Source organism: Pelobates fuscus, chromosome 2 (genome assembly GCF_036172605.1).
Source record: "Pelobates fuscus isolate aPelFus1 chromosome 2, aPelFus1.pri, whole genome shotgun sequence".
In the NCBI taxonomy this organism is placed as follows: domain Eukaryota; kingdom Metazoa; phylum Chordata; class Amphibia; order Anura; family Pelobatidae; genus Pelobates; species Pelobates fuscus.
In genome coordinates this window covers 445,994,271-446,117,876 of record NC_086318.1, presented here as the reverse complement: position 1 = coordinate 446,117,876, position 123,606 = coordinate 445,994,271, and the positions used below count along the sequence as shown (strand labels likewise).

The following is a 123,606-nucleotide window of genomic DNA, read 5'->3' as shown; positions in this document are numbered from 1 at the left end:
TACACAAAGACATCACGATGCCGGTGCTCCTCCACCACAAACAGTCCTTACATAGTCATAGTATCCGGTCCACCGATACCTCCTGGGATCTGGGCAGGGCTCCCTCACAAAGCTCTGCTCTCCAGGAATGTCCCAACATCTTCCACAGAGCCTCCTCATTCCCTTCTTCACAACAGGCATCCGTGTGGTCAGAGCGAGCAGAATCAAGAATGGAATGTACGCCCTCCGACACCGGACATTATCTGAATATATCGCATTATACCACACACCACAGTAGGGATAAAGAAACATAGCCGGGATTTCTGCTATATTTCTCACATGAATGGATCCACACATTTATTATATTCATTAAATATGATATAAGAATATTATTAATCACTGACCAAAAACAATATCAAAATGATTAGAATTTCACCACATGACAGTAGGTGAGTATTTTGCATTGACTTTCTCCAGCAGCAAAACAGGTCAATCAAACAACTTTAACCAATTAAAGCAGTCACCACAAGTATAAGTCAGGACAGCCCCCAACTTGTTGTTTTGAACGGTTAAAGTTTTTTTGATTAACCCGTTTACTGCTGGAGTTTTAAGCAATTCAATGAAAAATACTCAGCTCCTGTCATTACTAAAACTAAGATTCTAAGTGCACTACGTTAGCATAATCTACAATTGTTAAAAAAGAGAAGTCCCACTACCGGATGGACGCAAAGAATGACCGGGTGAACACAAATACACAGCTATAGGACGTGGAGGATGTAAGGATGATGGAAGGGTATCGCTGGTGTATCGCCGGTGTTGGCAGCCATAGAACGCTACGTTAGACGATCTTTAGGAATATTGGGGCCAGTCAAGCAGCTCGCCTCCTACGGTCCGCCCGATGGTTGTCTCCATGGCAGAGACTTGGATTTAATAAATGGACCACAGGAAAGCGACTGAACATCATTTCTTATTTTGTTCGAGATCTCTCACGTATAGATCCTTCACAGACATCACAGGGTCTACAAACTCCTCCACCATGGCACTCGCTTTGCGGGGTTTGCACATCCAGAATCTGCACTTTCACCACCCAAACTCTCCCCTGGGTTCACTATAGATGGAGGCTGTTTGCAGGGAATCCTAATAACTCTCATAGGAACATCTTCTGGCTGATGGGGCGCCGCACATGTGCTCTTCCTCATTTTTGGCTTTGTATAAGTCATTGCTGACCAGGGCTGCCATCAGAAATCTTGGGGCCCCTGACACAGTTCAAAGTGTGGGCCCCCTGGGCCCACCCCCGAGTCTGCCCCTGGGGGCCCATTCTGAGTCCACCTACAAGGATGGCCTGCGTGGTGTGTAAAATGGATACAGATTGCACATTTGTATAATGAATGTAGTTTTGTGTGTTTTAGATAAAGTGTGTGTTTGTGTAGTGAATGCAGAGTGTTTGTGTTGTGGTTTTAGTATGTGTATGGTGAATGCTGTGTGTGTTTGTGTTGTGGTTTAAGTGTGTGTATGGTGAATGCAGTGTGTGTTTGTGTTGTGGTTTTAGTGTTTGTATGGTGAATGCAGTGTGTGTGTTGTAGTTTTAGTGTGTGTATGGTGAATGCAGTGTGTGTTTGTGTTGTAGTTTTAGTGTGTGTATGGTGAATGCAGTGTGTGTTTGTGTTGTGGTTTTAGTGTTTGTGTGGTGAATGCAGTGTTTGTGTTGTGGTTTTAGTGTGTGTATGGTGAATGCAGTGTGTGTGTTGTAGTTTTAGTGTGTGTATGGTGAATGCAGTGTGTGTGTTGTAGTTTTAGTGTGTGTATGGTGAATGCAGTGTGTGTTTGTGTTGTGGTTTTAGTGTTTGTGTGGTGAATGCAGTGTTTGTGTTGTGGTTTTAGTGTGTGTATGGTGAATGCAGTGCGTGTTTGTGTTATTGTTTTACTGTGTGTGTATGGTGAATGCAGTGCATGTTTGTGTTGTGGTTTTAGTGTGTGTATGGTGAATGCAGTGCATGTTTGTGTTGTGGTTTTAGTGTGTGTATGGTGAATGCAGTGTTTGTTTTTGTTGTGGCTTTAGTGTGTGTAAGGTGAATGCTGTGTGTTTGTGTTGTGGTTTTAGTGTGCGTATGGTGAATGCAGAGTGTGTGTTGTGGTTTTAGTGTGTGTATAGTGAATGCAGTGTATGTTTGTATTGTAGTTTTAGTGTTTGTATGGTGAATGCAGTGCGTGTGTGTGTATGGTGAATACAGTGTGTGTTTGTATTGTAGTTTTAGTGTTTGTATGGTGAATGCAGTGTGTGTGTGTGTGTGGTGAATGCAGTGTGTGTTTGTGTTGTAGTTTTAGTGTGTGTATGGTGAATGCAGTGCGTGTTTGTGTTGTAGTTTTAGTGTGTGTATGGTGAATGAAGTGTGTGTTTGTGTTGTGGTTTTAGTGTGTATGGTGAATGCAGTGTGTGTGTTGTGGTTTTAGTGTGTCTATGGTGTATGCAGTGTGTGTTTTGGTTTTAGTGTGTGTATGCAGTGTGTGTGTTGTGGTTTTAGTGTGTGTATGCAGTGTGTGTGTTGTGGTTTTAGTGTGTGTATGCAGTGTGTGTGTTGTGGTATTGGTGTATGTAAAATAGGGGGCTGCATGGGGGGGGGGGGGGGGGGTTGGGAGGGGAGCCATTTGGGAAATTTGATATTTTATTCCCCCCTCCCTGCTTCTTACCTGGCCAGTCAGGGGGGAGATCGCATCCCTGGTGGTCCGGTGGTATAGTGGAGGGAGTCAGCCGCTGCAGAATGCAGACGGGGACCAGCCAGCACATCCTTACTCTCCAGCAGCTCCTGCCTGTAAGTCTCGCGAGCTGTGCCTGTTTGCCGCGCGGAGCGTTGCCATGGTAACCCGTGACAACGCTCTGCCAGCCGCGGAGCTCGCGAGAGTTACAGGCAGGAGCAGCTGGAGAGTAAGGATGTGTTGGCTGGTCCCCGTCTGCATTCTACAGGTAGCCGGGGCCCGAGGTGAACATATAGATAGCGATAATCGCTATCTATATGAGCACAAATAGAATGTGGGGCCCGGGACTCCCTGAGCAGTCCTGGCCCCCCAGGACCGCCGGGCCCATGACAACCGTTATGGTTGTCATGCCCTGATGGCGGCCCTGTTGCTGACTATGGACCAGTTCTCAGTTATTAGGTTCTGCTGGGGATAGATCTTACTGCAAGGCTAGGAAACTCAAAGTGTCACGTAGTGGGAGAGCGCCTGCCACGGATATTAATCTCCACGATGGCCATGGGCAGACACAGAATAGGCTTCGAGTTTAGTACATCTCACCTTACCTCTTACCTCTTGTTTTACTTTACCCCACTCCCTGTAGAATAGAAGCTGGTTTGAGCAGGGCCCTCAGCACCCTCAACTCCTGTTAGTCCAGCTCTTGCCCTCCTACAAACACTGGTCTGTTTGTCCACCTATTGTACAGCGCTGCAGAGTTTGTTGTTTAATTATAAATAGTTCTCAGTGATTTGGGGTGTCTTTTCAATGGTGGAGATTCCAGAAAAAATAACACTTCCCTTTTACGGCCCAAAAATAGAGCATGAGATTAAAAAATCTGCAAACAACGGCTGAGAATGAAATGTAAAAGTGTCAGCGACTGATAAATATTGACTCGAGAAGTTTTATTCATTAAGTGAGAATTCAAGGAGCAATCAAAACGAATGTCAAAATAGCCAACGGTAAAAATTCCCTAAATCAGCTTTCAGTTCGGCTGCTCCGACCTGTGAAATTGACAGTGAATCCATGTTTAGTAAATAACACTGCAGGTCGTTAACGTGTCAGTATAGATCGGTCAATCTCCGCGGTGAGAGCTTAATACCGAGTCTGCTGGCGCTATATAAATAATAATAGTAATAATAGTAATGTGATGTTTATTAGCTGCTGCTAACGAAGGTAGAAATAGAACACCGTGTGCATTGGACTCTCCCCCCAATGAGGTGCGCATGTTGGACCAGAAAAGCTCAGTAAAGGCTGGTATATGACCCACCTACATACCTCCCGAGTGTCTCTATATAGGAAGGGCAGTCGCCTATATTGGACCGAAGTCCCTATTTTCTCTCCTAATATCCCTCTTTTCTAGAAGATCCATATTGTTGGTGTGTCTGAGTGTATAACAGAGCTCCACAGCAATAATACTCCCAGTAACGTGTCTGAGTGTATAACAGAGCTCCACAGCAATAATACTCCCAGTAACGTGTCTGAGTGTATAAAAGAGCTCCACAGCAATAATACTCCCAGTAATGTGTCTCAGTGTATAACAGAGCCCCACAGCAATAATACTCCCAGTAATGTGTCTGAGTGTATAACAGAGCTCCACAGCAATAATACTCCCAGTAATGTGCCTGAGTGTATAACAGAGCCCCACAGCAATAATACTCCCAGTAATGTGTCTCAGTGTATAACAGAGCCCCACAGCAATAATACTCCCAGTAATGTGACTGAGTGTATAACAGAGCTCCACAGCAATAATACTCCCAGTAATGTGTCTGAGTGTATAACAGAGCCCCACAGCAATAATACTCCCAGTAATGTGTCTGAGTGTATAACAGAGCTCCACAGCAATAATACTCCCAGTAATGTGTCTGAGTGTATAACAGAGCTCCACAGCAATAATACTCCCAGTAATGTGTCTGAGTGTATAACAGAGCTCCACAGCAATAATACTCCCAGTAATGTGTCTGAGTGTATAACAGAGCCCCACAGCAATAATACTCCCAGTAATGTGCCTGAGTGTATAACAGAGCCCCACAGCAATAATACTCCCAGTAATGTGTCTGGGTGTATAACAGAGCCCCACAGCAATAATACTCCCAGTAATGTGTCTGAGTGTATAACAGAGCTCCACAGCAATAATACTCCCAGTAATGTGACTGAGTGTATAACAGAGCTCCACAGCAATAATACTCCCAGTAATGTGTCTAAATGTATAACAGAGCCCCACAGCAATCATACTCCCAGTAATGTGTCTGAGTGTATAACAGAGCTGCACAGCAATAATACTCCCAGTAATGTGTCTGAGTGTATAACAGAGCTCCAAAACAATAATACTCCCAGTAATGTGTCTGTATAACAGAGCTCCACACAATAATACTCCCAGTAATGTGTCTGAGTGTATAACAGAGCTCCACAGCAATAATACTCCCAGTAATGTGTCTGAGTGTATAACAGAGCCCCACGGCAATAATACTCCCAGTAATGTGTCTGAGTGTATAACAGAGCTCCACAGCAATAATACTCCCAGTAATGTGTCTGAGTGTGTAACAGAGCTCCACAGCAATAATACTCCCAGTAATGTGTCTGAGTGTATAACAGTGCCCCACAGCAATAATACTCCCAGTAATGTGTCTGTATAACAGAGCTCCACAGCAACAATGCTCCCAGTAATGTGTCTGAGTGTATAACAGAGCTCCACAGCAATAATACTCCCAGTAATGTGTCTGAGCGTATAACAGAGCTCCACAGCAATAATACTCCCAGTAATGTGTCTGAGTGTATAACAGAGCCCCACAGCAATAATACTCCCAGTAATGTGTCTGAGTGTATAACATAACACCACAGCAATAATACTACCAGTAATGTGTCTGTATAACAGAGCTCCACAGCAATAATACTCCCAGTAATGTGTCTGAGTGTATAACAGAGTTTCACAGTAATAATACTCCCAGTAATGTGTCTGAGTGTATAATAGAGCCCCACAGCAATAATACTCCCAGTATAGTATTTTTAAACTTCAAATGTGTTTAGAAATCAGTCTGTGTAAATAAGATACAATGTTCTTCTTCTAAATTACATTTGAGCTGCACAAATTATCAGTAAGTCATGTAACATATCTCAGAACAGCCCCACCTCTGGCCACACCGACAACACCACATGAGAATCTATCCATTCACTCTGTCAATCTGTGCATTCACTCTTAGAACCTGCCCATTTACCATCAGAATCTGCCCATTTGCTCTGAGAATCTGTCCATTCCCTCTGAGAATCTGTCCATTTACTCTGGAATCTGCCCATTCACTCTGTGAATCTGTGTATTCACTCTTAGAATCTGCCCATTCACCATCAGAATCTGCCTATTTACTCTGAGATTTTTTAGTTTTTTGTCTCATTCAGTGTGAGAATGAAGGGATCATACACTTCATAGCAAGTTTGGGCAGAATGGAGTATTTCTGGAAGTTCATTGTGGCTGCTGGGAGATTTTAAATTGTTTAATCCCTGGCACGCCTGGCACAGGGTGGGTTATACTGACACCCCCAAAACCACAGAACATTTTCTCTAATTGCAGGTAATATGAACCCCAGCCACTATCTGCAATTACTGCATAATGAATCTAATGCTTTGTAGGGAAGATCTGAACAGCTATGAGCAATTACGGAAAATCTTAAATATGAATTATATGGAAAAAAGCCAAACTTATGATCTCATGCCGGCCCTCGCCCCAAATATTAACTCTCAGAATCCTGTATTTTATTCATTATAAACTTCCTGCAGCCAGGCAGCTGAAGGAGCGGAAAGTAAGGACTCCCACAATCCCCGAGGGTACCACGCCAATACTGAGTCATTTCTTGGGTTGTGGTCTGCGTGGACTTACTACAATCCAAAGGAATCAAACACTATGAAACGTTGATCAGCTCAGCGAATGTGTAAAAACTACCAGTACTTTGGAAAAACGTACACCAACAGCTACGATTTGGATTCACAGCTAATGTTTTAGGCCGAAAACTTCAAATGACTGAATGTTTATCAGTCTGGAGCCTTGGACTTCGCCCAGTGATTCTTCTTCCTCTTCCCAAATTCACAGATTCCCACAAACCACATCTCGTCTTCATGTTTAGTAAGTGCTTGACCCTCCTTCCACGATCCTTTGTAACCGCCAATGATTCCTCCGCAGCCCCAGGATTCAGACCCCCCCAGCTTTCACTCAACTAACACTCACTTTAAGCTTTGTCACTTTTATCTACAAATAGGCATTCGGGAAGTTATTTATTTAGCAATTTCGAATTTTTGGGAGACTTTTTTTTAACTCTGCTCTTTTTACCAGATTTTTCCAAATCACTTTTAATTTCACGACAACTTACTGTTTAGTAAATAAAATCCATTGTCTTTGCTCAAAGCTGCACCAGCTGTAGTTGGTACTTGGCCAGCCAGACGCAATGCCCTGGGCTGTTAAGTGTGTATAGGTATATGTGTGCGGCTCATCACATATGTCTTCGAACAAGGGGACCCATAAAATTCTCTCCCCCGAGGCCCGCAATGTGCTAAGGATGGGACCATATCATGCTCTACATTGACAGGCTTATAGCTGATAGCGTTGAGTATCGCTCTGTGTCTCCATCAATTTGAGGTGAAACTAGCAGACAATTAGCACAAGATTTGTTACTGAACAGAACATCAGCTTAAAGTAATGTTTAAACAATAGTTTATCAAGAGGAAGTCAAAATGAGGGTTTAGCCACGATTCTCCCGGTGTCTGTAAGGAATTCCTGGCATAGAATTGCAATGTGATAGTGTTTGGATTGGGATTACTTCAGAGTTCGTGGCTGTTTGATCAGGATATAGAACAGATAGTTACACAGTGATCCATCGCTGAACCTGGTGGCTTCTTAATGGGGCCATGGACATAGCAGAGGCTTCGCAAGTCACCCGAAAAGTATTCATGGATGTGGAAAGCAGAAGGGGCTGGAAAATAGAAACCATGGTTCATAGACGGGTTAGATGATTAACACATACATATTGAGTGCTGTATGATAAAGGGGAATGGATCCAGTTATTGTTCTACTGTGATTGAGGTCTTCAGCTTAGTTAATAAGATGTAATGATTATCTGCAGAGGCGTAACTAGAAACCACAGGGCCCCGGTGTGAAAATTGTCCTGGGTCCCCCTCATGCATCTTCCCTCCCCCCCTCCACCCCTCCACTTGTATAATATAACTCATACAGATACAAGCACGGACACACATGCTAATACGCAAACACGCAGAATGACACATTCAGATACACAGAATGACACTTCTACAGATACACTGACACACATACAGACAGATAGACATATAGACACACCTGCAGATACACATACACATACACAGAATGACACTCATACAGAAACAAACAGTGACACACATATAGATACATAGGGGCACACACTGACACATGCAGATACACATGCAGACAAACAGATACAAGACAAAACACAAGTGGTATATCCAATAGTGACAAAAAGCTCACCTGTGTGGTATCCCCTATACCAACACCTAAAATCACATATAATACAAATACAATAAGTGGAGCAAATTATATACTTTCAGACAGACACACAGACACACATGCTGATACACAGACACATACACATATAGACATGCATGCAGATACAAGGACACACTTAAAGCCAAATATTCAGATACACAGAATGACACACATACAGATACATAGGGGCACACAGTGACACACATGCAAACAGATACACATACAGACATACAGATACTCATGCAGACACACATGCAAAGAGATAAAAAAAACAGACACACACAAACATACAGACACACACATACAGATACAGACATTTACATACACACACACATACAGACATTTACATACACACATACACACACACATACAGATACAGACATTCACACACACAGACAGATACAGACATTTACACACACACACACACACATACAGACATTTACATACACACATACACACATGCAAAGTGTTAACAATTTTAGTCACACTCCTGTTTCCTACCTTTTAGGTGCAGGAGGGTAACTTCCCTGGGGTCCAGTCGCTGACTCAGGCTGATGTGAGTCAGAGCTACCACTCTGACTTTCTCCTCTTCTTTCCCGGTGCTCTCCTCCCGTGCGGCTCTGTGTAAGCTGGGTCCCTTCAATGCGGCCCCGGAGGTTGTTCCGGGCTGCCAGGATCACACCACAAAGCAGACGGGCACCCCGGTCGCAGGGTTCGACAGGGTGGCCGGGACGCCTGGAGTGATGGGTCTGGTCGCAGCTGTGATCTCTGCCACCGCGGTAGCTCCACCACTCATTAGCTGTATGAAATGTAGCATAATCCCTGATCAGATACACATGGTCAGTCTAACCTTCTAGAGCTAGTCAATACATAGCAGGTCAGTACATAGAGGGTCAGTACTGTCAGGCTACCTGCCCGCTTATCTCTCGCTGGAGCTCTGGGTACCGCTATCCCCTTTGGCATTCCGTCTGACACTGCACAGAAATAAGTGATGCCTATTTATACTTACCTCTCCCATTCCTTGTTGCCCTGTTGTGGTTTCTTGGTAGCCCAATAGCGCGTTCATTCTGTATAGTTGTTTGGTACCTTGACTGTCTCTTGTCTCTCGTTTATCCTGCTCTCTCTAAGTCTTTGACCTCGGCTTGTTTCATCGTTCTTCCCTACCTCTGTAATCCTTTGACCTTGGCTTGTTTCATCGTTATTCCCTACCTCTGTAATCCTTTGACCTTGGCTTGTTTCATCGTTATTCCTTACTACTGTAATCCTTTGACCTCGGCTTGTTTCATCGTTATTCCTTACCTCTGTAATCCTTTGACCTCGGCTTGTTTCATCGTTATTCCTTACCTCTGTAATCCTCTGACCTTGGCTTGTTTCATTGTTATTCCTTACCTCTGTAATCCTTTGACCTCGGCTTGTTTCATCGTTATTCCTTACCTCTGTAATCCTTTGACCTTGGCTTGTTTCATCGTTATTCCTTACCTCTGTAATCCTCTGACCTCGGCTTGTTTCATCGTTATTCCTTACCTCTGTAATCCTTTGACCTCGGCTTGTTTCATCGTTATTCCTTACCTCTGTAATCCTTTGACCTCGGCTTGTTTCATCGTTATTCCTTACCTCTGTAATCCTCTGACCTCGGCTTGTTTCATCGTTATTCCTTACCTCTGTAATCCTTTGACCTCGGCTTGTTTCATCGTTATTCCTTACCTCTGTAATCCTTTGACCTTGGCTTGTTTCATCGTTATTCCTTACCTCTGTAATCCTCTGACCTCGGCTTGTTTCATCGTTATTCCTTACCTCTGTAATCCTTTGACCTCGGCTTGTTTCATCGTTATTCCTTACCTCTGTAATCCTCTGACCTCGGCTTGTTTCATCGTTATTCCTTACCTCTGTAATCCTCTGACCTCGGCTTGTTTCATCGTTATTCCTTACCTCTGTAATCCTTTGACCTCGGCTTGTTTCATCGTTATTCCTTACCTCTGTAATCCTTTGACCTCGGCTTGTTTCATCGTTATTCCTTACCTCTGTAATCCTCTGACCTTGGCTTGTTTCATTGTTATTCCTTACCTCTGTAATCCTTTGACCTCGGCTTGTTTCATCGTTATTCCTTACCTCTGTAATCCTTTGACCTTGGCTTGTTTCATCGTTATTCCTTACCTCTGTAATCCTCTGACCTCGGCTTGTTTCATCGTTATTCCTTACCTCTGTAATCCTTTGACCTCGGCTTGTTTCATCGTTATTCCTTACCTCTGTAATCCTTTGACCTCGGCTTGTTTCATCGTTATTCCTTACCTCTGTAATCCTCTGACCTCGGCTTGTTTCATCGTTATTCCTTACCTCTGTAATCCTTTGACCTTGGCTTGTTTCATCGTTATTCCTTATCTCTGTAATCCTCTGACCTCGGCTTGTTTCATCGTTATTCCTTACCTCTGTAATCCTTTGACCTTGGCTTGTTTCATCGTTATTCCTTACCTCTGTAATCCTCTGACCTCGGCTTGTTTCATTGTTATTCCTTACCTCTGTAATCCTTTGACCTCGGCTTGTTTCATCGTTATTCCTTACCTCTGTAATCCTCTGACCTCGGCTTGTTTCATCGTTATTCCTTACCTCTGTAATCCTCTGACCTCGGCTTGTTTCATCGTTATTCCTTATCTCTGTAATCCTCTGACCTCGGCTTGTTTCATCGTTATTCCTTACCTCTGTAATCCTTTGACCTTGGCTTGTTTCATCGTTATTCCTTACCTCTGTAATCCTCTGACCTCGGCTTGTTTCATTGTTATTCCTTACCTCTGTAATCCTTTGACCTCGGCTTGTTTCATCGTTATTCCTTACCTCTGTAATCCTCTGACCTCGGCTTGTTTCATCGTTATTCCTTACCTCTGTAATCCTCTGACCTCGGCTTATTTCATCGTTATTCCTTACCTCTGTAATCCTCTGACCTCGGCTTGTTTCATTGTTATTCCTTACCTCTGTAATCCTCTGACCTCGGCTTGTTTCATCGTTATTCCTTACCTCTGTAATCCTCTGACCTCGGCTTGTTTCATCGTTATTCCTTACCTCTGTAATCCTTTGACCTCGGCTTGTTTCATCGTTATTCCTTACCTCTGTAATCCTTTGACCTTGGCTTGTTTCATCGTTATTCCTTACCTCTGTAATCCTCTGACCTCGGCTTGTTTCATCGTTATTCCTTACCTCTGTAATCCTTTGACCTCGGCTTGTTTCATCGTTATTCCTTACCTCTGTAATCCTTTGACCTCGGCTTGCTTCATCGTTATTCCTTACCTCTGTAATCCTCTGACCTCGGCTTGTTTCATCGTTATTCCTTACCTCTGTAATCCTTTGACCTTGGCTTGTTTCATCGTTATTCCTTACCTCTGTAATCCTCTGACCTCGGCTTGTTTCATCGTTATTCCTTACCTCTGTAATCCTCTGACCTCGGCTTGTTTCATTGTTATTCCTTACCTCTGTAATCCTTTGACCTCGGCTTGTTTCATTGTTATTCCTTACCTCTGTAATCCTCTGACCTCGGCTTGTTTCATCGTTATTCCTTACCTCTGTAATCCTCTGACCTCGGCTTGTTTCATCGTTATTCCTTACCTCTGTAATCCTCTGACCTCGGCTTGTTTCATCGTTATTCCTTACCTCTGTAATCCTCTGACCTCGGCTTGTTTCATTGTTATTCCTTACCTCTGTAATCCTCTGACCTCGGCTTGTTTCATCGTTATTCCTTACCTCTGTAATCCTCTGACCTCGGCTTGTTTCATCGTTATTCCTTACCTCTGTAATCCTTTGACCTTGGCTTGTTTCATCGTTATTCCTTACCTCTGTAATCCTTTGACCTCGGCTTGTTTCATCGTTATTCCTTACCTCTGTAATCCTCTGACCTCGGCTTGTTTCATCGTTATTCCTTACCTCTGTAATCCTCTGACCTCGGCTTGTTTCATCGTTATTCCTTACCTCTGTAATCCTCTGACCTCGGCTTGTTTCATCGTTATTCCTTACCTCTGTAATCCTCTGACCTCGGCTTGTTTCATTGTTATTCCTTACCTCTGTAATCCTTTGACCTCGGCTTGTTTCATTGTTATTCCTTACCTCTGTAATCCTCTGACCTCGGCTTGTTTCATCGTTATTCCTTACCTCTGTAATCCTCTGACCTCGGCTTGTTTCATCGTTATTCCTTACCTCTGTAATCCTCTGACCTCGGCTTGTTTCATCGTTATTCCTTACCTCTGTAATCCTCTGACCTCGGCTTGTTTCATTGTTATTCCTTACCTCTGTAATCCTTTGACCTTGGCTTGTTTCATCGTTATTCCTTACCTCTGTAATCCTCTGACCTCGGCTTGTTTCATTGTTATTCCTTACCTCTGTAATCCTTTGACCTCGGCTTGTTTCATCGTTATTCCTTACCTCTGTAATCCTCTGACCTCGGCTTGTTTCATCGTTATTCCTTACCTCTGTAATCCTCTGACCTCGGCTTGTTTCATCGTTATTCCTTACCTCTGTAATCCTCTGACCTCGGCTTGTTTCATCGTTATTCCTTACCTCTGTAATCCTCTGACCTCGGCTTGTTTCATTGTTATTCCTTACCTTCCATAGCCGGTCAGTCTAACAGTAAAGAGCCGGTCAGACTAACATTAAATAGCCGGTCAGACTAACAGTAAATAGCCGGTCAGTCTAACAGTAAATAGCCGGCAGTCTAAGCTTCCATAGCCGGTTCTTTAAGAAATTTATCGATTTCACGGCCACAGTTAGTTTGAAACTCCCACTCCCAGGATCCTCAGACAGCAGTAATAGAATGTATGAATAAATCAAATTAATCTGGAGCCGCTGGTTCTGTCTGTTGCTGTGTTGCTGATTACAGAGCAGCCGGGTCAGAAAAGCCGCTGCTCTTTAGTGCATTGTCGGCATTGTCGGAGGTATCGGACAAAAGGTTGTGTGATCTTTATACATAGATATAAACACGCAGCTCTCCTGCAATCCACAGGGATATAAATAGCAGCAACATATAGCACAGCGCTGTACAGAGTTACAGGGGAGATCTATATTAAGCAGTATTTAATAGACAATATAAAGTTGGGTGATACAAGAGGTATAGAGGGGCTGGTTAAACAATCTAAATTATTTACATTCACATAGACTAAGCAGGCGGCCATGCCAGCCTCGTCTCAGATCCATCATTAATCACACTGCAGTATTAATAGCATTCTAAATATGAGTGGAGTGTGAGTGGGGCTCGTCCTGGCTTTATTTAGGACACACACAGGGACAATCTCCAAACACACAGAGGGGGCATTGTCTCGGTGTCAGGTGTTACAGCAGAGCAGCTGAGGGGGAACAGTAACAGCTGGTAACAATCATTCTGACAGACGGACGCAGACATGGGATTTCCCATCATGCTCTATGACAGACGCGGACATGGGATTTCCCATCATGCTCTATCACAGACGCGGACATGGGATTTCCCATCATGCTCTATCACAGTTGCAGACATGGGATTTCCCATCATGCTCTATGACAGACGCAGACATGGGATTTCCCATCATGCTCTATCACAGACGCAGACATGGGATTTCCCATCATGCTCTATGACAGACGCAGACATGGGAATTCCCATCATGCTCTATGACAGACGCAGACATGGGATTTCCCATCATGCTCTATCACAGACGCGGACATGGGATTTCCCATCATGCTCTATCACAGTTGCAGACATGGGATTTCCCATCATGCTCTATGACAGACGCAGACATGGGATTTCCCATCATGCTCTATCACAGACGCAGACATGGGATTTCCCATCATGCTCTATGACAGACGCAGACATGGGATTTCCCATCATGCTCTATCACAGTTGCAGACATGGGATTTCCCATCATGCTCTATGACAGACGCAGACATGGGATTTCCCATCATGCTCTATGACAGACGCAGACATGGGATTTCCCATCATGCTCTATGACAGACGCAGACATGGGATTTCCCATCATGCTCTATGACAGACGCAGACATGGGATTTCCCATCATGCTCTGTGACAGACGCAGACATGGGATTTCCCAACAGACGCAGACATGGGATTTCCCATCATGCTCTGTGACAGACGCGGACATGGGATTTCCCATCATGCTCTATGACAGACGCAGACATGGGATTTCCCATCATGCTCTATGACAGACGCAGACATGGGATTTCCCATCATGCTCTATGACAGACGCAGACATGGGATTTCCCATCATGCTCTATGACAGACGCGGACATGGAATTTCCCATCATGCTCTATGACAGACGCAGACATGGGAATTCCCATCATGCTCTATGACAGACGCAGACATGGGATTTCCCATCATGCTCTATAACAGACGCAGACATGGGATTTCCCATCATGCTCTGTGACAGACGCAGACATGGGATTTCCCATCATGCTCTATCACAGACGCAGACATGGGATTTCCCATCATGCTCTATGACAGACGCGGACATGGGATTTCCCATCATGCTCTGTGACAGACGCAGACATGGGATTTCCCATCATGCTCTATGACAGACGCAGACATGGAATTTCCCATCATGCTCTATGACAGACGCAGACATGGGAATTCCCATCATGCTCTATCACAGACGCAGACATGGGATTTCCCATCATGCTCTGTGACAGACGCGGACATGGGATTTCCCATCATGCTCTATGACAGACGCAGACATGGGATTTCCCATCATGCTCTATCACAGACGCAGACATGGGATTTCCCATCATGCTCTATGACAGACGCAGACATGGGAATTCCCATCATGCTTTATGACAGACGGGGACATGGGATTTCCCATCATGCTCTATGACAGACGCAGACATGGGATTTCCCATCATGCTCTATGACAGACGCAGACATGGGATTTCCCATCATGCTCTATCACAGACGCAGACATGGGATTTCCCATCATGCTCTGTGACAGACGCGGACATGGGATTTCCCATCATGCTCTATGACAGACGCAGACATGGGATTTCCCATCATGCTCTATCACAGACGCGGACATGGGATTTCCCATCATGCTCTATGACAGATGGAGACAAGGGATTTACCCTATTGGTAATGGGAAACTTGGATGGTAAAATAGAAAGTATGTCGGGCACCCTGTAAACGTGGGTGTTAAAACCTAACTTTTAATAATAAAAAGTAAAAAATAATAATGAACAAAAGTGCAAAACTCCACCGAACACACGTGTTATGGAGCTAAAGATTAAAAAGACATTTGTCTGAGACTAGCACCAGATATCACAAAAATGGGGATTGTTGTCTTAAGTGTGCTCGGTAGCTACGGTATCAGATTGTGTATGAGACAATAATACCCACTGTATCTGGTGAAGAGCATCTCAGCAAGGTGGAACCCACATTTGCCAGAGACTAACAGTTAGTAAGAGCTGATTAGATGTAGATTATTCTCTAAACCGTGCACAATAGCCACAGTAAAACATAATGCCCACAAGTTTATTGACATAAAAGTCTCAGCAAGGTGGATTCAAAGTGAGTCTGGATCGCTATCAATAACCTTTATCATTATAGAATATCGCAAGATGGCTCATCAGAGGGGACCAGAGTGGCGAAACCCGCGTCAGGGGCACTGACTAGTGCTATCCACAGCCACTGCACCAGCATATTTGCACCTCTAGCTGTCTACCATGAGCGGTTCTTACTTATACTTTCATCGAGCTTAGCTATCAGATGCCGCTAGTATTTGAGCAGCACCACTAGGAGAGCAGTTCCGTGACTACCTTTCTTCTATCTAGCAAGATTCTTTCATGCCGTGAGATTAGAATGGCTATTAGCCACCAGACGCCACTGGTATCTGAGCGGTTCCGTTAGGAGAGTAGCTCAGTGACTGTCTCTCTTCTACCATTTTAGGTTCCTGTACGCCGCGATAATAGAGTGGCTAGCTAGGGAGGGTCGCTATCCTTATCCTACTTTCCCAGGGTTTTGGAGGGAGGTGTTTTACCTATTGCAATGGGCATATCAGGTTTTTTCTTAAGGGGTGCCCTCGAAGGCACAGAGTGTTAGGGCAAATATTTCAGGGACTTCCCTATCTCCTGTAGCTATCTACCTATTTTGGCTACTATATCTTTTACCTTTCTCTACCGATAGCCCTCTCCAGATACTTCTCTCACTCCCTGCTAAGACCCTTTATCAAATACACAATTGTGTTACATGCTTTTTATACCTCTGTGTTACTATATTAATATACATATCTTGAGATATTCTATAATGATAAAGGTTATTGATAGCGATCCAGCATCACTTTGAATCCACCTTGCTGAGAATTTGATGTCAATAAACTTGTGGGCATTCTCTCGCATTATCTTTTACTGTGGCTATTGTGCACGGTTTAGAGAATAATCCGGACATCTAATCTGCTCTTACTAACTGTTAGTCTCTGGCAAATGTGGGTTCCACCTTGCTGAGACGTTCTTCACCAGATACAGTGGGTATTATTGTCTCATACACAATCTGATACTGTAGCTACCGAGCACAGTTTAGACAACAATCCCCATTTTTGTGATATCTATTTCTAGTCTCAGACAAATGTCTTTTTAATCTTAAGCTCCAACACGTGTAGCGTTCACCCCGGTGGGTAGAGAGGTTTCCACCGCCAGAACGACGACCACCCAGCCGCCCGCTTAGAACGTCGAGATGTTTGTGATTATGGAGGTGTTAAGAAGGGTCAATAAGGTTAACACGCGCCACTCTCCGCATCTGGGTGGTTGGTTGTTCGGTAGTTCTTTCGTAGGTCGAACGTGCAATATTGATATAGGCACTAGACATATTTGGCCGAACCGATAGGCGAAGGGAATAAAATAAACTTTAAAATCCAGGGACAGACGGTCTATCACAACACATGTGTTCGGTGAAGTTTTGCACTTTTGTTTTTTATTATTTTTTAATTTTTATTATTAAAAGTTACGTTTTAACACCCATGTTTAGAGGGTGCACGACATACTTTCTATAGTACCTTCCAAGTTTCCCATTACTAGTAGGGTACTCCACTCCTCTGGATACTCTACCTTAATCCAGGTTCTCCTGATTCTCTCTATTTTGGTATTTTTTGTGATTTTATTTCACTGGGGGTTAAACCCCACCCAAGAGAAAAGCTATTCTTTACCTTTTCTCCCTCGATTTATATTTACACACATAGACATCGCCAAATACACGCACATATTCACACATACAGACTGCTTAGTGCAGCCGTGTAATTGTTGCTCCCGCTTGCACCAGGCAGACAAAGTGACGTAATAAGAGTGGCCTGGCGGCGTCCACACAGTCAGTATATCCGCTAATGGCGCCCCCTCTTAAAGAGCACCGCAGTTTTGCGGTGGTGCATATGGGTGCAAGGAATAATATAGGGGGGCAATTGCCCCCCACCTTTCCTCCCTGTAGCGACGCCTATGTATAAAGAAAGCAGGGCCAGTTAGTCCTGACCAGGACGGCCATTTTATTAGTTCCTTCAGGGGGAGAGAAGGAACCCCTGGGAGAATCATGATACCCATGGTAGTGAGTCCGGATAATAATCCCTGGAATAAATAGACTGGGGGGCTCAGAGAAGAGGGGGCTTTTAGCACTTGTTAATTGTTTATTAATCATTCCTGTCCTTTAAGCTAGGGAGGAGATACCCATCAGGGATGCCGCCATGTTTAGCCATGAGATGACGTATCCGGGACGTGCTTTAAAACTATCTCTCCTCGATTTGGAGGGGTCTGTGATCATTTGGAAATGTAAAGGTTATAATAACTGTCCGCTGTACTCTGCGAATGACAAACTAACTTTCCACTTGCAACAAGGAGTCATTACTATGTCATTAAAAATCAGAGCTGGATCAATGAAAAATTAGTTTTATAGTCAGTAAAGGTTTTTGCCCCAATTCTAAGTGAGTTTGTCGCCTTGTTCTGAATCAGCAGCGGGATGTGTGGACATTGAAGGGTTAATGTGATGGTCTTCTCTCTTCCATTAACACTATATTTTCAGGAAGTTACAACCTTGGCATAGAAAGGGTTAACCTCCCAAGCGCCGGGTGTTTACCAGCAGATGCTCACCATCAGCAGAGGAGAGTTACATTAAATGATGAGATGTCCTTTCTATCTATAGGAGCAACACACTCTGTGCAGCTGTCACTAGACTCGTGCGAGACACAATCACACCATTGTAATAGGGAACTCCTGGCACAGCTGTGACATAATCGCAGGCCGGCAGGCTGTCAGCTGTTAGATTCTCCTGGGGTCACTTGGGCCCTCACATTAACTCATTCTGTGCCGGAGAGGAGGGGTACACAGCTTAGATTAAATGGACACTATAGTCACCAGAACCACTACAGCTTATTGTACAGCATAAAGCTTCATGTACGGTATACAGCTTATTGTACAGCATAAAGCTTAATGTACGGTATACAGATTATTGTACGGTATACAGCTTAATGTACGGTACACAGCTTAATGTATGGTATACAGCTTAATATACAATATACAGCTTAATGTACAATATACAGCTTAATGTACAGTATGCAGCTTAATGTACAATATACAGCTTAATGTACAGTATGCAGCTTAATGTATAGTATACAGCTTAATGTACAATATACAGCTTAATGTACAGTATACAGCTTAATGTACAGTATGCAGCTTAATGTACAATATACAGCTTAATGTACAGTATACAGCTTAATGTATAGTATACAGCTTAATGTACAATATACAGCTTAATGTACAATATACAGCTTAATGTACAGTATGCAGCTTAATGTATAGTATACAGCTTTATGTACAGTATGCAGCTTAATGTATGATATACAGCTTTATGTACAGTATGCAGCTTAATGTACGATATACAGCTTAATGTACAGTATACAGCTTAATGTACAGTATGCAGCTTAATGTATAGTATACAGCTTTATGTACAGTATGCAGCTTAATGTATAGTATACAGCTTTATGTACAGTATGCAGCTTAATGTACGATATACAGCTTAATATACAGTATCAGACATCCCAAGTCACTAAATGATTTTAACCTTTATATAGAGCTAAATAAATGTATTAGATCCTAACAGTTAAAAGACACTTTCTTAAATGTCCTGTCCCTTCAACGGAATACATTTTAGATAATAAGATCATTTCAAAATATAACTTTGAACCAAACCTTACGGCACAGAGTAAGGGGTCCCATTTGGAGACATTTGAAAATATTGTAACCAGGGAGTTTGAGAATTTCACAAGTAAAAAACATCAGAAAGGGAATCTTAATTTAACAAAAGAAGAACAATTGGCATTAAAGAAATTAGCATCGAGAGAAGAGGCCGATAAGGGAGGGGCGATAGTGATTCAATTATTATTTAAAAGAGACATCTAACATTTTAGGAGATCAGGAAATGTATAAAAAGCTGGTAAATGACCCGACACAAACATTTAATAGAAAACGAAAAGAGTTTTTGGAGGAAGCAAAGGAGGGGAAAGTTATCTCCAAGAAGAATTTAGATTTTTCATGGTGTAAAGCCCCATTTATCCCAATTTTTTTTTATCCCCAAGATTCACAAAAATCTATATGTTCCCCCAGGAAGCCTCATTATTAGCTGCATTGATTCGGTATCGGCCAACTTGTCAGCTTTGATAGACTCTTATCTACAGAAATATGCCCAACAATCCCCTTCATATACAAGGGACATGAAGTCTTTTTTTCAGGAAATGGAAAGTATTGAATGACGGGGTGAATACAGCTGGGCCACACTAGATGTGACCTCGCTGTATACCTTCATTAGTCACGATTTGGGATTGGAAGCAACTCATTATTTTTTGAATAAAGATCATGAGTCTATAATCATTTATCCTAATAAGTATTCGATTCATTTTAGAACATTCTTATTTTTTCTTTGAGAGTTCTTTTTATTTACAGATTAGAGGTACTACCATGGGTACCAGGTTTGCCCCCAGCTATGCCAACACCTACATGAGGAGGTGGGAAGACCTTTTTGTGTTGTCTGGGCATGGCTGGAGGGACAACCTGGTCCTATGGCGGCGTTATATTGATGATGTGATAATATTTGGAAGGGACTTATGAAGAATTCTGTTGTTTTGTTGACTTTTTAAACTGTGAGTATAATTTAAAATTCTCCCCTATATGGCATCAAAGGGAGATAAACTTTCTGGATGTCACCTTGTTTGCGGAGGACAATCAAATTAGGACCAAATGTTTTTTTAAGCCGACAGATGGGAACAGTTACGTCCACAAAAATAGTTATCATCTACCCTGGCTGAGGGGGATTGTATGTTTCAGGTCCCGGCACAACATATAAAAAAGAAACTTGTACAAAAAGGTTATCCTCCAAAAAACATAAACTGGGAAATTAGAAAAAAAATCCAAAAGGGACAGAAAAGAGCTTTTGACGAATGGGGGAAAATAAAAGAAAACTTCAGGCAAGCTTTTATCATTCAATAAAGATCATTATAAGATCCTCTTTGCAAATATGGGCCTATCCTTTAACCCCTTAAGGACACATGACGTGTGTGACACGTCATGATTCCCTTTTATTCCAGAAGTTTGGTCCTTAAGGGGTTAAGAGGAATGGCTACCCAAACAACCACCATTTATATTTAAGAAAAACTAAAATTTTAAAAATCTATTGGCTCCAAGTTATGCCATAAAAAGAAACTACCAAGTGGTGATGGGCACCAAGGGATTTAAGGGGTGTAATCATTGCAAGGCATGTTCCTCTACTAACATTAGTAAAACTACCAATTTTGGGAGTTTAATAACGAGACAAAATTTCCCAATAAAATCAAAAATCGATTGCCGTATGGACTATGTAGCGTACCTAGTTCAATGCCCGTGCGGGGTACATGAGTGATATGTGCGGAAAACAGGCGCTTAGAAAATGATAGTAGATATATAACTTAATAGCTGCTACAACACTTCAATGTGGATCTCTCTAATCCACAAAACTATAAAGTATAGTAAAGGTAAGGGAATGTAAGAGAGGGTTAGTAGAAAACAAACCACCCACCAAAACAAAAAAATCCCTTAAGTTGAGCACTAAATAGTACTTACCCCTAATCTTAGGGGTATCATGCGTTCCAAATGGAGGTTTAGATATGTAAAAAAAGAGAAAATATATTTCCAATAGTGGAGTATGTCAAAATCTAATGCATAAATGATAAAGTCTATATAATTAAACTCACAAGTGAAGAGCCAAGTAGGGGACTGGCTCAAATCATGATCGCCTTGGTGTACGTTGGGAGAAGCCTTCCCTTTTTTACTTTCTTTCTTCAATACTCATAAGGGAATACACAAAGAGAGAGAGAGAGAGATCTCTCTGGTGAAGTATATTAGAATAAGGTCTAAACAAATAAGAAACACCAAATGGTATAGTGCTCACCTTTTCCAGATCCAAATCTGAATACCTGGCTCTGGTTTGGACATCTTGTTACCCACTGAGGGGAGTACACCTTCTTTGGAGGTAAATGAAGATAGCAGCAAGTTAGGACTAAAAATGATCCAAATGATCAATTTATTAAGGTATTAAAAATTAACATATATATTACAAAACAATAAAAACAATGTCCATAAGTGCTGGGAATCTCCCTCGAGATGCGTTTCACCCTTTCCTCTGGCTTTTTCAATCGAAGTTGATCTCTTCCTCTTTACCTCCTTTTTTTTTTTTTTTTTAATTCTTTATTTTTGGTATACAGGTAGTTACAACAGTGCCTGTGTGGCCACAATAGCATTGACAGGCTCGATTTTCATAGACATACGATATCAATATTGTTTTACCTCCTTTTTAAACCCCGGGTCTGGTACTTGATTTGTCCTCTCGGCACCTGATTATCCAATCCAGTCCATCCTATTCCTAGGCGTTTCCTCTACAGCTGATTGCGTTTGTCGTGTTGATATCCAGAAGTGATGTCACATACATTCGTCACTTCTGGTATAGGTATCGCTATCTGCCTTACCGGCATTTCTCTGCCGTATTCAGGGTATTTATAAAACAAAGATCGAGTACTAATATACATTTATATGTAGAAATTAAAGCTTTCCCCATTGAAGGGCACCGGGGGAGCTAACGCCAAGATATACATCTGTTCGCAACGATAGCTGGAACGCACGGCCATTTTGGCGGATGTTCAGACGTGGAATGTACGGAAGTGCGTCACGAAAGTCCCGAGGGACTGGAGAAAAAAAAATTGGCGGACGCATAATTAACAACAAACAAAGACGGCTGTAACATCTAGGACACCAACGAATCCAGAGGTTAGAAGATAGGACGCCCACTACTCCACCAGTGACTTTTTAGGGGCTATCGCTATATAAAGAGAACTATGGGAAGGAGTATTTAGGTTGTACATTTTGTATTACATGGTTAATGTTTTTGTTGGGTGTTACGATTCGGGGAACCCAACACGCTAACACACACACAGACACACACAGAAAGTGTGCAGTACCGGACCTTAGAGTGGCCGGGTTAAGCACACACAGAATAGTCAGGAGAACAAGCCGAGTAAGGGGAACCAGAAAACAGAATAACGAGAAACAAGCCGAGGTCAAAGGGTAGGAGAAAGTCACAAAGTCAGTATAACAAGCTAGAGAGTACGTAACCAGAAAGCACACGTTCAGTATCAATACTATAAAGCAAAGACCACAACAGGGCAGGGAGGAACAGGAAAGGTAAGTATTTAAACCATCAGGTTAATTCTGATTGGATAATTTCCAATCAGAATTAACAATCACACGTGGAAGATATCTAAACCTCCCACTGTGATTGAGGCACTGTGCCTTTAATGCCGGGTCAGGTGACTGACCCCGGCGTGACATATCTTGGGCGGTCTCCCAGCGTGCAGCGTCATGCATGCTGCCGCTGGGGGGCGTGGAGGAAGACGCGAGCGGCGTCCGAGGCTGGAGGGATGCCGCTCGCCGAGCCCACATGGAGAAGGGGACCGCGGACGGCTGGAGGGTGAGTGCCGCGAGCGGACTGCAGCCTCCCCTCGCAGCCGCCCGCGGGATCCTGACATTACCCCCCCCTCGAAGACCGCCCAGAGGGCGGGAAGCAGAAGGCTTCAAAGGAAACCGGGCATGAAAGGAGCGGACCAAAGAGGGAGCGTGCAGATCAGAGCACGAAACCCAAGACCGCCATACCCCTTCCAATCCACCAGATATTGCAGCCGACCCCTAGAAACACGAGAGTCGAGAAGGGCAGCCACTTCATACACGTCACTGGGGACAGCGCGAGGGGAAACAGGCCGCCCGAGGGGACGAGAGAACCGGTTGCAAAGCAAGGGCTTCAAAAGCGAAACATGAAACGTGTTCGGAATGCGCATGGAAGAGGGCAAGTCCAGAGAGTAGGAAACAGGGTTAACCCTACGTAACACTTTGTAGGGACCAAGGAACCTGGGAGCGAACTTCATCGAGGGGACCTTGAGGCGGAGGTTCCTGGAGGACAACCATACCCTATCACCCGGAACATAGGAAGGGGCCGCACCCCTACGGCGATCAGCAAACTTCTTCTGAGCAGCCGCTGAACGAGACAGCGCAACATGGACCTGATCCCACATCTTCCGCAAAGAGGCGAGGTGCTGGTCCAAAGCGGGCATTCCCTTGTCGGAGAATGCACCGGGAAGGACGGAAGGCCGAAACCCATAAGCAACCTCAAAAGGACTTAAGCCAGTAGACGAATGAGACACCGTATTCCTGGCAAATTCAGCCCACGGAAGGAGGCGAGACCAGTCATCCTGGTGCGCATTAGTGAAGCAGCGCAAATACAATTCCACAGACTGATTAGCACGTTCGGCTGCACCATTAGATTGCGGGTGATAGGAGGAAGTAAACGACAAGGAGACCCCCATCTCAGCACAAAAGCCCCTCCAAAACCGAGAGACAAATTGAGGGCCCCTGTCAGATACTATATCTTGAGGTACCCCATGCAAGCGGAACACTTCCTTGGCAAACACCTGAGCAAGTTGAATCGCAGAAGGCAGTTTCCTAAGCGGAATAAAGTGTGCCATTTTAGAGAACCTATCCGTCACAGTTAATATCACTGTCTGACCATCGGAAGGAGGAAGGTCTACAATAAAATCCATGGATAAGTGGGTCCATGGTTTCTTGGGTACCGATAGAGGCATCAGGAGACCCTGGAGTCTCACATTAGGGGACTTACACTGCGTACAGACCCGACAAGCCTGCACAAAATCCACTACGTCTCGCTTGAGTGAAGGCCACCAGAACTGTTGAAGGAGGCCCTTATAAGTCTTGGTAACCCCCGGATGACCAGCAGTTTTGGCGGTGTGAAATAAAGTTAACAACTTCTTTCTGTCATTCACTTTAACGTATAGTCTACCAACAGGCGTCTCAGGGGGTGCTTGAGTTTGGTATGTCTTAATATTATCAAGAAAAAGAGACGAAACAACCAAACGGGTAGCAGCTATTATCTGAGACGCAGGTACAATAGGTTCAGGAGTTGGGTTAACAGATTCTAGAGGTTCATACTGTCGAGAGATGGCGTCAGCTTTGGCATTACGGCAACCAGGTCTATAGGTAATAACGTATTGGAAGCGTGAAAGAAATAGAGACCATCTAGCCTGCCGGGCGGACAACCTTCTAGCATCAGCTAGACCTTCTAGCATCAGGAGAGGTTCTTATGATCTGTTATAACCATAACTTTGTGTCTAGAACCCTCTAATAAGTACCTCCATTCCTTAAAAGCTAACACAATAGCTAATAGTTCCCTGTTCCCAACATCGTAATTCTTTTCCGGATCAGATAACCTTTTTGAAAAGTAGCAACAGGGATGGAGGGGTTCGTCATACGATGACCTCTGTGACAGTACTGCTCCCACACCTGATTCAGAAGCGTCTTTTTCCATAACAAAGGGAAGAGAAGGATCAGGGTGGCGCAGTACTGGAGCAGAGGCAAATGCCTTCTTGAGAGTGTTGAAGGCCTTAAAGGCTTCAGGAGTCCAAACCCTAGGGTGTAGACCTTTTTTAGTCAGCTTCGTTATAGGGGAGATAAGTGGTGAAAAGTTTCTTATAAATTTCTTGTAATAGTTGGCAAATCCTATAAAACGCTGGATAGCCTTAAGACCTTGGGGAAGCGGCCAGGATAGTATGGCTTCTAATTTAGCAGGATCCATACTGAAACCCTGTTCGGAAATTATATATCCTAGGAATTGCACCGAGGTCTGATCGAACAAACATTTTTCTAATTTACAATAAAGTCCGTTCTGTAATAACCTTTTAAGCACCATCCTAACATGATTATGATGTGTCTGCAAATCAGGGGAATATACAAGGATGTCGTCAAGGTACACCACGGCACAGACATGCAATAGATCCTTGAGGACATTGTTTATGAGGTCCTGAAACACAGCGGGAGCATTACACAGTCCAAAAGGCATGACTAGATACTCATAATGTCCGCTACGTGTATTGAATGCTGTTTTCCACTCATCATTCTCCTTTATACGAACAAGGTTATAAGCCCCCCTGAGGTCTAATTTAGTGAAGTATTTAGAACCTTTGACCCGGTCAAACAACTCCGTGATGAGGGGGATAGGGTAGGCGTTTTTAATCGTTATATTGTTCAGGCCCCTGTAGTCTATACAAGGCCTTAGGTCACCCTCCTTTTTGGCAACGAAAAAGAAACCAGCCCCAGCAGGAGAGGAGGACCTTCTGATAAAACCTTTACTTAAGGCTTCCTGTATGTACTCCTCCATGACCTGGTTCTCTTTTTCAGAAAGAGGCTATACCTTACCCCTAGGCGGCATAGTACCAGGTAAGAGGTTTATGGCACAATCATATTCATGGTGCGGGGGTAGTTTATCTGCCTCCCTTTTTTCAAAAACCTTAGCTAGGTCTGCATACACAGGAGGAACAGAAACAGAAAGTGGTTTGGCTGTGGGTACATTAAGCAAGCCAACAGGACAAACACGAGTCATACATTCCCTTTGACAAGATTTCCCCCAGGAGAGAATCTCCAAACAACCCCAATCAATCATCGGATTGTGTTTAACCAACCAGGGGAAGCCCAAAACGATAGAGGCTGTAGGGGAGTTGATTATTTGAAAGGACAATCTTTCCTTGTGCAAGGCACCCACAGACATAACCAGTTCTTGGGTCTCATGGGTCACCAGAGGTTTCTCCAGTGGTCTACCGTCTATGGCCTCCACATGGCCTCTACCGTCTATGACCTTTTGGATCAGAGTCAACGATGTGGTTTTAGCAAAACACTCATCCATAAGATTGTCAGCAGCCCCTGAATCTATCAAGGCTTTGGTAATCACGGTAGTATTTCCAACAAAAAGGGTAACCGCAATAAACGGTCTAGTAATGGGGACGTGAGGGGTAAACGACATAACACCCGAGGCCGACCCCTCTATAGGCCTTGGGTGCTGCAGTTTTCCCCGCAATTCAGGGCAGGTTCTTAGAAGATGTCCCCTTTTCCCACAGTAAAGGCATAACCCTTCCTGTGACAGACCCCTTTTGAGAGTGACAGATACCATCTCGGAGAATTGTCGTTGTATTTGGATTATTGTGGATTTCGGGTACTTGTGGATCCGTACGGTACACGCCGCCACGTGGAAAGAACAATGGGTCGCGGCCATTTTGACCGCATGGACTAATGACCGAACAATCACGAACTTTCCACACGACGAATGTCAACCTTACCGGTAACGTACGCCCATACTGGTCGACAGATCCAAAGTACCGAAATAGAGACACCGGATCCAAGAGAGAGTTTTTGTTTATGTTATATGGTTCCTGAGTAAATGGTGCGAACGTGTATCTAGCGAACGGCCCAACCGATCTAGGGGATTTTCACGTATATTGTTCCCCTAGATCTCCGTTCCCTAATACACGTAGCACATTGTATTTTTGTTATATATTGTGTGTATTATTAAACCTGTAATTTTTGTATAATATTCTGCTCGGTACAGTGGGAGTGACTCCCACTGTAAATGTATTATCTCCTCCGGATACGGGGAGGAGTTGTTGTACGGCATAAAAGCCCGAGTTGCAGAATAAACATTATTCCTACTTTGACCCTCAACACAGAGTCTCGTCTCGTGCTTGGAGGGGATGACCATTACTTGGATGTCGTAATTATGGGGAACCTGTTATGCTTTAGCTGACTTCGTGCTTGGGGGAAAGGACACCTTCTCAGCGGCGTAAACCCCTACTACACCGGGGTGCCGCTACACTTCCCTTCTTCGGTATGATTTTTCTACCTCAGTTAACCCAGTAACAGCCAATTGCAAGGTTTTAGGGGGAGGTTGGTTAGAAGGGGGTAATGCCAGTAACGCAGTATTGGGTAAAGCAGGTAACATCTGTGTATGCATACACCTCTGACTACGTCTCTCTCTAATACGATTATCAATACGGATGATATAATCTATAAGATCGTCCAAAAGGACAGGCAATTCCCTGGACGCTATGTCGTCCAGGATGTAAGCGGCCAAACCCTCCTGAAAGGCTGTAACGAGGGCATCATTATTCCAAACCACCTCAGCTGCTAGAGTGCGGAATTCGATAGTGTAATCCGCTACAGATCTGTTAACCTGTCGGACCATAAGCAGAGCTTTGCCAGCAGAAGCTACCCTACCGGGTTGATCAAACGTGCGTTTGATAGCTGTCAGAAAATCTGCAAAGGACATAGGAGACGTATTCTCCCACATGGGGTTGGCCCATGCTAAAGCTCTCCCAGACAAGTGGTTTATCAAAAAGGCAATTTTAGTTCTGTCAGTGGGATAGGAATGTGGATTCATCACCAAATGGATATCAATTTGGTTGAGGAAACGACGACACAATGCTGGGTCAACGCTGTAGCGCTGTGGCGGCGTCATATGAACCACATGAGCAGGAACGAGTACTGGAGTGGGAATGGGCTCGGGCACAACAGCAGCAGCCTCCTGAACGGCAGGTTGCAAGTGTGCAGTACGAGCCAGTATGGTTTGCAAAGCCTGAGCAAACTGATCCATACGGTGGTCTAAACCTTCTATTCTAGCCTCCTGATTAACAAGGAGCTGTGGTATGTCAGCAGGTTCCATTATGGCCCTGTTGTAATGTCACGATTCGGGGAACCCAACACGCTAACACACACACACACAGAGAAAGTGTGCAGTACCGGACCTTAGAATGGCCGGGCTAAGCACACACAGAATAGTCAGGAGAACAAGCCGAGTAAGGGGAACCAGAAAACAGAATAACGAGAAACAAGCCGAGGTCAAAGGGTAGGAGAAAGTCACAAAGTCAGTATAACAAGCCAGAGAGTACGTAACCAGAAAGCACACGTTCAGGATCAATACTATAAAGCAAAGACCACAACAGGGCAGGGAGGAACAGGAAAGGTAAGTATTTAAACCATCAGGTTAATTCTGATTGGATAATTTCCAATCAGAATTAACAATCACACGTGGAAGATATCTAAACGTCCCACTGTGATTGAGGCACTGTGCCTTTAATGCCGGGTCAGGTGACTGACCCCGGCGTGACATATCTTGGGCGGTCTCCCAGCGTGCAGCGTCATGCATGCTGCCACTGGGGGGCGTGGAGGAAGACGCGAGCGGCATCCGAGGCTGGAGGGATGCCGCTCGCCGAGCCCACATGGAGAAGGGGACCGCGGACGGCTGGAGGGTGAGTGCAGCGAGCGGACTGCAGCCTCCCCTTGCAGCCGCCCGCGGGATCCTGACATTGGGTCCCTGGGGAAGTTCTCACGTGAGAACGAAACGACTAGGACCAGTGCATTTTAACACATTAACAAATTATTTTGATTTTGTTTAATAAGGTTCCCTTTTTGGTAATAACCTCTGGTAAATAATTTTGGTGATTCAAAAAAAAAATCTGAAGGAGGAACTCTAGCCCCTTATTGATATCGTGGGCGGCACCCATAAAGCGCTTTTACCATCTTTATTCTGTGAGTGCAACCGATAATTTGCATTTGTCACTTATCTAACAATATTACACTGTTATATTTGTGTTTATAGGTTTATCATTCTGTGTGTATATACAGCTTGCTAACTGTGTCTGTAGTCAGTCATGTTTGTAATTTGTAATTTCAGTAGAAAGCAGCACTTTTATATTTGGGGACAAAAATGTGTTTCTTTTATTTCCATTGGCTGCAAAGAGCTAACGGAAGCAGCCGGCGTGCTGAGCGTGCCTGTACTACAGCCCATTGAGAAGCCTAGGAAAGCCAACTCAGATTTATTGCAATTGGTACCTACCTGCTTCGGGCAGAGGGAGCTGGAGCTAGTATTAGATAATGCCACTGCCGTCTCACTGCCCACTCTCTTTGCCATTTAGCTCTGAGCTGCCTGATGTTAGTTCTAGACAAATAATACACACAATATGGTGGCAACAGACACAGAGAGCTTTCACCCCTGCAAGCAGAACGTGTATCTCCCCTTCAACTTTAATTGAATGCCCACGCCATCTCCACCATCCCTGCCATCTCCACCATTCCCTCTATCACTGCTATCACCGCCATCTCCGTCACCCCTCCATCATTGCCATCCCCGCCACCCCGCTATCACTGATATACCCGCCCTCACTGCCATCCCCGCCATCATGCCATATCCACCACCCCACCCTCGCTGCCATCCCTTCATCCCTGCCACCCCTCCGTCACCGCAATCCAGCCATCCCCGCTTCCCCTCCATCCCGCCATCTCCACCATTCACGCCATCCAGCCATCCCAACCAACTCTACCACACCTCCATTACCACCATCCCTGCCATGTCGCCATCCCCTACATCACTCCATATCCGCTACCCCACCATTGCTGCAATCCCTTCATCCCTGCCACCCCTCCGTCACCGCTATCCCCCTCCTTATTATCCCCTTCATGTTCTGTCGTGCTTTGTTTATTTAATATCCCTTTCTCACTGCCTTTATTGGCTCAGAGTGTGCACATGCACTCTGAGTTGGCTGTATGGCAAGCATTGGATTGGACAGCGCGTTGAAGCCGTGATATCAATAGAGACATAGAAACCAGTGTGGGCAGCTTTGCCCGGTGCTGGATTCCAGGCCAGTATTTTACTTCGTATTAGAGGTAATTTTAACCATTTGGGGGGAAGGAGGGAGTCACTAATGTCCAATAGGGCATTACTGAATAAACAGCTATATATTGGCAACCTAGTCTCACATGAGGATCAGTGACAACATTGCAATCTCATGTCGCTCAGTCAATGTTGTTTCCAGTGCCCTGGCAATATCTACTAACTGAATACAGCAGCAAGCTTAACCTAGTCTCACGCCAGGATCAGTGGGAAAATGGCAATCTCATGTCTCTCAGTCAATGTTGTTTCCAGTGCCCTGGCAATATCTACTAACTGAATACAGCAGCAAGCTAAACCTAGTCTCAGGTCAGGATCAACGGCCCAGGCTATCTCCCACACTGGCGGAGCGAGTGTGAAACACTGTATCCCTGCTGGTCTGCCTCTATCAATAGCTGCAGTCAGAGTGTCGCGCAGAATCCCGCCTAGAAATATAGATCTTTTTATTTCTCCTCCTTTTTCCCTCTGTTGGTCACTTAATTAAAATCCACATTTAGCGACTGTCCCCGAACCAGTCATTGTTTTTGTGCTACCTCTTGATTGGACAGGAGATCCAGCCACTGCGATTGGGCAGACCCCTTTCTATCATGACAAACTAAGCATGTTATTTGCTTCCCCTCCCATATATAAATAAATGAAACCGGCTCCATTCAATCCATGTTTTTACTGGTTCCTGGTGTCTCTCCTGATGGGCCCACATTCAGCTGAATCTCAGTTTGGGCTGAACTGAATCTCCAAGTCTAGTAAGGAGGCTGAGATGTGACATGGGCTGGAAAAACAGTGACTTAACTTCCAAATGGCAGAGAATCATGTATAAATTGGACGGGTGTGCAGGAATGAATGGCCTTAGACACAATTCAGGCTGCTATTGTAAGTAAAGGTCACCATCTAGTGTTCAAAGATAGGTACTGCAATATTTGTCTTGCATAACTTAGCGCCTTAAGGGACACTTTCCAGCTGGCTTGAAATAAAACCGGCTTCTTTCTAGAAAATAGATAATAAAATATAGAAAAAAGAAAAAAACTCTTCTCATCTTCCAGGTTTCTGATGCCTCTACTAATACACTGCAATAGATGACACGGGACACCAGTCAGACCAGGAATATGCCCCACCAATCAGATCAGGCCTTTGTCCATCATGGGAGAAGTAGTTTATCACATTGGATGATTGGAGCTGCTCAATAAACTGAGAGCCCCCTAAGCATGGAAACGTGGACGTTATTAACATTGTGAACCTTATGGGAGAGGAGATACGTGCACACTACACAGACAGCATAGAATGAAATCACAGTGACGTGGGATCCCCCATAACCTGGCGATGTCTTGCGTCCTTTGTTTGCTTTCTTTCCCCGCTCCCTTCGGTCTTTATCCCTCTTTAGATGTCCACCTCTGTTCCCTTTCTCTACCCGTATCTTCCCGAATCTCCACTGTCAGAGTCTATTCACTGAACAAAGAATTGTGGTGAATTGAAAAACAAATGTCAAAATCTAGATTCAAAAAAGACTTCATTTGGCATAATTCTCCAACTCGGTTACACTCTTGAATTGCCCATTTTAGTTTTTAGATTTGCAGTTAGTGTTTTTTTTTCTTTTAACATAAAATTCTCAAATAGTAAAGTACATTACTATATAATATCTACACAGAATTCTTATACAGACACAAATAAGTATAGATATTGTTTTACAATAAAAGGTGGAGGGAATGTAAAACTAACGTACTCATTTAATCATGTACTCAATTAGGAAGAATTAAGTTGGTTTGTGAAAGAGAAGCCATGGCGGTGTTAGATTCAGGAATTTATTACACAAGACAAGCTGCTTTTTCCAATAGTGTTATAAGATTCCCATCTCGAGGATTACCCTCTCAGGAGGCTGTCCAGGACAATGTGGGGTTTAGTGAACAAGTCCTTTGATATTTGGAGGTATATTTTCCTGTGTTCAGATATGCATTCCTCTTCTTTAAACTCCCAACATTATCTTTATTCATCGCTTCTCTGATGGAAGCTGTCTGTTATTAAGATTTGACACAATCAGCCATGCAGCTTAGGGTTGCCATCAGGCCGGTATTTGGGAGACACACTGCGAGACCAGGAGAGACACAGTTGGACAATAACAGGAGGTGAGAGACACAGATCATGGGAGTTAATAGGAGGAGAGACACATATGGGGGTTAACAGGAGAAGAGACACAAAGGGGGATTAATAGAAGTAGAGACGGATGGGAGGTTGGAAAGGAAGAGATCCAGATGGGTAGTTGGACAGGAGGAGATACAGATGGAGGTTTGGACAGCATGAGAGACACAGATGGGGGTGTACTCGGAGATGGCTGTATGGCAAGCATTTGATTGGACAGCACGAAGATGTTATATCAATAGAGAAATAGAAACCAGTGTGGGGAGCTTCGCCCAGTGCTGGAATTCAGGCCAGTATTTTACTTTCTATGAGAGGTAATTTTAACCATTTGGGGGGGAAGGAGGGAGCCACTAATGGGCATTACTGAATAAACAGCTATATATTGGCAACCTAGTCTCACATGAGGATCAGTGACAACATGGCAAGCTCATGTCGCTCAGTCAATGTTTCCCGTGCCCTGGCAATATCTACTAGCTGAATACAGCAGCAAGCTTAACCTAGTCTCAGGTCAGGATCAACAGCCCAGGCTATCTCCCACACTGGCAGAGCGAGGGTAAAACACTGTATCCCTGCCTCTATCAATAGCTGCAGTCAGTGTCGAGCAGAATCCTACCTAGAAATATAGATGGTTTTATTTCTCCTCCTTTTTCCCCTCTGTTGGTCAGTTAATGTGATGTGTGAATAAAATCCACATTTAGCGACTGTCCCAGAACCATTGTTTTTGTGCTACCTCTTGATTGGACAGGAGATCCAGCCACTGCTATTGGGCAGACCCCTTTCTATCATGACAAACTAAGCATGTTATTTGCTTCCCCTCCCATATATAAATAAATGAAACTGGTCGCTGAGAGCATTAGCTAGCGCTCTCCTCCTATCACCAGCCACCAAGGTCTGGTCCAACAGGATGGTGGACCAGACCTACATTGACGTTAACCCATTCAAAAAGAATTAACCTCTGAAAGATATAATGGTTATGCGGTGGGAGTGTTTATTTGAAAAGTTACCATAAGCAGCATGACCACTTCACAATAAAACACTGCACATACAATGCGAAGGGACTTTGCTTCCACTTCTAAGGCTAGTTAAAGGGACACTATAGTCACCTGAACAACTTTAGCTTAATGAAGCAGTTTTGGTGTATAGAACATGCCCCTGCAGCCTCACCGCTCAATCCTCTGCCATTTAGGAGTTAAATCCCTTTGTTTATGAACTCTAGTCACACCTCCCTGCATGTGACTTGCACAGCCTTCCATAAACACTTCCTGTAAAGAGAGCCCTATTTAGACATTTATTGCAAGTTCTGTTTAATTAAGATTTTTTATCCCCTGCTATGTTCATTGTGGCGAAACCGACCTCGCCACGTGTCCTAGGAGGGGGCTGCTTGCCCGCCTCTTGCCTTTGGACTATGGACCCGACTTTATGTGAATGTGTTAACCCAGATAGCTATGCCATGGAGCCCATTCGTGTAGTTAAAGACTTCGGCTCCATGGCAATTGAACTGTGTGAATAGGATCTGCGCGCTATTCGGTAGTTTTGTGCGCTCAGATCCCAGCTATGTGGGGATATGTGAAATGTCTGTGTGTTATGTGTAAAAGGTGACTTTATGTATTTTAAAGTGTTTTACTGTCTTTGTGTACCCATGTGCTCAATGGAGTCTGTCTCTGTCCTGGGAGGTAATTGCATTACTTCTCCATTGTCTCCAGGAGAGAGGGCTCTGTAAAACCGGTCTGAGCTGGAAAGCCATGCTGGCAGGGGTTTTAAAAGATACTTTTACTAACTTTTGAACCCCTGGTCTGATTCATTTTTTAATATGTTGTTCCCCTGAATGGATTGATTGTGGATATGTATTTTTATGTGAATGTGATGTATGGTTTTAGAGTTATGAAAGTTGGGTAGAAAGTATGTTTTAACTGTATGTATAATTGTGTTTCCTCTCAGGATAAGGGGAGGGAATATGTGGGATGTAACTGATGTGTGAGTGGTTGTTTTATACCTCCTTGTGGGCGGACCTGTATTTGTAACAACTGCAATGAAAACCAGGCTGGGTGTGCCAGCACCTCAGATTCTGCTTGACCCTCAAAACGAAGTGTCGTCTCGTTATTGGGGGAATTGGATTGTATGCTGACTGCCAGGAGTGTAAGCGGATTGTATGCTTTTCCTGTTCAGCTATTCCAGGGTTCGTGTGTTTCCAGTTCGGGAGTTGGAAGATTCGTACAGTTTGCAGTTCGGGAGATTGGTGATTGCAGTAGCTGCTTGTCTATCTGGAAGGGGATTATCGCCTAAACGGTTTTTATCCTCTTGTGGGCGAAACGGTCCGTTACATTCATAGCTTGCTAGACCCTGCAAGAGCCTCCTGTATGTGATTAAAGTTCAATTTAGAGATTGAGATATAATTATTTAAGATAAATTACATCTGTTTCAAAGTTTTTTTCATGCCGGCTCTGTCAATCGTAACCAGGGGAGGTGTGGCTAGGGCTGCATAAACAGAAACAAAGTGATTTAACTCCTAAATGACAGTGAATTGAGCAGTGAAATTGCAGTGATCTATACACTAAAACTGTTTTATTTAGCCAAAGTAATTTAGGTGACTATAGTGTTCCTTTAACGTGAAATCTGTAAATAAAAGATGTCTGTTGGCTGGACGCATTGCATGAATAGAAATAAATGATGAATGGCAATACAGCCCCCTCTGTGCAGTCCAAATCCTCCCTCTCTAGCAAGGTGAGGTGACGTCACCGGAGGAGTATCGGACTGTATGGAGAACTTGGCCTAAGCATAGGATCACATGTTTTTAACACTGTAGTAACATTTGCTGTCATGATCCAACTCAACCAAAAACAGTTTTTTATTAAAAAAAATAAATAAATTTGGGGTTGGAGTGTCAGGGTACCTGTTGTCTCTACCTCTGTGGAGGTGAGACACTTGGACGTTCTCCCTTACAAAAGGGTTGAATCACTCGTTCCCCGCGGTTCCCTCGGTCGTTTACAAGCCGGCCGCGAGGGATCTACTTCCTTTTATGATGCGGCGCTCAATAGCCGACGTCATGACGACAACCCGACCCGATCTGTCAATCAAACCCCAAGCACGAATGAGGATTCGTCGGGGGCGTGATTACCTGTTTGGAACCAGGGTATAAATTAGGGCTTTCTACATTTGTTCATTGCCCTGTCGTGGTTCTAGCTTGTCTAGTCACTCAGTGCTCTTGTATTTTGTCAGTCTCTTTGGTTTTGACCCGGCTTGTCTGTTCTACTTCGTTTACCTCTATTACCCTTTGACTCGGCTTGTCTCTCGCTTACTTGCTCTCTCGTTCCCTCGACCTCGGCTTGTCTCTAGACCATTCTTTGCTTACTCCTTACGTTAGTCCGGCCATTCTAAGGTCCGGTATACGTACCCTGTACCCGTTTGTACTCTGCGTGTTGGATCCCTGTCCCGATCCTGACATGGAGTAACCCTTTTAATATACTAATTGAGCCCATTGAATGCAATCGAACACCTAGAGAAGAACTGAGAAACTTCATGACCATTTAATCTTTTATTCCAATCTTTATTGATCAAGTTACACAATCCATTCTAATATAAAAAGAGAAATTTAAAACATTCATACATATGTGGGCTGGGGATGATTCGGTCACTGGTGAAGAGTTATCCTGTGTATATCCACCATTAACCGATGTACCCAATTTCAGCCGGGGTTATAACTCCTGCGGTTCACAGTGATGTTCAAACTAATCCTGTGCGGATTTTTGCATAACACATTATTTGAGAAATATCAGGGATTTTCCACTTTAAGGCAATTTATATTGGCTTTGAACACTCTTAACAGAAATCCACAATATTCACAGAACCTTGTAACAGTAAATCAGGACCAAAATCAGTGCCAGGTGTGTTACATGGGGAACACAATTATCTTGGGGTAAAAACCACACCAGACAGAGGGCAGTATGGGCGTCACATTGGAGAACAGACGTGGGGTCCAAGAATCTCACCTCTGCTGACAGGAGAATTGGTATTTTCCAATGTTATTAAAAGGACCCTTTCACTGCTGACATGTTGACCATCTTTCTGATCCAAGTGGAGAGCAAAGCGACCTAACGTTTTTAAATGTTAGACGTCATTATGGGAGATTGGTTTTACCCTGTTGGTCAAGGAAGGTCTGTAATCATCCAATAAAGAAACTGGGAAGAGAGACCGTAGTATGTTTACTGAACACTCGTTGGGAAACCCAAATAATGGTCAGAAGGAGAACACAGTCCTTCCCTGGCCGGTCCATGAATAACTCCACCCCCCAGACTTTAAATGTGCATTATGAAGGTACATTATGGAAAACCAGTCTTTATGTGTGATAGAAGGGACCTGGCGTTGGATTCCTGGAGGTTCTACTTGTGTATTTATCCCTGATGATACATTGGAGCATAAAGTTCTTATAAGAAGTCACTCTGGTGATAAATGTTCTACAGAGAGAAGCCCTGTGATCCAGGAGAGGAGACAATAGTTGGAATCCTGCTGGACCCCACAATGCGAGGAGTGTCAGATTGGCCACACTGAGATCTACATGGGCCACGGAGAACCCAAGGTCTCTCAGCCTGGTTAAAGGACTGCAGCAACATGGCTGTGTAGGACTTTATTGGGTGCAGAAGATTGTGGGAAATGATTGTGATGAGACATTGCGTTCTGTCCTAGTGATTAAAACCCTAGATAATGAAGTGAATGACAGCAGGCGTGGGGCAGGGAGGAGTGTTTGGCAGCAAACCCACAAAATGCCACAGTCCGCACGTCATCATATTATCCACACATTGTCATCGTCAACCACTGGAAGAGAAAAGCAAACATCAGATAAAATCTTGGATCAAGACATGAGTGTTCAGAAGATAAATCCCCACATCCGCCATGTCTTCTGGGCTAAATATCACTCCAGTCCTGCTCATCCCTAACCTCTCCAATATGTACAATAAAAAAAGCAAAATAGCAGTCAGATAGTATTAATGAATATATATATATATTATTAAATTACAGTCTATAAACATAATCTGACCCCATGCTACTCCTTTTCACTGATTTGCAATTGGCAAAAGAGGTCCCCAGCCTATTACTGGCAAAGCATCATGGAACTTGTACTTCTGTAGGTTAGCAAGTTTTCAATCCAGGAGCAATGAGCAAGCCCCGACCCAAGAGCGGTGAGCAAGCCCCGACCCAAGAGCGGTGAGCAATCCCCGACCCAAGAGCGGTGAGCAAGCCCTGACCCAAGAGCGGTGAGCAAGCCCCGACCCAAGAGCGGTGAGCAAGCCCCGACCCAAGAGCGGTGAGAAAGCCCGACCCAAGAGCGGTGAGAAAGCCCGACCCAAGAGCGGTGAGAGGAGCGGTGAGAGAAGCGGTGAGAGAATAACCCCTTTATCCCGGTGAGCTGTAGGAAACACTTACCTCTCCAAGATTCATTGCTGCTGTGCCGCTCCCTTCCTCATCCATAGCCTTAAAGAATCCTGTGAAAAGAAAGCAGGGAGTAATGGGGACGGGGAACAGTGATATTATTCCTTATATAATCCTGCTTGTGGACAGGCGGCACAGCATATACAGGCCAGAATGCACAGTGTGAACTGTATATAAGGACAGAGTGGGCGCTATGAGCTGTATATAAGGACAGAGTGCATACTATAGGCTGTATAATTTGTTATTGCCCCTGCTTCCCCTCCTGCAACTATATAATCCAATAAACTACCCCTTGACTGTAAATTATTACAGTAACACACCTTTCCCGTACAGGAAATACACCGTCTTACGTCACTTTACCCCACGCTCTGTAGAATGTAAGCTGGTTTGAGCAGGACCCTCTTACCGTCTGTTCCTGTGCGTCCAACAATGTCTGTTAGTCCACCTATTGCACAGCGCTACGGAACTTTCTGGTACTTTACAAATACTACTAATAATTATATAAATGAAGAGAAATATAAAAGTTGGGATAGTCTGCGACTGCAGATCCTCTTAACTTTATTATGGTCACCAAAATGACACTCCAGTGGTGTCTGGGGCTTAACCCCTGGTATAATATCCACATTCAAAACAAAACAAACGGATTGCCTATAAATGCTGGATAATGTGGAAAGCTTCACACAATGCTGATCTGACTTAGAACCAAAAGTATAAGTGTCAGGGTAATTGCTAAAGCAAAGTTGCCTTTCTCTGGCTGTAAAAAAACTCCGTTAGGATTCCTACAATAAAGGCTTCATTGTGAATTGGCCAAGCTTTGGGGCATCCTAAGGGTTAATTGAGTCCAGTTTGCAAGGTAAAGGGAGATAGTCAGTTACAATAGTAAATGTTCACTGTGATATGTGAACGTAGCTTGAAGCAAGGCTGAGATACATCAAAGATAGTGGATATTTGCCATTGTGAATATACCACATAATAGTATCTTAGTTTAGTAATGTGTAAAGCAGTAATAATAGTATCTTAGTTTAGTAATAATAGTATCTTAGTTTAGTAATGTGTAAAGCAGTAATAATAGTATCTTAGTTTAGTAATGTGTAAAGCAGCAATAATAGTATCTTAGTTTAGTAATGTGTAAAGCAGTAATAATAGTATCTTAGTTTAGTAATGTCTAAAGCAGTAATAATAGTATCTTAGTTTAGTAATGTCTAAAGCAGTAATAACAGTATCTTAGTTTAGTAATGTCTAAAGCAGTAATAATAGTATCTTAGTTTAGTAATAATAGTATCTTAGTTTAGTAATGTCTAAAGCAGTAATAATAGTATCTTAGTTTAGTAATGTGTAAAGCAGTAATAATAGCATCTTAGTTTAGTAATGTGTAAAGCAGTAATAATAGTATCTTAGTTTAGTAATGTGTAAAGCAGTAATAATATTATCTTAGTTTAGTAATGTGTAAAGCAGTAATAATATTATCTTAGTTTAGTAATGTGTAAAGCAGCAATAATAGTATCTTAGTTTAGTAATGTGTAAAGCAGTAATAATAGTATCTTAGTTTAGTAATGTGTAACGCAGTAATAATAGTATCTTAGTTTAGTAATGTCTAAAGCAGTAATAATAGTATCTTAGTTTAGTAATAATAGTATCTTAGTTTAGCAATGTCTAAAGCAGTAATAATAGTATCTTAGTTTAGTAATAATAGTATCTTAGTTTAGTAATGTGTAAAGCAGTAATAATAGTATCTTAGTTTAGTAATAATAGTATCTTAGTTTAGTAATGTGTAAAGCAGTAATAATAGTATCTTAGTTTAGTAATGTGTAAAGCAGTAATAATAGTATCTTAGTTTAGTAATAATAGTATCTTAGTTTAGTAATGTGTAAAGCAGTAATAATAGTATCTTAGTTTAGTAATGTGTAAAGCAGTAATAATAGTATCTTAGTTTAGTAATGTGTAAAGCAGCAATAATAGTATTTTAGTTTAGTAATGTGTAAAGCAGCAATAATAGTATCTTAGTTTAGTAATGTGTAAAGCAGCGATAATAGTATCTTAGTATGTAATGTCTAAAGCAGTAATAATAGTATCTTAGTTTAGTAATGTGTAAAGCAGCAATAATAGTATCTTAGTTTAGTAATGTGTAAAGCAGTAATAATAGTATCTTAGTTTAGTAATGTGTAAAGCAGTAATAATAGTATCTTAGTTTAGTAATGTGTAAAGCAGTAGTAATAGTATCTTAGTTTAGTAATGTGTAAAGCAGCAATAATAGTATCTTAGTTTAGTAATGTGTAAAGCAGTAATAATAGTATCTTAGTTTAGTAATGTGTAAAGCAGCAATAATAGTATCTTAGTTTAGTAATGTGTAAAGCAGTAATAATAGTATCTTAGTTTAGTAATGTGTAAAGCAGTAATAATAGTATCTTAGTTTAGTAATGTGTAAAGCAGCAATAATAGTATCTTAGTTTAGTAATGTGTAAAGCAGTAATAATAGTATCTTAGTTTAGTAATGTGTAAAGCAGTAATAATAGTATCTTAGTTTAGTAATGTGTAAAGCAGTAATAATAGTATCTTAGTTTAGTAATGTGTAAAGCAGTAATAATAGTATCTTAGTTTAGTAATGTGTAAAGCAGTAATAATAGTATCTTAGTTTAGTAATGTGTAAAGCAGCAATAATAGTATCTTAGTTTAGTAATGTGTAAAGCAGTAATAATAGTATCTTAGTTTAGTAATGTGTAAAGCAGCAATAATAGTATCTTAGTTTAGTAATGTGTAAAGCAGTAATAATAGTATCTTAGTTTAGTAATGTGTAAAGCAGTAATAATAGTATCTTAGTTTAGTAATGTGTAAAGCAGTAATAATAGTATCTTAGTTTAGTAATGTGTAAAGCAGCAATAATAGTATCTTAGTTTAGTAATGTGTGTAACGGTATGCGGTATAACCGTCCACGACATCCGTTGGTATCTTCAGGAAATCCACAGTCTGAGTAGAAAGCAAGGCAATATTCCCAATCCTCCCAATAACCGGACGAAACACAGTTTGGGAGTCAACTAACTCGGTTTATTCACAAGCAGCGTATTTATACAGTTCCCCATGCAAGGGGTTTCCACACAGATCATCCAGGGGATTTCTCCCAACATGCATTGTGACTTTCCCAACAGGCATTGCGACACGAGAGGGATACTCCCACTAAAATGGACGATTAAGTGGATTATCCCCTCGTGTAGCAAAACCGACAATTGACTCTAAAATCCATAATTCACATAATATTCGGTACTTTGGAATAATCGAACGTTCGGTAGATAGCTGGGGTCGGAGCGCACACTTTGTGAGAATACCGCTCTGATCCCAGCTGAATTGACCGAACGCCGCACATAATACATTTAAACATGAAAGTTGGTTTAAAAGTACCGAATAAATACGGGACATATAATGTACCGAACGCGGAACTCCCGAACGCTCTGGAAACCCAGCGGGGCTCGGATCATCGAGTAGCCGTTTTCAAGTCCAGGCTCTCGACGACCGAACACCGCTGCAGAGACAAAGGATCCAAGATGGCCGACCGCCGCATGGTCGGTAGTGGATCGACGGCCACCTAGGAGAGCCCTTAATTACCGATTGCAACAATGTTGCAATCGGTTACTTGGTACCACACGACTTGGGAGTGTGTGGTCGACCTGGGGAGCCCGTATTCGTACGGCGAATGGCCAGGATAGCCGTGTTTTCGTCGTATGAATGCTGGTACGCTGGCAGCGTACGGCTGCCAGCGTGCGAACGGCCATAGCACAATACATACACATTTAACGGAACACATCATACAGTCAGCCTACGGACAACCTATACTGCATATAGTCCAGAAGTGGCTAGATTTGCCACAATGCTCCCCCAGAACCAAGCCGGCATACACAGTCTGATCCCAACGGATCGGCTTGGGGATGTCCGGGAGAGTACTCACAGATCACTTTTCGAGTTCAGTCTGTCTGGATAACCCGTCAGCGTTACCGTTTTGTTTTCCGGGCCGATAGTGAATGGTAAAGTCAAAGGGCTGCAGCGCCAAACTCCAGCGCAGCAGCCGGGCATTGTCCCCAGATACACGGTTCAGCCACACCAACGGGTTGTGATCTGTGAGTAAGGAAAAAGGTTGTCCGTACAAATATGGCTGTAACTTTTTGAGGGCCCACACCACGGCCAGGCATTCTTTCTCGATGGCAGCGTAGCTCACTTCACGCGGTAGTAACTTGCGGCTTAGGTAAGCTACGGGGTGTTCTCCGCCATCGGCTCCCACTTGGCTCAGTACTGCTCCCAATCCAAACATTGAAGCGTCTGTGTGAACAAGAAATCTTTTAGTTGGATCAGGAGCAGTCAACACAGGAGCATTAGTTAGAGCCGTTTTGAGTTGCTGGAATGCCTGCTCACACTCTGGGGCCCAGACAACCTGTCGGGGAAGGTTCTTTTTAGTCAAGTCCGTCAGGGGTTTGGCCAGGGTGCTATAGTCTGGAACAAACTTCCGGTAGTAGCCGGCCGTCCCTAAAAACGCCAGCACCTGAGTCTTAGTCCTGGGGGTAGGCCACTTTGCTACGGCCTCAATCTTGGCTGGCTCGGGTCTCTGCTGCCCACACCCTACTCGGTGCCCCAGATACTGCACCTCAGCCATACCTATGTGGCACTTGCTAGGCTTTAACGTTAACCCAGCCTCCCCAATACGATCTAGGATCGCCCCTATGTGGTGTAGGTGATCCTCCCAGGTCTGGCTAAAGATGGCTATGTCATCTAGATAGGCACAGGCATACTCTTGGAACCCGTCCAGTAGCCGATCTACCATCCGCTGAAAGGTAGCCGGAGCGTTTTTCATTCCGAAGGGCATGACCTTGAAATGGTACAGGCCAAACGGAGTGACAAACGCCGACTTGGGGACGGCGTCATCGGCTAGTGGAATTTGCCAGTATCCCTTACACAAATCAATGGTAGTGAGATACTGGCCCCGTGCCATCTTATCTAACAGCTCGTCTATCCGGGGCATCGGGTAGGCATCAGACACCGTTTTGTCATTTAGCCTCCGGTAGTCGACACAGAACCGAGTGGTGCCATCCTTTTTCGGTACTAGGACTACCGGCGATGCCCAGGGGCTATCGGAGGGTTCGATAACCCCTAGCTGTAACATCTCATCTAGCTCGGCTTTCATATGGGTACGGACGGATTCCGGAACCCTATATGGAGCCTGTCTCATAGGTAGCTGTCCCAGGGTGTCTACTCGGTGAGTGGCTAGCGGAGTGTAACCAGGTAAATTGGAGAAGGTAGCCCCTTTGGCTTCGATCAGCGCTTGTACCTGGGCACGCTCATGGGCGCTTAGCCGCTCCCCCAGCTGAACTCCCTGGGAGGGCTCTATCGGTGCCTCGGGTTCTAGTAGGTCAGGTAAGGGTAGGTTCTCCTGATCCTCTAAGGAGGAGGCGCAGATGGCCGTCACATCCTCGATCCTCTCATGATAGGGTTTGAGCAGGTTCACGTGGAGCATGCGCCTCTTCCCTACCCCTGAGCAGGGGCCGATCACATAGGTAGTGTCGCATCGCTGCTCCACTACCTGGTATGGGCCTTGCCAGATGGCCTGCAGCTTGTCTGTGCGGACAGGTTTTAAAATTAGAACTTTCTGTCCCACCTGAAAGCTGCGGTCTCGGGCTCCTCTATCGTACCAGCGTCGCTGTCGTTGCTGGGCCGCCTGGAGGTTGGTGTGTACAGCCTGAGTGAGCGCCTCCAGACGGTCCCTGAATTCCAGGACGTATGATATGATAGGGGTCTCGTTGGTAGTACTCTCTCCCTCCCAATGTTCCCTAATTAAGTTCAAGGGTCCCCGCACCCTCCTCCCAAATAGTAATTCAAACGGGGAGAATCCGGTCGACTCCTGGGGAACCTCTCTATAAGCAAAGAGTAGGTGAGGCAGAAACCTCTCCCAGTCTTTGTGGGTCTCCCCGAACGTCCGAAGCATCTGCTTCAGTGTCCCGTTGAACCTCTCACATAACCCATTGGACTGGGGGTGGTAGGCGGAATTAACTATTGGCTTAATGCCACATACCTTCCACATATGTTGAGTAACTTCGGCCGTAAACTGGGTACCTCGGTCCGAGATTATCTCTTGGGGGAACCCTACCCGGGAAAACACTTTCATTAATGCCTCCGCTACGGTCTCGGCATGTATATTAGTGAGGGCCACAGCTTCGGGGTACCTGGTGGCGTAATCCACTACAGTCAGAATGTACCTTTTGCCAGAGGGACTGGGTTTTGGCAGGGGCCCTACGATATCTACCGCTACGCGGCTGAAGGGCTCTGCGATAATGGGTAGGGGACATAGCTTGGCCTTGTGGCGATCCCCTCGTTTACCTACTCTCTGACATACGTCGCAAGAGGTGCAATACTGGCGCACATCCTGCGAGATGCCGGGCCAGAAGAAGGCATGCGTTAAGCGGTACCGGGTACGGGTCATCCCTAGGTGTCCTGACAAGGGAATGTCATGAGCAATTCTAAGCAGCTCCTGTCTATACTTTTGCGGTACCACTAGCTGCTTGTTAGTCAGGGTGACAGACCCCCCCACATCTTTAGTCGTGACACGGTATAACAACTCCTTCTCCCAGATGTACCGCTCCCCCTCTAGCCCGGTTTGGTCTGTTTGTGCCCGGTCCCTATATACTTGGAGGGTGGGATCGGTCTGGACTTCGGTCGCAAAGGTAGTCGGGGTATCCCAGGACATGGGGGTCGGTTGGGGAGCATGGTCTCTTACCTGAGCCTCAGAGTGCATCGGTGTAGCCGTGGTGCGAGCCTGTTGCCGGGTGGTTACGGGGTGTGCCTCCTGATAGGGAGTCTGGGGAATAAAAGCGGAAGTCATTTGGCCTAAGTCATTCCCCAGCACAACATCTGCAGGTAAATTTTGCATAAGCCCTACTTCCACAGTCCCCTCTCCCACACCCCAATCCAAGTGTACTTTGGCAGTCGGTAGCCGGTATACTGCTCCCCCGGCCACCCGTACTGCCACTGACCCGCCAGTGTGGGTTGCGCCCGGGACCAAATGTGGTGCAACCAAAGTCAAAGTGGCTCCCGAATCCCTGAGCCCTTGTACCTCCTTGCCCTCTAGGGTTACTAGCTGCCGATGATGTTGTCGGTTGTCGGTGGCTCGGACCGACATTACTTCGTGGAGCACCCCTAGCGGCTCCTCAACTTGAGCGCTCAGCAATTCTTGGGTGACGGGGGCTACCTGGTAATGGTGTGCAGCAGCCCTTGGTGCCAAATTTTGTCGCACCTGATTCCAAGCCTGCCGGCTCCTGTTTTGGGTGCACTCCCGAGAAATGTGTCCCCACTGCTTGCAGGTGTGACACTGAATGTTAGCCCGGCCGTTGTATCGGGAGGGGGGTGGTGGAGTATTCAGTGCTGGCCTGTGCAGGGGTACGGTGGGGCCGGTAGGAGTAAAATTATGGGGTGGCCCGGTAATCCGAGGGAGGGCCTTATTCTGTGATCCGTGATGCCTCCGGGCATCAAAATGCTGATCCGCCAATCTAGCGGCTTCGGGTAAGGTGAGGGGTTTACGGTCTCTCACCCATTCTTGTGCGTCTGGGGACAAGCCATTAAAAAACTGCTCCAGTAGCATAAGCTGCCGTAACTCCTCCATATTAGTGGCGTTGCTGGCCTGTATCCATCCTTGCGATGCTTGATCCAGCTTGTGTGCCCACTCTGCGTGAGAATCTTTCTCCGGTTTGCGCAAGCCCCTGAACTTGCGCCGGTATGCTTCTGGGGTAATAGCATACCTCTCCAAGATCGCCCTCTTTACTTTAGGGTAATCTTTGCTGTCCTCTCGAGGTACAGCACGGTAGGCTTCAGCTGCCCTACCCGATAATTTACCGGCCAGCAGCGGTACCCATACTGCGGGTTCCAGATCGTGCAAATCGCACAGCCGCTCAAAATCCTGTAAGTACCCATCGATTTCGTCCTTTTCTTCACAAAACGCTTTAAAGGCGTGATGTGGGACTTTGGGCTTTATTTGTCCGTAGGTGGAGGCAGTAACAGACTCTGCCCTAGGTGGGGTTGCTGGTGGGTTGGTTGCCAGCAGATAGTCCTGTACATCCGATATCATCACGGTCAACATTTCCAACGATACTGGTTGCGGCAGAAACTCCAACCTGGTTCGTAGCTCTTTTTGGAATGGGGTCTCTTCCTTGGCTGGTGGAGGTGTAGTGCTGCGGGCTCTGTCTCCCTCCATTAGTTCAGCGATCAGCACAGCCTTAGATTTGTTGCTGGCTATCTTGCCCCTGGCTTCCAGTAGCTCTTTTAAAGTCTGTCGTTTCAGTATGGTGTAGTCAATCTCCATACGAATTGCCCTTGCTTTCCTTGTTCGGTAGTTCCAGTTTACACGAACGCTGCTTTTTCGGCTGTAAGGTTCGGATCCCGTCGCTTGCCACCAATTGTAACGGTATGCGGTATAACCGTCCACGACATCCGTTGGTATCTTCAGGAAATCCACAGTCTGAGTAGAAAGCAAGGCAATATTCCCAATCCTCCCAATAACCGGACGAAACACAGTTTGGGAGTCAACTAACTCGGTTTATTCACAAGCAGCGTATTTATACAGTTCCCCATGCAAGGGGTTTCCACACAGATCATCCAGGGGATTTCTCCCAACATGCATTGTGACTTTCCCAACAGGCATTGCGACACGAGAGGGATACTCCCACTAAAATGGACGATTAAGTGGATTATCCCCTCGTGTAGCAAAACCGACAATTGACTCTAAAATCCATAATTCACATAATATTCGGTACTTTGGAATAATCGAACGTTCGGTAGATAGCTGGGGTCGGAGCGCACACTTTGTGAGAATACCGCTCTGATCCCAGCTGAATTGACCGAACGCCGCACATAATACATTTAAACATGAAAGTTGGTTTAAAAGTACCGAATAAATACGGGACATATAATGTACCGAACGCGGAACTCCCGAACGCTCTGGAAACCCAGCGGGGCTCGGATCATCGAGTAGCCGTTTTCAAGTCCAGGCTCTCGACGACCGAACACCGCTGCAGAGACAAAGGATCCAAGATGGCCGACCGCCGCATGGTCGGTAGTGGATCGACGGCCACCTAGGAGAGCCCTTAATTACCGATTGCAACAATGTTGCAATCGGTTACTTGGTACCACACGACTTGGGAGTGTGTGGTCGACCTGGGGAGCCCGTATTCGTACGGCGAATGGCCAGGATAGCCGTGTTTTCGTCGTATGAATGCTGGTACGCTGGCAGCGTACGGCTGCCAGCGTGCGAACGGCCATAGCACAATACATACACATTTAACGGAACACATCATACAGTCAGCCTACGGACAACCTATACTGCATATAGTCCAGAAGTGGCTAGATTTGCCACAATGTGTAACGCAGTAATAATAGTATCTTAGTTTAGTAATGTGTAAAGCAGCAATAATAGTATCTTAGTTTAGTAATGTCTAAAGCAGTAATAATAGTATCTTAGTTTAGTAATAATAGTATCTTAGTTTAGTAATGTGTAAAGCAGTAATAATAGTATCTTAGTTTAGTAATGTGTAAAGCAGTAATAATAGTATCTTAGTTTAGTAATGTGTAAAGCAGCAATAATAGTATCTTAGTTTAGTAATGTGTAAAGCAGTAATAATAGTATCTTAGTTTAGTAATGTGTAAAGCAGTAATAATAGTATCTTAGTTTAGTAATGTGTAAAGCAGTAATAATAGTATCTTAGTTTAGTAATAATAGTATCTTAGTTTAGTAATGTGTAAAGCAGTAATAATAGTATCTTAGTTTAGTAATGTGTAAAGCAGTAATAATAGTATCTTAGTTTAGTAATGTGTAAAGCAGTAATAATAGTATCTTAGTTTAGTAATGTGTAAAGCAGTAATAATAGTATGTTAGTTTAGTAATGTGTAAAGCAGTAATAATAGTATCTTAGTTTAGTAATGTGTAAAGCAGTAATAATAGCATCTTAGTTTAGTAATGTGTAAAGCAGTAATAATAGCATCTTAGTTTAGTAATGTGTAAAGCAGTAATAATAGTATCTTAGTTTAGTAATGTGTAAAGCAGTAATAATAGTATCTTAGTTTAGTAATGTATAAAGCAGTAATAATAGTATCTTAGTTTAGTAATAATAGTATCTTAGTTTAGTAATGTGTAAAGCAGTAATAATAGTATCTTAGTTTAGTAATGTGTAAAGCAGTAATAATAGTATCTTAGTTTAGTAATGTGTAAAGCAGTAATAATAGTATCTTAGTTTAGTAATGTGTAAAGCAGTAATAATAGTATCTTAGTTTAGTAATGTGTAAAGCAGCAATAATAGTATCTTAGTTTAGTAATGTGTAAAGCAGTAATAATAGTATCTTAGTTTAGTAATGTGTAAAGCAGTAATAATAGTATCTTAGTTTAGTAATGTGTAAAGCAGTAATAATAGTATCTTAGTTTAGTAATGTGTAAAGCAGCAATAATAGTATCTTAGTTTAGTAATGTGTAAAGCAGTAATAATAGTATCTTAGTTTAGTAATGTGTAAAGCAGTAATAATAGTATCTTAGTTTAGTAATGTGTAAAGCAGTAATAATAGTATCTTAGTTTAGTAATGTGTAAAGCAGCAATAATAGTATCTTAGTTTAGTAATGTGTAAAGCAGTAATAATAGTATCTTAGTTTAGTAATGTGTAAAGCAGTAATAATAGTATCTTAGTTTAGTAATGTGTAAAGCAGTAATAATAGTATCTTAGTTTAGTAATGTGTAAAGCAGTAATAATAGTATCTTAGTTTAGTAATGTGTAAAGCAGCAATAATAGTATCTTAGTTTAGTAATAATAGTATCTTAGTTTAGTAATGTGTAAAGCAGTAATAATAGTATCTTAGTTTAGTAATGTGTAAAGCAGTAATAATAGTATCTTAGTTTAGTAATGTGTAAAGCAGCAATAATAGTATCTTAGTTTAGTAATGTGTAAAGCAGTAATAATAGTATCTTAGTTTAGTAATGTGTAAAGCAGTAATAATAGTATCTTAGTTTAGTAATGTGTAAAGCAGTAATAATAGTATCTTAGTTTAGTAATGTGTAAAGCAGCAATAATAGTATCTTAGTTTAGTAATAATAGTATCTTAGTTTAGTAATGTGTAAAGCAGCAATAATAGTATCTTAGTTTAGTAATGTGTAAAGCAGCAATAATAGTATCTTAGTTTAGTAATGTGTAAAGCAGCAATAATAGTATCTTAGTTTAGTAATGTGTAAAGCAGTAATAATAGTATCTTAGTTTAGTAATGTGTAAAGCAGTAATAATAGTATCTTAGTTTAGTAATGTGTAAAGCAGCAATAATAGTATCTTAGTTTAGTAATGTGTAAAGCAGTAATAATAGTATCTTAGTTTAGTAATGTGTAAAGCAGCAATAATAGTATCTTAGTTTAGTAATGTGTAAAGCAGTAATAATAGTATCTTAGTTTAGTAATGTGTAAAGCAGCAATAATAGTATCTTAGTTTAGTAATGTGTAAAGCAGTAATAATAGTATATTAGTTTAGTAATGTGTAAAGCAGTAATAATAGTATCTTAGTTTAGTAATGTGTAAAGCAGTAATAATAGTATCTTAGTTTAGTAATGTGTAAAGCAGTAATAATAGTATATTAGTTTAGTAATGTGTAAAGCAGTAATAATAGTATATTAGTTTAGTAATGTGTAAAGCAGTAATAATAGTATCTTAGTTTAGTAATGTGTAAAGCAGTAATAATAGTATCTTAGTTTAGTAATGTGTAAAGCAGTAATAATAGTATCTTAGTTTAGTAATGTGTAAAGCAGCAATAATAGTATCTTAGTTTAGTAATGTGTAAAGCAGTAATAATAGTATATTAGTTTAGTAATGTGTAAAGCAGTAATAATAGTATCTTAGTTTAGTAATGTGTAAAGCAGTAATAATAGTATCTTAGTTTAGTAATGTGTAAAGCAGTAATAATAGTATCTTAGTTTAGTAATGTGTAAAGCAGTAATAATAGTATCTTAGTTTAGTAATGTGTAAAGCAGTAATAATAGTATCTTAGTTTAGTAATGTGTAAAGCAGTAATAATAGTATCTTAGTTTAGTAATGTGTAAAGCAGTAATAATAGTATCTTAGTTTAGTAATGTGTAAAGCAGTAATAATAGTATCTTAGTTTAGTAATGTGTAAAGCAGTAATAATAGTATCTTAGTTTAGTAATATGTAAAGCAGCAATAATAGTATCTTAGTTTAGTAATGTGTAAAGCAGTAATAATAGTATCTTAGTTTAGTAATGTGTAAAGCAGTAATAATAGTATCTTAGTTTAGTAATGTGTAAAGCAGCAATAATAGTATCTTAGTTTAGTAATGTCTAAAGCAGTAATAATAGTATATTAGTTTAGTAATAATAGTATCTTAGTTTAGTAATGTGTAAAGCAGTAATAATAGTATCTTAGTTTAGTAATGTGTAAAGCAGTAATAATAGTATCTTAGTTTAGTAATGTGTAACGCAGTAATAATAGTATCTTAGTTTAGTAATGTGTAAAGCAGTAATAATAGTATATTAGTTTAGTAATGTGTAAAGCAGTAATAATAGTATATTAGTTTAGTAATGTGTAAAGCAGCAATAATAGTATCTTAGTTTAGTAATGTGTAAAGCAGTAATAATAGTATCTTAGTTTAGTAATGTGTAAAGCAGTAATAATAGTATCTTAGTTTAGTAATGTGTAAAGCAGTAATAATAGTATCTTAGTTTAGTAATGTGTAAAGCAGTAATAATAGTATATTAGTTTAGTAATGTGTAAAGCAGTAATAATAGTATCTTAGTTTAGTAATGTGTAAAGCAGTAATAATAGTATCTTAGTTTAGTAATGTGTAAAGCAGTAATAATAGTATCTTAGTTTAGTAATGTGTAAAGCAGTAATAATAGTATCTTAGTTTAGTAATATGTAAAGCAGCAATAATAGTATCTTAGTTTAGTAATGTGTAAAGCAGTAATAATAGTATATTAGTTTAGTAATGTGTAAAGCAGTAATAATAGTATCTTAGTTTAGTAATGTGTAAAGCAGCAATAATAGTATCTTAGTTTAGTAATGTCTAAAGCAGTAATAATAGTATATTAGTTTAGTAATAATAGTATCTTAGTTTAGTAATGTGTAAAGCAGTAATAATAGTATCTTAGTTTAGTAATGTGTAAAGCAGTAATAATAGTATCTTAGTTTAGTAATGTGTAAAGCAGTAATAATAGTATCTTAGTTTAGTAATGTGTAAAGCAGTAATAATAGTATATTAGTTTAGTAATGTGTAAAGCAGCAATAATAGTATCTTAGTTTAGTAATGTGTAAAGCAGTAATAATAGTATCTTAGTTTAGTAATGTGTAAAGCAGTAATAATAGTACATTAGTTTAGGAATGTGTAAAGCAGCAATAATAGTATCTTAGTTTAGTAATGTGTAAAGCAGTAATAATAGCATCTTAGTTTAGTAATGTGTAAAGCAGTAATAATAGTTTATTAGTTTAGTAATGTCTAAAGCAGTAATAATAGTATCTTAGTTTAGTAATGTGTAAAGCAGCAATAATAGTATCTTAGTTTAGTAATGTCTAAAGCAGTAATAATAGTATCTTAGTTTAGTAATGTGTAAAGCAGTAATAATAGTATCTTAGTTTAGTAATATGTAAAGCAGCAATAATAGTATCTTAGTTTAGTAATGTGTAAAGCAGTAATAATAGTATATTAGTTTAGTAATGTGTAAAGCAGTAATAATAGTATCTTAGTTTAGTAATGTGTAAAGCAGTAATAATAGTATCTTAGTTTAGTAATGTGTAAAGCAGTAATAATAGTATCTTAGTTTAGTAATGTGTAAAGCAGTAATAATAGTATCTTAGTTTAGTAATGTGTAAAGCAGTAATAATAGTATCTTAGTTTAGTAATGTGTAAAGCAGTAATAATAGTATCTTAGTTTAGTAATGTGTAAAGCAGTAATAATAGTATCTTAGTTTAGTAATGTGTAAAGCAGTAATAATAGTATCTTAGTTTAGTAATGTGTAAAGCAGTAATAATAGTATCTTAGTTTAGTAATATGTAAAGCAGCAATAATAGTATCTTAGTTTAGTAATGTGTAAAGCAGTAATAATAGTATCTTAGTTTAGTAATGTGTAAAGCAGTAATAATAGTATCTTAGTTTAGTAATGTGTAAAGCAGCAATAATAGTATCTTAGTTTAGTAATGTCTAAAGCAGTAATAATAGTATATTAGTTTAGTAATAATAGTATCTTAGTTTAGAAATGTGTAAAGCAGTAATAATAGTATCTTAGTTTAGTAATGTGTAAAGCAGTAATAATAGTATCTTAGTTTAGTAATGTGTAACGCAGTAATAATAGTATCTTAGTTTAGTAATGTGTAAAGCAGTAATAATAGTATCTTAGTTTAGTAATGTGTAAAGCAGTAATAATAGTATATTAGTTTAGTAATGTGTAAAGCAGCAATAATAGTATCTTAGTTTAGTAATGTGTAAAGCAGTAATAATAGTATCTTAGTTTAGTAATGTGTAAAGCAGTAATAATAGTATCTTAGTTTAGTAATGTGTAAAGCAGTAATAATAGTATCTTAGTTTAGTAATGTGTAAAGCAGTAATAATAGTATATTAGTTTAGTAATGTGTAAAGCAGTAATAATAGTATATTAGTTTAGTAATGTGTAAAGCAGTAATAATAGTATCTTAGTTTAGTAATGTGTAAAGCAGTAATAATAGTATCTTAGTTTAGTAATGTGTAAAGCAGTAATAATAGTATCTTAGTTTAGTAATATGTAAAGCAGCAATAATAGTATCTTAGTTTAGTAATGTGTAAAGCAGTAATAATAGTATATTAGTTTAGTAATGTGTAAAGCAGTAATAATAGTATCTTAGTTTAGTAATGTGTAAAGCAGTAATAATAGTATATTAGTTTAGTAATGTGTAAAGCAGCAATAATAGTATCTTAGTTTAGTAATGTGTAAAGCAGTAATAATAGTATCTTAGTTTAGTAATGTCTAAAGCAGTAATAATAGTATATTAGTTTAGTAATAATAGTATCTTAGTTTAGTAATGTGTAAAGCAGTAATAATAGTATCTTAGTTTAGTAATGTGTAAAGCAGTAATAATAGTATCTTAGTTTAGTAATGTGTAAAGCAGTAATAATAGTATATTAGTTTAGTAATGTGTAAAGCAGCAATAATAGTATCTTAGTTTAGTAATGTGTAAAGCAGTAATAATAGTATCTTAGTTTAGTAATGTGTAAAGCAGTAATAATAGTACATTAGTTTAGTAATGTGTAAAGCAGCAATAATAGTATCTTAGTTTAGTAATGTGTAAAGCAGTAATAATAGCATCTTAGTTTAGTAATGTGTAAAGCAGTAATAATAGTATATTAGTTTAGTAATGTCTAAAGCAGTAATAATAGTATCTTAGTTTAGTAATGTGTAAAGCAGCAATAATAGTATCTTAGTTTAGTAATGTCTAAAGCAGTAATAATAGTATCTTAGTTTAGTAATGTGTAACGCAGTAATAATAGTATCTTAGTTTAGTAATGTGTAAAGCAGTAATAATAGTATCTTAGTTTAGTAATGTGTAAAGCAGTAATAACAGTATCTTAGTTTAGTAATGTGTAAAGCAGTAATAACAGTATCTTAGTTTAGTAATGTGTAAAGCAGTAATAATAGTATCTTAGTTTAGTAATGTCTAAAGCAGCAATAATAGTATCTTAGTTTAGTAATGTGTAAAGCAGTAATAATATTATCTTAGTTTAGTAATGTGTAAAGCAGTAATAATAGTATCTTAGTTTAGTAATGTCTAAAGCAGCAATAATAGTATCTTAGTTTAGTAATGTGTAAAGCAGTAATAATATTATCTTAGTTTAGTAATGTGTAAAGCAGTAATAATATTATCTTAGTTTAGTAATGTGTAAAGCAGCAATAATAGTATCTTAGTTTAGTAATGTGTAAAGCAGTAATAATAGTATCTTAGTTTAGTAATGTGTAAAGCAGTAATAACAGTATCTTAGTTTAGTAATGTGTAAAGCAGTAATAATAGTATCTTAGTTTAGTAATGTGTAAAGCAGTAATAATAGTATCTTAGTTTAGTAATGTGTAAAGCAGTAATAATAGTATCTTAGTTTAGTAATGTGTAAAGCAGTAATAATAGTATCTTAGTTTAGTAATGTGTAAAGCAGTAATAATAGTATCTTAGTTTAGTAATGTGTAAAGCAGTAATAATAGTTTCTTAGTTTAGTAATGTGTAAAGCAGTAATAATAGTATCTTAGTTTAGTAATGTGTAAAGCAGTAATAATAGTATCTTAGTTTAGTAATGTGTAAAGCAGTAATAATAGTATCTTAGTTTAGTAATAATAGTATCTTAGTTTAGTAATGTGTAAAGCAGTAATAATAGTATCTTAGTTTAGTAATGTGTAAAGCAGAAATAATAGTATCTTAGTTTAGTAATGTGTAAAGCAGCAATAATAGTATCTTAGTTTAGTAATGTCTAAAGCAGTAATAATAGTATCTTAGTTTAGTAATAATAGTATCTTAGTTTAGTAATGTGTAAAGCAGTAATAATAGTATCTTAGTTTAGTAATGTGTAAAGCAGTAATAATAGTATCTTAGTTTAGTAATGTGTAAAGCAGTAATAATAGTATCTTAGTTTAGTAATGTGTAAAGCAGTAATAATAGTATCTTAGTTTAGTAATGTGTAAAGCAGTAATAATAGTATCTTAGTTTAGTAATGTGTAAAGCAGTAATAATAGTATCTTAGTTTAGTAATGTGTAAAGCAGTAATAATAGTATCTTAGTTTAGTAATGTGTAAAGCAGTAATAATAGCATCTTAGTTTAGTAATGTGTAAAGCAGCAATAATAGTATCTTAGTTTAGTAATGTGTAAAGCAGCAATAATAGTATCTTAGTTTAGTAATGTGTAAAGCAGTAATAATAGTATCTTAGTTTAGTAATGTGTAAAGCAGTAATAATAGTATCTTAGTTTAGTAATGTGTAAAGCAGTAATAATAGTATCTTAGTTTAGTAATGTGTAAAGCAGTAATAATAGTATCTTAGTTTAGTAATGTGTAAAGCAGTAATAATAGTATCTTAGTTTAGTAATGTGTAAAGCAGTAATAATAGTATCTTAGTTTAGTAATGTGTAAAGCAGTAATAATAGTATCTTAGTTTAGTAATGTCTAAAGCAGTAATAATAGTATCTTAGTTTAGTAATGTGTAAAGCAGTAATAATAGTATCTTAGTTTAGTAATGTCTAAAGCAGTAATAATAGTATCTTAGTTTAGTAATGTGTAAAGCAGTAATAATAGTATCTTAGTTTAGTAATGTCTAAAGCAGTAATAATATTATCTTAGTTTAGTAATGTGTAAAGCAGCAATAATAGTATCTTAGTTTAGTAATGTGTAAAGCAGTAATAATAGTATCTTAGTTTAGTAATGTGTAAAGCAGTAATAACAGTATCTTAGTTTAGTAATGTGTAAAGCAGTAATAATAGTATCTTAGTTTAGTAATGTGTAAAGCAGTATTAATAGTATCTTAGTTTAGTAATGTGTAAAGCAGTAATAATAGTATCTTAGTTTAGTAATGTGTAAAGCAGTAATAATAGTATCTTAGTTTAGTAATGTGTAAAGCAGTAATAATAGTATCTTAGTTTAGTAATGTGTAAAGCAGTAATAATAGTTTCTTAGTTTAGTAATGTGTAAAGCAGTAATAATAGTATCTTAGTTTAGTAATGTGTAAAGCAGTAATAATAGTATCTTAGTTTAGTAATGTGTAAAGCAGTAATAATAGTATCTTAGTTTAGTAATAATAGTATCTTAGTTTAGTAATGTGTAAAGCAGTAATAATAGTATCTTAGTTTAGTAATGTGTAAAGCAGAAATAATAGTATCTTAGTTTAGTAATGTGTAAAGCAGCAATAATAGTATCTTAGTTTAGTAATGTCTAAAGCAGTAATAATAGTATCTTAGTTTAGTAATAATAGTATCTTAGTTTAGTAATGTGTAAAGCAGTAATAATAGTATCTTAGTTTAGTAATGTGTAAAGCAGTAATAATAGTATCTTAGTTTAGTAATGTGTAAAGCAGTAATAATAGTATCTTAGTTTAGTAATGTCTAAAGCAGTAATAATAGTATCTTAGTTTAGTAATGTCTAAAGCAGTAATAATAGTATCTTAGTTTAGTAATGTGTAAAGCAGTAATAATAGTATCTTAGTTTAGTAATGTCTAAAGCAGTAATAATAGTATCTTAGTTTAGTAATGTGTAACGCAGTAATAATAGTATCTTAGTTTAGTAATGTCTAAAGCAGTAATAATAGTATCTTAGTTTAGTAATGTGTAAAGCAGTAATAATAGTATCTTAGTTTAGTAATGTGTAAAGCAGTAATAATACTATCTTAGTTTAGTAATGTGTAAAGCAGTAATAATAGTATCTTAGTTTAGTAATGTCTAAAGCAGTAATAATAGTATCTTAGTTTAGTAATGTGTAAAGCAGTAATAATAGTATCTTAGTTTAGTAATGTGTAAAGCAGTAATAATAGTATCTTAGTTTAGTAATGTCTAAAGCAGTAATAATAGTATCTTAGTTTAGTAATGTGTAAAGCAGCAATAATAGTATCTTAGTTTAGTAATGTCTAAAGCAGTAATAATAGTATCTTAGTTTAGTAATGTCTAAAGCAGTGATAATAGTATCTTAGTTTAGTAATGTGTAACGCAGTAATAATAGTATCTTAGTTTAGTAATGTGTAAAGCAGTAATAATAGTATCTTAGTTTAGTAATGTGTAAAGCAGCACTTTTAGTTAGTTAATGAAAAGCATAGAGATAAGATACCTTCTCTCTCCCTGTTAAGTTTACTAGACAGTCATAGATCAGAAAAATAAAAGAAAGGTTAAGTGCTATTAAAATTATACCATGTTAAATATGCATGGTATAGTACAGCAAGGTGACCCTGTGAGATAAGAAAAAAGCCCGACGCGCGTTTCGATGTACTGCGTGTACACCTTCATCAGGGGTAAGAGGTACACGGACTCTGCATCGACTTTTAAACTTTCAGCCCCACATGGGGTCCTTAACTGGCAGCCAATCCAATGGTGTTTTGTCTTAAATGTGGATATTATATTTTTCTTTTTGTAATAATAATATAATCCGGTACTCACTGAACATTGCTTCAAGTTTCACCAAACAGCAAACAAAGTTATCGAAATCGACTCCCAAATCATTATCGGCGTATCGAGCCACCAGAACCTGCATCAACTTATTGTTTAGCTTGAATCCTGGGGAGAGAACAAAAAGGATGGGATTACAAAGGTAGCCATGGGTGAGAGTGCCGGCAGCCATGGGAGTGAGTCAGGAGAGAGTGTGCCGGCAGCCATGGGAGTGAGTCAGGAGAGAGTGTGCCGGCAGCCGTGGGAGAGAGTCAGGAGAGAGTGTGTATGCAGCCATGGGAGAGAGTCAGGAGAGAGTGTGTCGGCAGCCATGGGAGAGAGTCAGGAGAGAGTGTGTCGGCAGCCATGGGAGAGAGTCAGGAGAGAGAGTGCCGGCAGCCGTGGGAGAGAGTCAGGAGAGAGAGTGCCGGCAGCCGTGGGAGAGAGTCAGGAGAGAGAGTGCCGGCAGCCGTGGGAGAGAGTCAGGAGAGAGAGTGCCGGCAGCCATGGGAGAGAGTCAGGAGAGAGTGTGTCGGCAGCCATGGGAGTGAGTCAGGAGAGAGTGTGCCGGCAGCCATGGGAGTGAGTCAGGAGAGAGTGTGCCGGCAGCCATGGGAGTGAGTCAGGAGAGAGTGTGCCGGCAGCCATGGGAGAGAGTCAGGAGAGAGTGTGTCGGCAGCCATGGGAGAGAGTCAGGAGAGAGTGTCGGCAGCCGTGGGAGAGAGTCAGGAGAGAGTCTGTCGGCAGCCGTGGGAGAGAGTCAGGAGAGAGTGTGTCGGCAGCCGTGGGAGAGAGTCAGGAGAGAGTGTGTCGGCAGCCGTGGGAGAGAGTCAGGAGAGTGTGTCAGCAGCCATGGGAGAGAGTCAGGAGAGAGTGTCGGCAGCCGTGGGAGAGAGTCAGGAGACAGCATGTCGGCAGCCGTGGGAGAGAGTCAGAAGAGAGTGTGCCGGCAGCCGTGGGAGAGAGTGTGTCGGCAGCCGTGGGAGAGAGTCAGGAGAGTGTGTCGGCAGCCATGGGAGAGAGTCAGGAGAGAGTGTCGGCAGCCGTGGGAGAGAGTCAGGAGACAGCATGTCGGCAGCCATGGGAGAGAGTCAGAAGAGAGTGTGTCGACAGCCATGGGAGAGAGTCAGGAGAGAGTGTGTCGACAGCCATGGGAGAGAGTCAGGAGAGAGTGTGTCGGCAGCCGTGGGAGAGAGTGTCGGTAGCCGTGGGAGAGAGTGTCGGCAGCCGTGGGAGAGAGTCAGGAGAGTGTGTCGGCAGCTGTGGGAGAGAGTCAGGAGAGAGTGTGTCGGCAGCCATGGGAGAGAGTCAGGAGAGAGTGTGTCGGCAGCCATGGGAGAGAGTCAGGAGAGTGTGTCGGCAGCCGTGGGGGAGAGTCAGGAGAGAGTGTGTCGGCAGCCATGGGAGAGAGTCAGGAGAGAGTGTGTCGGCAGCCGTGGGAGAGAGTGTGTCGGCAGCCATGGGAGAGAGTGTGTCGGCAGCCGCGGGGGAGAGTCAGTAGAGAGTGTGTCGGCAGCCATGGGAGAGAGTCAGGAGAGAGTGTGTCGGCAGCCATGGGAGAGAGTCAGGAGAGAGTGTGTCGGCAGCCATGGGAGAGAGTCAGGAGAGAGTGTGTCGGCAGCCGTGGGAGAGAGTGTGTCGGCAGCCATGGGAGAGAGTCAGGAGACAGCATGTCGGCAGCCATGGGAGAGAGTCAGGAGAGGGTGTGTCGGCAGCCGTGGGAGAGAGTCGTGTGAGTGCAAGGGTGAGAGTGTAGTGAAAGAAGCCATTTTCACAGATTAAATCTCATTCATTCACCTGCACTTTCCAGAGCGAGACGCAGCTCGTATGAACTCATTGTCCCGGATTTATCCATGTCTTGTTGCCGGAAGATTGTCTGTATGGAGGATAGAGAGTTATACACAGAACAGATGGACATCTGCAGAATATTCCTTTACAGAGCCCCCAAGAACAGAGAACAAAATGTATTGAATGCCGCAGACTAAACGGGGAGACAAGCTGCCGTAGAATACAATAATGGGTCGGCGCTTCCAATAGATAGCATCGGGTCGGAGCGTTCTCCAAATGACTCCGTTTAGTTAGTGCTACCCGCAATATTCATCCGGGTTTCATGGAGTCAAAGAAACATATTTAAATCTAAATCTCAAGATTAACGTTTTAGTATCAAACTCAGAAATTTTCATTTAACCCCAAGAAACCATCATAATGAAGCACTTTAAAGCTGCCAACTGCTTTAAATCAGTCATTTAGCTGCTGATTTGATGAGTCTAAGCACAATCACCACTGTCCATGCTGAGGATTCTCTCTGCTCTGAGAATAACATCCAACTGTCTGCAGCCACTCAGAGCACTTTGTTCCACCATACACATTACTCCTTTATTAGATTGATCGGCCCTGCCAATGGTTCCTTATAGAAACATAGAATGTGACGGCAGATAAGAACCATTCGGCCCATCTAGTCTGCCCAATTTTCTAAATACTTTCATTAGTCCCTGGCCTTATCTTATAGTTAGGATAGCCTTATGCCTATCCCACGCATGCTTAAACTCCTTTACTGTGTTAACCTCTACCACTTCAGCTGGAAGGCTATTCCATGCATCCACTACCCTCTCAGTAAAGTAATACTTCCTGGTATTATTTTTAAACCTTTGCCCCTCTAATTTAAGACTATGTCCTCTTGTTGTGGTAGTTTTTCTTCTTTTCAATATAGTCTCCTCCTTTACTGTGTTTAACTCTTGATTTTCCTGGCAGAGACGGACTCCCATGTAACACTACATATTGGGTAATAATCTGACCCAGGGCATCAATGTAGGATACAAACAGAATACAGCGTGCGGATACGGCTGTTAGCAATGAATTACTTTAATAAACATTAATGGGTGGGGTGGAGGGGTTCCAGTAATAACCTGTGACTGTTTGGACATCGATAGGTCCAGGATTGTATAGTAACCTCCATAGGTGATGCAACGTTGCTGACTTCAGGGCGTTTATCTGAACAGGTGATTGATTGATCAAAACACGGCAGGAGCCGCGACATAGGCCATCGGTCAGTCATGGCCAACAAGGTCACATACAGGAGTCTCACAGAGGGATTTACAGCTAGGCACAAAGTCTAAAGAATTCATTTTTGGGGACACAAATGGCAAAAGGGATTGTATTTTTTTTATCAAATCTTCTCCCCCAACAATCCCAAACTACTGCATTGAGTTTTGTGTTTATTCTGAGCTCCTCCCACTGCGTCACTCACCAGCCAGCTGCGGATTTTATTCCACAGGATCTGAAACTCCACAACTCCTAGTTTGCCACTGCCATCTTTCTGTGAGGGCGAATTAAGGATCTAACCAACATCCGCCAAAACACCGACTGTGCCGAGAGGACGACTTGGACTGACTAACCAGCGTGGAATACACCGCTTACATTTCAGGAAATACTCCGGGTGCCAGGATGCGGGTGTTTGGAACAGATCCCGGTTTTAGTCCAGCATTGTGTGGAAGCAAGACTGACTCGCTCTGTTCCGAATGGATAGAACCAAAAACAGTTCCCCTTAATAAATAGAACACCCATGGCATTATATCACTGAGTGCCAGGGTACAGCACATATTGCATGCACACACCCTCCGCATCCTCTCCAGCAATCTTCACTGCCCCCCCTCTTACTGACATTGCCCCCCCCGCATCCATTCACTGCCCCCCCTCTTACTGACATTGCCCCCCCCCGCATCCATTCACTGCCCCCCCTCTTACTGACATTGCCCCCAGCATCCATTCACTGCCCCCTATTACTGACATTGCCCCCGGCATCCATTCACTGCCCCCTATTACTGACATTGCCCCCCGGCATCCATTCACTGCCCCCTATTACTGACATTGCCCCCGGCATCCATTCACTGCCCCCTATTACTGACATTGCCCCCCGGCATCCATTCACTGCCCCCTATTACTGACATTGCCCCCGGCATCCATTCACTGCCCCCTATTACTGACATTGCCCCCGGCATCCATTCACTGCCCCCTATTACTGACATTGCCCCCAGCATCCATTCACTGCCCCCTATTACTGACATTGCCCCCGGCATCCATTCACTGCCCCCTATTACTGACATTGCCCCCGGCATCCATTCACTGCCCCCTATTACTGACATTGCCCCCCGGCATCCATTCACTGCCCCCTATTACTGACATTGCCCCCCGGCATCCCTTCACTGACCCCTATTACTGACATTGCCCCCGGCATCCATTCACTGACCCCTATTACTGACATTGCCCCCGGCATCCATTCACTGACCCCTATTACTGACATTGCCCCCCGGCATCCATTCACTGCCCCCTATTACTGACATTGCCCCCGGCATCCATTCACTGCCCCCCCTCTTACTGACAGTGCCCCCAGCATCCATTCACTGCCCCCTATTACTGACATTGCCCCCCGGAATCCATTCACTGCCCCCTATTACTGACATTGCCCCCGGCATCCATTCACTGCCCCCTATTACTGACATTGCCCCCCGGCATCCATTCACTGCCCCCTATTACTGACATTGCCCCCGGCATCCATTCACTGCCCCCCCTCTTACTGACAGTGCCCCCAGCATCCATTCACTGCCCCCTATTACTGACATTGCCCCCGGCATCCATTCACTGCCCCCCTCTTACTGACATTGCCCTCGGCATCCATTCACTGCCCCCCCTCTTACTGACATTGCCCCCGGAATCCATTCACTGTCCCCCCTCTTACTGACAGTGCCCCCTCGCATCCATTCACTGCCCCCTATTACTGACATTGCCCCCGGCATCCATTCACTGCCCCCTATTACTGACATTGCCCCCGGCATCCATTCACTGCCCCCGGCATCCATTCACTGCCCCCGGCATCCATTCACTGCCCCCGGCATCCATTCACTGTCCCCCCTCTTACTGACAGTGCCCCCTCGCATCCATTCAATCTTCACTGCCCCCCCCTCTTCTTATGGACATTGCCCCCGGCATCCATTCACTGCCCCCTATTACTGACATTGCCCCTGGCATCCATTCACTGCCCCCTATTACTGACATTGCCCCCGGCATCCATTCACTGCCCCCGGCATCCATTCACTGCCCCCCCTCTTACTGACAGTGCCCCCTCGCATCCATTCAATCTTCACTGCCCCCCCCTCTTCTTATGGACATTGCCCCCTTCCACCAGTGTTCAATGCTCCCCTCTACTGAATGCCCCTGCCCCCCGCGTCTGCCAGCCAGCACCCCAGAAAGGATACATCCATTAAGTTGACCATTTGGCGGCATGACTCCATGCTGAAACCATCTGTTTTCAGATCTTTATCTGAGGAAAATGGGACAAGAATATCCGATGTTAGACATATGCGGGTATTTTAACATCTCTCGCTGTCAATGTAACAGATCGTGAATGCTTTTATCCATAAAGTCCTCTCTCAGGTCTGTCTTTCCCATTTTAATTTGGAATAACTTGTGGGATCCTCTGCCTAACTTAATGTTACAATGTTGGAATCTGAGATCTATACATTCCACAACCCACACCATGTTCTAAGCCCCCGTGGCACTATGTGGGTGGGATGTGTAGCACAGATATCACCCCGGTCTTGCTCTGTGTCCCCGTGGCACTATGTGTGTGGGGAATATGTATCACAGATCTCACCACGGTCATGCTCTGTGTCCCCGTGGCACTGTGTGGGTGGGATGTGTAGCACAGATATCACCCCGGTCTTGCTCTGTGTCCCCGTGGCACTGTGTGTGTGGGGAATATGTATCACAGATCTCACCCCGGTCTTGCTTTGTGTCCCCGTGGCACTGTGTGTGTGGGGAATATGTATCACAGATCTCACCACGGTCATGCTGTGTGTCCCCGTGGCACTGTGTGTGTGGGGAATATGTATCACAGATCTCATCACGGTCATGCTGTGTGTCCCCGTAGCACTGTGTGTGTGGGGAATATGTATCACAGATCTCACCACGGTCATGCTGTGTGTCCCCGTGGCACTATGTGTGTGGGATGTGTGGCACAGATTTCACCCCGGTCTTGCTCTGTGTACTGCAGAGAGATGCATGTAAGTGGATGGCCTCCATGTGGTGGTGTGAACAGAATTCCTAAATATAGCCTTGGGTTGGGAGAATTGGTCCAGTTTGTCCCTTCAAATTTGTGGGGCCCCATATACACTTACGTCTGCTCACCACTCTGTTGAGGATGGTCTTCAGTTCGAAGACACTGATCTCCATATCCTGAAAAGGCACAGAACGCCATGAGTTAATACTTGTCACAGGCACAACCACGTACCATAAATCAGGGTTCTGTCAACACATCTTGTTTGCATGGCTCATGACACGATTCTAACAAAGTTCATTTTGGTGACAAATTTCAACTTAGTCTTTTGACTAAAACGTCTTTTAGTTTTAGTCATATTTTAGTTTCAGTTGATTAATTCTTCAGTAGATTTTAGTTGACACGACTAAAATCTAATGGGTTCAGTTAAAGCCTCTGTTTCTTTTGCTCCTTCCCCAGTCCCTCATTTCCCCAGTCCCCCCGTGTCTCTCATTTCCCCAGTCCCCCCGTGTCTCTCATTTCCCCAGTCCCCCCGTGTCTCTCATTTCCCCAGTCCCCCCGTGTCTCTCATTTCCCCAGTCCCCCCGTGTCTCTCATTTCCCCAGTCCCCCCGTGTCTCTCATTTCCCCAGTCCCCCCGTGTCTCTCATTTCCCCAGTCCCCCCGTGTCTCTCATTTCCCCAGTCCCCCCGTGTCTCTCATTTCCCCAGTCCCCCCGTGTCTCTCATTTCCCCAGTCCCCCCGTGTCTCTCATTTCCCCAGTCCCCCCGTGTCTCTCATTTCCCCAGTCCCCCCGTGTCTCTCATTTCCCCAGTCCCCCCGTGTCTCTCATTTCCCCAGTCCCCCCGTGTCTCTCATTTCCCCAGTCCCCCCGTGTCTCTCATTTCCCCAGTCCCCCCGTGTCTCTCATTTCCCCAGTCCCCCCCATCTCATTTCCCCAGTCCCCCCGTGTCTCATTTCCCCAGTCCCCCCGTGTCTCTCATTTCCCCAGTCCCCCCGTGTCTCTCATTTCCCCAGTCCCCCCGTGTCTCTCATTTCCCCAGTCCCCCCCTGTCTCTCATTTCCCCAGTCCCCCCGTGTCTCTCATTTCCCCAGTCCCCCCCATCTCATTTCCCCAGTCCCCCCGTGTCTCATTTCCCCAGTCCCCCCGTGTCTCATTTCCCCAGTCCCCCCGTGTCTCATTTCCCCAGTCCCCCCGTGTCTCATTTCCCCAGTCCCCCCGTGTCTCATTTCCCCAGTCCCCCCGTGTTTTATTCTAGTTTCAAGCTTTATAAAATTAACACTGGATTCTAGCTAAGGACATTCCTGGAAAACCCATTAAAGCGTCTGATATCAGCATTTATACCCCAAATCTGCCCTCGTCGGCTCCGTATAGATAAGCCAACCTTACCAATAAATAGTGATATAGACCCTGCGTCAGGCGTAATAAACGGATATCTGATCAGATTAGGGATTACTCAGATCGGTAGCTCATCATTTGCAGTCAGAATGATATATTTGTGGAGAGGATTAAAGACGTATTGAATCGCCAACTCACATCTCCTGCCAACTGCCGGAACATGTTCTTAAAGGAGTCTTCAACGTCATCTTCCGTCAGCTGCTCCTGGGAAAAGAAATATCACACAGGCCGTCAATGGCGGTGAACCTGCGCCAAATCGGACGTATATCATCCAGTTTATTACTGGAAGGCTATCGTTTGGGAAACTGGTTTATCCGGACTCTTTACTCTTGTTTTATGTCAGGATTTTGTACCCAGAATAAGTTACTGGACAGAATGTGCCACAAGTACCACAGGAGAGGACCTCCATTCTGTCTGAATTCAATATGGTTCAATGACTGTGGCTGTTAGTCTGCCTCCTCCACCCCCTCGGTGGAGGGGCCATTCCATGCATTCACGGAACATCTCGATTCCACTCACTGCTCCATCCGACAGCTTTCTCTGAAATACTAAATACCCTTTATATGTCTCTTTCAGTCCTGACAGATGTGTGAATAGTTCTTACAATGCCAATCTTGCCCCTTGGTAAGCAGGTTTACATTTTTTTTTAATATATTTTTCAGAAAGCGGAATGGATACAAGTGCAATATCTGCACAGTATTATTAGAAAATGATAATAATTGTGAAATTAAATGTAAAATATTCAGAAAAGGAAAGGTGCTCTTCAGTTTAAACGTGTTGTTCAGTACCAGTAATTGAGCGAAGGGCTGACGAAAGGCCTGAAGTTATACAAATAGACCATTATTGCCCCAATGTGTACCGTACCTCATCCGCCAGGTCTGCAGACACCTCTTCATCGAGCTCCCTGTAAAGACAAATGCAGAGTGTCCGTACCATCACAACATTGAAAAAGTGCATTACATGATCGATGCAATGGGGAGCGGGAGGGGGGCAGCTTATAAAGGAAGTCTGTGGTTACAAAATAAGAAATAAACACAACATTAGCGTGACCTGCTTGTGTTACACATATATCACAATAATATCTGTGAGTTGGAGAGGACGGCCCCACGTCAGGTTACTCTACGAATAAATGGTCATTCCCAGGACTGGGGGTGGGGGGCAGTAAATTCATGGCCATGTTTGAATGAAATATTAATTATTATTGAAGCACCACAACATGTTATGGACGTGTCCCTTTACACTCCCCTCCACCACGTTACTCACTCCACGTCTGATTGCTTCTCTGTGAAGACTCGCAGCACAAAGTCCCCTTCCTTGTGGGCTTCGAACGTGGACGGGACGATGAGGTATTCTCCAGGGGGCAGACGGATGTGGTTGCTCACCTCGCGCAGGTTGATGAAGGTTTCAGAGCGGGCGCAAGACTGGTGTCGTAGGAAGAAATCCTTCTTCAGGTGAACATTCTGGCAGCCTTTAAACTGAGCACAGAGAACGTTATCACGGGGCTGGTCATCTCCCAACAAATGGCCAAGCTGACTCGGGTCTATCACCAGATCAGACACTCAGCGAGAACATTTGGGTTTGAGGTATCACCTGCCTACAATACCCGGTTTAGTAAATAAACAGGTTTAATATAATGTAATAATGGCCACAGGTTATCAAATGTGAGTTTATTTAGGACGCCGTAAATGACAGAAATAATCAATAAGAGAGTGGCCATTATTACGACCTGGAAACTAATTAATGCAGTTATTTCTGCTTATTGATTAATTGTGTTACTTTCACAAATAGATGAAATGAAGGAACAGAAAAAGTTACACAGAGACAAAGATAGAGACAGACCGAGAGACAGGTGCACACACACACACACACACAGAGACACACACAGACACACAGAGACACACAGACACACACACAGAGAGAGACACAGACAGACAGACATAGCTTTATGGAATATGGAAGAATATGGGCAGATAACGCCAAACATAGTATGTTTATAGTTAACATGAAACATTTGTCCTTGTTGATGTTCTGGACTCCCCCCTGTCCACCATTGTTGTGGCAATATTTCACATTCAAGTTGAAATCCGTACCTCATCGGGGACCTGCGGGAAACAGCAGATATTCAGATACAAGCACCTAGATAAAAACCTCAACATACACAGCCTGACTAAAACTCCCATCACTCTGTCCAGCTCAGTTACAGAAACTGCATTTCATAACAACGGAGCCATCTTAAAGCTGCATTATTAAATAGCGATACTCTAACGCAATAGAAAATGACTGGCCTTGCCCTGATCCAGGTTATAGGATGCTTCCCAGAACGCTAAACATTAGGTTTACATATAATTAATAAGTGTGTATCTGTGAGTAACTGGGTGCCTCCATCTTAGCTCCCTGTCAATCATTGTTATAAGCTCCGCCCTTTACACCTGGCAGTCGGGACAGAGAGAGCCGCCTCCATCTTAGCTCCATGTCAATCACTGTTATAAGCTCCGCCCTTTACACCTGGCAGTCAGGACAGAGAGAGCCACCTCCATCTTAGCTTCCTGTCCATCATTGTTATAAGCTCCGCCCTTTACACCTGGCAGTCGGGACAGAGAGAGCCACCTCCATCTTAGCTCCCTGTCAATCATTGTTATAAGCTCCTCACTCTGCACCTGGCAGTTGGGACAGAGAGAGCCGCCTCCATCTTAGCTCCCTGTCAATCATTGTTATAAGCTCCTCACTCTGCACCTGGCAGTTGGGACAGAGAGAGCCGCCTCCATCTTAGCTCCCTGTCAATCATTGTTATAAGCTCCGCCCTTTACACCTGGCAGTCAGTATAGAGAGAGCCGCCTCCATCTTAGCTCCCTGTCAATCATTGTTATAAGCTCCGCCCTTTACACCTGGCAGTCAGTATAGAGAGAGCCGCCTCCATCTTAGCTCCCTGTCAATCATTGTTATAAGCTCCGCCCTTTACACCTGGCAGTCAGGACAGAGAGAGCCACCTCCATCTTAGCTTCCTGTCCATCATTGTTATAAGCTCCGCCCTTTACACCTGGCAGTCGGGACAGAGAGAGCCACCTCCATCTTAGCTCCCTGTCAATCATTGTTATAAGCTCCTCACTCTGCACCTGGCAGTTGGGACAGAGAGAGCCGCCTCCATCTTAGCTCCCTGTCAATCATTGTTATAAGCTCCTCACTCTGCACCTGGCAGTTGGGACAGAGAGAGCCGCCTCCATCTTAGCTCCCTGTCAATCATTGTTATAAGCTCCGCCCTTTACACCTGGCAGTCAGTATAGAGAGAGCCCCTCCATCTTAGCTCTCTGTCAGTCATTGTTATAAGCTCCTCACTCTGCACCTGGCAGTTGGGACAGAGAGAGCCGCCTCCATCTTAGCTCCCTGTCAATCATTGTTATAAGCTCCGCCCTTTACACCTGGCAGTCAGTATAGAGAGAGCCACCTCCATCTTAGCTCCCTGTCAATCATTGTCATAAGCTCCGCCCTTTACACCTGGCAGTCAGTATAGAGAGCGCCACCTCCATCTTAGCTCCCTGTCAGTCATTGTTATAAGCTCCGCCCATTACACCTTGCAGTCAGTATAGAGAGAGCCACCTCCATCTTAGCTCCCTGTCAGTCATTGTTATAAGCTCCGCCCTTTACACCTAGCAGTCAGTATAGAGAGAGCCGCCTCCATCTTAGCTCCCTGTCAATCATTGTTATAAGCTCCGCCCTTTACACCTGGCAGTCAGTATAGAGAGAGCCACCTCCATCTTAGCTCCCTGTCAGTCATTGTTATAATCTCCGCCCTTTACACCTGGCAGTCAGTATAGAGAGAGCCACCTCCATCTTAGCTCCCTGTCAGTCATTGTTATAAGCTCCGCCCTTTACACCTGGCAGTCAGTATAGAGAGAGCCACCTCCATCTTAGCTCCCTGTCAATCATTGTTATAAGCTCCGCCCTTTACACCTGGCAGTCAGTATAGAGAGAGCCACCTCCATCTTAGCTCCCTGTCAATCATTGTTATAAGCTCCGCCCTTTACACCTGGCAGTCAGTATAGAGAGAGCCGCCTCCATCTTAGCTCCCTGTCAATCATTGTTATAAGCTCCGCCCTTTACACCTGGCAGTCAGTATAGAGAGAGCCACCTCCATCTTAGCTCCCTGTCAATCATTGTTATACGCTCCGCCCTTTACACCTGGCAGTCAGTATAGAGAGAGCCGCCTCCATCTTAGCTCCCTGTCAATCATTGTTATAAGCTCCGCCCTTTACACCTGGCAGTCAGTATAGAGAGAGCCACCTCCATCTTAGCTCCCTGTCAATCATTGTTATAAGCTCCGCCCTTTACACCTGGCAGTCAGTATAGAGAGAGCCGCCTCCATCTTAGCTCCCTGTCAATCATTGTTATAAGCTCCGCCCTTTACACCTGGCAGTCAGTATAGAGAGAGCCACCTCCATCTTAGCTCCCTGTCAATCATTGTTATACGCTCCGCCCTTTACACCTGGCAGTCAGTATAGAGAGAGCCGCCTCCATCTTAGCTCCCTGTCAATCATTGTTATAAGCTCCGCCCTTTACACCTGGCAGTCAGTATAGAGAGAGCCACCTCCATCTCAGCTCCCTGTCAATCATTGTTATAAGCTCTGCCCTTTACACCTGGCAGTCAGTATAGAGAGAGCCACCTCCATCTTAGCTCCCTGTCAGTCATTGTTATAAGCTCCGCCCTTTACACCTGGCAGTCAGTATAGAGAGAGCCACCTCCATCTTAGCTCCCTGTCAATCATTGTTATACGCTCCGCCCTTTACACCTGGCAGTCAGTATAGAGAGAGCCACCTCCATCTTAGCTCCCTGTCAGTCATTGTTATAAGCTCCGCCCTTTACACCTGGCAGTCAGTATAGAGAGAGCCGCCTCCATCTTAGCTCCCTGTCAGTCATTGTTAGAAGCTTCGCCCGTTACACCTGGCAGTCAGTATAGAGAGATCCACCTCCATCTTAGCTCCCTGTCAATCATTGTTATAAGCCCCGCCCTTTACACCTGGCAGTCAGTATAGAGAGAGCCACCTCCATCTTAGCTCCCTGTCAGTCATTGTTATAAGCTCCACCCTTTACACCTGGCAGTCAGTATAGAGAGAGCCACCTCCATCTTAGCTCCCTGTCAGTCATTGTTATAAGCTCCGCCCTTTACACCTGGCAGTCAGTATAGATAGAGCCGCCTCCATCTTAGCTCCCTGTCAATCATTGTTATAAGCTTCGCCCGTTACACCTGGCAGTCAGTATAGAGAGATCCACCTCCATCTTAGCTCCCTGTCAATCATTGTTATAAGCCCCGCCCTTTACACCTGGCAGTCAGTATAGAGAGAGCCACCTCCATCTTAGCTCCCTGTCAATCATTGTTATAAGCTCCGCCCTTTACACCTGGCAGTCAGTATAGAGAGAGCCACCTCCATCTTAGCTCCCTGTCAATCATTGTTATAAGCTCTGCCATTTACACCTGGCAGTCAGTATAGAGAGAGCCACCTCCATCTTAGCTCCCTGTCAGTCATTGTTATAAGCTCCGCCCTTTACACCTGGCAGTCAGTATAGAGAGAGCCGCCTCCATCTTAGCTCCCTGTCAATCATTGTTATAAGCTCCGCCCTTTACACCTGGCAGTCAGTATAGAGAGAGCCACCTCCATCTTAGCTCCCTGTCAGTCATTGTTATAAGCTCCTCACTCTGCACCTGGCAGTCGGGACAGAGAGAGCGAGAAATTAAACAATGTTACTGTTTCTCTTCTTCATTAGCATTGTGTGCCCTGGCTGTGCCTCGTCTGAACTGGACTGTAAGGTCATTTGCTGATTATTTAATATAAATATAAAACAAAAAGTATCTCATAAAACAAATGTAAAAAATAGATATACATGTTCTAGGTGATTTCCAACGTTTTCACCGTTCCTCTTTAAATAAATCAACATGGATTTGCTTTCTTCGAGCACTTTTACATGAATTAATTTAACGTCAGTCTCTGGCAGATTAAACCGGATACAGACCATGTGTTTGCCATGATTGGATAGTAATTAATCAATATGCACTCTAATATTGACGTAGACCTGCCTTTATTCCCTTTCCCGGCTCTCCTGGATCTACCAACATCTCATTTATAACCTGTTTATCAGACAGACTCCACTGACCGCTAGCCTACAGCTGCGTGCAGGTCCATTTTAATGTGGGCATATTGGTCCCATGGTGGAGGGTGTCCTTTCCCCTAATCCAGGATTTATCCTAGCTCTCCTACCTCATACACAGCAAAGCCGATCGTGTGCATGTCACCCCCCACTTTGCGTTCCCTCCTCCGGTTCTTCTGCATGAGGGCCACAAGGAAGCTGCAGGCCAGCTCATTGTCATCAGGATCGTCGTCTTCCTCCTGTAACGTGATCTTAAACTGAGGGTTGATCCAGAAGGTGGCTGCGGAGAGACATTGGTTGAAGATCATCAAATACTCTCCAAAGACACCTTGCTTGTCCTTTAGGTCTCATCACTAAATGTCCCTCTCACCTGCATTATTTCTGCACCCTCCAGCCGTGCTGCCTCGGCGCCAGCTTCCATCGTACAGCGTTGTGTGCCACTTGCTGAGTCCATCTTTGCTGAGAGCATCTGGCGTGAGATTACAGATCTCCAGCCGGGAGAACTGGCGCAGGAATTCTTGGAAAGACATCCTGGAAGAGGCAGAAAATCCAGGATTAAACCCACAGCCAGCGGAGGAAGTCAGTGCGGGAGGGATAACATCACACATCTCTCACCAGAACTCTCCATCCTCCATCTTCAGGCGCAGATCTTCAGACTCTGAAGGGTCCACCTCGTTCCACTCAGAGGAACTGTGAAGGATGGGACAATGACTTCAGGTTGACTCACTTCAGACGCCCCCAGTGATAACCTCCATCGCCCAGTCTCTGTCACAGTGCCCCCCCCCATGGCCCAGTCTCTGTCACAGTGCCCTCCCCATGGCCCAGTCTCTGTCACAGTGCCCTCCCCATGGCCCAGTCTCTGTCACAGTGCCCTCCCCATGGCCCAGTCTCTGTCACAGTGCCCTCCCCATGGCCCAGTCTCTGTCACAGTGCCCTCCCCATGGCCCAGTCTCTGTCACAGTGCCCTCCCCATGGCCCAGTCTCTGTCACAGTGCCCTCCCCATGGCCCAGTCTCTGTCACAGTGCCCTCCCCATGGCCCAGTCTCTGTCACAGTGCCCTCCCCATGGCCCAGTCTCTGTCACAGTGCCCTCCCCATGGCCCAGTCTCTGTCACAGTGCCCTCCCCATCGCCCAGTCTGTCACAGTGCCCTCCCCACCGCCCAGTTTGTCACAGTGCCCACTCCTTTCAGTAATGCCCCATTTAGATTCTGACATACTTATCGCTCCAGGCTCCGGTCCATTCCACTTGTCCCCAGGGATTTCTGATTCGGATGAGTTTCTCCACCTGGCCCCTGTAATTTACCTGCCAATAGAAAACGTACATTACATTAGACATGGCTCCACATGCAGTACAGCATGTATAAAGTCATATTCATAGACTGGCAAGTCTGGTAGTTTCTTCAAACCTGCCGGGTTCTCTGTTTTGTATTCCATTAGGATGGGACCAGAATGATAAGCATTTGGTGTGGGTACCCTCTATGATAGCACAAGTGAGCTCTTACTACCCACATCTCCTGCCTACTCCCCCCTGTCACTCCCAGTGTACCTACCAGGTGTCTTACTAAAAATTTATTCAACTAAAATGTAATTGATAACAAGAACAATGCATCTTATTTACACAGACTAATTTCTAAACACAGATAGGATATGGCGTATACTGTGCCCAAAATCATAGGTACATACGACTGCAGAAGGGGAGGCTGTTAAACACCTCAGGATAATAAAACAAGAGAAACCATAATAGTGCAGTACAATTTCACAAAGTGTGAGATATTAGCTAGGTGACTGTAGGAGAACCACTCACATTTGATAGAGCTATACAAGAGCTCTGCTGTATTGCGCGTGGACGGTATGATCCCTGTCTAAAGATATAGGATGATATGGATGGTACTGGTCCTCCAAATGCGAGTGCAGATATTGATGATAAATATAAGAGTAGAAGAGAAAAATCCCTGATAGTATAGGAAGTACTGTAAACTGGGATTTAAGAAAACGTAATGTACTTCCAATTTTTAGAGCAAGGCCTGCTCTAGTTTTCACAGCATGGGTGGTATTATCCCCACCTAAGGATAGGATGGTACCAGTAGCAAACAAAATACAAAGTAGGATACAAAACAGTTAAAAGTATAAAAATTTACTATTTATTATAAAAAAACATATTTAACATAAAACATATATATATATGTGTACGTTTGATAAAGCCTCTGGAGAGGCGAAACGCGTCAAGTGGTAAATTTTTTGGACATTTATTTGTACCTATATATATATTTTTTATGTTATTTTATGTTATATATGTTTTTTTATAATAAATAGTACATTTTTATACTTTTAACTGTTTTGTATCTTACTTTGTATTTTGTTTGCTACTGGTACCATCCTATCCTTAGGTGGGGATAATACCACCCATGCTGTGAAAACTAGAGCAGGCCTTGCTCTAAAAATTGGAAGTACATTACTTTTTCTTAAATCCCAGTTTACAGTACTTCCTATACTATCAGGGATTTTTCTCTTCTACTCTTATATTTATCATCAATATCTGCACTCGCATTTGGAGGACCAGTACCATCCATATCATCCTATATCCTTAGACGGGAATCATACCATCCACGCGCAATACGGCAGAGCTCTTGTATAGCTCTATCAAATGTGAGTGGTTCTCCTACAGTCACCTAGCTAATATCTTGCACTTTGTAAAATTGTACTGCACTATTATTGTTTCTCTTGCTTTATTATCCTGAGGTATTTAACAGCCCCAACCCCCCCTCCCTCCCCACCTCTGCAGTCGTATGTACATATGATTTTGGGTGCAGTATACGCCATATCCTATCTTTGTTTCACTATTACACAAGGCTTTGGGAATCCTTGTACTGTATACAGCAGCCCTCACTTATTTGTTATATTATAGAGAGCGCCTATAAACTCTTGTTTTCTCTTGATTTCTAAACACATTTATTGTAGTTTAAAGACACATTACTGGGAGTATTATTGCTGTGGAGCTCTGTTATACACTCAGACACATTACTGGGAGTATTATTGCTGTGGAGCTCTGTTATACACTCAGACACATTACTGGGAGTATTATTGCTGTGGGGCTCTGTTATACACTCAGATACATTACTGGGAGTATTATTGCTGTGGAGCTCTGTTATACACTCAGACACATTACTGGGAGTATTATTACTGTGGGGCTCTGTTATACACTCAGACACATTACTAGGAGTATTATTGCTGTGGAGCTCTGTTATACACTCAGACACATTACTGGGAATATGATTGCTGTGGAGCTCTGTTATACACTCAGACACATTACTGGGAGTATTATTACTGTGGAGCTCTGTTATACACTCAGACACATTACTGGGAGTATTATTGCTGTGGGGCTCTGTTATACACTCAGATACATTACTGGGAGTATTATTGCTGTGAAGCTCTGTTATACACTCAGATACATTACTGGGAGTATTATTGCTGTGGGGCTCTGTTATACACTCAGACACATTACTGGGAGTATTATTGCTGTGGGGCTCTGTTATACACTCAGACACATTACTGGGAGTATTATTGCTGTGGAGCTCTGTTATACACTCAGATACATTACTGGGAGTATTATTGCTGTGGAGCTCGGTTATACACTCAGACACATTACTGGGAGGATTATTGCTGTGGAGCTCTGTTATACACTCAGACACATTACTGGGAGTATTATTACTGTGGGGCTCTGTTATATACTCAGACACATTACTGGGAGTATTATTGCTGTGGAGCTCTGTTATAACACATTACTGGGAGTATTGTTGCTGTGGAGCTCTGTTATACACTCAGACACAGAAATAATATGGAGCTCCTAGAAAAGACGGACATTAGGAGAGAAATTAGAGACGGTCCCTCTAAATTGGGACATTTGAGAGGTATGATATATATTGTATATTTAATATTAAAATTATACAAAATTAGCCAAGCTGTAAATACGAGTTTTGCAATTTCCTTCATCATAATTAATTATTTAGTAATTAACTCTTGCATGTTGTCAGTGACTAATGTATATTTGTTATAACGCTGTAGAATGTACAATTCTTCTGAAGAAATGATTCTACAATATGTGCAATCTACGTTCTGCAGAATACGTGTCCAGTAAATCAGAGAATCACGCTGCCTGCCCAGCATTGTGGAAGGAAGGAAGGAATAACAGGGGGTGCATAATACCCGCTATAATATCACTCCGTCCATGTTTAATCAAACCATAGCAAGCTTTTCTGTTTGGGATTTTCCTTCAGTGAAGATTAGAATATCAGATTCCCCAAGCCATTGTGATAAAGACTATTCTAGGGTCTCCCTGGGGTACCCACCTCCTTGAGACCTGTAACAGAGTACGCATGACCCTTCACCAGCTTCTTGAAGGTCACCGCTTCCATGTCGAAGGCGCTCGTTATCTGGAATTAATGGAGGAAAAAGAAAAATGGAGTGAATTGGAAAGAATGAATGAGGCAGAGCAAGATCAAGAATATGAACAAAGGAAAACATTAAGAATCAAACAAAGCTATAAATATTGCCTGGCAAAGGACTCCACCCAATCCTGATGGAGACACAAAGAGGAGTCTGTTATCACTGATGGTAATGACACCATCAAAAACTAGATGTGTGCAACGCTATGGATTATGCTGGAGCTTTGTTAAAACAAAATGGTTGCAATGCTTACATCTATAGAGCAGCCCATCAGGGATCCTCTGTCCAGTGCTCTTCGGATGATTTTGTCAAGGTCCCGAGGGGCTTTCTTTAAATCATACATTTCGGACACCCCTCCAGTGAAGTCCTCAAATCCTTCAGTAGTGCTCCCCCCAGACAGGGCTTCGTAGGACCCATTTAGCCTGTGTGCGACAGAATGTGCTCAGAACATCAGCTTTTATAGATTGAATTTGGTAATGGACTACACAACTCTTGTCCTTTACAATATCTATAAGAGATTGTCGGTGCATCCAGGGTATATTAAAAGGACATTATAGGCACCAAAACAACTTTAGCTTAATGAAGTAGTTTTGGTGTTAGACCATGCCCCTACAGTCTCACTGCTCAATTCTCTGCCATTTAGGTGTAAAGTCACTTTGTTTATGCAGCCCTAGCCACACCTCCCTGCATGTGACTTGCACAGCCTTCCTAAACACTTCCTGTAAAGAGAAATCTAATGTTTACGTCCTTTATTGCATAGTCTGTTTAAGTATTTCTTATCTCCTGCTCTGTTAATGCCTGTTCCAGAGCATGAGATGCAAACTCTTAAAGCAAGTATTGAAAATGAATCCACATTATTTATCATTCAGGCTGTGTGTGTTACAGCCAGGGAAGGTGTGACTAGGGCTGTATAAACAGAAACATAAGTGATTTAACTCCTGAATGGCAGAGAACTGAGCAGTGAGATTGCAGGGGCATGATCTATACACCGAAACTGCTACATTAAGATAAAGTTGCTTTGGTGTTGTTGTTTGGTGTCTCTTTAAAGGTTTTACTAATAAAGGACAACAAGTATTAAACTATTCAAAACTCATCCAACAATGCGATCAGTATGGAACAAACATGGAAGCCACCATTAATGTCCCAACCCCCCCAAACCGCCATGCACAGCACTTCACAGGATCAGGTGGTACTCACTTGGCATATGCCTTCTCCAGTAGGGCACTCCAGAACTCCGTACACTCAGCGGAGTGAACAAAGACCAACTCGCCATCCTTTACTGGCAACCGGTCATCAACTACCACATCGACCCACTCCCCAAACTGCCAGATCTGTGGGAAGGGCGAGAAGAACCGTGATGAAGCAGGTGAACAGGACTTGGAAATATGGCGGATATAACTGCTGTACGCACCTGGAAATGGAAGATGCCTGCATAGTTGTCCTGGAAGCTCTGTCCGTGGGGTACCACCCTGTGTAACAGCTCCTCATTCAGAGTCAGTGAAGCAATGGCTGCCAGGAGCCAACAATCACCTGTGACACACCAGCAAAGTGCGCCACAATTATTATTTATAGAGAGGCAGCTTTCTACGCAGCACTGTGCATATCGACAGCAATTTAGGGAAAACAAATTGTACAAAACTAGACAAAGTGGTAGAAAAGGAAAGGGGACCCTGCTGTGAGCCTTAAATCTAGCGTGCAAAGAGTGCTTGAGACAGGAATGGGTACACGCACACAGGGACACACGACACCATCCAGGAGCATACACATGGCAGGTGTGGTACTCCTACTTGGGATTAATCGGTTACATGAAGCAGTTCTAGAACTTACACTCCAAAAATCCGCAGCAACACACACGCACATGCAACCCACACACCATTTTGTTTCTGTGTGAGTCTGTAAGGATGGGTTCTCCAAAACCAGACAACAAGATAGGATTGCAAAAACTGCATCTGGTTCCAAAGACAGACTGTCCTACAACAGACAAAGCCGTAAACAGTCCTTTGTATGTCAGACCCTTCAGGGTCTAAAGTATCTGAACATCAATATATTTTTAATGCACAATAATCTTTACACAAAAGTAAATGAATAGCTTACAGAATGCTGTACCATAAGCCTCTTTAGTTTCGCCCCCTCACTACAGAAAGACTTCTCTATCAGTGTACGTACACAGGTAAGCTACTAACAGCACAGAGACAGTGGCTGTTCCTCGGTTATTTCTTGAGACCAGTATATCTGATGGCTTTCGTAACATGACAGGAGGTTCAGAGTAAAACAAGACGTGTGTTGTATCGGAGAGGGACTTACTAAATACATCACTGAAGGAAACCATGGCCACTAAAGGTGTCTTATAAGTCTTGACAGGCAGTGATGACGTGCATCATGTCAAATTAATAAGACTCACCCAGTGCCCCCTGGCAGATATCCGTTCTGGTGGCACCACCAACAATGAACTGTGGATCTCCAGCTATGTCCTGAAAATTGGAGAATGATGCCTTAATATGTCATTACTAGGTTAGGACAACCTTTCCCCAAATATCAGACATTTTAAAGACTAAGACAAATGGTCTATCACCTATCCAATAATATTTACCCTCCAAGACTTCAAGTGCCCCATATCCTAATCGGTACATTCATTACATTCCCCCACCAAAATCTAGGTAACCCCCAATCCCATTAAATCTCATACCAACTCCAGGTAATATTTTATAATTTATATAGTGCTGTACAATGGGGTATCCCAATTTTATTCTATCCCCCCAACTACAGACACCAAAAATCCCAGTAAAATGACTGTCCATGTATTACTCACTGATGGTCGCTTCCATCGCACGCCTTGCACTTTGCTCGAGCCGGGGCCAAGCTCCTTAAAGCCAAGGGTGGAAATGACTGCTGGAAAGTGAGGGTCTTCAAAGAGTGTGCCATTCTCCAAGCACTGCTGTTTCAGGCTCTCATAATCCTGGTTAAGGTATTTTACAGCGCAGTCATGGGACCCAACACCAGACGCCTTCAGACGTTCGATCTTCAATTTGGATGCAATGCCACCAAACGGCATCATACCGTCTACCAAGAAAAAGGAGACCTAGGTCAAAATGGGTAATAACACCTGGGAAACATGTTTATTGGATCATAGAAAGTCTGTTCATAGTCCATACACATTAAATAACAGATCTAATCCTGTGTTCCCCAACCCAGTCCTCAGGGACCACCAACAGTCCAGGTTTTGTCAGTATCTCCATTGGAATAAAACAGGGAAATACATAAATCCTGGACTGTTGGTTTTCAGTGTGGACTGGGTTGGGGAACACTGATCTAACCCAAGTAATACCTCCGTACCCCATCAAATCAACTGCAGAGAGAAAGAGGAGAACCAGGTCAACATGTATGACAATAGCACAGAACACTATGGGGCAGTGAAGGTGGGGGAGGAGGTCATTGGATAACACCGTTATTGATGGAGAAACACCATACACTGAGAGCAAACCATACAGATTAACTCCCTGTTCAGGTAAGGCAGTAGGATGGTTTATTAATGGGGGCTCGCTCTCCGCCAGGCCCTGTAACGGCAGTAGGATGGTTTATTAATGGGGGCTCGCTCTCCGCCAGGTCCTAAAAAGGCAGTAGGATGGTTTATTAATGGAGGCCTGCTCTCCGCCAGGCCCTGTAACGGCAGTAGGATGGTTTATTAATGGGGGCTTGCTCTCCGCCAAGTCCTGTAATGGTAGTAGGTTTATTGGTTTTATTGTTAGAGGTTTGTTGAGTGTCACATTTTACTGCAGGTTAGAAATATGGCTAAGTCAAAAGAATGGTCCACAAAGTTAAGAGAAGAGATCCTTGACCTTCATAAACAAGGATCAGGATACAAAACAATAGCGCTGAATATTGCTATAGACCGTTGGAAGTATCGTTCGCAAGTAGTGGAACAGTCGAGCCTGGACGAGGCAGAAAAAGGAAGCCATCAATGGATGCAACCAGATTTCAGAGAAGGCCGGTTGTGAAAAACCCTCAACTGACTGTATAAGACCTGCAGCAAGACTTGGTAGCAACAGTCACTGAGCACAGTAAGGCGAGTAGTAAATGCAGAGGGCTTCCATGCAAGAGCTCCAAGACATACACCACTGCTGACCCAAAAGCACAAGAAACGTTGGCTCCAATATGCTTGAAATCATATAAATAAGCCACAGAAGTTTGGGTTTCCTGTTCTGTAGAGAGATGAAACAAAACTGGACCTTTTCGACCCAATGGATCAGTGGTATGTCTGGAGGAAGAAGAATGAACACTCTGCCTATAGTTAAGCATGGTGGTGTCTCGGTGATGCTCTGGGCTGCTTTGCCCCCTCTGGCACTGGAATCCTGCAGCATGTGGAAGGCAATTTGGAATGATTAAAGTACCAGGAAATGCTAGGAGAGAATGTCATGCCATCTGTGAGGAACCTGAAGCTTGGGCATCATTGGACCTTCCAACAAGACAGTGATCCCAAACATGTCTCAAATTCCACCAAGGCTTGGTTGCAGAAGTAGTCCTGGAAAATTCTACAGTGGCCATTACATTCACCTGACTTGAACCCCATAGAAAATCTCTGGTGGGATTAGAAGAAGGAGGTTGCAGCACACAAACCCAAAACTATTACTGAACTGGAGGCCATTGCTCATGAGCTATGGGCCAAGATCCCTCAGGAACGCTGCCAGAAACTTGTGTCTGGCTATGCATCTTGCCTGCGGCAGGTCATAACAGCAAAAGGGAGCTCTACTATGTACCAAAGATGCTTGCCATGAAGGGGTTGAATAATTTTGAGACTGGAGAAGTAAAAAGTAGCATTTTCAGTTGAATTTGAGGAAGCCACTTGAAGGATTCGCTGTTTTGAGCTATTTATCTTGATTACAACTGTATTTATTTACTAAACTCCGGGCAAGCCTTTCTCCAAACAATGACACGGCATCCGGACGCATATTACTTTCCTCTCCCAGAATGACCACAGAATGGATATAGAGCACATGTTTCATTCCTCACCCAATTAGATAATGGCATTAATTAAATCACACACAGGGACTGAAACTCCCATGATCCACAGCCAAGTGAGAAAGCCCATGTTAAGGAGAATCTCGTCTCATGGAGCTAGCGAAAGGAAACGGGCTGGAGTACATTTTATACTTTATAATTCTAATGAGACCCTTTAATAATATTATACTGTATTATTTAATTTTACTTTCTGCTCCGTTCTGTTACATTGATTGAAAGAGGGGGATTTTATAGAAGGCAAGATAAGATAGGGGGGGGAGGAGGGTCAAGTGCAGCTAAATATTGGGTACCAATACTCTTGAAATGGGAGTTCAATTTACAGACGTTCTATGTGTGTTTCTTTAACAAAATGCTGGTTTGGATATTTTATTAGTTTAATCCCTTGTACAGCGCATACAGTTTTTGCACATCTCTCTGGATATAAATCCACAGCCAGTCGCGGGGGTATTGCCAGGTTTTATTTTATTCCGTACAGGACAGGCCGAACTGTAACATCCTCTAATACCATGGTTCCATTTTGTTCGGACGATAATTCTTTTATACGCGCGCAGACGCCAAGCCGGGCATTTATCAAACTGCTCGATTCTAAAAGTACTAAAAATGGGGCAGTCACCATGGAAACCAGTGTAATCTGCTGCCCATCTGCAGCACAATTTAGAGCAGACACTTTGATAAATCTCTCCCTGAGTGATCAGCAATCACAGCCCTTTACCCAGCTTTTTTACAATGAACTCCCAGGGAGTCGCGCTGACTTTCATACATACAGGGGAGGGGATCAGGAACACAGAGCCTAGATCATGCGTGTTTCACAGGCCGTGCCGTGCGAGACAGGGGAAACCAGATACCAACACAAACCACATTTACTTCCTTTACATATTGTGCGATAATCTGCCGATAGCAGCACTGTGCGATAATCTGCAGGCAGGGTTTGGATATTTGATCCATACACACACTGAGCTGGGTTCCAGATAGCTCGGCTATTTTGCACTATGATAGGGACCGTTGCAATGTGGGGGCACAGAGAGTGGACGGTCTGAGTGCTATGAATAGAGCTGTCCGTTACCCAGAATGCCACGCTGGGGCTGTGTAGTGATTCTGCTCCCTTTATAATAGCCTTTGCCACCTAATATGGAGTGTGAGGAGGAGGGGGACAGCTGGAGGAACACTGCAAATATTTACATTATTACAGACACGCTCAGCACACACTCACATCACACAGAAATATAGACATCTGTGTCCCCAGGGGCCAAATACAACAAACTACTGGGAACAAGCATCTCGCCCACATTTACACAGGAAAACGTTCTAAACTGCACCGAGTCAGGGAACAGATTCACAGAGTCAGGGAACAGATTCACAGAGTCAGGGAACAGATTCACAGAGTCAGGGAACAGATTCACAGAGTCAGGGAACAGATTCACAGAGTCAGGGAACAGATTCACAGAGTCAGGGAACAGATTCACAGAGTCAGGGAACAGATTCACAGACTCGGTGCAGTTTAGAACTTTTTCCTGTGTAAATGTGGGCGAGATGCTTGTTCCCAGCCTTCCAGAGAATCTGCCCCATACAAATTACCTCTCACCCCGAGGAATCTGCCCCAGATAACCTACTCCTTCTCCCAAAGGAATCTGCCCCAGATAATCTACCTCTCCCCCCTGAGAAATCTGCCCCAGATAATCTACCTCTCAACCATGAGAAATCTGCCCCAGATAATCTACCTCTCAACCATGAGAAATCTGCCCCAGATAATCTACCTCTCAACCATGAGAAATCTGCCCCAGATAATCTACCTCTCAACCATGAGAAATCTGCCCCAGATAATCTACCTCTCAACCATGAGAAATCCGCCCCAGATAATCTACCTCTCAACCATGAGAAATCCGCCCCAGATAATCTACCTCTCAACCATGAGAAATCCGCCCCAGATAATCTACCTCTCAACCATGAGAAATCTGCCACAGATAATCTACCTCTCAACCATGAGAAATCTGCCACAGATAATCTACCTCTCAACCATGAGAAATCTGCCACAGATAATCTACCTCTTGTGGCGAAACCAACCTCGCCACTGGGCCCTGGAGAAGCCTGTTTGCTAGCCTCCTACCTACTGACTATGGCCCCTGGGTTATTTGGGGCATATTGTACTGTATATTGCTGCTACTGGCCCTTTTAACAGCATCTATGGACATATTGGGACTTTTGGGACTACTGTCCCTTTAAGACTGTGCTACATATTCTAGTGTACTGCCTGTAATATTATATGTGTATTTGTGTGTTAAGTTTAACCTGGGATATGTATGCAGCATTCATCTGATTGTTCGGTAGAATCACTCCATTCATTATATTGAGTGAAACTACCGAACAACCAGACCACCCAGGAATAAGTGTGCCTCCAATTACCAGATTTTACTAATTTCATGACGTAAAGTCATGATTTTATAAAGGACACGGAGGCGAATATTATGCTTATCTCTTTCTTTAATATACCTCAGCAGCAAAGAAAAAAGTTTTTAAAACACTAAAAGAATCAATTAGGATAGGTACTCCAGGGGTTAACCTAGTATGCTATCCTTAGCCAATAGGAACAGTCCATGTATCCATGTCCACCCATGTGACCTCTCTTCTCCCTCTTTCTTTGATCATGCCGAAGCTTCAATTCATCAACTTGCGTAGATACTGGGTCCATAACCTGTGCGTCGACCTTCATCTTCATAACCAACAATGAACTTTAACCAATTGAATTGAGATGAAACTCGATCAACCATATCATTTACTGTGATTCGTTAAGCTGAAAGGAGAGAAAAAAGAAATGGTAATGTGTGGTCTAGAAACTGTGTGTCGCAGTTATGAAGGTTAAATCCTATAATATATGAACCTCTACAGACCATATGTTCTACTGTAAGCGATATTGTTTAAGAGTCATTCTAGTTCATTCATTACATTTCATACCAACCCACAATATTACTAGTCATACAATTTACTGGGTGGGATTTCACATCTTTCTTGATATTCTAATCATCATTCGCGATACTTATCATGTTTGTTTCGCGATACTTACCGGGTGGGCTAATATTCGCCTCCGTGTCCTTTATAAAATCATGACTTTACGTCATGAAATTAGTAAAATCTGGTAATTTTATTAAAGGACACGGAGGCTCATATTATGCTAGTTCAAAGCTGAGCAATGACTGATGATGTTATGTGTTCTGTAGGGTGAAAATAGTATTCTTTAAACGTGGATTCCCTTGACCAGTCGGCCGTCCGCAACAGGTCTTCCAACCTGCATCCCAGATTAAATGCTTTAGTCGCCATAGCTCCTCTAGTGGAGTGTGCTCCAAACATGGATGTATCAATGTTAGCGGAGGTCATCACCCATTTTACCCATCGGGCTATGGTAACCGAGGTTACTGGTTGATGTGGTGTGTTGATAGCTAGGAATAGTTCGTGCCGATTAGGGTTCCGAAATGGTTGCGTCCGTTTTTCATACTCTTTGAGACACGCTATTGGGCATAGGTTTGTATTGTGAGGGAATGCTGGGTAAGATACCGTAGTAATCGTTGTTTTTGTCCGTCTGGTAATATTAAAAGTGACCCCTGATGGGGTGAACGAACGTGCATCCACGTCCAATGCCCTCACATCGGATACTCTTTTGCAAGATATCAAGCAGAAGAGCATGGCCAGTTTCGCTGATAGCTGTTTAAGTGTAAGGTCAGAATTCTGTGGCCATAATTCCAATAAATTTAGGACTAGGTTTACGTCCCACGTTGATGCATATCTGGGTTGTGGAGGTCTTGCGAACCTCACTCCGCGTAAGAGTCTACACACCAATAAGTGCTTCCCTATTGGTGTTCCTTCACAGCCTTGATGTCCAGACGAAATTGCTGACCTATAGACATTAATAGTACGATAAGCTAGGCCTTGATCATATAAGTATGTCAGGAAACGTAGCAGGTAATTCACAGGAGCATATACGGGATCCACCTGTTGTTCCAAGCACCAACCACTCCAGGAGTTCCATGCTCGACTGTAGGATCTCCTGGTTTCTGGGGCCCAGGCTCCCGCCAATAATTCCAACGTTGTCTGTGGAACCTCCGGGACGACCCATGGTCCCCTGATAGGAGCCACGCTAACAGCCTGAGTTGCCCTTGCATCATCAGTGGGTGTGGGTTCCCTTCGGGGTCCGACAAAAGGTATGGGTATTCTGGGAGTAGTCTGGGAAGATCTATAGACATCTCCATGAGAGAAGGGAACCATGGCTGTGTTGTCCAGAATGGTGTTATCAGGACCAACGTCGTCTGAGAGCGGTAGAGATGTACTAGGGTTCGTGCTATCAGAGCGAATGGAGGAAACGCATATAGTTTTCTGGTCGGCCATGGCTGGAGGAACGCATCCGTAGCTATTGCGTCTGGGTCTGGTCTCCAGCTGAAGAATTTCGGTAGTTGCGTGTTCAAACGAGACGCAAACAGATCCATGTGCAGTGGGCCCCACAGGTCCTGTAATCGTAGGAATACTCCGCGATTCAGGCGCCAATCGCTGGCGTCCCGCAGATATCTGGAATTCCAGTCCGCTACAACATTCGTGAGGCCTGGGATGTACTCGGCTCGTACCGATATGTTGCGGTCCAGGCAATATTGCCAGAATTCCGTGGCTAAATCTGCTAGGATTTTGGACCTGGTGCCGCCAAGGCGGTTGATATATTGCACCGCTGATATGTTGTCCATCCTTAATACGATGGAGCAGTGTGTCTTGGCACCTAAAAGGCTTCAGAGCAAATGCTCCTGCCATAAGTTCTAGGCTGTTGATATGCAGCATCCTTTCCGATTGGGACCATCTTCCGCCTGTTGAAATACGACCACAACGCGCTCCCCAGCCCTGTGTGCTGGCATCGGACTCTATTATACAATCTGGAGCGTTGCCAAAGATTGCTCTGCCATTCCACGCTTCCATGTGCTGCAGCCACCATTTGAGTTCCTCTTTGGCTGTGTGATCGAGCTGTACGGAGTCTGAGTAAGATTGACCTGATTGTAGTTGGGCCGCTTTCAATCTTTGTAGGGCCCTGTAATGTAGAGGTCCCGGGAAGATTGCTTGAATGGACGCTGAAAGTAGTCCAATAATCCTGGCCAGTTGTCTCACCGTGAGCATTGGGCGAGTTAGTGTTCTGCGGATCTCTCTTTTGATGGTTTTGATCTTTGTCTGCGGTAATTTCAAGGTTCCTTGGACCGCTTCTATATTGAATTCTAGGAATTCTATGGACTGTGAAGGGGTCAGAACTGACTTCTCCCAGTTGCATAGAAATCCCAGGTTGTTTAAAAGTGTAATTGTCCAAGTTAGGTGTTGTTGGAGTAGGAGTGCGTCTTGAGCCATGATCAGTATATCGTCCAAATATACGATCATGCGCACTCCTCTGCTGCGTAGCAGCGCCACTACCGGTTTCAACAGTTTCGTAAAACACCATGGAGCCGATGACAGGCCGAAAGGGAGGCAGCGAAACCTCCACATTTGAGCCTTCCATTGGAACTGCAGGAAGTGGTGGCATTCTTCCGCTATGGGGATGGCGAGGTAGGCATCCTGTAGGTCTAATTTGACCATCCAGTCTCCCAACCTGAGGAGGTCTCGCAGGCAATGAATCCCTTCCATTTTGAAATGGCGATACCGCACATATGCGTTGAGTGGGCGTAAGTTTATCACTGGTCTCATACCTCCGCCCTTTTTGGGGATAAGAAATAGGTTGCTCAAGAAACCTGGAGAGTGAGGCGCGACTTGATAGATCGCGCCTTTCTCCTTTAATAATTCTATTTCCTTTGACACGAGTTCCCTGTCTTGTGGGGTAAACACTATTGGCCGAGGGACCGAAGTTTGGACTGGGGTTTGAACAAATTCTATGTGGTACCCCCCCACTGTGTTGAGGACCCAGGCATCGGACGTTAGTCTGTGCCATGCCTCGATGAACTGGGATAGTCTGCCCCCCACATATGGTGTACAAGAATGGGAATTCTGAAAGGTACTCACCATAAGGCCGTCGGCCGTAAGTGGCGCCTCTGCGTCCTCTGGGTTGCCATGCCCTGCCCCTGACAGGGAAGAAGGGTGAGGGGTTTCTGGTTTCCACCTGTGGGAATCTTGGTGAAGAGGAGCCTCGGTAGCTCCGGTAGGAGCTCCTAGATGAACGGCTGGACAGACGGCCCCGTTGTCTGCCAGCCCCCCCAAAAACCTTTGGGGCGAACACACGCTTTAAGTTTGTTTGTGCTTTGTCCAGGGCTGTGAATGTATTAACGTAATTGCCTAATTCTTTGACAAAATTGTCTCCAAAAAGGAGGCCTTTCGCCTGCGGTCCAGGTTCAGACAATGCCATGTTGACCAGCTTAGGGTCGATTTTCATAAGAACCGCTTTGCGCCTTTCTGTACAAAGTGCCGCATTGGAATTGCCAATCAGGCATATAGAGCGTTGTGCCCACTCTCTGATGGCCAAAAGGTCCACTGGTGTGTCCCCTGAAAGTGCCGCTTCGACCATGTCGAATATTTTTGCACTGGGGCCTAAAGAATCCAGCACCTTGTCCTGGCAATGGCGCAGAGAATAATCCAGCCCTTTCTTGGCTTTCCAGCCCGATTTACCCAGAAACTGGGCAATTTTGGGGTCCAATTCCGGTGTGGCGCAAGCCATATCCGGGACCGTCGGGCGTGGGCATTCTGCCCTCAACTTATTCCTGGTACCTTTGTCCAGGGGTTTCCTAATTCTGGCCGCTATATATTGGGCCACATGGTCAGCAGGAAACCATTCGGTCGACCTCGGGTGCTGAAGGTCATCAGGATTAAATAGGGGTTCCCCTTGCGGATCTAAAGTAATTGAATCATCCGCTGGCTTTTGGCCTTTGTTGGCTGTTTTGCCAGTTAAACTGTGCTCTGGAGAAGAGTTCTCCGATTCCAATGAGCCCATCTCTTCTGGCTCGCTCAATACCTCCTCTTGGTCCGAATCAGTGTCGGATATTTCTGTTTGGGCTTTTGCCCATTTCCATGACCTCACCGTTTTTGCCCGGTGGGAGGCTCTCTTACGTGGGGGCCCCACGTCCTCATCAGTGACAGGGCGCAACCTGTCCGTAAAATCAGTTTTGGAGGTTTGTTTTCCCATATAATGGGTCTTTTTAGTAGCCTTGCGACCGCTAAGGGGGGCAGGCTTTTCATCTTGGGCCTTGGAGCTGGGGCCTCTGTGATTATGACCAGACGCCATAATGGCATTACTAATGGATAGGGTCAGATTGTCAGACATCGCCCCCATAGCCGTATAGATTGCTTGCGTGACTGATTTAGTCATGGTTGCATCTAATAAGGAATGGAACTCTTCAGAGTTCAATTGTTCCCCAGACGCCACCTCTTCCCCTAGAGGGGAGATAGGTTGTGGGGCAAGGGACCCACCATGTGTGGTGTCCTTATTGCTCGCAGCCGTCCTGGCACATTCTTGTTCCTTAGGCTGCTGCATTATATATATATAATTAAGTCTGCTCCAAAAGTCACTAATTTTGCACAGTAATATTGGCCCTCGGAATAAACAATTTAATTATAACTGCTGTGATGCAGTACAATATTGTCCCTTTAATATTAGTAATCAAGGACACAGGGAAGAATTTACCTTAAAAGGTAACTAAAATTGAGGAGATAGGGCAAGGCACAAACAAGCTGTCAGCTTACCTAGTGTTCCCTCCGAAATGGCTGCAAAGGGACACTAGGCTGGCTGACAGTTATTAGCCACTACCCCTTCCTCGCGCTCCCGCCCAGTGGGTTGGGAGCGTCGGGAGAAAAGAGCGGCAAATTTCTGCCGTTAGAGGGGAAAATGGCCGCCGCGCTATGCGACCGCGAATGCGCATGCGCGGGCGGCTCAGTGAAATGTCCGCACTGAAGCCGGCCGCCGCGGAAGCTATGAGGGAAATAAAACTTGACAGATTGCGGGTAATAAACTACCCAGCGGGATAGGGGAGGGGGGAGAGTGTTACTTGGACCGGAGGAAAAAGCCCGGTCCACAGTACGAAGTTAGGGGCATAAGCCCCAGTAAACACCAGGGCTGCCCCTCCTCTACCTATAGAAATCCCTATAAAGGGACACTAAAACACTCTACCTCCCTGAAATCAGCAAATTATGTACAATATTAATGTAAAACAGTAATATAAACACAAATCAATCTATTACAACCAAAAATCAACAATAATTTAACTCAAATACAGAGAGCTAAAATTAGGTGATACTTAGCTGAGGCAGCAGCAAAGAAAGAGGGAGAAGAGAGGTCACATGGGTGGACATGGATACATGGACTGTTCCTATTGGCTAAGGATAGCATACTAGGTTAACCCCTGGAGTACCTATCCTAATTGATTCTTTTAGTGTTTTAAAAACTTTTTTCTTTGCTGCTGAGGTATATTAAAGAAAGAGATAAGCATAATATTCGCCTCCGTGTCCTTTAATAAAATTACAGTTTGCAACAATGTTGCAAACGGGTAATTGGCAATCAGTGTAATGTATTCTTTGTCCTCTGGGTGGCCGCCATTCGGGAAACAAACACGTGGCGGCGGCCATCTTAAACTACCGAACAGCGGTGTTTTGCCGTCGAGTGTCTGGAACTAAAATCGGACACTTGACTAGGCAAACACCGCTGAGACCTCCATACTTCCAGAAATTCGTATAGAAACTACCGAATGGCCCGCCGTTCGGTAGAAAGAACCCCACAAACAAGGGAATTCATTCAAACCCTCTCCAGGCTCTATAACACAGGCAATTCGTCTGTTTTCATTCCCTTGTTTGTGACCGACCGCAGGGCCAAAATGCATGGAACTGTTTTTGGATTCTTTACCCATGCGGTCGGTCAAATCTTTCGAACCCCATATCTCACGAACCGTTCATCCGAATGACTTGAATTTTGAATATGTTGTCCCCCTGAATAAGGGCTATCCAGCGATGCTGGGTTTAAAGGTGTACCCCCTGTTTTTGGGGTACATCCAGAACTTGGCTGAAAAGGTGTACCGGATAATTGTAGATTATACTAGCTTTAGTGTAACTATAATCTTAATTTTATTAATGACAGGAGGCGAATATTTTGCTTAAGTCTCTCTTTACTAGAACTCCACAGCAGCACATTAACAGAGAGATAAACACCAAAGACAAAAACATAAGGCATCTATATAAGGCTCCTCCTAAACCACCATTTCCTCTTTCACGCTGCGACAAAGTAACGCACACAATAATAACAAAAACAACTAAAGAAAATACTTCAACATAACAATGAATGCCATCAGGAAAAACTTCGGATAATGGATGAACTTGAACTTCATCCTGCCAAACAGCCGATCCTATGAACCGAAGTCGAACCATTAAACTGAAACGAAATAAACAGAATCGAAAACACTGATTAGTGAACGAAATGTACTGATAAAACATAAATCCCACGATCCAGTACTGACAGAATAAAGACATGAAATTCATCACAAATGACCGTCAATACAAAATAACATGCACTTCCCACAACGTCACCCCAGACTACCAACCTAGCTCAGACAATCAGACAAATCGACAGAAAAAACAATCAATGTAATCCATCTAAAACAAGGGGGGGAGAAACCAAACTGGGTGGGAAATATTCGCCTCCTGTCATTAATAAAATTAAGATTATAGTTACACTAAAGCTAGTATAATCTACAATTTTATAGCATGACAGGAGGCTTCATATTTTGCTGTTTTAACGCTCCGACAGCAAAGCAAGAGAAAACATAGTCCGACGGTCCCAATAAACTGGCGTAAAAAACTCCTCACGGGACCGGACCGCCACCTACAAAAAAACGTCCCGAGGAGAAATGCCCATCAAGGAACAAAACTCGGAAGCAGAAACGCCGCTAACCGAATGCACTCCAAGAGTCGCATTCACCCCTACCAGTGTCAATACATCTCCTCCATCGAGATTGGACAGGGGCGAAGGATTGGACATCAGAAACACGTCTGAACGAAACCAGACACAACAAGAGGGCAAAACACAGTAGAAAGTTGGTGAGGGAAAAAAACAAGGAACACCGGCCGAATCCCGAAGAAAACGCTAAAACCATACTTACCTCCCAGAGGGAAGGGTATTAAGGCGCCGGAGGACGTGTCAGCCTCATCCCCCGTAGAAATCTGCAGACCAGCGGGTCCTGATCGATGGGAAAAAACCTCCAAACGGAACACGCGCCGCCTAAATAAATGACTAATCACAGAACCAGACGGCCCAACCGTCCCAAAACCTCGAGGAGGAACAAGACACTCGGCAAGTTGGTCACGGCCGGAAAAAGGGTTCAGCATCCTGTCCTAAGCACCAACGACACTATGAAAAATCCATGCTGAGAGGAAAAACTCCCCTTCGACCCGGGAGCTCAGGGATCCCAGAGAAGGTCCCTGACCGATAGTGACGACGCCTCGACATACCAGACACTCCCGAAAGAGTCCAAGAGGAGAATTCAAGAGGACGGTAAGAGAAGAGGATGCCGACAAGAAAAAATCCAGAAGCTCCATGAACCCGACCGATCTCGCCAAAGCGGAGTCAACAACACTAAGGACACACGACGACCACAAGCTAGAAGTAACACCCGGGGAATAGAGGCGAAAGGAGGAAACACCTATGCCTCCTGAGAAAAACGACCGCACCCGTCGAAGCGCGACCATCACTGCGCACGTTGGATCCGAGAGTCAACCAAAGCACGACCGAAACCGATGGCCATCCCGGAGTCGAATAGAGAGCGTCCAGCCGCTGGCATCCTTCCAATGTCTCGAGAACCAATCCGACGTCAGGTTAGACTCCCACGACCGATACACCGCCTGTAATGCGACGTCGCGCTGGGTAGAAGCTGAAAATCCCCTTCGTCACCTCCAGTGTGCGAAACCGAGTGCCCCCCAAGCGGTCGGTATATAGTACCGCTGAGACCTCGTCCCTCCGAAAGGAGGACGCAGCAGTCTGACAGGTGACTTGCCAGTCTCCGAACTGCCAACGAACTCGCAATCCATCCAGGCACTTGATGTGGAATCCAGATCCCTTGTTCGACCACGGGCCGCCCGTGGACCTGGTCACGCATGTGGCACCCCAACCCAAAGGCGTACAGTCGATTCCAGTACGAAATCTGGGGTTGGTCCGAATATAGCCTTGCCGTTCCATGCGGCCATGCGCAGGAGCCACCAGCGCAGTCCGGCCTTCACGTCCGGAACAGAAAAACATCAGGTCTGAAGAAGGACACATGCGTAGAACAGGGGCCTTTAACCGTTGTATGGTCCTGTAGTGTAGTAGGCCCGGGTATATTGTCTGTATCGAGGCTGAGAGGAGGTCCACCATGCGAGCAAACATTTAAAAGGGAATCCGGACTTACCGTAATATCGTTCTCATTACCTCCCAGGCGGTTGCCATCAGTGCCAGAGGCAGACGGGGAACGCATTCCGTCGTATTGACCACGACACCCAAGAGCTCCACCGTCTGGGCAGGTTCCAAAGCTGATTTCTTCAGGTTAACCACGAATCCCAGGAGCTCCAATAGGTAGATCGCCGAACGCATTCGAAATCCGAGCCAGGAGGGATCTTCGCAGAGGGTTAGCAAATCATCCAGAAATAACAGGAAAACGGACGCCCTCTGACCAGCATCGGGTGACCACAAGCGTCAGCAGCTTGATGAAGCACCGAGGGCCGAACTGAGGCCGAACCAATAGGCGAGGGACGCTAATACAGGTGAAGCAAAGCAACCCGCGATCACTCTTGTCCACCAGGACGGAGAGGTAAGCATCCTTCAGATCCAGTCACATGAACAAGTCTCCCGGCCGGGGAAGGTCCCGAAGGAGGTGAATGCCCCCCAACTGAAGTGGTGGCAGACAACGAAGGTGTTCGATTCCCGAAATTGACCACCGGGTGGAACTCCCCCGACTCCATCTTCACTAGAAATCGAGCCAATGGCGAGCAGAGTCCGAACCTCGAATCTGTCAAGGAACGTTGAACCCTCTCGATGATGGAGACACTTGGAGGTCCCACCTGCGTCAGTGGGGAGAGGAAGTCCATGACCTAATCTCATACAGTCCGATGGACCCATGCATTTGAAGGCACTTCCTGCCACCTGTCCCTGCAGTGAAACGAACTGTCTGTACGTAGTAGAGGGAAATAGAGAAGTGGCAGGAGATGTACTCACCCGCAGGAAATCCCGCTCGTCCTCTGGCACGGTTTCCACGACCTCTACCCGCCTTTCAAGTGTAGAGAGGTCCGGGCTGGTATGGTTGGAAAAGGGATGGGCCACGGGATCTGAGGGCCCGAAGACCAGCCGGGATAACCGTGAGCGAGACACTTTCTGTATAGAGGACTGTGCTTTATCCAGGGAGGCAAAAAATAAATGCGTTTCTGTAGCTCTATAAGGAAAGGTTCCCCGAACATTAGGTCTTATCGCCAGGGGGCCCAATTCTTTGAACCCTGGCTCCGATAGCTCGGTGTCCATCCGAAACAGAGCAGTCTACCTGCTTTCGGTGCAGATTAGCATAGCCTAGAAGGCAAATGGGGCGTAGCGCCCAATCCCGCCTGACGGCCGGGTCCAGGCTCATACCATCCGTGTAGGCCACGTCCGTCAGGGCCAACAACCTGCACAAGTGGGCCCAGCCTATCCAGCTGTCCATCTTGCTTCGAGCGGAGGTGACGCCCGACCCCTTTCATGGTGTCCCGACCCGTACGATTCGAGTACGAGGCCGCCAGGGGGTCAAAATCCGGGGCCGCCGCCACCTCGTCCGGCAGGACGGAACTGGGGCATTCCGCCTGCAGTTTCTTGCGGGGCTCCCCTTCAAGGGGTCTGCGGCTCCAGTAGTGCACGAATTGCGCCGTGTAGTCGGGCAGTGATCATTCCGAGGGCCAGTGGTGTCTGATAGACCGAGGGATAACAGAGGCTCTCCTGTAGTGTCCAAAAAAGGCATCGTCTCCCAGCATCGCCATGGGGGCCTCTGTCGTCGGCGCGTCTTCATCCTCCCAGCGCCAACCGGGACCCTCCCCACGGTCCTCATCCCAATCGTCTCCTTCATCCGAGGGAGACAGGTCTGCCCGCCACTCCTCCAGCAGGCCAATGTAGGGGGGTAAGGAGGCCACCTCCCCTGCGCCCAAAAGGCGGCGCCCGACCGGTGAGGGTCGGTAACCTCGAACCATGTCGCCTCGCCGGAGCCTTGTCCTTCCGGGAGCGTGGTTCAGGTCCTTCACCCGTCCAATAGCGCATTTGCGCACTTGCCTGCTCTCTTTCATGAGAGTCTGACTCAGTCGAGTCGTCTGCCAAGCAGGGGGATCCTCTCGCACCCCTGTCCTGTCGTGATTGCGGGAGGGCCCTAGCCAGGGCTTTCTCCACAGTGGCGGGCACTGCCGCATTAACCAATGCCTGCAATCTCTGCTCCTGTGCAGAGGCCTCCATAATACCGATATGATGATACGTGCTACCTAAGGAGATAGAAAACAGGTAACACTAGCAGGCAGTAGGGGCAGCACCCCTATAGTTGGCAGAGGCAAGTAGTAAACGCATGCTGGCTCCACAAACAGGGGTCCAGGTAAAGGAGCCGCTGGCCCAGTAACATGCGTAATATGGCACTGACAGTGCAGGCCAAATCATGGGGCACAGACAAAGCTGGCCAATCATAGGGGCACGGACGAAACCGGCCAATATATTGGTACGGGTAGCACCGGCCCAGTGGTATATGGAGGCAGGGCGTAAATCCGTAGAGGTGACAGGCAGGCAAATCTTGGCACAGAGGCATGCAGGGAAGATGTACCAGTGTCCCCAGGTCAGGCCCAGGGCAGTGTAAGGGATAGTGTCACTAAGCAGGGTCCCACGCGGGAAACATGCAGATGGAAAGCAGTAACCAATCTTAATTAGTCCAGGCGGCATGTATAGCGTAAGCAGTAAGGGCACAGAACCCATGCACAGAGAGTAACTGCAAACAGCAGTGTACCACGCAAACATGTAATGTACTGTTACCTGTAGTGAGATAGGGGGGAACATGCTCCCATAAAAAAAACTCAAATCCCCTCTGAGAGGTATATATGTACCTAGGGGGGCAGAACATAGAAAATATGGGACATAAAAACCGAAGTGAAAACCCCCAAATTATATAGAAGGTCTGCCAGAAAGAACAGACGTACAGAAATAAAAGTAAAATGGTAATGAAGCATAGCAATGCGGCACAGGCCCAGATATAGGACACAGCTGACATACCAGGTACAAATCCAATAGGATAGAGATGATACAGTTGTGAGACACAGAAAAGCATCTGAATACCATCGTAAAAACAAAAGTGTCCTGCGCCCTTAAATGAAGGGCGCACCCGCGGCAAGCACATTGAAAGCCGCGCGCCCCCGGACCCAGTCACGTGGCCACGGAGGAGAGGGCAGATGGAAGCCGCAACCCACGGCAATAGAGAGGCTCCCAGCACCCTCCCCACGCTGCCCGAGCATAGCCGGAGAGTGGGCGAAGCGTGGAGGGGGGGGCCGGGGAGCAGGCAGGGGATTCCCGCTCGGCGGACGAAGCCGGCGGGCGGGAATCAATACACAGCGCTCGAGGGACCGCCGGAGTCTTTCTCCGCGGTCCCGACGGTCGGCACGGGAGGCGGTCGGAAGACCGCTTCTCGGCGACCGTAAAAGCAACAGGCATACACAAAAGGCAGAAAGCAGAAAGCATAAAACGGAAGAAAAACAGTCGAAGCACGACTAGGAGGAAAGAAAGTAAAAAAAACAAATATCAGTCAGCAGAATGAGAGAATACAATATTATATGAACAGCTTACAGAGTCAAAAGGGTATAAACATAATAAATACACAGCCATCCAGGAAAAACCAGGAGGCAGTGGTACTCTGACCTGTACTGTCCGCGGAGCAGCAAAGAAAGAGGAAATGGTGGTTTAGGAGGAGCCTTATATAGATGCCTTATGTTTTTGTCTTTGGTGTTTATCTCTCTGTTAATGTGCTGCTGTGGAGTTCTAGTAAAGAGAGACTTAAGCAAAATATGAAGCCTCCTGTCATGCTATAAAATTGGGTTTAATGTTATCTGAGGGGAGGGGATGTGTGGGCTGAACCATGTATGTGATTGGTTATTTTATGCCTCCCCCTGGGTGTGGCCTGTATGTGTATTATTGTAATAAAAGCCGGGCTGGATGAGCCAGTAGAGAGTTCCTGTTTTACCCTCAAAGTGAAGTGTCGTCTCATTATTGGGGGAAGGATTTATTGCATGCTGTTCCAGTTGACTGCTAGGAGTACAAGCCTATTCGTATGGTTCCTATTCAATGGTCTACAGCATTCATATGCTTGGGAGAATTTAAAAGGTTTCTCGGATTCGGTGATTGTGGTGTCTGCCAGAGTGCTTGGAGTCCTCAGGAAGCACTAGGAGCATCCATTAACGGAGGTACCCGGTCGGGGTGCCAGGTGATCCGTTACACCTCTCAACCATGAGAAATCTGCCACAGATAATCTACCTCTCAACCATGAGAAATCTGCCACAGATAACCTACCCCTCCTCCCAAAGTAATCTGCCACAGATAATCTACCTCTCACTCCGAGGAATCTGCCACCATGATTTAACGGGTCTGTTTAGGTTAGTGGCAGGTTATGTGTGGGTATAGCTCTGGATGTGGTATCTCATTTCCTCATAGGACCTCATCTCTGAAAAAGTTTAGAGGCTACTCCATTCCTATCAGTAGCGAGATCTTTGCAGTGGTCATTACATGGGTCTACGAACATTTGACAATACCATGTACCATTAACGGATTCCTTTTGTGTGGCCTCCATGACAACCATTAACACAAATTAGTGTAACTGCACCATTTATGGGTGGATCCGTCTGGACTGGAGATGAAGTAGAAGTGGGCTTATTTAGGGTAGGCCTATTTCCCTCCCACATGGCAGATCTGGCCATGATTTCATAGTGTTTGGTAGTGATAACCATTTGAGAGCATGTTCCCACATGTGGGCCAATTGTCCGCAACCAGGATTTGCTTATGGCAAAGAGGGCTGCTATGAGAATATGATATATTAAATATTGTGCAAATGTTGGCAGTGTTTTTGGAATGAGGAGTAGGTATATCTCTGGTTCCTTTAAGAGATCAATACCAGTAATCTGGTGTATGATGGCATGAATGTCTGCCCAGAACTTGTCTAGCTTGGGGCAAGTCCACCACATATGGAGCATGGTCCCTGGGGGCCCACAGTATCTGGGATCTATCTGTTTTAATCTGGTGGGTACGAAATACCAATGGTAAAGGTTCTTCCTCGAGATTTCAATGTGTGAAGTACATAGTGTAAATCTATTATTGGCCTCAAAGATACGTGACCACTGATCATTGGTCAGTTGTTTTTAGAGGTCCTGTTCCCATGCCACTACAAAGGTGGTTATACGGAAAGCCATTGGTGGAGAATTACGGTGATAAATTAATATTTTTGGGGACATTTTGGTTGCATGCATAGGGTCTCCAGTCCCGACATCTGCTGCCCAGTCCCATTCTCGCGGTTAAACTCTTTGTTTTTTCCCATCCAAGATCTAATTTGCATGTAAGTGAATTCAGCGGTGTTTGGGAGGTTATATATTGTTTGCAAGGATTTAAATGGAAGAAGTGTGTGGCCTTCGGTTATCTGATGAAGGTGTGTTAGGCCATTTTGAGACCGGGCACTTATATTTAAGTTAGATCCGAGTACGGCAAATGCCTGAATGGGCGTCGCAGGTGAAAGCTTTGCGTGTATGTTATGTGCTGTTCTATATCTATCCCATTCTTTTAGAGTCAGTGCTGTTGTCGGTGAAATGTCTCGGTATTGCTTTATATGCTGCGGCATGATCCAGGCTAGGGATGTAATGTGGTGTCCTTCGGTGTAGGTTGCTTCTAATGTTAACCAGGAGGGTGAGGATTTGCTCTGATGGAAGGCCATCACGAGAGGGCTGAGGACAGCCGCCGGTAATAATTAATTAGTCAGATTCGGGAGCCCCAGACCCCCCTGTTGGAATGGTTTATACATATGTTGGTCAACGAGCCTTGATATTTTATTTGCCAACACGAATGGTATCTTACTTGGCAGTGTACGGAACAAGTATTGTAATTTAGGCAGAATGAGCATTTTCACAGCCGCCACTCTTCCCATCCAGGATAAGTATCTACATTTCCAACCCAGTAACTGAGTTTTAAAATTTTTCATTGCCTTGGCATAGTTTGCCTGATTTAATACCTAGAAATGTGAGACCATCCTGTCTCCAGTCATACGTGTAGGTTTGTTGCAATGTTTTGGAAACTGAAGTTGGTGTATGGATGCCTAGTGCTCGTGTTTTCGCTATGTTAAGTCCGTAGTAGGAACATGCACTAGATTGAGTTATGATGTTCTGGAAGGCAGGGATAGATATCTCTGGCTTTGTGAAAGACAGCGTCACATCATCCAATCCGTCTCCCCTATCTTAATGCCATGTATTGAGATATAATCCCTTATCGCCTGCGCCAGTGGTTCCAATGCCAAAATATAGAGAAGAGGGGACAATGGACATCCCTGGCGCATGCCATTCGAAATGCCGAAAACAGACAATATTTGCTACTTTTGCTGAGAGATTGGAGTAAAGTGCTGAAATTAGAGATAGAAACTGGAGGGAAGTCGGTTTTTTGTAATATGGCCTAGAGGAAGCACCAGTGCAGCCTGTCAAAGGCTTTTTCAGTGTCCAAGGAGAGGAAGATCCTGGGCTCCCTCGAGGCTTGTTGTCCATAAAGAAAATTTTACAATTTTCTGGTACCATCAGCTCCTGTCTGCCTGTGACAAACCCCACTTAGTCTGGGTGTACCAATGATGGAATCAGGTGAGACACTCTGTTTGGGTATATTTTTGCTAGAATTTTAGTATCTGTATTCAGTAGTGATATTGGGCAACGGTTTTGTGGTTTGTTCGGTGGTTTCCCTGGTTTTGGTAATGTCGCTAGGTGTGCTAGTAACATGTCGGATGGTAAGTTACCAGATTCTATTATGTGGTTATGGAGTTGTTACTAATTGGGGCCCTAGAGTTTGATGGAAGGTTTTATAGTAGGCATTTGTGAAGCCATCTGGGCCTGGTGGTTTCCCCGGGGGTAAGGAGTGTATAGTTTGTGTCAGTCACGTTTTAAGTTGGAAAGTGATGTATAGAATTCAGCCATAGGGTTATGTCTTGTGGATTGTATATTTTCCCACCCAAGGCATTGAACAGGGATGGTATTTTCGATGGAGCCTGTTGCTGGTGTAACATTGCCGCAAGTGCTTTGCTGGCTCTGTTGCCCCGTGTATAAGTTTTACAGTTTTAATCTTTGGAGAGTACAGTACTGGTTGTCTTTTTTAGAAGTAGGTCGTTTATTTGTTTGGTTGTCTGACGTATTTGTTGGTCTAGTGTATCCGTGGGGTTCAGGAAATGGGCATTTGTTAGGTCCCTAAGCGTTCGGAGTAGGGTAAGATATTCTCTGTGTGGAATTTGTTTTAGATATGAAGCTCTACTAATTATAAACCCTCTGACAACTGCTTAATAAGCTTGCCATATAGTCGTGGCTTGAACTTCAGATGTAACGTTGTCTTTAAAGAAATTTGATATGTCAGTTTCCAATTTAGTTTTAAACTCATTGTCGTATAAGAGTATCATTCAGGCGCCACAGGGTCCGTTCTCTATGGTCGAATATGTTTTGTAAGGTCATAGTTGTCGGAACATGGTGCGACCAAAATATATCTCCTGTACGACAGCTTACGACAGATGACAAGTCTCTGGACACTAGTATCATGTCTATTATTGAGCGTGTTTTATGTACCGAAGGGAAAAACGTAAATTAGAGTGCTGAGTACGCCATACATTGTATAGGTCAAATTCGGAGATCAGGTTGGTGAGGGCTTTGCATTGTGTCAGTAGGGATTTAGATCTGGGGGCTTGCTTGACAAGAGTTGTATCCATGTGTGGGTGGACGACCTGGTTCAAGTCCCAACATATTACGAGTTGATTTGTGGGGAGTTTGTTCAGCACCTTATGTATAAAATTGCGATGATTCGCGTTAGGGCCATAAATGCCAACCAATGTGTATGTGGCTTCATTGATTTTGCAGTGTAAGAGGAGATATCGTCCTTGGGAGTCTTTTTTGAGGTGTAGCAATTCAAAAGTAAGGGATTTATGTATCAATTAGGAGACTCCTTTAGTTTTGTAGGAATAAGTTGTATGATATTGTATCGGGACCCAAAAAGTGGTATTTTGTTGTGTACAAAGTGGGTTTCCTGTAAACACTATGTCAATGCCATCTTTTTTCGCTTCTTTTATGTGAGGTGTTTAGGCCCCGGACGGTATGTGATTGTATTTTCATAAATTGAGTGAGTTATGTCTTCATTGAACAGCCGTATGTTGAGTGATGTATGTGGGCATTCGAGGTCATAGAGTATCTTTCTGTGTAATGTGCTTTGGTCAGTTTAGGCCCCGTTGGAGATCCATACAGTCTATGGGCGGCTGTACTTAGAAGGTTTAAGACTCTTAGCGAATGATTAAAGGTAGGAGAAGGGGAGCGATAAAACTGAGGGAAAAGAAAAAAGGGATATTTACCTAAGGTCCCCTGTGGTGATATGGTACATGGCTGTTGTACCATGGGTTGTTTTCTGTGGGTGGCTATGTGGGCTCTATCGTGTTGTCCTAAGATGGCAGGACGCGTTTGAGGGATGTAACTTGTATCTGTTGTTTATCCACTCTGTGTTACTAGATTTTGTCTCATGGAAAAAACAATTCTGTCAGATTCATAAAACACCATGGGATAAAAGTGAGTGACTGTATAGGTACCAAGGGTAAAATATAAACGTACAAATATATATATACACACACAGTCACCTATAGGCAGCACATGTTTTAATAACCTGCACACATTGTATCTTGGTGAGGACCGATAATTTTGAGATGGAATGTCTAAAGATTAGTTGCATTGAGATAGGAGTATCTCGGTTCCCTTATCATTACATTGTGCGTGTGCAATCAAGGATCACCCTGATCTTATAATCAATATTGTGTGAGGTGCTAGCTCTGAATATAGATAAAGATGACCGAGTAAAACCGGAGTCACTAGATTTCCGTGCACATCATATTTTAAATCATATGCACAGTACAGTACAAAGGGCCTCCGCGTTGCTGCTAATGTGGGATCTATACGTTTAGTGCATGATGTCATGAGCAACGTCTTTCACTTGTCGTGAGATTGGAAATTGTGTGATCGGATAGCATCTCGAGACTTATGACGTGTAACACTGTATCTATAACTGCGCTGTATGCGTCTATTATATGTGTAACAATGTATCTATAACTGCACTGTATGTGTCTGTTATATGTGTAACACTGTATCTATAACTGTACTGTATGTGTCTATTATATGTGTAACAATGTATCTAACTGTACTGTATGTGTCTATTATATGTGTAACAATGTATCTATAACTGTACTGTATGTGTCTGTTATATGTGTAACAATGTATCTATAACTGTACTGTATGTGTCTGTTATATGTGTAACACTGTATCTATAACTGTACTGTATGTGTCTATTATATGTGTAACACTGTATCTATAACTGCACTGTGTGTGTCTATTATATGTGTAACACTGTATCTATAACTGTACTGTATGTGTCTATTATTTGTGTAACACTGTATCTATAACTGCACTGTATGTGTCTATTATATGTGTAACAATGTATCTATAACTGTACTGTATGTGTCTATTATTTGTGTAACACTGTATCTATAACTGTACTGTATGTGTCTGTTATATGTGTAACACTGTATCTATAACTGTACTGTATGTGTCTATTATATGTGTAACACTGTATCTATAACTGTATGTGTCTATTATATGTGTAACACTGTATCTATAACTGCACTGTATGTGTCTATTATATGTGTAACACTGTATCTATAACTGCACTGTATGTGCCTATTATATGTGTAACAATGTATCTATAACTGCACTGTATGTGTCTATTATATGTGTAACAATGTATCTATAACTGTACTGTATGTGTCTATTATATGTGTAACACTGTATCTATAACTGCACTGTATGTGTCTATTATATGTGTAACACTGTATCTATAACTGTACTGTATGTGTCTATTATATGTGTAACACTGTATCTATAACTGCACTGTATGTGTCTATTATATGTGTAACAATGTATCTATAACTGTACTGTATGTGTCTATTATATGTGTAACACTGTATCTATAACTGCACTGTATGTGTCTATTATATGTGTAACACTGTATCTATAACTGTATGTGTCTATTATATGTGTAACAATGTATCTATAACTGTACTGTATGTGTCTATTATATGTGTAACACTGTATCTATAACTGCACTGTATGTGTCTATATGTGTAACAATGTATCTATAACTGTACTGTATGTGTCTATTATATGTGTAACACTGTATCTATAACTGTATGTGTCTATTATATGTGTAACAATGTATCTATAACTGCGCTGTATGTGTCTATTATATGTGTAACAATGTATCTATAACTGCACTGTATGTGTCTATTATATGTGTAACACACTGTATCTATAACTGCACTGTATGTGTCTATTATATGTGTAACACTGTATCTATAACTGTACTGTATGTGTCTATTATATGTGTAACACTGTATCTATAACTGTACTGTATGTGTCTATTATATGTGTAACACTGTATCTATAACTGTATGTGTCTATTATATGTGTAACACTGTATCTATAACTGTACTGTATGTGTCTATTATATGTGTAACAATGTATCTATAACTGCACTGTATGTGTCTATTATATCTGTAACACTGTATCTATAACTGTACTGTATGTGTCTATTATATGTGTAACAATGTATCTATAACTGCACTGTATGTGTCTATTATATGTGTAACAATGTATCTATAACTGCGCTGTATGTGTCTATTATATGTGTAACAATGTATCTATAACTGCACTGTATGTGTCTATTATATGTGTAACACACTGTATCTATAACTGCACTGTATGTGTCTATTATATGTGTAACACTGTATCTATAACTGTACTGTATGTGTCTATTATATGTGTAACACTGTATCTATAACTGTATGTGTCTATTATATGTGTAACACTGTATCTATAACTGTATGTGTCTATTATATGTGTAACACTGTATCTATAACTGTACTGTATGTGTCTATTATATGTGTAACAATGTATCTATAACTGCACTGTATGTGTCTATTATATCTGTAACACTGTATCTATAACTGTACTGTATGTGTCTATTATATGTGTAACAATGTATCTATAACTGCACTGTATGTGTCTATTATATGTGTAACAATGTATCTATAACTGCACTGTATGTGTCTATTATATGTGTAACAATGTATCTATAACTGCACTGTATGTGTCTATTATATGTGTAACAATGTACCTATAACTGCACTGTATGTGTCTATTATATGTGTAACACTGTATCTATAACTGTATGTGTCTATTATATGTGTAACACTGTATCCATAACTGCACTGTATGTGTCTATTATATGTGTAACACTGTATCTATAACTGCACTGTATGTGTCTATTATATGTGTAACACTGTATCTATAACTGCACTGTATGTGTCTATTATATGTGTAACACTGTATCTATAACTGCACTGTATGTGTCTATTATATGTGTAACACTGTATCTATAACTGCACTGTATGTGTCTATTATATGTGTAACACTGTATCTATAACTGCACTGTATGTGTCTATTATATGTGTAACACTGTATCTATAACTGTACTGTATGTGTCTGTTATATGTGTAACAATGTATCTATAACTGTACTGTATGTGTCTATTATATGTGTAACACTGTATCTATAACTGCACTGTATGTGTCTATTATATGTGTAGCAATGTATCTATATTTGTAACTGTTGCCAGGTAGGTCACCCTAGGTAGATATGCAGAATATACAATGTAACTAGCTAGAGTAATGCCTAAAGACCCCCCAATACCCTCTCTCCAAGATGGCTGCTGCAATGGATGTGATTGGATGCCCAACTAATGTCAATTATTTCTGGACATGCGCACCCAGTCTGATTATTAAGATTTAGTTTTTAGAGAATGACAAATCAAGATAAATACAGATTTACTAACTGTTTATTGATTCTAACGGGATTATTATAGAGCCAGAATGTGAATATCTTAACGTATTAAGGCATGGTTTATAGCAAGGACAGGTCTCCATTATACACAAAATACTGGGGAAATACTGGCAAACACAATGGTGTGAGTTCTGTGGAAGTGAGTAATGTGTACTTAGAGCCTCGCCCTGTGACAGACTTTACAGGCCTCGGTAATACTCTGCAGCACTGTGTGACGGGCTGGGAATCAGATATTTACCTTTCAGTGATTAATTCAGACACTGATACTATAAGAACGGAGGGACTTCCAGATCCCACCATAAATGGATACAGGAAAGTTTAGGGAATGAAAACAAAGTGCGAAAAAAAGTGATTGATAATCTGGTCGTTTCCCCATTTCGCCCAGAAATCACAGAACGGAAACCCACAGAGCACAGATCTAAATATCTAAAACTAAGAATTACAAAATCCAGAGATCAGGAACCAAACACGGAGTGTGCTCCGTGTCATGATAAACTCATGGTATACCTGTGATGGGTTTTACCTTGTTCGGGATCTCTAAGGCTTGTCATAGTTTGTTACCTGTAAAACAAATGTATCTGAATCTAAGGCTGGGGTATCAGACAGGACCCCAGCTCTCAGAAGGAGCTTGAAAACCCTGTAATGTATATATGAAGGGTCATACATGTAAAGTTTGGGCAGTGTTTGTAGATGCAGTTTTATGTTGGGTCCTTTATATAGGATACACGTACTATGTATGGTCTAGATTCATAGAGATGGTCAGATCTAGTTACAAAGATTACATTATTATTCATTACATTGTACATCATCAGCCTGGTTTGGGACATTTAACTGGCCCTTATAAAACCAAGACCTTTGCACCCTCCTTCTCCTTGTCCCTGTGGTGAAGGCAGATTTGTCACTGGAATAGGTGTGGGTGGATTAACAGGATTTATTTATATTGCAGACCAATAATGATTTTAACCCTCTCACCCACTGAGGCATGCCTGAAGGGACCTTGGTTGTGGCATCTATCCAAGACTTTCCGATAAAGAGGTTTACATAAGAGAATATATATTTGTGCGGTTTGTTAGAATGGATAGTGGAGCGTACATGCCGCTTGGTGATCATCATAAACCTGCATTCGGACAGTCTATACTCGGTGCTGTGTAAGAGGTAGCGACGCCGAGGATGACCAGGTAACCTTGTGTTTTGTCCGTCTTTAAAACGTGCATGCCATCTTCTTCTGTAGATAAAGGAACCAATGAGTCTTCCATGAACAAGGAAGGAAGTTCACAACCTTTAAAAGCTTTCTTTAGGGAACCTAGCCATTAACGAGGGCAGTAATCAGCCACTCTTTGACTTTCCCAGGCCGCAATGTAGAAAAAGAAACCTTGCCCTTTCCTGGGAGTACCGACCGAGAGGACTCCCTGTGCTGGTTGGATTGAGATAAAGAAGTATAAAGAAGGAGAGAGATTTCGGGAATATCTGGAGCAGATCAATAGACATTCTTTGCATCTCACTTAGTGACGATTTCAGTGGGAGGCCGGGGCGATGCAGGAGCGCTCTGTGTATTTCTACAGAATGGGACACAAGGGAGGAATTAGAGATTTCCTTTATTTGCAATAATTCAAGGAGTCAAACTGAAAGTCAGGAAGCCGGAAGCGATAATTGTGTTAATTACCCGAATGGAGGCAATTCATGGTTGGATTCCCAATTGTTGGACTTGCGAATAGATTATCCCAGATTAATGCAATTGCTTCCTTAGAACCTGGGGGTCCAGGATTTAATGTTATATAGCGGAGATTACGGTCGTGCTGGCGCTTTGAACAGATTTTGGTAGCAAATTAAAAAACCCTCAATCGTTTAGGAATTTCTACTGAGCAGTGCTGCACCATTTGTTATTGGTACCTTTGGCTAGTTATTGTTAATTTTGCTCCACTGCGGAGTAAATTTCTAATTAAATTAAAGTTGATTAAAATATTGAATAAAATTATGAAGATCTGCCCCAAATGATAAGAACATCATCTATAAAATGCCGCCAGAGCATTAAAACACACAGACCGCTTTATTGGCCAAAAAGGTCTAATCAAAAGCTGCTGCCAGGGGACTCCTGGCACCATAACCACTACAGGATGTTCAGTGGTTATGGTGCTCAGACTGTCCGTTTTAGACACATTACTTCCTAAACCATTATTTATTTCAGACAGCCCGGGTTATTCACTAAAATTGGAATGTCAGAAATTCTAAGTGATTTCCAAAATTTGCATCACACAGCTTTGTTACGATGCTGCTGCCCATCCCATGTGTTCCCCATTAAGGGTTAATAAGTATATAGAGATATCTTTGCCAGAAGCTCAAGGAAGCAAGGTGAAAGGTCAGTGTAGGACCCACCTGAGAGGTCTGCCTTGACGTGGCAGGTGGGCTAAAGTCTCTCATGGCCATTGGGGTAACGAAATGACCTCCATTTGTTTAAACATGCATAGGGATTAAGGAGAGAGCGCAGGTTACTTTTTCTTTGATTTTTAGTGAATGTATTGGGGCTGATGGGTACTATAATCGTTGCTGCCGCCCAGGAATAGTGGGGAGTTTTTGTGTAGCTAGATTTTATACACCTGGCAATGAGTATGAAACGCCTGAATCCAATAATCATGGTCAATGAGTGTCTGATCAATATTGTGTCAGAAAAGCCCACTGTCATTTTGTGAGTAAACTACTGGGGCACCAAAACAGGGCCGTTCTTAGAATAACAGCTGGTAGCGGTGTATTGGCACAGTATCATATCGGGGCAAATAAGACAAAAATAAATAAAAATGGAAAAACATCAAAACTGAATTATAATTACTGCACATATAATATTCATTACAAGGAGCAAGATTCCGTATTAGGGATCTATTCATGTATATAAGGAGCAAAATCTTCATTTAAACCCAAGAGACTGTTTGGGAAAAATAAACCCATCTAGATTCTGATTTTAGGAGAAAATGGTTAATATTGCCTTTGCGTAGATTCAACTGTAGTTTTTTCGATAGCTTGGGAACACAGATGCTTCCGATTGGCATCTTGATTGCACTGAACATGTGCCGCAATTATTGATAGTTTTACCAATGTACTGAAACCCACAATCGCATGTGTAGCAGACTCTTCCCATTTTGTTCGGTTGTCGGTACCCCCTGGTTTGTCTCCCAAATGGATGGTGTGTGTGACCCGCAATAAAGTAGTTAACCCGCAATAAAGTAATTAACTAGAGTGCTTTCCCTGGGTGGCCGCCATTTTGTCTCCCGAACACAGGCAGCTGTACATGGTCGAACGTCTGGAACGATTTTCAGCCACGCGAGTCTATGATCCAAGGCAAGGATTGTACCACTGCCCGACCAGCAAGGAAAAATGATGTTCGGGAAATAAGAACTACTGACTGGGGGAGCATTCGCTCCCTAAAAGCCAGGGGGAGAGTTTATCGGTGTTCGCACAGGAACCGTAAAGTAGACTGGCCTTTGCCCTCGTTTCTCTGGAACTATTTTTGCTCATCCCCTCGTAGCCGGCCGGTCAGAACTTTACCCCAATGGCGATTCCATTCTATCTAATGGATCTGAGCACTATTTGGACAACTTGAGCGCTCAGAGTTAAAGGATTTGTGGGGTTCCTGTAAAATATGACTGTTTTATATATGTTTTGTGTATTTCCCTGTAACAGAGATAATGGATTTACTCAGTTTTGACGCAATTATCTCTCAGGCACAGGGATGCCTGGGAGGGGTTTGTGTAGATTTTGAATGGAGACCCCATGCATAAAAGGCTGAGTTTGTGCTGAATAAATCAGTTGTACTTTCAGAACTGTGTGTCGCCCAGTTACTGGGGAGGGATAGAGATATTCCCATTTCAGCACCTTGTTACCGAGTTCCAGTTACTGGGGAGGGATAGAGCTATTCCCATTTCAGCACCTTGTTACTGAGTTCCAGTTACTGGGGAGGGATGGAGCTATTCCTATTTCAGCACCTTGTTACTGAGTTCCAGTTACTGGGGAGGGATAGAGATATTCCCATTTCAGCACCTTGTTACCGAGTTCCAGTTACTGGGGAGGGATAGAGCTATTCACATTTCAGCACCTTGTTACTGAGTTCCAGTTACTGGGGAGGGATAGCGCTATTCCCATTTCAGCACCTTGTTACTGAGTTCCAGTTACTGGGGAGGGATAGAGCTATTCCCATTTCAGCACCTTGTTACTGAGTTCCAGTTACTGGGGAGGGATAGAGCTATTCCCATTTCAGCACCTTGTTACTGAGTTCCAGTTACTGGGGAGGGATAGAGCTATTCCCATTTCAGCACCTTGTTACTGAGTTCCAGTTACTGGGGAGGGATGGAGCTATTCCCATTTCAGCACCTTGTTACTGAGTTCCAGTTACTGGGGAGGGATAGAGATATTCCCATTTCAGCACCTTGTTACTGAGTTCCAGTTACTGGGGAGGGATAGAGCTATTCCAATTTCAGCACCTTGTTACTGAGTTCCAGTTACTGGGGAGGGATAGAGCTATTCCCATTTCAGCACCTTGTTACTGAGTTCCAGTTACTGGGGAGGGATAGAGCTATTCCCATTTCAGCACCTTGTTACTGAGTTCCAGTTACTGGGGAGGGATAGAGCTATTCACATTTCAGCACCTTGTTACCGAGTTCCAGTTACTGGGGAGGGATAGAGCTATTCCCATTTCAGCACCTTGTTACTGAGTTCCAGTTACTGGGGAGGGATAGAGCTATTCCTATTTCAGCACCTTGTTACCGAGTTCCAGTTACTGGGGAGGGATAGAGCTATTCCTATTTCAGCACCTTGTTACTGAGTTCCAGTTACTGGGGAGGGATAGAGCTATTCCTATTTCAGCACCTTGTTACCGAGTTCCAGTTACTGGGGAGGGATAGAGCTATTCCCATTTCAGCACCTTGTTACCGAGTTCCAGTTACTGGGGAGGGATAGAGCTATTCCTATTTCAGCACCTTGTTACCGAGTTCCAGTTACTGGGGAGGGATAGAGCTATTCCTATTTCAGCACCTTGTTACTGAGTTCCAGTTACTGGGGAGGGATAGAGCTATTCCTATTTCAGCACCTTGTTACTGAGTTCCAGTTACTGGGGAGGGATAGAGCTATTCCCATTTCAGCACCTTGTTACTGAGTTCCAGTTACTGGGGAGGGATAGAGCTATTCCCATTTCAGCACCTTGTTACTGAGTTCCAGTTACTGGGGAGGGATAGAGCTATTCCCATTTCAGCACCTTGTTACTGAGTTCCAGTTACTGGGGAGGGATAGAGCTATTTCCATTTCAGCACCTTGTTACCGAGTTCCAGTTACTGGGGAGGGATAGAGCTATTCCTATTTCAGCACCTTGTTACTGAGTTCCAGTTACTGGGGAGGGATAGAGCTATTCCCATTTCAGCACCTTGTTACTGAGTTCCAGTTACTGGGGAGGGATAGAGCTATTCCCATTTCAGCACCTTGTTACCGAGTTCCAGTTACTGGGGAGGGATAGAGCTATTCCTATTTCAGCACCTTGTTACTGAGTTCCAGTTACTGGGGAGGGATAGAGCTATTCCCATTTCAGCACCTTGTTACCGAGTTCCAGTTACTGGGGAGGGATAGAGCTATTCCTATTTCAGCACCTTGTTACTGAGTTCCAGTTACTGGGGAGGGATAGAGCTATTCCCATTTCAGCACCTTGTTACTGAGTTCCAGTTACTGGGGAGGGATAGAGCTATTCCTATTTCAGCACCTTGTTACTGAGTTCCAGTTACTGGGGAGGGATAGAGCTATTCCCATTTCAGCACCTTGTTACTGAGTTCCAGTTACTGGGGAGGGATAGAGCTATTCCCATTTCAGCACCTTGTTACTGAGTTCCAGTTACTGGGGAGGGATAGAGCTATTCCTATTTCAGCACCTTGTTACTGAGTTCCAGTTACTGGGGAGGGATAGAGCTATTCCCATTTCAGCACCTTGTTACTGAGTTCCAGTTACTGGGGAGGGATAGAGCTTGTGGCGAAACCAGCTTCGCCACTGTGAACTGGAGAGGCCTGGCTGCTAGCCTCCTGCCCGCTGACTATGGCCCCTGGACATATTGCACTTTAAAGACTATATTTGGGCATGTACTAATTTATATTGCTGCTATTGGCCCTTTAAAATCAGCAATGGACATTTTGGGACTACTGTCCCTTTAAGACTGTGAAGCATATCCTATTGTACTGCCTGTATATTGTATATGTATTTATGTATGCAGTTAACCTGGGTTATATATATATATGCAGCCTTCATCTGATTGTTCGGTAGAATCACTCCATTCATTGTATTGAGGAAACTACCGAACAACCAGACCACCCAGGATTAAGTGTGCCTCCAATTACCGTTTGCAACAATGTTGCAAACGGGTAATTGGCAATCATGTAATGTGTTCTGTGTCCTCTGGGTGGCCGCCATTCAGGAAACAACCACGTGGCGGCGGCCATCTTTAACTGCCGAACAGCGGTGTTTTGCCGTCGAGTGTCTGGAACTGAAATCGGACACTCGACTAGGCAAACACCGCTGAGACCTCCAGACTTCCAGGAATTCGTATAGAAACTACCGAATGACCCGCCGTTCGGTAGAAAGAAACATACGAACTAGGGGATTCATGCGAATCCCCCTTAGTCTCTATAACCCAAGTAATTCGTATGTTTCATTCACCTGTTTGTGACCGACCGCAGGGCCAAAATGCATGGAACTGTTTTCGGATACTTTACCCATGCGGTCGGTCAATACTTTAAAGTCCCATAACTCCCGAACCATTTATCCGAATGGGCTGATTCTTGCATATGTTGTCCCCCTGAATAAGGGCTATCAGGGGATACCTGTTTTGGAGGTGTAGCATAGGTATTTGGGGTACATCCAGGAATTGGGGAAAAAGGTGTACAGTATAATTGTGTTAAGTGTTAATCTAAGGGGAGGAAATGTGTGGGAGGTACATTCATGTGATTGGGTAATTTCATCCTCCCCCTGGGAGTGTCCTGTATGTACTTGTTGGTAATAAAAGCCAGACTGGGTGTCCCAGTCTAGGTTCTTGCTTAACCCTCAAAGCGATGTGTCGTCTCGGTCTTTGGGGGAATGGGATTGTATGCTGACTGCCAAGAGTGTAAGCCGATGTCTGCTTTTCTTGTTCAGCTGTTCCAGTGTTCGTGTGGTTCCAGTCAGGAGAATGGTGTCTGCAGTAGCTGCCTGTGCATCTGGAAAGGGGATTATCGCCTAAACTGGGTTTTATCCCCTTGTAAGTGAAACGGTCCGTTACAGAGCTATTCCCATTTCAGCACCTTGTTACTGAGTTCCAGTTACTGGGGAGGGATAGAGCTATTCCCATTTCAGCACCTTGTTACTGAGTTCCAGTTACTGGGGAGGGATAGAGCTATTTCTATTTCAGCACCTTGTTACCGAGTTCCAGTTACTGGGGAGGGATAGAGCTATTCCTATTTCAGCACCTTGTTACCGAGTTCCAGTTACTGGGGAGGGATAGAGCTATTCCTATTTCAGCGCCTTGTTACTGAGTTCCAGTTACTGGGGAGGGATAGAGCTATTCCCATTTCAGCACCTTGTTACTGAGTTCCAGTTACTGGGGAGGGATAGAGCTATTCCCATTTCAGCACCTTGTTACTGAGTTCCAGTTACTAGGGAGGGATAGAGCTATTCACATTTCAGCACCTTGTTACTGAGTTCCAGTTACTGGGGAGGGATAGAGCTATTCACATTTCAGCACCTTGTTACTGAGTTCCAGTTACTGGGGAGGGATAGAGCTATTCCCATTTCAGCACCTTGTTACTGAGTTCCAGTTACTGGGGAGGGATAGAGCTATTCCCATTTCAGCACCTTGTTACTGAGTTCCAGTTACTGGGGAGGGATAGAGCTATTCCCATTTCAGCACCTTGTTACTGAGTTCCAGTTACTGGGGAGGGATAGAGCTATTCCCATTTCAGCACCTTGTTACTGAGTTCCAGTTACTGGGGAGGGATAGAGCTATTCCCATTTCAGCACCTTGTTACCGAGTTCCAGTTACTGGGGAGGGATAGAGCTATTCCCATTTCAGCACCTTGTTACTGAGTTCCAGTTACTGGGGAGGGATAGAGCTATTCACATTTCAGCACCTTGTTACCGAGTTCCAGTTACTGGGGAGGGATAGAGCTATTCCCATTTCAGCACCTTGTTACTGAGTTCCAGTTACTGGGGAGGGATAGAGCTATTCCCATTTCAGCACCTTGTTACCGAGTTCCAGTTACTGGGGAGGGATAGAGCTATTCCCATTTCAGCACCTTGTTACTGAGTTCCAGTTACTGGGAGGGATAGAGCTATTCCCATTTCAGCACCTTGTTACTGAGTTCCAGTTACTGGGGAGGGATAGAGCTATTCCCATTTCAGCACCTTGTTACTGAGTTCCAGTTACTGGGGAGGGATAGAGCTATTCCCATTTCAGCACCTTGTTACTGAGTTCCAGTTACTGGGGAGGGATAGAGCTATTCCTATTTCAGCACCTTGTTACTGAGTTCCAGTTACTGGGGAGGGATAGAGCTATTCCCATTTCAGCACCTTGTTACTGAGTTCCAGTTACTGGGGAGGGATAGAGCTATTCCCATTTCAGCACCTTGTTACTGAGTTCCAGTTACTGGGGAGGGATAGAGCTATTCCCATTTCAGCACCTTGTTACTGAGTTCCAGTTACTGGGGAGGGATAGAGCTATTCCCATTTCAGCACCTTGTTACCGAGTTCCAGTTACTGGGGAGGGATAGAGCTATTCCCATTTCAGCACCTTGTTACTGAGTTCCAGTTACAGGGGAGGGATGGAGCTATTCCCATTTCAGCACCTTGTTACTGAGTTCCAGTTACTGGGGAGGGATAGAGCTATTCCCATTTCAGCACCTTGTTACCGAGTGTAACGGACCGTTTCACTTATAAGAGGATAAAATCCGTTTAGGCGATAATCCCCTTTTTGAGAGACAGGCACAGCTACTGCAGAACACCAAACTCCCGAACTGGATACAAGATAACACTCCGAACTGGAACAGCTGAACAAGAAAAGCATACAATCCGCTTACACTCCTGGCAGTCAGCTTACAATCCAATTCCCCCCAAGAACGAGACGACACTTCATTTTGAGGGTTAAACAGGAACTGAGGACTGGCTCATCCAGCCTGGCTTTTATTTCCAACTCACACATACAGGCCACACCCAGGGGGAGGCATAAAAGAACCAATGACATAGATGTTACCTCCCACACATCCCCTCCCCTTAGTGTGACACATAATCCCATTATGCATACAGTTTAAAATATACTTTTACACAACTTTCATAACTCTAAAACCATACATATCCACAATCAATCCATTCAGGGGAACAACATATTAAAAAATGGCATGGATCAGACCAGGGGTTCAAAAGTTAGTAAAGTATCTTTTAAAACCCCTAGCTTCCCAGCTCAGACTGTTTTTTACAGAGCCTTCTCTGTGCTGGAGAAGTAATCCAATTATCTCCAGCACAGAGACAGACTCCATTAACCACATGGTTACAGAAAGACATAAAACACTGTCTGCAGCCTTTCTAACCCCGCCCAGACTTTGTGTGGCTGTCCAATCACAGGCTTCCCAATGCAGCTCAATGAGAAATCTTTGCAGGGCAGGTGCTCTGGGCAATTGCTGCCTCTTGGGTTTATCTCCCCTGAGCTTAACAACCAGGAAGTAACAGGACTGGTTATCTGATTGACAGCCAGGGGGGTGTAACAAGGTTAATTTATAAAAGTGTCGATTTCTATAAAAAACAAAAAACCTCTTCAAACACAGCTTTTCTGAAAGTGAAAGTACTTTATGGTTTGGAGTGTCCCTTTACGCTCTTAGATCTCCCAGCCGCCAGATGGAAGTGATGGCAAAACGTCATTGAGGTCAGAATAAGGTTTTAGATTTGACCAATTTCACATTTACTGACACGCGCACGCTCTCACACACGCACGCTCACACACGCGCACGCTCACACACACGCACGCTCACACACACGCGCACGCTCTCACACACACGCGCGCACGCTCTCACACACACGCGCGCATGCTCTCACACACACGCGCGCACGCTCTCACACACACGCGCGCACGCTCTCACACACACACATGCACGCTCTCACACACACACACACGCACGCTCTCACACACTATTATTTTTATTTATGTCCTCACAACCTCCCTACTAGACGTGGAGTGGATCCTTTTCCTGGGGTCCATTGCGGCTGCTCTAACTCTAATATTCCTGCAGTTCTCGCTTTGCTCCCTTTGGCGCAGTTTAGTGACATCATATTCTGGCTCCTGGCATCACTGCCGAGCGAAACATAAGGGGCCCAGTCACACTTGCGACCTCTGTAGTTCAATCACTGCACGCTGCCCACGTGTGCCTTATTAAGAGTTAACAAGTGTGTAGGGGGTTAGTAAAATAAAAAATAGAATTGGATTAAGCCCTCATTCAAGTCCTACATGTCATGTTAACCCAAAACTCCATACCAAAAATACCATAACATTACAAAAACTCCATACCAGAAATACCATAACATTACAAAAACTCCTCTTAAAGGAGCACTGGAAATAAACAAGTGAGTGATAAGAAATAGAAGTGAGAAAAAGAATATTTATAAATCATAATAAAATAAAAAGATAGTAAATCTATTATAATTTGTATAACTTGGAACTTGGAATGAATAAAACCATCACCCTTTAAAACAGGGACACGTGTTTCGGCACGCTTTTGGAGCCCCAGACAAGGCGCAGTTCAGCGCCGAAATGTGCGTTGCTGTTTTAAAGGGTGATGGTGTAGTTATTTATTTCAGGTTTATTATAATAAAGATTACTATCATTTTATTTATCATTTTCATGCGATTTATACATATTCTTTTCTTACTTTATTTATTAATTATTTCGGGAATTTATTTCCAAAACTCCTTTAAGATAAATTTTTGGAGCTTAGAAAAAAACCCTCTCTGTCTTAGATACTGAGAAACACAGAAGTTGTGCAAGGGGACAGTGACACACATACAAATGGATTGGGGAGAAAAAGACATGCAAAGTTGGCAAAAAAACAAAAACAAATGGGGGGGGGGGGGGGGCAAGCAGATAGTCTAGAGAGCACTAGAGGTTTCCTTAGGGAGCAATGTAAACAGAAAAGGTAGTGTTACAAGTGAGTGTGTAGGGACCATCTCTTCACACCAGAAACACGTACAATAAGCTGCAGTGGTTGTGGTTAAAGAGTGTCTCGTTAAAGGGACTCTCCAGTTCCAGAAAAACATATTCGTTTTCCTGGCGGCGCCCCTCTCTCTTCCACCCCACATCTCCCTCCCACCCGACATCAGCTGGCTGGAGAGACCTACTGCGCACGCGCGGCAATGGCCCGCACGCACATTAGACCTCCGCATAGGAAAGCATTATTCAAAGCTTTCCTATGGGGATTTCGGCAACACTGGAGGTCCTCACATAGCCGACGGTCCTGGTAGTTGCAGTCCAATAATAGTCAGCTTTCCATCATTACATTTTCTAGCTTTGACAAATCATCATAAATTCCGGTTCCTTGAAAAATTACCTTAATGCACAAATAGTAGCCATAAACAACACAAACATTGTGTATAAATATATATATATATACACACACACCCCTCTCTGTTTAGTTGTGAATACGGACATTTTGCAGCTTGTTATGCCTGTTATTCTGGATTTCTATAACAATCTCTGAGCTCAGTAGAAATACTGCAAATACAACATGAAATTCCAGCGGTCATTCCTTGCGTGTCTGTACATACAGCGAGCCATGCTCCTACCACTACACAGGACCTAGCCACGGATAGAACACAATGCCACGGGGCAGCCACATCAGAGTGTCATTATAAATCGTGTCAGGATAAGAAGCACAGTGCTCCTATTTCCCCATGTTTTGCAATTCAGAATTCAATTTGCTGCAATTCTGATTTTAATTAGCACTCCGGGGCACCATCACAACTTCATTGGAATTCATTTGTTATGGTACGAAGAGGTACCTGGCACTGGCTTAACTTTAGGGGATAAACGTGCCCTTGTGCTGCTCAGGATCTTAATGCTCTAAACTGGCTTTGGAGAAATAGGTTTGTTTCTCAAGACATTTTGTGATGGGAGCTAGTGATTGCATCATCAATTGATACTGTCTGAGGCGCTGTGGATGAACAGAGCGATTATTGGACTTTTAGGTTAATTCATTCGTGAGCCGGTGAGCCGGCACTAGAGATCTCATGGCACCATAACAACTATTTTTATTAGGGATCACAGTGCTTTACAATTACAAATTTGGATATTTAACAGCAAACAAAGTCCTCTCCAGAGGCGAGAGCACAGTGGAAGTCACTGAATGGAAGGGTGTTGCGAAGGCCAGTGATTCAGTAGCGATTACTGAAGTAAGAGAAGGAATGAAAGTTCTGCTGTAATGTTAATAAAAATAGGCTCTACTTAGATTGGCTTCGTATTTGCATCTATATTACAGGATAAGTTTCACGGTCATTCCAAATAAAGAATTTAACATAAGGCGCAATTTAGACTTCATTTCAGGGGACGAGCATGGCTATGGGAGAGCCAGTAAATGTCGGGAAGTGGCAGACTCTATATATATATATACACACACACAGACACACTAAATATGTCATCTACAAACATTTGTTAAGGCTCCTTTTCTTTCTCCCCCACTATTAGTGTACCACAAAATATACACACAGCGCTGCGGAATAAGTGCGAAACGTACGTATAATTTGTACTATGTATATGTGAGCAGTACAGTGATTGGCCCATTTTCATGCCCTTTCATTTGTCTGATTTGTTTCCAGAATATTTTCTTAAAATTTGGACAAGTCAAACAGCTATGTGACAAAGCCAGTCATCCCACATTTTTTTTTTTTACTTTCATTAAAAGTGTCTCAGCTGAATGTCTTTTCGCAGAGCACCAAGTTTAGCGCAGACTGCCCCAGGAGTCGTTTATTGCCCCAGGAGTTGTTACTGTAATTGGTTTCATATACGAACATGTTTAGTGCAAACATTTTGTGGAATGCATTCGAAGTAACCCTGCTGCTCCTCTCTTCCCAAAACAAAGATTCTGAAACAAGAAGGACAGGTGTGACTTACCTACCCGCCACCACGGACAAGGAATAAAAAAACAAGATCTATTTCTGGATTCCGAACGCTTGGTTTTAAATTCCACAGAAATGGCTGAATAAATACTCCGATGGTTTAATGCAAGGCATGGATGTCTGTGCTCTCCACACTTGCGGTAAAAGAGCGAATCTAGGAGAATTCTCCAAACCTGCTCTCGTCACAGCTTAGCCCGAATGTTGCAATTCTGTGCTCAGATTACCACAATTCATTGTTTAGTAAATAAACTCCACAGTTACTTCTCTATAAAAACAATCAATTGAAATAAATAGAGCTCCCGGCAGGCAGCGGTCACAGAGAATAATGTGGCAAGTCATTAAAGGGCGTTCTTCCGGTGCTGGTTACAATACCCATCTCATGGATGGGAATACGGATTAAACCGTCTATATTGGGAGATCGAACTCATTTAGAGAAATCAGTAGCTATACTCCTCTCTCTTGGGAAGGCTAGAAAGGGGGGCAGGAGGGGAATTTCCCCTTAGGCCCTAGCACAATGTTCTGCCTTTTAACACCTGCGGCCCGGCGAAAATAGAAATATTGTGCAGACCGGCATCAGCTAGGAATAAAAACAAAAACAAAAAAACAATGGTATGTGTGAGGGATACAGTGTTTGTTTGTGTGTGAGGGGGTGCAGTGTGTGTGAGGGGTGCAGTTTGTGTTTGTGTGTGTGTGGGGGGGGGGTAGGGTGTGTGTGTGAGGGGGTGCAGTTTGTGTGTGGGGAGTGCAGGTTGTGTGTGTGTGGGGTGTAGTGTGTGTTTAAGGGGGTGCAGTTTGTACAGTGTGTGGGTGGGTGGGTGCAGGGTATGTGAAGTGGTGTAGTGTGTGTGAGGGGTGGGGGGGGTGATCAGGGAGAAAATTTATATTTATATTTATATTTATATTTACTTAAAAATGGGGGGGGGGGGGAGAAGCTTTATGGCCTCTGGCCTGGAAGGGGGGGACAGATCATTGCAATCCCTGGTGGTCCAGTGGTGGCGCATGCACTTCAATCTGCAGCTCCTTCAGATGGTAATGTGCAGCAACACTCCGACCTGCCTGTTCGCAGGAGGATCACAGCCTCCTGGGTCCTCCTCCTGCCCTGCAGTCTCACTCTCCATTAACAAACTGCCAGGAAATATTTGATCTCTTCGCCGGCTCAAGAAAAGCAGACAGCAGGGCCGGCTCACCTCGGGTGAAAGCTTTTGCAGATCGGCAATAAATTCTTGTGGACCAGCTCTGGTCCTGACACCAGCGGTTGAAGACCACTGCCCTAGCATACTGGTGCCATGGTCTGTAGTGCAACCCTTGCACTATTTGTGTGCACTTTACACAAGGAGGGGTGTTAGGCACCGCACCCATTGGCACCGCGAAGGAGTGAGGCAGCCTGTTACCCCACTCTGCCCCCTCGATTCTCTGATGGAGGTGTAGGATTGGCTGGGAGAATTTGTAGTGCAGATCTCGCGGAGCCAGGGAAGAGCTGGGTCCTAGGGAACCCCTCACTGTTGGATTAGTGGTAGAACCTCACGAGTGGCGTCCCAGTAATCTAAATGGAGTTTTAAACATTCCAGCATTATAAATAAAGTTTGGTGTTTTCTATAATGCCGGCGTGCGCCTTCAATAGTAACTGATAATAAAACAAAGCATCACGTGATCCTATGGATAAGACGAGCTCTGGGAAATTTTATAGGGTTTATTTAATGGTGTAAATCCCAGAGAAGTGACCGTTCACCATACAAATTGTGCGGCTGCTGCCAATAAACCGGCATGGTGAGCAGCGGAGCGTGGCGCCCAGACCAGGAAGTGAGTCACCCAATCAAAGCCTTCAGATCTCAGCAGAGGTTTATGGGATATGATGGTGAGCTCCACTCATTACATCGGACGAGCAGGATAAGTGGACAGCGCAGTATGACGGTTTTACACTTCACCTTTTGAATATTCAGTTTGTAAATAGGGCCATGGAGAGCATTTACCCCACAAAGCTGAATTTATCACAAGAATAACTTCCTGGATCAGTGCAGTCAAACCCCCACATTGAATAAATGCAGACCTCAAACTCCAGGGGTTTGTAAACCAATTTGGACATTTTATAGGCCAGCCATGATGGAACGCACAGCCGATATCGCCATGTACGGGCACTGCCTTGGGAATAGCAGAGAGAGGGAATCACGAGACCAAATCCCATCCACATACATCAAACCCATAGCCGAGGGCGCGTCACATGGTAAATAGCGTGTGAACATTACATGTGATTAATATAAACTGTTTTACCCCCAGCTTGACCACAGAGGAGAGGAATATTCATTTCCAGGCTGTGAATGGACTTAATATTAAATTGCAAGCTTTTGGGATCAAACTAAACGGAAGTTAATTTCACTATAAATATGGCCATCTCCCCCTTCTTTTTTTTTTTGTCAATCTGATTTTTATTAAGGCATATAATATGGGGTACAAAAGAGAAGACGGAGGAAACGTTTAAGCGAGTTACATTATAGGGTTGGTACAACAATACACAAAGTTAGAGTACATTTCCAGATTTTCAATGCCTCATTTTTTTTTTTTTATGTAGTGTAGTTAAACTCCATTTTGAAAATACAAGCTAAGGATCGTAGGATCCGGATTAGTATCTCGCTAGGTCATGCTAGTCAGGCGACAGGTTACACATAAATAAAAAAAAAAAAAACATTAGATACTTATGCTAGGTACATGTTAACTTCAATATGCAAGCAGGTCTGGCTAGTTCAGCGTTAGTGGTACTGGTCAGGTAAGTTAAGCTATGAACAAGTTACGACATTTTTAAAACATGTGAGCACAGGTGTGTTGCCAAATTTCGTCAAATTGTCTACATGACTGACTAAATAACACCTCCAGGTAGTTAACAGGGTAAAACTACTATTATGATATGGGGTATCGATTATAAATCACAGGCTGGTTCGATATTAGTAGAGTTTACTTGTGGTTTGTCTCAGATCAGTCCGTGTACCGGGCAACAGGAGAGGTGCCGATGAAGTCAGAGTTCTTCAGCCAATACCTCTTACGGGCCATCGAGGACAGTTCATTTTATGGTCGGGTGAGGCCAAAGCTATCGGGTCTACCGATGGTGCTGCTGAGTGCTGGTCCCATACGTCCCAGGAGTGTAGTCTGTGAGGCTGGTCAGTACCTTGAGGGTCACCTCTGAGCTGGGTCGGTGTTGTTTGCTCTGCTGGGTGGGAGGTTGGACGCGTGGATCGCCGGGTCCGGCTTTGGGGCTGGAGGTCGCGGGCGTCGCTGAGTGTGGGCCCCGTTTCTGTTTCGCGCCTTGCTGAGCGGTGTGCCTTCCTTCTGGAGGCTGTTCGCGGGTTACAAGGTGGGTTAACCGGCAGATGGCGCCGGGTGGCCGGGCGAATCCACGCCTTCACCTCCTTCAACGCTAGGTTGTAGTTTTGCCTCTGGGTTTTGAACTTTGCCCGGAGGTAGGTGCTGAGCCGGGTCACGAACTCCAGTGCATGCTTAGGTGGCTGAATGGGTAGTCGCTTAGCAGTAGTTTGTTCTCGTGCCGCCATCTTTGCCGAGCTCGATTTGTCCTGCATTGTTTCACGCTTAGGGCCCTCGCCATGCGGTTTCGTGAGGGGTAGCAAGTTGCCGGGTCTGGAGCATCCAGAACCCTGGCTTGAGTGGGCAATTAAGGGTCGATGGGCAGTGTGTGTCAGCGTGGTAGGGACCGGGATTACCCCCGCCGGTCCATAGGGGGGGGAACGGGGACTCAGTTTCTGCCATGCTGTGTTTGGGAGCGGTGGGAGAGCGGCCGTCTCCCCCGCCGCCGCCGCCATGCTTGTAGGCCGCAACATTAATAGGCACTGACCCTCCGCCAAAGTCCACGTTTGTGGTGTCATTCAGCAGATCTCGGATTCCCCAGTCGGGTGGGTTCCTGCTTGAGCCAGCTCACGGTCTCCGTTAGTCGAAAATCGGCAATAAGTCGGATCAGCTACGGGAGCAGCATCAACATGCGTCTGCTCCCTTCTGCGGCCAGGCCCCGCCCCCTCCCCCTTCTTTTAACACAGAAGGTGCCGTGTCTTCATTCCGATAATTATGGTTATAAATGATAATAATGATAATTAAAGGGACACTATAGTCACCTGAACAACTTTAGCTTAATGAAGCAGTTTTGGTGTATAGAACATGCCCCTGCAGCCTCACTGCTCAATCCTCTGCCATTTAGGAGTTAAATCCCTTTGTTTATGAACCCTAGTCACACCTCCCTGCATGTGACTTGCACAGCCTTCCATGCGCATTATGTCTCCCCATAGGAAAGCATTGAAAAAGATTTTCAATGCTTTCCTATGGGGAAATGAGCGACGCTGGAGGTCCTCACACAGCGTGAGGACGTCCCAGCGACGCTCTAGCAAGGAAAATCCTTGCTAGAAATCAGGAAGTGACCTCTAGTGGCTGTCTAGTAGACAGCCACTAGAGGTGGAGATAACCCTGCAAGGTAATTATTGCAGTTTATAAAAAACTGCAATAATTACACTTACAGGGTTAGTAGTAGTGGGATTTGGCACCCAGACCACTCCAATGAGCAGAAGTGGTTTGGGTGCCTGGAGTGACCAGTCTGTCCAATCCGTGCGCCATGTTGTGGGGGTGTTGTGGAGGGGGTCTGCGCAGTATTGGAGGGGGTCTGCTCTGTATTGGAGGGGGTCTCCTTAGCCGGTGGGCGTAAACAGTTTTGCCCGCCGGCCGACTGAATCAGAGGGAGGAGCGGCGCGGAGGAGGAGGCAGCGATGAGGGACATCGTCGTTGCCTCAGGTAAGTGACTGAAGGGTTTTTTATACCAAAACGGCAAAGTACTGACTCCATGTCCCATCATCCTTTATGGCAACTCCAAGCTCAGCAACTAATCAGATTTAACTGAATAAACGACCATACACAGTGTGGGCGCAAACAAACACACACACACACACAGCATGTACACTTACCTGCACCAGACGCACGCACACAGCATGTACACTTACCTGCACCAGACGCACGCACACAGCATGTACACTTACCTGCACCAGACGCACGCACACAGCATGTACACTTACCTGCACCAGACGCACGCACACAGCATGTACACTTACCTGCACCAGACGCACGCACACAGCATGTACACTTACCTGCACCAGACGCATGCACACAGCATGTACACTTACCTGCACCAGACGCACGCACACAGCATGTACACTTACCTGCACCAGACGCACGCACACAGCATGTACACTTACCTGCACCAGGCGCACGCACACAGCATGTACACTTACCTGCACCAGACGCACACAGCATGTACACTTACCTGCACCAGACGCACACAGCATGTACACACCTTGCACACTTTCTCCTCCCCACGTACAGATCTATGCACTGCATCTACCCCCAGATATACAAACATACACAGTTCTGTACAAATTACCCCAGAGGCACGAGTTTAGGGTAACTTGGCCCTTGGGTCACAAATCGAGAGTGTTCTGCCAGATCAGGGATATTATGGAGAAATGCAAAATGGAAGTTTATGGTATTAACCATTTAAATAACACAAACCTGGAACAGTTACCAAGTTGATCTGTTAATATACAAAAAGGCATCACAATCCATTTATCAGCATTTCACCATAATGTGGAAATGAATCCACTTAACCCCTTAAGGACACATGACATGTGTGACATGTCATGATTCCCTTTTATTCCAGAAGTTTGGTCCTTAAGGGGTTAAAGGGACACTCCAGGCACCCAGACCACTTCTGCCCATTGGAGTGGTCTGGGTGCCAACTCCCACTACCCTTAACCCTGCAAGTGTAATTATTGCAGTTTTTCATAAACTGCAATATTTACATTGCAGGGTTAACTCCACCTCTAGTGGCTGTCTATTAGACAGCCACTAGAGGTCACTTCCTGGGTTCTAGCACAGGTTTCCTGTGCTAGAGCGTCGCTGGACGTCCTCACGCTGTGTGAGGACCTCCAGCGTCGCTCAAACCCCCATAGGAAAGCATTGAAATGATTTTTCAATGCTTTCCTATGGGGAGACGTAATGCGCATGCGCGCCATTTCCGCGCATGCGCATTAGGTCTCCTCGGCCGGTGAGCGAGATTAGTCTCGCCCACCGGCCGACGTAATCATTAGGAGGAGCGTCGCGGAGGCGGAGACAGCGGCGAGGGACATCGCCGCTGTCCCAGGTAAGTGACTGAAGGGGTTTTCACCCCTTCAGTAACCGGGGATTGGTGGGTGGGAGGGAGAGGGACCCTCCAGTGCCAGAAGATCCGTTTTTCTGGCACTGGAGTTTCCCTTTAATATGGACTCCAGCCAAGGCACACAGAGGGTTCTGGGTAATTAACCATCCCAGACCCCAGTCTGAGCAGGCTGACATGCAGTAATTATTGCTGGCAATGAACAGGTTAAATGTCTTATGTGCATGCAGTGACGCCCATCCCATGTAATATGTGGGTAAAACTTTCTATACAGAGGGTCTCAACATGCCGCTGATTTACATACGACCCCACCTAGCTCCTTTCACTAAAGTCATCACTCGTGTAACCCTTTAAATGCCAGACTGCCCATACCAGCCGTGAAGAGATTAACACACATTCTAAGTCATGTACCCCCCACATCCCAAACATGAGCAAAAAGTTATCCTGGGAGCCCAGGGGCGGGGCAGGTAAGTGAGCAGATATTTGGAGACGGAAGTTAAATCGATAACAGTAATGTTTGTGAGTATATCAATCATCTTAAAACATGGACTCACCTAATGCTTAGTGTCAACGACCGCAAACGTCTGTCTGTCTGTCTGTCTGTCCTGCGGAGGCTCTGTCGTGTGTGTGTGTGTATGTATATATATATATATATATATATTTCTAATTATGTATCCGTGGGCTGTGTTTTGTCCTCTCTGACGGATACTCTGTATCTCTCAGCCCTGAGCCGCCTCCCTCACTGCAGTCAGCCTGGCTGGGAGGGGCCGCACAGGGGAAGCTGTAATGGGAGGGGGCCCCGGCCTGTGATAGTGGGAGGGGCCCCAGCCTTTCTTAGAGGGAGGAGGTTAAAATGGGAAGGGGCTCCAGGCTGTGTAAGAAGAAAAGGGGCTGCCCATTCTGATCTGGGGTCTGCGCAGTATTGGAGGGGAATAGCTCTGTATTGGAGGGGTCTGCGCAGTATTGGAGGGGAATAGCTCTGTATTGGAGGGGAATAGCTCTGTATTGGAGGGGAATAGCTCTGTATTGGAGGGGTCTGCGCAGTATTGGAGGGGATCAGCTCTGTATTGGAGGGGGTCTGTTCTGTATTGGAGGG

The 123,606-nt window shown here is 43.8% G+C and overlaps 1 protein-coding gene across 1 annotated transcript; it reads right to left on the bottom strand.

The window, feature by feature from the left end:
* Positions 1 to 36,705: 36,705 nt before the first annotated feature.
* CAPN11 (calpain 11) lies at positions 36,706 to 123,266 on the bottom strand. The gene is made up of 22 exons (XM_063444150.1): positions 123,065 to 123,266; positions 77,823 to 78,073; positions 77,415 to 77,484; positions 76,425 to 76,543; positions 76,211 to 76,344; positions 75,267 to 75,435; positions 74,917 to 75,000; positions 71,788 to 71,873; positions 71,186 to 71,260; positions 70,941 to 71,101; positions 70,681 to 70,850; positions 66,522 to 66,533; positions 65,695 to 65,906; positions 65,296 to 65,335; positions 64,570 to 64,635; positions 63,155 to 63,212; positions 62,234 to 62,298; positions 60,229 to 60,297; positions 58,779 to 58,857; positions 56,994 to 57,110; positions 37,841 to 37,899; positions 36,706 to 37,231 (listed from the first exon to the last, which is right to left on the bottom strand). Exons 2-22 carry the CDS (start codon positions 78,066 to 78,068, stop codon positions 37,205 to 37,207), a joined length of 2,118 nt encoding a protein of 705 aa, XP_063300220.1. The 5' UTR covers positions 78,069 to 78,073; positions 123,065 to 123,266; the 3' UTR covers positions 36,706 to 37,204.
* Between the last annotated feature and the right edge of the window lie 340 nt (positions 123,267 to 123,606).

Coding starts and splice junctions, on each gene's coding strand:
- CAPN11 (XM_063444150.1), bottom strand. CDS start 78,068: ATGATGCCGTTTGGTGGCATTGCATCCAAATTGAAGATCGAACGTCTG. Junction 70,851..70,940: donor AGGGTGCAGAAATAATGCAG/GTGAGAGGGACA, acceptor GTCTCTCCGCAG/CCACCTTCTGGATCAACCCT. Junction 64,636..65,295: donor CTGCAGACCTGGCGGATGAG/GTACGGTACACA, acceptor TTCTTTTCCCAG/GAGCAGCTGACGGAAGATGA.